This window comes from Nicotiana tabacum, chromosome 5, assembly GCF_000715075.1.
Source record: "Nicotiana tabacum cultivar K326 chromosome 5, ASM71507v2, whole genome shotgun sequence".
In the NCBI taxonomy this organism is placed as follows: domain Eukaryota; kingdom Viridiplantae; phylum Streptophyta; class Magnoliopsida; order Solanales; family Solanaceae; genus Nicotiana; species Nicotiana tabacum.
In genome coordinates this window covers 93,688,700-93,832,878 of record NC_134084.1, presented here as the reverse complement: position 1 = coordinate 93,832,878, position 144,179 = coordinate 93,688,700, and the positions used below count along the sequence as shown (strand labels likewise).

At 40.6% G+C, this 144,179-nt stretch overlaps 1 protein-coding gene and 2 long non-coding RNA genes across 9 annotated transcripts; 1 reads left to right on the top strand and 2 right to left on the bottom strand.

Moving 5' to 3' along the window:
- Window positions 1-35,441: 35,441 nt before the first annotated feature.
- Window positions 35,442-37,354, bottom strand: LOC107761070 (uncharacterized). Its single transcript, XR_001642517.2, has 3 exons — window positions 36,939-37,354; window positions 36,635-36,761; window positions 35,442-36,513 (listed from the first exon to the last, which is right to left on the bottom strand). It is a non-coding gene; the product is annotated as an uncharacterized LOC107761070 (long non-coding RNA).
- A 31,384-nt stretch (window positions 37,355-68,738) lies between these two features.
- Window positions 68,739-82,902, top strand: LOC107761069 (uncharacterized). 6 transcript variants are annotated; one of them, XR_012709645.1, is made up of 11 exons: window positions 68,739-70,321; window positions 70,514-70,695; window positions 70,806-70,878; window positions 70,972-71,118; window positions 71,214-71,281; window positions 71,443-71,515; window positions 71,645-71,827; window positions 72,344-72,570; window positions 72,880-72,971; window positions 75,721-75,781; window positions 82,581-82,902. It is a non-coding gene; the product is annotated as an uncharacterized LOC107761069 (long non-coding RNA). The 6 variants fall into 6 exon arrangements; XR_012709646.1 differs by lacking the exon at window positions 72,344-72,570 and adding an exon at window positions 70,405-70,443 and having other exon boundaries at window positions 68,744-70,321; window positions 82,581-82,900; XR_012709648.1 differs by lacking the exon at window positions 75,721-75,781 and having other exon boundaries at window positions 68,740-70,321.
- Window positions 82,903-92,848: 9,946 nt separating this feature from the next.
- LOC142181194 (uncharacterized) lies at window positions 92,849-102,835 on the bottom strand. Of its 2 annotated transcripts, none has more exons than XR_012709649.1 (2): window positions 102,187-102,827; window positions 92,849-94,144 (listed from the first exon to the last, which is right to left on the bottom strand). XR_012709649.1 is itself a non-coding variant. In XM_075253805.1 (2 exons), exon 2 carries the CDS (start codon window positions 98,810-98,812, stop codon window positions 97,718-97,720), a length of 1,095 nt encoding a protein of 364 aa, XP_075109906.1. In that variant the 5' UTR covers window positions 98,813-99,186; window positions 102,187-102,835; the 3' UTR covers window positions 97,193-97,717. The 2 variants fall into 2 exon arrangements, 1 of the variants encoding a protein (XP_075109906.1); XM_075253805.1 differs by lacking the exon at window positions 92,849-94,144 and adding an exon at window positions 97,193-99,186 and having other exon boundaries at window positions 102,187-102,835.
- Window positions 102,836-144,179: the final 41,344 nt, after the last annotated feature.

The window sequence follows — 144,179 nt, the reverse complement described above, 5'->3', positions numbered from 1 at the left end:
ATTGGATTTTGCATATTTAAACTTCACTTAGAAATCATGTCTATAAGGCTTCTGCATTTCGATGCTACGTCTGCAAGGTCTTAAAATTAGTAACACCTAGAAAGCATGCCTATAGTAGTTTCTAATAAAAAATCTAATTCGCCTCACTCAGTGTTATATATAAAACTAGTAGTAATGGCTGCTATCGTTTGTAGAACTTGTAATCAATTCGTTTAAATGCTGCCTCTCTCTTTCAATAATCTGAGTCCCTCACTTAGCAAGTTTAACGAATATGCATTCAAACAGTTCATTTTGAGCCTTACTATTTCATTGCTTTCTGAATCCAGTAGATACCATGCTTATAGGGTCCTTGTCCAACACTTAGGCAGGCCCTAGGGTAATAAAGAAAAACTGAATATGCTTCTGTTAATAATTACAACCAGCAGGCAGGCCTGATTCAGACTTCTTATCTAAGTTATGTGATAAGCTGAAACTGTCTCAACAATTTCCTCTCACTCGTCTTTAATACCTTTTAAATCAGACCTAATCAATATGTGTAAGTCATGCTAATTACGTGCTTCTTTGTTTAAGGAGGTATATCTGAGCCTCTGCTTGTTATATGCTTTCCCCAATTTGCAATACGTGTTTTGTATGTTGCCTTAGAGTTTTTTTTCCCTTTGAAGCTACAAATAAGCCTAATATCCCTCCCTTTTAGGATTAGTAGTCCTAAATGCCTCCGGGACTGATAGAATTGGGATGGGTAATAGCATGCAATAAATAAACGAGACCAATCCGCGCTTTAAATACCTTAACGGGGTGGGAAGGGTAGATATGGATATGATGACCACACGATAATGTCACGTGTAGCCCCTCATTGAGGAGTGATTACCGGGCATTGTGTGGGTGATCCATATTGTTAATAAACCTGGGACCCCTTTCCCTTATTTCTTTATTTCTTTTATTATTTCAACTCATTCGTTAAAAAAAATCAGCTTTCTTTGCTCTTCCAAACTTTGTTCATTTGCAAACCATTATATGAAACCCCCTCTTATTTGAGCCCTATTTGTCTACATGTTAATTCACAATAATTGTCTAGTCGGGAACCACACTAGTGGATTCTGAGGGGTGCCTAACACCTTCCACTTGGAATAATTTCAAGACCTTATCCTAATCTTTGGTTATTCAAAATCAAACTCTTTTGGTGTCCTAATGCACCCTAATCATTAGGTGGTGACTCTTTAATCGCAAACCCAATACCCAAAAGGAATGAGTTATCCCCCCAAATGTCATAAACCCGATTTCACTCTAGAAAAAGAGGGCACGACACTATTCCTATAAGAGGGAGATTGTAGCCTGACACTTAGGTTTAAAGGTGAAAAGGCTAAGGCGACATACAAAAACACGTAGGACTGCATTTTGAGGGGGGAACATATAAACAATTATAGGGCTCATGTATACCTCCGCAAACAATGCATATAAGTAGCATGACTTAAACACGGTTTAGGGTCAGAATTTAAAGGTACTAAGGCAGAGTGTTTTAATTGTTGAAACAGACCATTTTATTACCTAACTCAGAAAAGAAGTCTGAATCAGACCTGCCTGCTGGTTGTAGTAGTTGCTAATTAAACAACGCAGGTTCAGTTTTATCGTTATTACCTAAGGCTTGCCTAAGTGTGTATTAGTGATGTCCTATAAGCATGATATCTATTACTGATTAAGAATGTAGCAAAACAGTAATAGTTTTATGAGCGATTTGGATCCTATAGGCATGCTTTCTAAACCATATTAATAAAATGAGTAGGTTGTTTAAACTGATTCAGAACAGTACGAGTCAAACTGATTTTTAATTAAACTGGTTTTAGATCCTATAGACAGGGTATCTGAGTATCAAAGGCTGATTTTCGTCCTATAGGCATGATATCTAATTGGACATGAAATGATGCAGGCAGGATTTTCAGTGAAATTCCTATAGGCATGATTTCTATAAAAATACTGATTTAAATCCTATAGACATGCCATCTAATTTCAAAGCTGATTTTAACCTTGTAGACATGATGTCTGATTATAGCCATTTAGATCCTATAGGCATGGTGTCTAAGTGTGGAATTAAAACATGCAGAATTTATTAAAAATAGATCCTATAAGCATGTTATCTAAGTGCGTGAAAGTAAAGCATGCAGAACTTAAATTAAAAAATAACAGATCCTATATGCATGTTCTCTACCCTTCTAATAGCTAAAAACATGCATAATTACCCCATCCCTTTTCACTAGCCAACCCCAATATTTGTTACCAATTATTACAGACCAAAAGACTAAATTACATCAGAAAAAATGTAAAAATAAGAAGTTACAACCATAGGAAGCCAGATTCCGACTTCCTCTCTGAGTTATGGAATAAACTACCTCAAATGCCAATGTTGCTCAAAACCTTTCTCAGACCTGGGTGTGCCAAAGTTCCCTAAGGCTCTCAAGGAACCCCGGGCAGTGCTTACACCCAATTTTGCATAACCAGATAGAGATGAGTGCAATGTGGAAGGGCTAGCCCTTATGTGTCCATGTTCAGAGGGAGCTTAGAGGTCCTAAGGCAGGGCTCACACAATAGGGGCAGAACCTAAGTTCTAAGAATATAGAGGAAGTGCAGATCACAATTAAAAGAGATTTATTTAAAACTGGTTTGAAAATAGTAAGTGGTAAAGGTGATTTGAAAACAGAAGTAGCAACACTCAAACTACACAGAATCAGCAGTTACACAAAGGGGTCAGGGGTTTTGGGAATACATTGCATGAAGCATATGACCCCAGAAAGGGTCAGGTTTGGTCATGCACAGCAATGGCTGATGCTGGCATGCCCCAAACCAGCCAGAGAACACAAACACATAGACAGGATATGTGATTTGGGATTCATACACATAGGAGAGCATTAATTTAAAATGGGAAGGAAACATATTTCAACATGCTAGTAATGTAACTTGATTGCAGAAATATAAGCAAAAGTAGACAAGCATGAGAGAAGTTGGAACAATTACAGAAACATGTTGTTATTGATGCTTTAAAATTAACTAGGACATACTAGTAAAGAAGCAAAGTGTAGAAAGGAAAAGCAAGCATATGTCCACAGTCTAGCCTTGTCTTTCAGCCGGCTAGACTAAGCAGTAACACAAGTAGCAGTAGAGAAAATGGAGAAAGTTTTGAGTGTACGTATGTGTTTATGAACTCAATTGTTCATGTCCTTGAAAGAAGAGGGGTGCAGGGTATTTATAGTTTTTGAAAATGAGTGAAGGAGATGTAATAAGTAAAGTCTTAATACAAACATGGAAACAATCACAAGTCAGAATCAATTAACACAAGTGATTCCCTTTAATTAAGGAATCACTGTTTAACGGGTAGTAGCAGGTTTAATTAAGGAAAGAAATCAGTTTGTGGACAGATTGATTATTGCCATATATGGGGCAGTAAAAGCATGAAGTAAACGATCAAGACTAAGTACAAAAATATGCTTATTTTGGGAAAGGATTCAGCAAGGTAAAACATCACAGTAAAGGGAAATGAATCAATTTATTTTAAACATGCGAGTGAAATTAGGGGTCATAAAAGAAATCTTTTGCAATCAGTCACAAGACTAAGACCAATCAAGGAAGAAACATTATTCTGTACTTCAGTATATAAATAGAGTGAACAGAAGCATCAGACATGCAAGGCCAAGCATATTGGCAAAAGAAACAACATACAATAGTAGCAGAAATAAGCATAAGATTCAGTAGTGAACAAAGTTAGATAGTCAGGGCTCATACGTATAGCCAAAGTGAAGAAGAGAGCAAAAAAAACAAGTAAATGTCTCACAGTAACAAGTGAGGAAACCTTTTGAGAAATTAGGGTTTCAGCAATAGTCGAGTTAAAAAGATAGTAAAACTTAGAATCAGATAAGTCACATAAAGAAAAAAGAGTCTAAAACAAGGAACTTTTAATCAAGTCAAGTATACATTCAAACAAGCAGTTTCAGACCAAAAGACCTAGGGTTTTCCACAATAATCGAGTTTAAAAGATGGTAAAGCTCAGAATCAAATAAGTCAACTAAAACGGAGAACTTAATCAAACCAGTACACACTTAAACAAACAGTTTCAGAACTCAGATGCGACCAAAAAAGGAATTAGGGTTTTCAATATGTTGACTCAGATAGAAGAACAACATGAGCAAAACATAGCAAATCACAAACAACATTAAAATCGGAGAAGAGATCTTTTGAAAAACTTAAAGGAAAACCTTAATGAAGAGTCGTTTTGAAAGAAAAGTTGAAGAACTTTCGAGAAAACACTTAAGACATTCATAGTAAGCACAGATCTATGGTAGATCTGAAAGAAAAATCTAAAGATCTTAAAGATTAGGGTTTCGATAAACCCAGAAAAGGTGAGAAAGACCTTGAAAGTTACCGATCTAACCAGGAAAGTCAAGGACTGCCTTTAAAGGCCGTGAATGGCCGTAGGAAGGTCATGGATGGCCGGAGAAAGGCCATGAACAGAAGTCAAGCAAGGACTAGACCAGATCCCTTCGAGGTCTGGCCATGAAACCACAGAAACAAACACTCAGGAGCCATAAGAGGCTGATACACATCTCCAATGGCCATGAGAGGCCATGGATTAGGCAGGGGTTAAGGCGGATTAGGGTGAAATTAGATGGCGGCAGCTAGGGTTCATGAGGGATTGTAGAGAGAGTTGAGAGGGAATGGATCAGAGGCGGCGGTTAGTGAAAAATGAGGTAGGTTTAGGGGTTTTTTGGTTTTAATTATGGAAGGGCAAATGGTGGCCGTTGATTTGAATGATCAACAGCCTGGATTCTAAAGGGTGGACAGGGGAATCCGGGTTGGGTCGTTTAATTGGGTTAGGGGTCAGGTTTGAAATGGAATTGGGCCAGGAAATTGGGTTTAATTTGGGGTCAGATTTAGGCTAAAATTGAAATGTAATTGGACTATTATTTAAATAACCAATTTTGCCTTTTTAAAATTATAAAAATAGTAAATTAATTTCTGGAAATAAATTGAAAGAAGTAAAATGATTTGTAATATATAATTAAAAATTTAAAAATACAGGACTTAATTTTATGAACATAAAACCCAATTGAATCTTAAAAGGACTAATATTGCAATTATATGCAATTTAGCTTAAATAAATACTAAATAAATTTGTAAAAATATGCAAAAATTACCTTAGCTATATTTAGCATAAAAATATAAAAATCCAATAGACGAATTACCAAAATAACAATTTTTGAAAATAATTATTGAGTTTTTATGGATAAAAAGGGGAATAAATTGATTTAAAAACCTTAAAAAAATTATGATAAAATGATAAAACATTTAGACATATATATATATATATATATATGCTATTTTAAAGGTATTTTGCATATTGAAATATTATAAGAAAAAATTGGGTATCAACAGCTGCCCCTCTTTACCCGGGAAGGATGAAAGAGTTGTCGAGTAAAGATATGATGACCAATTTTGACCGAGCGAAATGGTTTGAAAAAGATAGGCCGCACCCTGGCTTCTGAGCTGCCTATATATCCATGGTTTTATAGGAATGAGGCTATATGTAGTTTAGAATCTGTCGGCGGAGTATGCTGATGGAGACTTTTCAAGAACAGACTTAATATCTAGGACAGGGTGAGTGGACGGCTTGTGGGAATGGTTAAGGTTTGATATGGCTATGGGAACTAGAGTGGGATCGCTCCTGCCGGGATGGCCGTTGCTCGCCGGTGTACCTGCAATCATATACTGTGCATAAATTTAAACATGATGTAAATTCCCGTCAGACCATGAATGTTGTCTTTGGACGGTTAGGATGACGTCCTTAGACCATGCCGTCCTGGTCCATGAAGCGTATGATAAAGGATTCACAGGCCATGAAATGATGCTCTCGGGCTATGAGGATGGTGCCTCCGAACCATGATGCCTTTGAATAATGATATGCAAAAGATTAAAAAGGGTCCTTAGGCCATGACATGGTGTTCTCGGGCTATGAAGATGATGCCTCCGAACGATGACGCCTTTGGATAATTTGGCGATCTTTCAGCCCATGAGATGCAGTATGTGGCGATCTTTCAGCCCTTGAGATGCAGTATAAGGCGATCTTTCAGCCCATGCAGATGCAGTATGAGGCGATCTTTCAGCCCATGAGATGCAGTAGCATGATATGGACAAGAAAGCTTAGTTTTGCGAATTGAAGGGCAGAGCTTAGCCCGCAAGAGAACAAAATAAACGCTGCTTGAGATAGTGCTTGGATTCGAAGAAAACTGGAGGCATAGATTAGCCTCGGAAGGCAGAATTCTAGCCTTATGCAAAGATGCAGATGTGGAGAGAGGTAGAGCTTAACCTCGGAAGGTAGAATGGTAGCCTTATGCAAGAATGCAGATGCAAATGGAGACATCGTTTAGTCTCGGAAGGCAGAATGGTAGCCTTATGCAAGAATGTTGGTGGAGACAGAGACATCGTTTAGTCTCGGAAGGAAGAATGGTAGCCTTATGCAAGTTGGAAGGCAAAATACTAGCCTTATGTAATATAGATGCAGATGGAGGTAGAGCGTAACCTCGGAAGGCAGAATGGTAGCCTTATGTAGGGGTGCAGATGGAGACAACGTTTAGTCTCGGAAGGCAAAATGGTAGCCTTATGCAAAAATGAAATAACGAATGATAGTTGAGTTTTCTTAGCTGATAGCAGTTTGCGATGTCGTGATTACTGAGAGCGTTATGATAGACGAAACGTCACTGGTGTATGTTGATAGCAAATGTTTGCAAGTGTAACGGTTTGGAGAGTCGTGTTCCTGAATAATGTTTGTCCATGAGTGTATAGTATGTTTAATGATTTTGCAATCCTGGTTCCTGGATCCAAAGAAAAATCGTAAGTTTTGTAGAGAGGGGAGGTTAGCTCGTATCCCCACTGGCTTTGCCTGTCTTGCTCGGCTTTGATCTGGTGATACTGTACGTATAATTGGGGTAGCGTTTCTAAACAAAGCAATTTCAGTAACAAACATGCATGGTTTCGTAAAGATATAACATAAGTGTATAATTAAGAAGTAGCTTTTAGATGAACCGACGATGGTGACGTGCCTCGGGACATTACAACCTCTCTAGCTATGGAATTTTGAGGCCCCCCTCAAAATTCTGCCCCAGTTTGATGAGTTGACATTTATGACTGCTGCTTGTGGCGATTGGCTGAAATTAATTTTGAATTTTGAGGGTCCTCCTCAAAATTCTGCCCAGTTTCCAGTTGTGGGGGAAATGAAAATTTTTATTGCATTGTGACCGAACCCACAGGGCTGCCTACGTATCCCCTCTTAAACAGGAATCAGGTCAGGCGTAGTTCAATTTACATCATATAAGGAAAGCATAAAGATTACACATAGTAACGCTTGACTGTATCTGAATTGATCGGCTTCGGCCAGACTTCTCCGTCCATTTCTGCAAGTATGAGGGTTCCTCCTGTCAAAACTAGATGAACCATGTATGGACCCTGCCAGTTTGGAGAGAACTTCAATTTGGATTCATCTTGATGCGGAAAATTTTTCTTTAACACCAGCTGCCCCGGTGTGAACTGTCTTGGCTTGACTCTTTTGTTGAAGGCTCTGAACATTCTGTTCTAGTAGAGTTGACCATGGCAAACTGCATTCATTCTCTTTCTATCTATAAGGGCTAGTTGCTCATAACGACTTTCACTCACTCTGCATCGTCGAGCTCAGCTTCTTGTATGATCCTTAGGGAAGGAATTTCTACCTCAGCGGGACTAACAACCTCTGTACCGTAAACCGACATCTAGGGGGTTACCCCGGTTGACGTGCGGACTGTGGTGCGATACCCTAGAAGAGCAAATGATAACTTCTCATGCTACTATTTATGCTTCTCTGTCATTTTCCTCAATATTTTCTTGATGTTCTTATTGGCGGCTTCTACAACTCCATTTATCTGAGGCCTGTAGGCTGTGGAATTCTTGTATTTGATCTTGAAAGTTTCGCACATAGCTTTCATCAAGTCGCTGTTGAGGTTGGAGCCATTATCAGTAATGATTGACTCTGGAATCCTGAATCGACAAACAATGCGGTCGCGGACAAAGTCTGCCACAACTTTCTTAGTCACTGCTCTGTAAGATGCTGCTTCGACCCATTTAGTGAAATAGTCTATGGCTACTAGAATAAACCTGTGTCCGTTGGAAGCAGCAGGCTCGATTAGTCCAATAACATCCATCCCCCAGGCAAAAAACATTCTCCAACTATCATAGGGTTCTGTAATGTCTTCTCTTATGAATGATACCTCTTCATTAGGAAAGTACGTTTTTAGGGGTTCGTATTTTCCATCCACGGGATTCTCAGCGAGGTGGTCTGCCAATGCTTGTCCTTGACCGCTTTCTGAGTTACATAAACAATGTCGAACTCACTCAACAGGATTTACCACTTGGCTAGATTGCCAGTGGGCATGGGCTTCTGAAAGATGTACTTCAAAGGTTCCATCCTTGATATGAGATATGTAGTATAGGCACAAAAGTAGTGCCTCAGCTTCTGAGCTACCCTAGTCAAAGCACAATAGGTGCCTTACAACAGAGAATACCGGGCCTCACATGGGGTGAACTTCTTATTGAGATAATAGATGGCCTGCTCCTTCCTCCCCGTTTCATCATGCTGACCCAGAACGCAACCGAAAGCTCCATCCAATACTGCAAGGTAGAGAAATAAAGGTTTACCTGGCTCAGGCGGGACCAAGACTGGTGGTGTTGACAAGTACTCCTTGATTCTATCGAATGCCTTTTGGCAGTCATCAGTCCATTTTATTAGCGGCGTCCTTCTTCAACATCTTAAAGATTGGTTCACAGATAACTGTAGACTGCGCCATGAACCGACTGATGTAGTTAAGTCTTCCCAAGAAACTCATCACATCCTTCTTGTTCTTTGGTGGTAGCAATTCTTGAATATCTTTGGCTTTTGATGGATCCAGTTCTATTACTCGGCAACTCACAATAAACCCAAGCAATTTTCCAGCAGGAACCCCAAATGCGCACTTTGCGGGATTCTGTTTCAGGTTGTACCTTCGCAATCTATTGATGAACTTCCTCAAATCTTCCACCTGATCAGTGGCCTTCTTGGACTTGATGATGACATCATCTACATATACCTCAATTTCCTTGTGTATCATATCATGGAAAATGGTAGTCATGGCCCTCATGTAGGTGGCCCATGCATTCTTCAAACCGAATGGCATCATCTTGTGACAGTAAATTCCCCACGACGTAATGAAAGCCGTTTTCTCAGCATCTTCTTCATCCATTCAGATCTGGTGATAACCAGCGAAGCAATCCATAAATGACTGCAGCTCATGTTTGATTGCCAATTAGGATGTGTATGTTCAGCAAAGGGAAGTCGTCATTCGGACTGGCCCGGTTGAGATCCTGGTAGTTGACGCAGACTCTGACCTTCCCATCCTTCTTTGGCACAGGAACGATGTTGGCTAACCATGTTGGGTATTCTACTACCCTGAGAACCTTAGCTTTGACTTGCTTAGTGACTTCTTCATTGATTTTCAAACTCATATCAGGCTTGAACTTTCTGAGCTTTTGCTTTACCGGTGGACATGTCGGATCGGTTGGTAGTTTATGCTCCACAATAGACGTACTCAGACCAGTCATGTCATCATACGACCAGGTGAATATGTCCTCATATTCCTTTAGAAATTTTGTGTACTCTTTCTTTTTTGATGGCGATAAGTGAACGCTAATTCGTGTTTCCTTGACGTTTCTGCATCCCCAGGTTAACAATTTTTGTCTTGTCCAGGTTGGACTTAGGTCTATTCTCAAAGTTCTCAACTTCTTTAACAATCTCGTCAGTTATATCATCCTCCTCTGAATCAATGTCCGTTTGTTGCGTTATCTCATTGCATGTCATAGTCATTGGTCATCAAGATAAGTAATAGTAATGCTGTATAAGTAAAGTAATGAGAGAAAAATAATAATGAGTATTGATTCATAAGAAAAATCAAAATGCTTTGATAAATTGCATATCTGTTTTGAACATTGGAGATCTTATTGCGAGAATTGAAAGAATGCGAAAAGAAAATCATTTAGTAAATAAAATAGTGCATGATGCTTGTTTTAGCCTTGCTACCCTGAGGCTCGCCGGGCTCTGGTTGTCCTGATAGTCCAGTTATTGAGGCGTACCCCTCTGCTCACAGCCTATATGGAAGGGCCTTCTTCCCCCTCCTCCTCAAGAACAATACAATAGTCCATGTCATTGTCTTCTAGGAATAAATTCTTCACTGTTGCAAGTGCTTCTTCTTTGTTTGACCCATAAACAATGTCGGCCTATTGGAAAGTGTTCTCCATACGCAGTAATGGCTGCTCTAGGGGATAGTAAGGACCACGCCATGGTGGCGACCAGTTGTTGAATTCTTCCCAGGTGTAGTCATATCCCAAACCGAAGGTAGTGCCATGCTTCTTGAGTTTTATAGGCTTAGCGATTCCTTGGAGGTTCTTGCCGAGCCCCTTTCCAGGTTCGTACCCACTCCAATTCAGTATACTCTCGATTATGTTATCCCACCATTTGTCTTTGTCAACAGCATTTACCCATTCAATGTGGTGGTAAGTCTCTCCACCTAGCTTCTTTCTTCCTTCAATTGCTGGAATGGTCTGGCGACTGTATATATGGTTGCTACCGTTGCTGTGAATGATCACTTCCCGGTGATTCCATTCGAATTTTACTGCCTGATGCAGTGTTGATGCTACGGCGCCAGCAGCATAAATCCATGGCCGTCCCAACAGCAGGTTGTAAGATACTAGCACGTCTATCACATGGAAATCAACATCGAACTATGTTGGCCCTATCTGCAGGCATAGGACAATCTCACCAATGCTGGATCTTTGGGAGCCATCGAAGGCTTTCACATTGATAGCTCTATATTTTATCTCATGTAGTCCCTTACCCAACTTCTTAAGTGTTACCAGTGGATAAATAATGAGTCTGGGACCTCCATCGATCAATATTTTGGTGATAAAATAGTCTTCGCATTGCACGGTGATGTGCAGTGCCTTGTTGTGCGCCAACCCTTCAAGTGACAGCTTGTCTTCATGAAAGGTGATCTTATGGCTTTCCAAAACTTGTTCTACCATGTTAGCCATTTCCCCACCAGTGTTGTTACTTGGCACGTATGCTTCACTCAGCACCATTAACAAAGCATTTTTGTGTGCCTCAGAATTTTGTAGCAAAGCAAGAATGGAGATTTGAGCTGGTGTTTTGTTCAACTGGTCGATGACCGAGTATTCCTTGGCCTGTATCTTTATCCAAAGATCGTCCGGACCCGTCTCAATGAGGGGAGGTCGATTAGAGGCCTGCTTGCTTGACTCATCTAGTTGTTCAGGGGTATAGACTTTACCAGTTCTTGTCATACCCTGCGCTGCAATAGTCTTTTCGAACCTGACCTTGCCCTTCCTCATTGCCTCGGCTGTATAGTCCTAGCCTTGTATGGAATGGTGTCATGGTCGACATTTCCACTGGGATTGGCATGGCTAGCCTCACTCCGAATGGAGCGTGTGCCTTGGGTGGCAAAATTTCAACCTCGAATGGTGCGGGTGCATTTGCCGGAGACATAAATTCGACCTCAATTGGTGCTGGTGTCTTTGCAGATGATGTTTCTTTAAAATCAAGTGGCACAAACATATTTACCTCAGTGTCCTCAGATGGTTGAATTTGGACTATAATTGGATTAAGAGTAACTATTGTCTTCTTTGGGTCATCACCTTCTGTGATCAACCTAATTGATTCCCCAGGATCCCCGTCATCTTCTATTTCAAACATGTGGATACCTCCACCCTTATGGTCCGGTAGAGGGTTTTTGCGAACATTTGGAGCGGGTTACTTTGCCACAATAATCTTGTTATCAATTAAAGACTTGATCTTGTCTTTCAAAGAACGACATTCATCGATGGTGTGCCCTTTCATGCCAGAGTGGTATGCACAAGATTTGTTTGGGTTAACCCATTGAGAAGGGTTCTCAAGGGTCGCAGCAGGGATAGGGGTGACATAACCAATAGATTTTAGTCTCTCGTACAACTGGTCAATGGGTTCGGCAATGGCTGTATATTGTTTTGGAGGTTTGCAATCAAAATTAGGTTGAGGTCTAGGGAAGTTTTGGCATGCAGGAGGTGATTGATAGTGGGATGGTTGAGTGTTATAGGTTTGGTAGACATGAGCGGGTTGGGAGTATCTGGGTGAAATAGGTTGATATGTGGAAGGTGGAGGTGATTGATAAGTTGATGGAGCTTCGTAGAAGGGTGAGGGTGCTTGGTAATTCGGAGTTGGCTGATATGTGAGTGGAGGTGTTGGGTAAGTTTGGTATTTGAGGGGAGATTTGGTCCTTTGTGCAACCATCACGGTCCCTACATTCCTTTTCTTGGACATACCACCGGACTGTAAAGCCTTATTTGTAGCTTGCATTGCCTCGAAGTTTGTAACCATACCGCTTTTGATACCCTCTTCAATTCTTTCACCCAGTTTGATAATGTCGAAAAATTTGTGGCTTTCAATCATCATTAGTCATTCATAGTATTGTGGGTCTTGGGCCCGGACAAAGAATTTGTTCATCTGTTCCTCCTCTAAGGCAGGTCTGACCTTGGCAGCTTCGGACCTCCAGCGAGTAGCATACTCGCGAAACGTTTCTATAGGCTTCCTCTTGAGATTCTGAATATAGAACACATCCGATGCATTCTCTGTGTTAAACCTGAACTTGTCCATAAAGTCGGACGCCATGCCTACCCAGCTTGACCACTTCTTTGGATCTTGGCAGATGTACCAGGACAATGCATCTCCTTTCAAACTCCTCATGAACAGCTTCATGCAGATTCTCTCGTCTTTCCCTACTCCAACCAGCTTGTCACAGTACGTCCTCAAATGGACCCTTGGATCACTTTTACCGTCAAATATTTTGAACTTCGGAGGTTTGTACCCCTCGGGTAGTTCGACATCGGGCTGTATGCAAAGATCTTCATAGTTCAGCCCCTCAATTCCTTTACTTCCTTCAATGCCCTGAATCCGGCTAGTCAATTTCCTAATTCCTCAGCCAGGTTTATGATAAGCAGATCCTTTTCATCCGACTCAAATATGCTTGAGATAGGTTGGGTAGAGTGTGACATGGTCTCCACGTAGATAGGGGTGTTATGGTGGGTGTGAAAATGGTCGTTTGTGGAGTTTTGGGGTTCTGGGATGAGTAGCGGAGTATTGCTTGGGGGTATGGCAGGTGTTGCATTGGGTCCTTGGTGGAACAGTGTGATGGTGAGGAGCGGGATGATTCTGTTGCTTTGGGATATTTTGAGGCGGTGTAGGGTTTTGAGTATTAGGGAAATTAATATCTGGGGTGCTGAGGGAAAATGACAGGCTTGTCAGATTCCGAACCTGATTGAGCTCTTCTTGGAATTTCAGCAATTTCTGTTCAAGTTGGGATACGTTTTCCTTAGGAACCTGAGTACCATGGCCATTGGTGGCCTCTACCCGTTCAGTTAAATTCTCCTTTCTGACGTTGTTCAAATTTTCCATTTTGCCTTTGTTCTTGTTTTTGACAGGACTAAGAGGAGGAGTGGGTGAAGGGCCTCTGGATCTCGTGGAATAGGATGATGTTGCCAGAGTGCACGAACTAACTTTCAAGGAAGGGAATAATAAAGACAAAAGCAAAGAATAAAACAAAAAGGTAACCAAGTTAGTGAGGATCATAAAAAGTATTGCAGTATTTAAACACATAGTGCGAGAATGTAAAGTGTGTCCTAATTTGGGGACCTCTTTGTGCCCGAGGTAGGCCTAGCGACAAATTAATTTGGAGAACTTAGAAAGCTAAATGCCTCATTTTATTGATAAAAAGTAGACGAATCCCAAATTGATATTAAATAAACAGGAAATAAAAGTCACTAATGGCCATGGGCCTTATTACAATTTATAAAGCGAAAAGATAAACTCCTATCTATTTGGTCCTAGAAGGACCTTCCCCAGATTCGGCATCCTTGGCTCCGTCGAACAGCTTCCCCAACTCGCGAAGTCCTAGCAATAGGTATGCTCTGGCTAGATGTCCTCTTTCGCTTCCTTCAACATTTTGACAATCTTCGGCTCTTTTGAGAAACTTTCTCTCCAATTCTACTATGCCTCGCTCCAAGTATCCTAGTTGCTTGTTGGCACTGACAGCCATGTCCTTCCATTCCTCAATCAGCTTCTGGTTGGACTCTTGTATCTCGCGATGTTCTCTTTCGTACTCCCAGATCCTTTTGCACAGTTGGCTGTATTTGACCTGTGCCTCGGCCCTTTCATCTATGATTATGTGACCTCGAGCAAACCCTGGCTGGCCCAGACCATCATGATTGTCTTCCAACCAACTGGAGTAGAAAGGAGTGCAACCAGCATGATACCTGTTTGGCTCGATGGTTTCTCTCCCTATTATGATCTTGCAGTGCCACATATGCTGAGCTTGGCACTTGTAAGGACTATCATCATTCTAGAAGTCAGCTTGGAAATTACTCATCTTGTTGACCCTGGGTATAACCTGCTTCCTACCAGCTTGCCTCATAACTCGGAGAGGGACGTAAGGGTGTGTTCCTCTCAGACCGATCAGTATCAGGAAAGGTGCATCTCTGGATTGGGCAATGAACTCCTCGGTCGAAAATCACTCGAACATCCATTGGACCCGTTCCTCAATCAGATTATCAAATAGCCCAACCCATCCTTTGGCATCCTCCGGCTGAGCGAACATATTGGGGATGTAATTCATTTACTTTGGATGATGGAAAGCGATGTGATCATCCTAGTCCCTTCGCTGAATCTCTTGTCGGTATTCACCCCTTTCGAGATGTTCCATGAGCCAGAGTTGAAGTATTAAATTGCAGCCTTCAAAGTGTTTTGCTCCTCGTTGACACTTTTCCAAGGCTCGGTATATGTCCGCAATGATCATGGGCATAATGCTGAATGACAGCCCACCAATCCCTTCCATTAGGGTCTTGGTTACCACAACCTGCCTGGTCTGGATTCTTGCTTTCTTCATTGAAAACACGATTAGCCCCAAGAAACAAAACATGAAGACGAAAACCCTTCAATGGATGTGCCCCAAGGATGTGATGGCAAACTCGTCAAGGTAGGTACGGTAGGATTTGCTGTGACCGTACCTTTCACACAAATAGTCAAAAGGGATGTATTATTCCTTTAGGTATGTCAATTTTGGGTTCTTCTTCAGACCCATCATTTTGAGGAAGCCCCTGCCCTTGCGGTTCTCAGGCATTAACAAACCTGGAGTTTCCCACACTAGACCGACCAATCCTCCTATATCCTCTAGCAAGGGTGTCATTTCAATGTCCCCAAAGCGGAATAAAGCCCTTTCATAATCCCAAAATAGTGTGGCAGCTTCTATGATCTTGTTATTAGGTTGGTCTCCAAAAGGGATGGTAGATTTTCCATATATTTTCGGACGAGAGTTTGATCACTAGAGTGAAGATCTTTCCACCAGCTTAGCAGGCTTGGGTGGATGTTGGTGACTATGCCGAATCTAGGGACTTCGTGCCTCATTTTCTACAAAACAAAAGGGTTAGGCCCTTACCCCCACCAGACTTGACTATTTAATATGACCAATTGTCATAAAGCATTTAGTTCTCCAAATAAATGCACATAATGTGGTGGTGTTCGTTTGGGTTCAGGGAAACCCGGTAGACTTTGGACAAGGCTATCTTCAAGGATCATTATGTGGACAACATAACTGACCTTGCTAGGTTTAACCATGATGCATGCACAATTTGAACAGAATAAGGTTTCTATGGGGTTTATGACTGGTTCCCTTGAGCGGACAACTCAAGGGGGAAGGCACAGAACCGTCGACTGCACCGCTGATCGACTGGTTTTACTGCAAATATGCCTTTCCAAATTTAGGGGGTAATGATATAGGAAGAGCGCAACCACTCATTATAAGCGTTGCTATAGTATTTGTTTGGCACGAGTGGAGTATGATGTTGAACATGATTATGCAAGAATTAAAACATGTTGGCACGTATTTGCACGTTAAGAAAGCGATAAATACAGCAGTTTCATAATTTAAAGCAGCAATAAAGGAAGAAAACAAAGAAGATATGTCAGTTTTGCTTTTGAAAAGAAATTAAATGCTTAAAGTAATTAAAAAAGTAATTGCACATACGGGAGGCACAAAATTCACAAGAACAATCTGATGTGGTAAAAGCCTAAGATCCCCAGCAGAGTCGCCACGGTGTCACGCCCCCTTTTTCCCTCTTTGCATCGGAAAATCGGGTTTATGACATTTTTTGGGTATGGGACAACTCATTCCTTTTGGGAACTGGGTTTGCATTTGAAGAGTCGCCACCTAATGAATTAAGGTGCATTAGGACACATACAGGGTTCATTTCTGAGTTTGTTTGATAACCAGAGATAGGGTAAGGGCTTGAAATTATCCTAAGGGGAAGGTGTTAGGCACCCCTCAGGATCCACTAGTGTGGTTCCGGTCAGACAGTTTTGTGAATTTTGTACAATTAACAGATAGACAAGTATATGCTCAAATAGTAGGGGATTTGAGTTTGAACACATAATAGTTTGAAAACAATTAAAAGGCGAATTTTGAAAAAAAGGTGTTACAAGTTATACAAATACTTGAGAATATAAAAAGGAGGGGGTCCTAGGTTTATTTATAATATGGATCACATCAATGTGATACCCGGTATGACACTCCTCAAAAGAGGGATACACATGGTATTAGCGCACCGGTCATCATAGCCATTTCTACCCTTCCTACCCCGTTAAGGTATTAAAGCGCGGATTGGTCTCGACCTCTAATGTATGCTATTACCCATCCCATTCCTATTAGTCCCGGAGGAATTTAGGACTACTATTCCTATAAGAGAGAGATTGTAGGTTTACACTTAGGTTTAAAGGTGAAAAGGCTAAGGCGACATACAAAAATACGTAGGACTGCATTTTGAGGGGGAACATATAAACAATTAGAGGGCTCATATATACCTCAGCAAACAATGCATATAAGTAGCATAACTTAAACACGGTTAAGGGTCAGAATTTAAAGGTACTAAGGCAGAGTGTTTTAATTGTTGAAACAGACCAATTTATTACATAACTCAGATAAGAAGTCCGAATCAGGCCTGCCTGCTGGTTGTAGTAGTTGCTAATTAAACAAGGTGGATTCAGTTTTATCGTTATTACCCGAGGCTTGCCTAAGTGTGTATTGATGATGTCCTATAAGTATGATATCTATTACTGATTAAGAATGTAGCAAAGAAGTAACAGTTTTACGAGCGATTTGGATCCTATAGGCATGCTTTCTAAATCGTATTAATAAAAGGAGTAGGTTGTTTAAACTGATTCAGAACAGTATGAGTCAAACTGATTTTTAATTAAACTGGTTTTAGATCCTATAGACATGGTATCTGAGTATCAAAGGCTGATTTTGGTCCTATAGGCATGGTATCTAATTGAACATGAAATGAAGCAGGAAGGATTTGCAGCGAAATTCCTATAGGCATGATTTCTATAAAAATACTGATTTTAATCCTATAGACATGACATCTAATTTCAAAGCTGATTTTAACCTTATAGACATTATGTCTGATTATAGCCATTTAGATTCTATAGGCATGGTGTCTAAGTGTGGAATTAAAACATGTAGAATTTATTAAAAACAGATCCTATAAGCATGTTATCTAAGTGTGTGAAATAAAGCATGCAGAACTTGAATTAAAACATAACAGATCCTATAGGCATGTTCTCGACCCTTTTAATAGCTAAAACATGCATAATTACCCATCACTTTTCACTAGCCAACCCCAATATTTGTTACAGATTATTACAGACCAAAAGACTGAATTATATCAGAAAAAAATGTAAAAATAAGAAGTTACAACCATAGGAAGCCTGATTCTGACTTCCTCTCTGAGTTATGGAATAAACTACCTCAAATGCCAATGTTGCTCAAAACCTTTCTCAGACTTGGGTGTGTCAAAGTTCCTTAAGAGTCTTAAGGGATCCCGGGCAGTGCTTACACACAGGTTTGCATAACCAGATAGAGATGAGTGCAATGTGGAAGGGCCAGCCCTTATGTGTCCAAGTTCAGAGGGAGCTCAAGGTCCCAAGGCAAGGCTTACACAAGAGGGGCAGAACCTAAGTTCTAAGAATATAGAGGAAGTGCAGATCACAGTTGAATGAGATTTATTTAAAACTGGTTTGAAAATAGTAAGTGGTAAAGGTGATTTAAAAATAGTAGTAGTAACACTCAAACTACACAGAATCAGCAGTTACACAAAGGGATCAGGGGTTTTGGGAATACATTGCATGAAGCATATGACCCCAGAAAGGGTCAGGTTTGGTCATACACAACAATGGCTGATGTTGGCATGCCCCAAACTAGCCAGAGAACACAAACACATAGAGGGGATGTGGGGTTTGGGATTCATACACATAGGAGAGCATTGATTTAAAATGGGAAGGAAACATATTTCAACATGCTAGTAATGTAACTTGATTGCAGAAACATAAGCAAAAGTAGACAAGCATGAGGGAAGTTGGAACAATTACAGAAATATGTTGTTGTTGATGCTTGAAAATTAACTAGGACATACCATTAAAGAAGCAAAGTGTAGAAAGGAAAAGCAAGCAAATGTCCATAGTCTAGCCTTGGCTTTCAGCCGGCTAGACTAAGCAGTAGCACAAGTAGCAGTAGAGAAAAGGGAGAAAGTTTTGAGTGTAAGTGTGTGTTCTTGAACTCAATTGTTCGTGTCCTTGAAAGAAGAGGGGTGCAGGGTATTTATAGTTTTTGAAAATGAGTGAAGGAGAGGTAATAAGTAAAGTCTTAATACAAACATGAAAACAATCACAAGTCAGAATCAATTAACACAAGTGATTCCCTTTAATTAAGGAATCACTGTTTAACGGGTAGTAATAGGTTTAATTAAGGAAAGAAATCAGTTTGTGGACAGATTGATTATTGACATATAAGGGCAGTAAAAGCATGAAGTAAACAATCAAGTCTAAGTACAAAAATATGCTTATTTTGGAAAATGATTCAGCAAGGTAAAACATCACAGTAAAGGGAAAGGAATCAATTAATTTTAAACAGGCGAGTGAAATTCGGGGTCATAAAAGAAAATCTTTTGCATTCAGTCACAAGACTAAGACAATCAAGGAAGAAACATGATTCTGCACTTCAGTATATAAATAGAGTGAACAGAAGCATCAGACATGCAAGGCCAAGCATATTGGCAAAAGAAACAACATACAATAGTAGCAGAAATAAGCATGTGATTCAGTAGTGAACAAAGTTAGATAGTCAGGGCTCATACGTATAGCCGAAGTGAAGAAGAGAGTCAAAAAAATAAGTAAAGGTCTCACAGTAACAAGTGAGGAAACCTTTTGAAAAATTAGGGTTTCAGCAATAGTCGAGTTAAAAAGATAGTAAAACTCAGAATCAGATAAGTCACATAAAGAAAAGAGAGTCTAAAACAAGGAACTTTTAATCAAGTCAAGTATACATTCAAACAAGCAGTTTCAGACCAAAAGACCTAGGTTTTTCCACAATAATCGAGTTTAAAAGATGGTAAAACTCAGAATCAAATAAGTCAACAAAATGGAAAACTTAATAGAACCAATACACACTTAAACAAACAGTTTCAGAACTCGGATGCGACCAAAAAAGGAATTAGGGTTTTCAACATGCTGACTCATATAGAAGAACAACATGAGCAAAACATAGGCAAATCACAAACAAAATAAAAATCGGAGAAGAGATCTTTTGAAAAACTTAAAGGAAAATCTTAATGAAGAGTCGTTTTGAAAGAAAAGTTGAAGAACTTTCGAGAAAACACTTAAGACATTCATAGTAAGCACAGATCTATGGTAGATCTAAAAGAAAAATTAAAAGATCTTAAAGATTAGGGTTTCAAAAAACCTAGAAAAGGTGAGAAAGACCTTGAAAGTTACCGATCTAACTAGGAAAATCAAGGACCTGCCTTGAAAGGCCATGAATGGCCGGAGAAAGGTCATGGATGGCCGGAGAAAGGCCATGAACAGAAGTCGAGCAAGGACTAGACCAGATCCCTTCGAGGTCTGGCCATGAAACCATAGGAACAAACACCCAGGAGCCATAGGAGGCTGATACACATCTCTAATGGCCATGAGAGGCCATGGATTAGGCGGGGTTAAGGCGGATTAGGGTGAAATTAGATGGCGGCGGCTAGGGTTCATGAGGGATTGCAGAGAGATCTGAGAGGGAAGGGATCCAGAGGCGGTGGTTGGTGAAAAATGAGGTAGGTTTAGGGGTCTTTGGGTTTAATTATGGAAGGGCGAATGATGGCCGTTGATTTGAATGATCAACGGCCTGGATTCAAAAAGGTAGGTAGGCGAATCCAGGTTGGGTCATTTAATTGGGTTAGGGGTCGGGTTTGAAATGGAATTGGGCCAGGAGGTTGGGTTTAATTTGGGGTCAGATTTAGGCTAAAATTGAAATAAAATTGGGCTATTATTTAAATAACCAATTTTCACTTTTTAAAATTATAAAAATAGTAAATTAATTTTTGGAAATAAATTGAAAGCACTAAAATGATTTGTAACATATAATTAACAATTTAAAAATACATGACATAATTTTATGAACATAAAACCCAATTGAATCTTAAAAGGACTAATATTGCAATTATATGCAATTTAGCTTAAAAATACTAAATAAATTTGTAAAAATATGCAATAATTACCTTAGCTATATTTAGCATAAAAATATAAAAATTCAATAAACTAATTACCAAAATAACAATTTTTGGAAATAATTATTGGGGTTTTATGGATAAAAAAGGGAATAAATTGATTTAAAAACCTAAAAGAAATTATGGAAAAATAATAAAACATTTGGACATACTTGTATATGCATATATATGTTATTTTGAAAGTATTTTGCATATTGAAAATATATAGAGAAAAATTGGGTATCAACATCTATTCATTGTTGAGTTATTTTCCCGTTTATTTTATTATTATTGAGATTCTAATACACATTTCATTTGAGCCATGACCATTTGTTGTGGAAATATTGATTTTGTTGGTTCTTTTGGAAAGGTTGTGACCTATGGGAACTTGCGGTACGAGTTGATATGTCGTATTGTTGAAATATTGGAACATATGAATTGTTGTGTAAGTTGGTTGTTATGTGGAGCGTAAGGGTGGCATCTCACTGTTATTTTTATGCAGAGCATGAGGTTGACATATCATTGTTATTGTTATGCAGGGCATAAGGGTGGCATCTCACATTTATTGATTGTGTGAAGTGATACAGATTGCTATTGTGTATTTATCCGGGCAGAACGATAAAGGTAGCTGTTATATGGAGTGATACGAATAGCTAATGATATTGTCAGGAAGGAGTGATACGGGTGTCTCTCGAAGAGATAAGACTGACAAATGTCATGGATGATGTAGTATGGCCTGGAGGCATTATGTTGATGATATTTGTGTGATAGTGTGATTCTCCTTGTTTATGTCATACACCTTACGTGACCTATTGTGTTGCTTTCAATAAGCTACTCGATGCCTTTGATATTACTTGTTGAGTTGGGCTGTAATAGTACACTCGCACAAGCATACACCATATCATTCCACTTATACTAGTTTAGGAGTACGAAACTTAACATTTGTTGATCATGCACATGTATTATTGTATTATCTGCTTTCATGTTGATATTGAGCCTGTGACCACGCTGCACGAATTGTGATTATGAGTATGTGATCATGCCTGGTGGATTGAGATATTGGTGGAGTCAATTAATTTTACTAAATTTAAATCCATAAATAATTTGAATTTTATCATAAATTAAATATATGCTAGTCAAAATAAATATTATGGGCTAATATGATCGGGTCAATTATTTAAATCTAATAAAATTGATTTAGATATAAGCCCAATATTCTATTTGGCTAGCCCATAGTTCGTCTTCTATTAAATAGGTTAGCCCCCATGAGCCTCAAACCTAATGGCCCACTAAGGTTTTCTTGGATATTACTCCACCCCACACCTATATAAAGGGGTCAAAGGAGAAGGCTAAGAGAAGAAAGTAATTAGAAGGAAAGGCTAAAGCAGCTCTAAAGAATAGCATCAAGGTCTCAATCCATATCTGCAATTGTCGTCTGTGGTGAAATTTCAACGGTGATCTCAAATCATAGGCGGGCGGCTTCAAATCTTCCGTTCGTGATAACCCAACACCAAATACTGGTTTGTGATGACCTTCAAATTTTTCATGACGTACTGCAAATCTGAAATTCGTCAAGTTCAAGATCAAGCTCTCAAGCTCTTGAACCATCGTCCATGAGGAGAAGAGTAAAAGGATTACATCTCTTTAGATTTTAGAGATTGTAACCCCATCACTTGAAATCAAATATAATATTTATCGCTATATTTCTTGTCTTGATTAATATTTTTCAGGAGCGAAATTTAGTTGTTACAAATTTTGGCACGCCCAGCGGGACCATATCTACCTCTCATCTTTTCTCTTCAAAGTTCAAGAACACCAAGATGTATACAATAAAAAAGAAACCTAGATCTGACTCCAAAAGTGGATTGGAAGTTGCAATGGAGATTGTTGGCCAAATCAAAATAAACAAAGCCGAAATACTAGGACAAAAAGTGCTTGAAGTTCCGTCAACAAATCATGTTTTTGGTTCATATTCTCCAAAAGAAGTGAGATCCTCTTCGTACATGCTAGAATAAGGGAACAACATCACTGAGGTGGTTGAATGAAATTTGGCTCGATTTAGCCTTTCAAAATAATTCCACCGCCATTCCCACAATACCTTCATGCAGAAAGATGATGACGTCTTGAGTTGTGAATTTGCTCCAATCTCTCCTCATGTCACTCCGCAATCTGCTTTCTATCCAAGTGATGATCCATATAATTCTTTGTCCTTTATAGTAGTCATGCAAACAATGATGATTAAAGCCTCTACAATAGAAGAACAACTTGAAAATTTGACAAAAGCTGTTGAAGGCCTGACAAAGTACATGAAAGATCAAGATGATAAATTTTCCAAGTTGATGAATAAGGTAGAGAGTAAGATAGAGGAAGAATCAAGTCAAGCACCTATGAAGCTTTCAGAAACTCAAGAGAAAGGAGAGTCCTCTGCAAAGCTAGCAACAGTGACTAAAGAGCTCCAAGTCTCTTTTGATGGATAGATTTATGTTGAGCAATTGAAGGACTTCATCATAGGAGCCATCAAAGATACAATTGAGCCTTCGCCTAAATCTTTACTTACATACACAAAGCCGTATACACAAAGGATTGATAACTTGAAGATGCCAAGTGGATATCAACTTCCTAAGCTTCAACAATTTGACGGTAAAGGGAATCCCAAACAACATGTTGCTCACTTCATCGAGACGTGAAATGATGCTGGAACTTATGGTGATCACCTTGCCAAGCAGTTTGTTTGATCTCTCAAAGTAATTGCTTTTGATTGGTACACGAATCTTGAACATGGTTCAATAGATAGTTGGGAGCAACTGGAGCAAGATTTCTCATTCACTTCTATAACACTAGGCGCATTGTGAGCATGAATGAACATACAAATGCTTGACAAAGGGAATGAGGAGCCAGTTATTGACTTTATCAATTGTTGGAGGAGCTTAAGCCTCAACTGCAAAAAGTGTCTTAGCAAAACTTCTGGCATCGAAATGTGCATCCAAGGTATGCATTGGGGCCTTTGCTATATCTTGCAAGGAAGAGTCCATGCATCTTAAAACGCTCCTCGATGCATGAGCCTAAACTGCATGTTTCAATGCTCCTTAACGCAAGAGCCTAAACTGCATGTTTCAATGCTCCTCAATGCATGAGTCTAAACTGCAAGTTATGATGCTCCTTGATACACGAGCTTAAACTGTATTTCACATAACTCCCCAAATTCAAGCCAAATCTTTAACTTACTAAGATCTTCAAATTAGAGAAAAGACTGTATACGGCGAAATCGGAGAGGCCAATTTCTCGTTGTTAAGGCATCTCAAAAAATCACCTCAAAGGCTCGAGACCACGGACTGAGTACCCTCCCTCGAGGGTCTTCGACCCTCGAACTAAGGATAACGACGACCTCGGCGATGGTAGGAATGGGAAGCTCCCTAGGCGTACGACTAGGACTGACAAAGCCTAGTGGACTAGTCTAAGACCAGAATCGGGGTGTCATCTAGTTGTCACATCTCCGTATCTTTGTAATTAATGCTTGTTGTACTATGATGGGATTCCTTTCCTATATAAAGGGTATCCTTGTCACCTTGTAAGGGGTTGCTGTTACTCCAATTGCTCCACAAGAAATATATAAGAACATTCTCTTTCGCTTTCTAACACATTCTCTTGATATTACCGCTTTCATTTATTATCTTCATATTTGTTCATCATTTATTGCTTATCATTGGCCATAAATAGCCTCTATTAATTATATTATAACTGTTAGCCGTATTCCAAATCACCTCGATCGCTCCCTGCCGAGCTCTGGAATCGACCTCGAGGCCCCGAATCAGCAAGCTCGAGGCCCCGATAATTGGCCCAACTGTTTGATTATCGCCCTATCCTTAACTCTTATTTTGTTTCTAAGTCTCACATACATAGCATCAACTGCTTAACAAACCAGCATAAAAATAAATCACGTATTTTTAGAGTCCCATAATCAAATTTAATTGTTATTACCATTTTTACGGTAAACATTTTAGCGCCCACCGTGGGGCTAAAAATAATAGTGATTATTTTCTTGCTGGTTTAGCTACAAAACGCAAGTTATCTTTCACGCTTTTTCTAGTCCAAGATCTTCAATTTCAGGTTGAAATGTCTAACTCGGTGAATGGAGGTGAAAACAACAATCTTGAGGACCACAGAGAAAATGGTGTGGATGTTCCAGGTGTTTGTGTGCCACTACAAAACCCTGGGAATACTCAAGAACCAATCCCCATAGATGCGGTCTCACGCGACACCCAACGCATCGATATAAGCTCACATACTGACAGGAGCGTGCATCAGGGAGATCCACAAGAAGCTCAGAAAACCCCGACCAGGGAAGAGCGTGAGGGTATCCTTCATGTTATTTTTGAAATGTTGCAGGCACAACAACTAGCTATTGCTTAGCTACAAAGTCCCCAGAAAACTCCCAACACGATAGCACTGGGGACAGCTCCCCCAGCCGAACAAGTACCGGAGAGATCGAGCAATAACGGGTCGATAACTATCCCTCCATTGTAACAATGCTCGAGGACCTCACCAGAAGGATCGAATCGGGCAAGAAAATGATAGAGGCCAACGATAAAAAGGTCGAGACCTACAACTCCAAGGTTGACCAAATTCCGGGCGCACCCCTGATCCTGAAAGGTGTGGATTCGAAAAGGTTCATACAAAGGCCGTTCCTAGAGGAAGCGACCCTGAAACCTATTCCAATGAAGGTCAGAATGCCAGAACTCCCAAAATAAAACGGGACCTCAGACCCCAATGAGCACGTTACTACTTACACCTGTGTAGTGAAGGGCAATGACATAAAAGACGATGATATCGAGTCCGTCTTACTGAAGAAGTTCGGGGAAATACTCTTGAAGGGGGACATTATGTGGTATCACAACCTAGATCCTAACTCCATAGACTCATTTTCCATGCTGGCAGACTCCTTCATAAAAGCACATGCCGGTGCCTATCAACAAGGAAATCCGATCCGACGTCTTCAAAATCAAGCAAAGGGAAAACGAGATGCTGCGAGAATTCGTATCTCGCTTTCAAACAGAAGGAATAGAACTACCACCGATCTCCGACGACTGGGCAGTGCAGGCTTTAACTCAAGGGCTGAATGAACGAAGCTCGATGGCTTCAAAGCAGTTGAAAGATAATCTGGTCGAATATCCAGCCGTGACCTGGTTGGACGTCCACAACTGATACCAGTCAAAAATTAGGGTCGAAGATGACCAATTGGGAGCGCCCTCGAGCTCAGTATACCCAAGCAAGCTCTTGTCGAAGGAGCCAAAGCCAAACAAAGAAAGATATCAACCATACACCGAAGATAGAAGGAATGCCCCGAGGCACAACCCACCTCGCAACGATCGAAGGATAGACCGAGGACAAAATTCCCGGGGACTGATCAACAGAGTCAGATTCGATAGGAATGCGGGGCCAACGAAGGCGCCCCACTTATCAGAATAGAACTTCAATGTCGATGTATCGGACATCGTGTTCATCATTAGCAAAATCAAAGACGCCAGATGGCCTAGGCCTATGCAATCAGATCCCTCGTAATGAAACCATAACTTAGTATGTGAATTTCATAACACACATGGCCACAGGATCGAGGATTGCCACCAACTCCGAGAAGAGGTAGCCTGACTGCTTAACAAAGGTCACCTTCGGGAATTCCTCAGCGACCGAGCTAAAAATTAATTCCGGGAAAGAGAGGCGGCCAAAAAAAACAAAACGAATGAGCCACAACATGTCATCCACATGATTTTGGGAGGCATCGATGCCCCACATGATTCCATGATGAGGAAAACAAAAATATCTATCGTCAGGGAAAAGCAAACTCGGGGTTACATACCCGTAGACGCTCTCACATTCAGCGACGAGGACATCGAGACCTTGTCTCAGCCTCACAACGACGCACTGGTAATCTCTTTCCTTGTAAATACATTTCAAATTAAACGTGTACTTGTGGATCCAGGTAGCTCGGCCAATATTATCAGGTCGAGGGTGGTAGAGCAGCTCGGACAGCTCGACCAAATCATGCCCGCCACTCGAATCCTCAATCAGCTCGCACGCTGAGGGGCATCCCCTCGGGAAACCATCCACTCGGAAAAGCCAAGAAACGCCAAATGGGGTCCTGATAGAAAAGTGATGTACCGGGCCAAATGGTCGAATGAACTGTGTCCATATAGCCGGGCCCCCGACGGCGAAAACATGTACACTTGCACAAAATAATTGAGGAATATCTTTTATCAAAGCATCTCACACTCCAAAAGAAGCTCGGCATCTCCGCGAAAATGACATCTCCGCCGAAAATGTCCCGAACACTTGGGGACCGGCGTCAACAATTCAACACCTGTACGACCTTTGAGTCGGGACTGGAAGATCATAAGCCCTCAATGAGGCAACATGAAAATCATGAAACATCTCCATGGCTGAAAGTGACCCGAATACTCGGGGACTGGCATCAAAATCTCGAAAAACGCACGACCTCAGGGTCGGGATCTCCAAAATTGTGAGCCCACAACGAGGCAATACAAAATTTACAAGTAATGACTTCCGATCCAAGGTACCTTTGATGACTTGGGGACTGTTGCCACTCTCCATTCATTAAAAAACACGAGGCCGTAAGACCCTGAGCGGGCAGACTCGGTCTCGTAAGACCTACATAAGGCAGCAACTATATCTGTAAGACCTCAAGCAAGGCATGAACTACATACGTACCAAGTGACAATATCTGTAAGACCTCAAGAAAGGCATGAACAATACTTGTACGAAGTATCCAAAACTGTAAGACCTCAAAGGCATGTAAAACTTGTAAGACCTTACTAAAGGCATAAATTCGATCTCAAAGTTTCGGCTATATATCGAACTTGTAAGACCGCTAAAAAGGCATACCCTCGATATAGATGGCGAAACTATCTCATTCGATACTCAAAGATCGGCTTCAAGATACTCAGCCTCTGAGCTAAACCTCCCGAGGTGCTCGATCATCGCCATATAACGACTCACAAATGAGGGTTTTTATTAAGCCGTTGAAGAGTTAGGCAAACACTATTTCAAAATCCTTATCGAGGGAAAAATAAAGCCCACAAGGTTGCATCGACCAAACGCGTAAGATCCATTGTCGCCAGCCTAATGAGCCTTAGGGCCACACACATAAAAGGCTGCTTCGACCCAAAGTGTAAGAGCTATTGTCGCCAGCTCACACAAAACTTGAGGGTCAAAATGACCTCGAGTCGTAACCAGATTCGGAGACTGGACCCAAAATAGTTAACCAAATATTCCTAAGGGCAAAAGCGTAAGAGCCACTATCGCCAGCCTGAAATCTGAAAACTTGAGGGTCAAAATGAGCTAGAGTCGTAACCCGATTCGGAGATTGGACCCAAAATAGTTAACCAAATATGCCTAAGGGCAAAAGCGTAAGAGCTATTGTCGCCAGCTCACATACACTAAAAGGTCGCATCGACCAAAAGCGTAAGAGCCACTGTCGCCAGCCTAAATTTCAGCCACTCGAAGGTCAAATAAGCTCAAGTTGATGCTCGACTCAGGGACTGAGCCCAAAACGGTTGGCCTAAATATGCCTAAGAGCAAAAGTGCGTAAGAGCCTACGGGCCAGCCTAATGAGCCCTAGAGCCATACCACGACTCTAAGGATTCCTACCAACCCAAAAACCAGTTCACCTGGCCAAATTCAAGATAGAAAGAGATACAAAAGAAGTAAAGCAGCAAGGTTTTCTTTTATACACATATGCGAAAGAACACAATCTCCATCTACAAACTTGCTTTGAAAATGCTACATACAGATAGCAAAATCTATGACCCCCTAGGGGCTATGACCTGCCGGCCTCATCTTCACTTTTTTTAGCATCGGGCAAAAGCAGCCGAGCATCACACTTGTCCGCCCTCACTTGCGCCGACTTTTCCAAGAGGGCGAAGCCCCTAACACAGATTTCCTTGAGGGTTTTTCTTCAAGATTTGTAGCGAGCGTATTCTTCAACCCTCTCTTCGTAGTCGAGGATCCTTCTCAGCTCAGCTTGAGCATCGGCAGCATCCTTTGGATAAATCACCATCTCCTGGTCAGCCCTAGTTCGGCACATTACAGCTTCGGCCTGGGCATCGACGATCTCAGCCCTAACCTTTGAAAGCTCGGACTCGAGATTCGTAATCATTTCTGTCTGAACCGAGGCGTTGTCACGAGCTAAGCTAAGTTGAGCCTCAAAAGCGGGAACTTTAGCCAAATCATCCTCCCCCTCTAAAGCCTGAGCCTCCGCCCGAGCTTTCAGCTCTTTATGCTCATGCCTGGCCCGACCAACTTCATCCCAAAGGCGCCCTAGGGCCTCCGTCTTTTTCTGCAACTAAAATTAACTAAGCGTTAGCCTCAAGAACCAGAAGGCAGAGTGCACGCTCACCTGGGACAGAAAATTACATGCTCCTTCAAGTGGTTCTCGTAATCCAAGCTCCGTCCTACCACATACCGCAAGTACATCAACTGACCTCCTTTTCATCACAAAGGAGCCTAAGGGATCTCTCGTCATCCAGAGCTTTCCGCAGCCTGGCTTCGTGACGAAGCAGACCAGGCTTAAGCTTGTCGAAGGCCTGCAAAAGAAAACCAGTAAGGAAGGGAAGGCACGAAGCCCGCAAGGCCTACAAAAAAAACTCACCACAAAGTGAAGCTGCAGGACCTCCTTGAAGGCCGAGCATACACCTACTAATCCGGTTCCTTCAGCCCTAAAAGAGTCAACTCCGATCGAAGCACAGTTGCTCGGTGTATGCGACCCTGGGTTTCTAGTATCTCCCGAATTACCGTCGACGGAAAAAGAAGGCGACAGAAACGGACAAACCCTCTCTCCAGAACAAGGAATCGCGAACGTGGCAGGCTCGGACGATGCTTCCGCTCCGAGGCCCCGATCCCATTTTGCCTTGCTTTGATCTCCATCGCCCTGTAAAAGCATCTCTCGTTCATTGTTGTTGTTCTTTAGCCCGAAAGCTGGAAACCCTTTCCCTTCTCCAGAGGAGCGTGATCTCGCCTCGAATGGCTCTCTGATGCCTATGATGGCAAGATTAGTACGCATAAAGGGAAAATGCCTCTATAAATGAAGGAAGAGAGAGGAAAGAATAGCACAACACTCACCATGTTGTGTTGCTTCCCTTTTTCCCAGGGACAAAGCTCGCCACTTGCTCTCATAACAGGTCGAGTGGGTCGTCAACTTTCGGACCCAATCCAGCAAATCAAGAATGTCGTCCGATGCCCATGAGAAGGCAAAAAATGCTCCCCTTACGTGTATAGTTCCACTCCTCAGGGAATGACATAAGCTCCACGGAGATGAAGTTAGTAGTCCGCACTTGAACGAAGCAACTCATCCACTCCCGGCCTCCACCTTCCTCATCATCAACAACGAAGGGCATGGTTGATTGACATCACAAGGTTAGCAAACCTCGATGGTGAAAGGGCCGGTGTGGCCTAATGAGATGACTGAGCGTAAATTCAAGCCCCGCCTTCTCCGCGAAAAATCTCACCATCAATACCGTTACCCAAAATGACGGTCGGATCTGTGCCAAGGTAACCCGCTACATAAAACAGAGGCCAAGAACGACCCTGTCAAGGGGGCCCAGTGTGAAAGGGTATGTGTACACATTCAAGAATCCATCAGCGCAATCCGTGATGCCCTCACCCGGGGGAAGTATCTGTAACACTACCTTTTCCCCCATTCGCAGTCTTTTCTCACTAACCCTAGATGTTTTTCTCCTATAGAAGAAGAAATCTTCAAGGCATACTCTCATTAGTCCTGAATGCTAGAGCGGAGCTCTCCCTTTTCTACCGGGCAGACTCCGATGCAGCAGTCATGGCTATGGAAAAATTGGGGAAATAAACTGGGAATCTGTGCAAGTACGTCAATACTGAAATAATAAAAGGTTTGACACGGAAAGAGAAGGGCAACTGCTTAAAATGGTGAGATCTCCAAAAGAGCAGAAGCAATCCTATTTATACATGGAAGAAACGACGACGATCCGCCTGTCTCAAAGTCAAGTAGGTACACTGACCAATGTCATCTTCGCCAGTCCCGAGGTGGTACCCAACCTTGAGGACCTCCATCAGAAAAAGATTAGGCTTCAGGGAGGCAATAACACCTTCGCCAGTTCCAAGGTGGTACCCAATCTCGAGGACTTTTATTAGGGAGAAGTTAGGCTCTAGGAAGCCGAAAGCACCTTCGCCAGTCCTGAGGTGGTACCCGACCTCGAGGACCTTCATCAGCGAGAAGTTAGGGTCTAAAAGGGCAACGACATCATCACCAGTCCCGAGGTGGTGCCCGACCTCGAGGACCTCCATCAAAAAAAAGTTAGGCTCCAAGAAAATAAATACTCAGGCTTTACACGTATGGGCTTGCCCCCGGGACACCATCTGAGATCGGACAAACCCTCTTTCAAGATCTATCTACAGCGCCTTAAGGCTATTTACACTAAGCTCAAAGCAAGTTTCCAGGTGGTCCGGATTTGAACGAACCTCCACTTGGGGACTGCCCTTGAAAGATCAAAGGTAGTCCCTATCCACAGGCCTCCGAGCAAATTTCTCCTCAAATTTTACCGTAGAGCCTAAGTGATAAATCACGGTTTCAAGGTTCGAATCATTACTTTTATTCGACTCGAATTAAGGGGCCCGATGATCCGAGCTTATCGGTCCAATTCAGGCTTGACCCAAGGGATGAAGAAGGGTTTCACGGAAGGTCATTTTAGTCAATCAAAGGTCGAGAAAAACATCCGCATATGGGTTTGACATTGACAGTAGCCGATAGAATCATGCATTCAGAGTCTCCACAAACGCAAATAAAAGGAAATATAGCAAACATCGAAGACAAAACTGGGAAAACATTTTTATAATTAGAAAACACTTGATTACAAGATCCCTCGAGGGGTCCTTGCATATGATTACAAAAGCCCATGAGGGGTCCTTACATAGAAACAAAAAAGCAAAGAAGGTACATATGCAAGAGAAGCCTAGAGTCTAATCAATTCTCGAGCGTCATCCCCTCGGGTATGCGTCCTAAGCGACAGTATCTTCTACCACCACCGCCTCGAGGGGGGGGGGGTCGTCTCGGTCTTCCAAAGTAATGTCTTCAATGGAGAAGATGCAGAGGTGGAAAGTGGAGAAGTAGCAGGAGATGAAAAAATGCCATAGCCCACCAAAGGACGAGGGCCCTCATCGGCCAAGAGAACCTCGGACCAGTAAGAGACTTGGCGAGCGTCGGCCTTACTTGCATGGCTACTTTGAATCCACTTCTTGGGACATTGAGCCATGCAAGCTAACGATCGGGGGTGAAGTACCACACCAAACTGGGGTATAAAGGCGAGCAGCGGTGTATAATCGAGCACACTTATGAGCAGCGGTGTATAGTCCTTCCCAAGATGGAAGAGATCAGCCTACTTATCTCATAGTCTCGAGCCAACAACAACAGCGACGAGATAGTATAATCTCGCTTAATGAAAGAAAGCTCAGGCGAAGGGCCATAGACCCCAAACATGGTAGGTAGCAATGTAGGAGAATAATGGGAAGAAAGGAATAAAAAGATGTTAAAAAGCACTTGGATAAAAAGATAATACCGGAAGGCCCCATTTATAGGGGATGATAATATGGCCAACAATGCCAACAATGCCTTTGAAAGATGGATCGACAGGTGCAATCAATGCATTATTGGATATCGAGTCGACGACGGTACTGTCACTTTGAAGAATGGGAATCGACAGCGCATTTAATGACACTAAAAAGACAAGTCCATGAGACGCCCTAGTTATCGCAAAGGCTTACGTCACAAGTTGATGCCATCAGTATGATGCCATCATAGGAAGCTCGAAGAGTTAGATGTCAAAATAGTTTCTTGTCACTTCTCTCTAAGAAACACGGGGACTATCTGTATACGGAAAAATTAGAGAGGCCAATTTCTCGTTGTTAAGGCATCTCAGAAAATCACCTCAAAGGTTCGAGACCACAAACCGAGTACCCTCCCTCGAGGCTCGTTGACACTCGAACTAAGGATAACGACGACCTCGGCGATGGTAGGAATGTGAAGCTCCCTAGGCGTACGGTTAGGACTGACAAAGCCTAGTGGACTAGTCTAAGACCCGAATTAGGGTGTCATCTAGTTGTCACATCTCCGTATCTTTGTAATTAATGCTTGTTCTACTATGATAGGATTCCCTTCCTATATAAATAGGATCCTTGTCACCTTGTAAGGGGTTACTGTTGCTCCAATTGCTCCATACGAAATATACAAGAACATTCTCTTTCGCCTCTAACATATTCTTTTGATATTATTGCTTTCATTTATTATCTTCATATTTGTTCATCATTTATTGCTTATCATTCACCATAAAGAGCCTCCATTAATTCTATTATAACTGTTAGCCGTATTTCGAACCCCCTTGATAGCTCTCTGCCGAGCTCCGGAATCGACCTTGAGGCCCTGAATCAGCAAGCTCGACGCCTCGATAATTGGCCCAACGGTTTGATTATCGCCCTATCCTTAACTATTATTTCATTTCTAAGTCTTACATACATAGCATCAACTGCTTAACAAACCAACATAAAAATAGATCACGTATTTTTAGCGTCCCATAATCAAATTTAGTTGTTATTACCATTTTCACGGTAAACAAAGACTTCAACGCGAAGCTCTTCAAATTCAAGCCAAATCTTCAACTTGCAAAGCTCTCTAAATTTGAGCAAAGTCTTCAAGTTTCAAAGCTCACCAAAATCGAGCAAAGGCAAGTTGCAATGATCTTCAAATTAGAGAAAAGACTTCAAGTTGTGAAGCTCTTCAAATGGAGCAAAGTCTTCAAGATGCAAAGCTCTTCAAATTAAGTAAGTCTTCAAGATGTAAAGCTATTCAAATTTGAGCAAAGTCTTCAAGTTGCTATACTCCTTGTCTGCACGAGTATAAACTGCATACAAAAAAAAACTTATACTTCTTTTGAACTACGTAATGACTTGATCCTCTTTGCGGAGGTACGTAGGTTACTTAAAATTTTGTTCGAAGTTCATTCACATAATTTTTTTTAAAAAAAATCTACTTTGTCACGATGACAAAGAAAAGCTGACGATGCTCTCTCGAGGCTACAAAAATGGAGCATTATATGTATCATTTCATGGAGTTGTGAAAAGAATATTTTATGCACTTCTTCTCCAATATGCAAGAAGAGCTTGTTCTACTCTAATGCTTGAAGAATGGAATGCTCCATAAAATTCTTCTCCAAATTACAAGAAGACGGTGTTCTATGCTAAAGCTTGGAGGTTAGGACACTTCATGGATTTCTTCATCAAGTTACAAGAAGGGGTTGTTCTACATCAAAACTTGAAGCATAGGATTCCCCATGGACTTATCCAAACTGAACGAAGAATTGGTTCAACACCAAATCATGAAGGTTGAGTCACTCCGTGAAATTCATCGCCACAAGGATGAAGGATGGGATGCGCCACGTGTTCACCTACCAGGATGGTTTATGGTCTCTCCAAACCTCCTTCTCGCCAAGTTGCAAGGAGGAGATGCATCATGTGTGTTTTTATCAAGCCTCAAGGAGGAGACGTGAAATATACTTCTTCGAGGAAGGTGGCATACCAACTAGTATCTCGCCGGAGTCACGCAATTGTAAAGAAGAGACACCAAGTGGTTCCCCACCAATAAGAGACAGGTTGTGCTTATTTATAAACATGCAGGATAAGAAAAAGAAGTGCACCCCACAATGTTGGCAATGCAACGCTTCAATACGGATGGTGATCATTGTGACGTACACTTCTCTACTGAATCTTGAAGGATGGAATACTCCACAGATTGTTCCATCAAAGCTTGAAAAATAGGAAGCTCCATGAACTTCTTCACCAAGTTGAAAGAAGGGGTTATTCCATATCAGATCATGAAGGATAGAACACTCCATGTACTTCTTCACCAAGTTGCAAGAAGGGGTTGTTCGTGCCAAAGCTTGAAGGATGAGATGCTCATGAACTTCTTCACCAAGTTGGAAGAAGGAGTTATCCCACGCAGCTTGAAGGTGAGGGATGCCCCACAGACTTTCTAGCCAAAGGTTACAAACAGAAGTTCTCCATGTAATTTTGACACCAAACCACAAGGATGAGGAGGCACCAACCTTTCTCTCGCCAAACATGCAAAAAAGAAAAAGAAGTATGCTGCCCTAATACTCCTCCCAATTTTGGCCTTTGATTCAAAGATTTACTCTAACTGGATCAAAGAGGGTGGAGCATTGAGCTTTGTATATATTGTATCTATCATAGCCTTCTTTTTAATGGCACAAACGACACTTGATTTGGACGCTCCTATCTCGATATATGACGTTTTCACCGAGAGTGCACAAAGTAGTGAGATCAGCAGGCCAAATGCATTGATCAACTTCAGAAATTAATTCCATCCGATCCTGAAGGTGTTTCGGGGTGAAATTTTGATATGTTGTAGTCCTTTGAGTCTAGAATCAGTACAATCAAGAGGCTTGCGATTTTGACGTTCCTAGAGGAAGATACTAATTGTTTGGTGAAGGCGCACAAAGCTGAAGGAGCCAGCTACTCATTTCCTAGCTTCTAACAAATATCTGAGAAGATACGTTATGATTCTTGTTTTTAAATATGTCCTAGTTCTAGAAGTCTAGTTTTTGGAACCATAAACCGCTCTTGATTTCGATCATTCCTACACCAAGATATGAATTTTTTGATGAAGGTGCACAAAGCTGTAAAGTCGAGCGCGGCAACATCTGAGACGAAAATTCAAAAGAATACATGAGAAGCTAGAGAAGGAATTTAGCCCCAAAATTTTGATATGATGAAGTATTTGAAGTGTAGTTTCAAAAGGATCAAACGGCTTGTAGTATGATTCTCCTACAACAAGATATGGTTGTTTTCTCTACAGATTCGCAAAGATGGCCATCCTGGACAGCTTCTGCAGCAAAAGAGAAAAGGTTCTGGAGCCCTCGGTGACTACAGCACGAAGCTTTTGGTCCTATTTAATTTATCGGTATCAACGACATGGATCTTTAATTCAGCAGCAAGTACCGGTGTCAATGACAGGGCGCTCTAATATAGATGGTGAACATTGTGACATGCACTTCTCCACCAAATCTTGAAGGAAGTAATGCTCCAAAGATTATTCCATCAAAGCCGTGAACTTCTTCGTTAAGTTTCAAGAAGTCATCCATGCCAAGACTCAATGGATAGAAAGTTCCATGCACCTCTTCGCCTACAAAAAAAAAAAAAAAAAAAAAAAAAAGAAAGAAAGATTGCGTTGATCATGTAATTCTTCACGTGATCTGCCACAGAGAACTCGCCATGGACTTTCTCGCCAAAGGCTGCAAAGAGAGGTCCTTCATATACCTTTGTCGCCAAAGTCACAAGGATGGGGACGCCCAAATCTTTCTCTTGCCGAAGCTGCAAAACAACGAGGATATGCTGCCCAAGTCACAATGTTTGAGCACAATGTGCAGATTGTAGTGTCGACTTCGAATAATTGTGCGGGTCGTTCCAGAGTGTACTGAGCTTCAATCTTTGGAGTGAATATAGGTCCTGAAACCTGGTTTTTACAGGATCAAGTGGATTACAATTCTGACACTCCTATCTCGAGATATGAATTTTTCGACGAGAGTATGCAAAGCTGGATGAACTGGCATGTCGAAACTTGTTTCTTGAATTCTGATAAATATCTGGGAAGATCTAGGGATAATCTTATTGTGATCCTCATACATATCGTAGCTCTGAAAGTCTAGCTTCTGTCAAAGCAAACCGCTCGTGATTTCGATGTCCCTAAATCAAGACATGAATTTTTCGGTGAAGACGCACAAAGCTAGAAATCGAGCATGGCAGAATCTGAAGTGAATATTTAAGAATTTATTTGAGACAGTGTAGAGCGAATTTTGATTCAAACCTTTGATATATTGCAGAACTTTGTGTCCAGTTTTTGGAAAATCTAACGGCTCGCAATTTTGACGCTCCTACAATGAGATAGGAATTGTTTTCCACAGACGTGCAAAGCTGGAGGTCCCGAACAACTTCTGCAATAAAGAAGAAAAGTGTCAGTTTGAAACATTATTTTGCAACCATAGCAATTAAATTACACACTCCCCTTCATGAGGCAATGGCTAGCAGTCATAGGAAGTGTATATTCCTCTTGTACAATCATTGAAGTTGATGGTTTACAAAAAGAATAAGAAAAGAAAGCCATTGCTCACGTAGGAAAGAAAGAGGCCAAAAGCGATAAGTAATCTTCTCAAGCTAAACTCTTGCCCACGGAAAAATAAAATCGGAGGAAGCATTGATGAAGAATTCTTGGGGAACACTTCTATTTATAGCTTTTTCAAGGAGGTTGTGCTCTCTTGACCTACAAGAATTTTCCTTTCAAGGAAAGAATAATTCCTTGTTGATCAGGATTTGGGAAGCCTTAGAAGTAATAAAAATGAATATGAGGCAATTATGGATCGGGAAAGAGAAGTGTTCTTGGTTCAAAAAAGTACAGGAGAATTCCTACCAAGTTTGCTACTCTTTACTTGGTCCTACATAAAATGGGTTTGACTTAATAAATTTAAGTTCATCTCTTTGTTTTCATAAAAGGCAAGTCAGCCATGTTTATTACTGATGCTTAGTTTCACATTGATGGTTAATTCACATAGCAAGTAAGCAGTCAAGATGCAACATGGTTATCATGGTATTTACTTATGTAGATGGCGCAACTAAATTCTTCTCTGGAATGAAGAACGAAACAAGATGGTTCACTTTGATACGTCAGACTGTTTGGTTAAGTGATTCAGAAAAGGACATTATTTTCCTCGGTGCTTCAAATCTCTTCTTTGACTTCGACAAGCCTACACTCCGACAAGCCTTGAAGCAGGGGGCATTTGTAGACAATTAAAATTTTACTAAATTTAAATCCATAAGAAATTTAGATTTTATCATAAATTAAATATATACTAATCAAAATAAATATTATGGGCTAATATGATCGGGTCAATTATTTAAATCTAATGAAATTGATTTAGATAAAAGCCCAATATTCTATTTGGTTAGCACATAGTTGGTCTTCTATCAAATGGGTCGGCCCATGAGCTTCAAGCCCAATGGCCCACTAAGGTTTTCTTGGAGATTACTCCATCCCCGCCCCCCCACCCCACCTTTATAAAAGGGTCAAAGGAGAAGGTTAAGATAAGCAAGTAAGCAGAAGAAAAGGCAAAAGAAGCTATGAAGAATAGCATCAAGGTTTCCATCCATATCTGCAATCGTCGTGTGTGATCAAATTCCAAAGGCGAACTCAAATCATAGGCGGACAACTTTAAATCTTCCGTTCGTGATAATCCAACACCAAATCCTGGTTCGTGACGACCTTCAAATTGTTCGTGACTTACTACAAATCTGAATTTCGTCAAGTTCAAGATCAAGCTCTCAAGCTCTTGAACCATCGTCCATGAGGAGAAGAATCAAAGAACTAATTCTCTTAAGATTTTAGAGACTTTCTAGAGATTTTAACCCCATCACTTGAAATAGAATATATAATATTTGTCGCTATATTTCTTGTTTTGATTATTATTTTTCAGGAGCGAAATTTAGTTGTTATATTTGGCACGTGAGTTGTCCGTGCGTTCATGATTAGAGATGTGATTACAAGTTGCCGTGAGCATATGGTTTGTGGGTTGAGACCCATGACTTGTGATTATGAGATGAGGTATCTCGGAGTAATTTCGTTGCGAAATCTGTGTTAAAAAAACTTGATTAAATGGTTGTTATTTGTCTTCCCTATTTGGTTTCACTAGTACTTTCACGGTGTTATTATTACTTGCTGTTTATATTACATGTTTATTCTTGTTTCCATTTTCTAATTCTTGCTTTAATTATTAGATTTATACTTCTATGCTATACAAGTTATTTTGACTAGTAGGTGTCTTGACTTTTACCTCATCACTACTCCAGCGAGGTTAGTCTTGATAGGTAGTGCAGATAGAGATATTGGCGATATCGGACTCAGGCAGAGTTAGTTTATTTATCGCAAGAATTCAAGGTAGAGAGCTACTTGATCGTCATAGTTTGTTGGATTCGTTTCCTTTAATTGTACTGTCAGCTTGTTATTTAAACAATATAGTATTCCGATCTTTTATATCTTTCCTCGTATTCAACTAGAGTTTGTGACTCTGTATTATCTATTATTGGTAGATTGTTATGATTATTTCCTCTTAGACTTATTTCACTTTTGTTTTGGTATTCATATTAAACTCTATTTTAAACTATTATGGTTTAACTGACCTAATTATTGTAAGTAATTGTCTTACCTTGTCTTAGAGATTAGGTGTCATCATAACACATGTGGTAAAATTTTAGGCCATGATAAAGAATGCCAACAACAACAACAACAACAATATATCATTATAGTCTCACAAGTGAGGTCTAAGAAGGGTAGTGTACACGTATGCAAACCTTACCCCTACTTTGTGAAAGTAGAAAGACTATATCTGATAAATCCTCAGCTCAACAAAAGTATAATTACAACAGTTTAGAAAGAAAATATTTGATCGAAAATAACAAAGCATCATGTGGAAGCTAATAAAGCAAATCTTGATAACGATAAAGCAGACTTCAAAGAAAATATACTAAGCAACCTTTCATGTGTTAAACTTGATTCTAAAAATCTTGAATCAAGCAAAACTGATCTTGAAGGACATATCAAGAATCTTAAAAACCAAGTCCTTGAACTCACTTCTCATAATGAGCAGCAAACTTCTGCTAATGGGAATGGAATAATGAGTGATCTGCAAAATAATCCTGAAAAGGATCTGAAAGAGCTCAAAAATAGTTTGTGTAATGCTGACTGTAGGAATAAAGTGCTACAAGAGAACCTAAAAGTCAAAGTTATAGACATAGATCTTCTGATGCATTGAGTTGGCTAAATAAAAATTGCAGCAATAAATCAGGAATTGGATATAAGAAACTTGTACCTAGGTTTGATCCTAAGTATATAGGAATCTTTGACAATAAGATGTGCACTCACTGTGGGAAGGTGGGACATTTCTGAGACAATTCGCTGCCTTAATTCATGCTTAGTTCAAAAATACTTTTAGATTACTTAAACATGTGTCAATAGAATAAAAACACTCCTTTTGTTCAAGCTAAGTGGATTAAGGTCAATAAGAAAAGGACAATTAATACTCTTCCCTGTTGGGCAAAAAGAGATTTGATTCATCCTTTTTAAAACAAAAAAAGACCCATGTTTGTCTAGGTTCCCAAGACTAATCTGTGATTTATATTGCAAGCTATAGTGGGAGGAAGCAATCAAGATTGGTACCTAGACAGTGGATGCTCAAGACATATGAGTGGTAAAAAGAAGAATTTTCTCTCACCGACAACCTTCAAAGGATGGAATGTGCCCCTTCAAAATGGTAAGAAAGGACAAATAATAGATATTGGTAAAATTGGTAAATCACTCTCTCATGCTATAGAAGATGTATACTATGTAGTGGGACTCAAGCATAATATCCTCAATATTTGTCAAATGTGTGATAAAGGTAATGTTCAACAATTTTTACTATCACTAAGCTGGATACTAATGAAATTGTTCTAAAAGGCAAGAGACATAACAATGTCTACTGGATATCTATTATGTCTCTTCCTCAAAATGAACATACACGCTAATGTAGGAGATGATCCACTACTGTTGCATAGAATTCTAGGACATGCCAGTCTGTCTCAACTCAACAAGCTGGCAATAAAGAACATGGTCCTTGGGTTACCAAAAGTCAAGTTTGCATCTTTGTATACGCCAAAATCGGGGAGTTCGACTTTGGGGTTAATGTGGCACTCCACGTCCGACCTCGAGAAGCTCGAAGAAGAATTTGAAGTGCGACCCCTAGGTGCGTCCCTCAAAGGAGCATATAGAAGGTTCACTGTGGTCAATCTCGGAGCAGTATAGATAGATAATCATCATGGAAAGACGGGAAAGCTCCCAAGGATACGTGGTTAGAGCTGACCGGGTCTGCAAAAATAGTACAAATCCATACTGAGCCACTATACAGCTGTACCAATAGCATTTCCTCGTCATTATTAGACATGTACTATGTTGGGATACCCCCTTCCTATATAAAGGGGACCCTTCTCATTTTGTAACACACATGAATATTGAATATAATAGAACATTTTCTGCTTTTCTCACACTCAATTCTGTCTTTCAACTCTATTATTTGCCACTCATTATTCTTTATTTATTGTTCTTCATTTACTGCTATTATCGGACCCAAGGTCCCTGATTCTGTCGAGTTCGAGACTCCAGTCCTTCAACAACATTGGTTTGGCTATCTTATTCTCTTTATTTACACTTAGCATCTATTGCCGAACAACTAGTATTGAAATAAATCACATATTTTTAGAACCACAAAATCAGGTATAATTGTTAAAACCTTTTTCAAGGTAAACAGTTTGGCGCCCACCTTGGGGCTAAAAATAATAGTGATTGTTTTGGTGCTAGTTTTCTAAGAACAGAAGTCATTCTTCAGCATTTTTCTTGTCCAAGAATCTTTGATTTCAATTCAAAAAATGTCTAACTCAACAAATGCGCACGAAAACAATAGTATTGGGCTTCATGTAGAGAGCGGTGCAAATGCTGGTGTACCACCGCAAAACCATGGGGTGACACCAGCACAAATCCTCATCGACATGGGCTCACGCAAAGCTGCACATATCGATGTGAGCTCTCATATCAACGGAAGTGTGTGCGGGGAAAACTAACATGAAGCATAGGGGACTCCAGCTCAGGAGGAAAGAGAAGTTAGCCTTCAAGTCGTTTTTGAGATGTTACAAACGCAACAAGTGGCTATTGCTCAGTTACAAAGTCAACAAAAACTCTAAGCACATCAGCACTAGAAACAACTCCTCAGGTCGAGCAGGCACCAGAGAGATCGAGTAACAACGGGTTAGCAGTAGACCCCACTATTATAAAGATGCTCGAGGAGCTCACCAGAAGGATTGAATCAGGAGAAAAGAAGATAGAGGCTAACGATAAAAAGGTGGAGATCAAATCCCGGGTGCACCCCCGATTCTGAAGGGTGTAGATTCAAAGAAGTTCGTGCGCATCAAGTGTGGCTCTGAAGACCATCCCAAAGAAATTTAGAATGCCCGATATCCCGAAATATAACGGGACCACAGACCCCAATGAGCACATTACCGCTTATACTTGTGCTGTAAAAGGGAATGACTTAAAGGATGACAGGATTGAATCCGTCTTGCTGAAGAAATTCGGAGAACACTGTCAAATGGGGCCATGGCGCGACATCACAACCTACCCCCGAACTCGATAGATTCATTTGCCATGTTGGTAGATTCTTTTCTGAAGGCACACGCCGGTGCTATCAAGGTTGCTGTAAGGAAGTCTAATGTCTTCAAAATCAAACAAATGGAGAACGAGATGCTGAGGGAATGGAATTACCACCGGTCTCCGATGAATGGGCAGTGCAAGCCTTTACTCAGGGCTTGAACGAACGAAGCTCGATAGCTTCAAAGCGGCTAAAGCAAAATTTGATCAAATATCCCGCCGTGACCTGGACAGACACTTACAACAGGTATCAATCGAAGATCAGGGTCAAAAATGACCAATTAGAAGCCCCCTCGGGCTCAGTATCTCCTAGTAGACTCTTAACAAAGGAACAAAGGTTTATAGGAAGGGAGCCGAGGCCAAACAAGGAAAGATACCAGCCGTATGTAGAAGATCGAAGAAACGCCCCGAGGTGTAACACACCTCGAGTCAATCGAAGGATAGAACAAGGTCAAAATTCCCTAGGACTTATGAGTAAAGCTGGGTTCGATAGGCACACTGGGCCAGTGGAGGAACCCCAGTTATCTGAGTACAACTTCAATGTTGATGTCTCGGATATCGTATTGGCCATAGGTAAAATCAAAGATACCAGGTGGCCAAAACCCATACTATCAGATGCTTCACAAAAGAACCCTAACTTGCCATGCAAATATCACGACACTCATAGTCATAGGGCCGAGGATTGTAGACAGCTTCGAGAAAAGGTAGCCCGACTGATCAGCGAAGGGCACCTTCGAGAGTTCCCCAGCGACCGAGCTAAAATCCAATTTCGAGAAATAGAGGCGAATAGGAAGAACGAACAAGAAGAACCATAGCACATCATCCACATGATCATTGGAGGGGCCGATGCCCCACAAGGACCCGTTGTCAAGCGAATGAAAATATTCATCACCAGGGAAAGGCGAACTCGTGGTTACATACTAGAGGATGCTCTCACATTCAGCGAAGAGGACATCGAGACCTTGTCTCAAGCCTCATAATGATGTATTAGTAATTTATTTTCTTTTGAATATATTTCAAATTAAATGTGTGTTGGTGCACCCAGGTAGTTCGACCAACATAATCAGGTCGAGGGTGGTGGAGCAGCTCGGATTGCTCGTCTAGATCGTACCAGACTCTCGAGTCCTCAATGGATTCAACATGGCGAGCAAGATAACTGAAGGATGGCGAGATCATCCTCCCAGTCAACGTGGCCGATACAATCCAAGATACCAAGTTTCACATCATCGGAGGTGACATGAAATATAATGGCTTACTTGGAAGGCTGTGGATATAGGACATGAGGGTGGTACCTTCAAATCTTCATCAGATGATGAAGTCCCAACAAAGGATGGCATAAAAATGGTGTACGGAGAATAACATATAGAAAAGGAGATGTTCGCGGTAAATGACATGGCACCAACATCGACTCTCCTCGTCCAGGATGAGTCAGGAAACAGGCTGACCCCCGAGGAACAGGTGGTCTGTGAGCATTCGAATGAAGATGACAAAAAAGACTTCCCCACTCCTCGAACCTTCATTTACCCCGAGGAGTCGGATGTAACAAAATCAACGGTCGAAGAACTCGAATATACCGTCTTGACCGAGCATCTTCCAGATCGAAAGGTATGCCTAGGAACGGTATTAACCCCCAAACTCTGGAAAGAACTCATCCAATTTCTTATTAACAACATTGATTGCTTTGCTTAGTCCCATTTAGACATGACATAGATGCAATAAAGCATGCCTCGAAAACTTATTCCCATTGCCCAATATTGATCACTTGATCGATGCCACGGCCAACCACGAGATCCTCACTTTTCTCGATGCCTACTTCGAGTATAATCGAATGCAAATGAACCTATAGGACATGGAAAGGACTTCGTTCATCACGAAGTGTGGTACATACTGTTATAATGTAATGCCCTTTGGGCTAAAAAATGCCGGAGCTACGTACCAACTTCTAGTTAATAAGATATTCAAACATCAAATAGGCCAATCTATGGAAGTTTACATTGATGACATGCTAGTTAAGTCCCTGCGCGCAGAGGACCATTTGACACATTTGCAAGAAACATTCGATATCTTTAGAAGCTACAACATGAAGCTCAACCCCGAGAAATGTGCCTTCGGAGTAGGATCGGGCAAATTTTTGGGCTTCATGGTGTCGAATAGGGGTATAGAGATCAACCCCAACCAAATCAAGGCCATTGAAGAAATCACAGTGGTGAACAATGTGAAGGCCATGCAGCGTATGACCGGGTGGATAGTGGGCTTAGGCCGATTCATCTCAAGATCGTCAGATCGGAGTCATCCTTTCTTCTCCTTGCTCAAGAAGAAGAACAACTTTGAGTGGGCTCCGGAATGCCCACATGCTTTGGAGGAATTAAAGTGGTATCTATCGAACCCGCCTTTGCTCCATACCCCGAAGAAAGATGAAACACTGTACTTGTATCTGGCCGTATCCGAAGTAGCAGTAATTGGTGTGTTGGTTCGGGAAGAACAAGGTACGCAATTCCCTGTTTATTATGTAAGTCGAAGTTATCCATACTTAGAAAAATTAGCTCTTGCATTAATAAGTGCATCTCGGAAATTAAAACCTTATTGTCAATATGTCTTTTAACAATACACCTTCTTCGCAACATCTATATGCTACCTAAGGAGAACTCAACAAGTATTCAAGGCTCCTTCTCAATCAGCCTCGAATAGTTGGGGGGGGGGGAATCCCCATCGGAGGTTATCTTTTTGAAAAAATCGAGTTATGCCTAAGGGGACCTCGATAGGAAAATATTGTATTGGGCCAAATGGTCGAATGAACCGAATCCATGTAGAACAATCGGGCCTCCGAAGGCAAGAACATGTGCACATATATCAAGTAATCAAAGAAGCCTCTCTTCTTGTCAAAACGTCGTAGTGCCTTAAAGACTTTTACTACTTTCACACAAAATGGCTCAAGGGCCAAAAAATCCTCGAACACTCGGGGACTACCATCGACAGTCAGCTCATCAAAGCCATCAAAAACTCGAATTTGTAAGACCTCAGTGAGGCAGCATCGAATTTGTAAGACCTCGACGAGGAATGCCCAAACTTATAAGGCCTCAATGAGGCAATACCGAGCTTATAAGACCTCAACGAGGCGTATTCAAATTTATAAGGCCTTAAAAAGGCATAACCTCAATATTAAGGCCAAGGCTATATATTCGAACTTGTAAGACCCCTAAAAGGCATACCCTCAACATAGACACCAAGGTCACAGTACCTGGGGACTAAAGGCTACGGCCAAACATAAAGACTACTGTTGAACTAAAAAGATACGACTAAATTTACGCGACTTGGAGACGTCTGACTGCCGCTATAAAACTAAAGGCCTTAAAATACTTCAAAAATACTTTGAAAAGAACTGGTTAATTAGGCTACCCTCGACATAAGCAAAGAAGCTTTGATAATATCAGCTCCGAACAATAAATAGGCTTCGAAAACAATCAGCCTTCGATGAGAAGGTTTTGAAAACTCAGCATTCGAGCGAACCTCCTGAGGTACTCAGCTATCGTCACATATCGACTCATAATCGAGGTTCTCGTTTAAGCCGTCGAAGAGTCAGACGAACATAAAACATGCCAAGGCATAACAAGACTTCAAAAGTCTTTAGCCAAAATGAGGGAAAACTATAGCCATATTAGAGGTTGCATCGACCCTAACTAAAAAGAGCCTAAGGGCCAATTTGTAGGAGCCTAAGGGCCAACCTAAAAAGAGCCTAAGGGCCGATTTGTCAGAGCCTAAAGGACAAACTAAAAAGAGCCGAAAGGCTGATGTTTTAAAAGCTAAGGGTCGATATCTAAAAGAACTCAAAGGCCAAAGCACGCTGTGCTCGAGACCTCATCTAAGTTCAGGCTTGAAAACCTTGAGCTAAGGTAAAAAAATCAGACCTTAAGTGGTCACCTATTATTGCTCGCCTATCAAGCACCAAAAACCTAAGGGTTTTGTATTTTAAGTTCAACACATCGGACTAATCATCGACAAGCAACAAAAATTAAACCACAAAGGCAAAGACAAAGGCAAGATGGAAATGTATACAAAGATGAAACAAAAGGATCCTTTCCTATAATGGAGGCCGCAAAGTATATTTACAAAGCTCCCATGTGGAGCCGAGAAAAAATAATTAAGCCTAATCCTCGGCCAGAGTCACTTGGTTGGATGAAGTTCCCTCAAGAGCTGCGCCCTCGACAGCTTGACCCTCGACACCCTGGTCATCAACGACTTCTTCCCCCTCGAGGACTTCTTCTTCATCTTCACCGCTCTCTGGGCCACTAGCCGAATCCTCATCAGAAGTAAGAAATGTCGCTGATTCTTCCTCTAAGGCCTTCACTCTCTCGATCTCATCGGATAAGTCGAAACCCTTTGCATGTATCTCCTCGAGAGCCTGCCTTCGAGATTCCCATCGAGCATGGTCAAGGGCTCGAACTAGTTTGAGTTTGGCCTCAGTAGATACTGTCTTAGCCTAAGTATTTGCAGTGGCAGCATCATCCTAATATGAAGATATGAGCTCGTCGATCTCAGACTTAATCTGGGACAACTCAGCAACTGATTCAGCATGTAGATCTTTGTACTTACGACTTTCTCCCCTTGCCCCTTGGAGTTCGCGCCCAACCGAGATCAGCTTCTCTCAAAGAGTTTCTTTATCGGAGGCCACTTCATCCATGCGTTGCTTCAACCCAAGGATTTCAGTATCTCCGACGTTAAGCTCCTCTCGCATTAGGTCATCTTTTTTGCTTAAGCTAAAAGAATCAAACTAAGGCATTAAAACGCTCAATTGACTAAAGCACAAAGGTAAGCCCACGAAGGTCGTATTACCTACTTATCAAGATTGGCCCGCCCTCGAGACATCCTCTTCAAATGTGCTCGAAGGTCATCTAGCTCCCCCTCCCTTTTGGCATAAAGGGTTGTAAGCCCGTTCAACTCAGAAATGAGATTTCTAAACTCGTCCTTACAGTGAGCCAACTCAGCTTGTAACTTGGAAAAAGCTTGTTTGAAGAGTATCAAGGCCTAAAAACGCAAAGGAAAGGAGTTAGAAAAGCAACAATCGAAACTCAAAATACAGTGGTCAAGTCAAGATTACCTATTTTTGAAGCTTCTCGGCTTCTTCAAAAATCAATGAGGCATCGATATCGGGGCTTTCCTTGACTACGGTAAAATATCCTTCTCTCCGATGGATGCCCCCACGGCCGGAGATTCCATATCTTGGGCATCCCGTATTTTCACAAGAGAGAATGATGGTCCCGGCAGAGACTCATCTACATTGATAACCTCGAGCGGTTCAACTGGGGCCCTCTTCCTTCTTCGATGGGCTTTGTTATGGGTTTCTTCGGGTTCATTAACTAAGTGCCCTTCGGCACCCGATGTGTTTTGGTCGTTGGTCAGCCCGGGGACTTTCTCTGAGCCCCCCTCAACAATTCCCTTAGCTCGAGTCAGGACCACCTCGGTGGCCTCCGTTCCAGCAGCCTCCGGCTCAGCCACCTTCGACTCAATAGACTTCAAAGCAACAATGTTTCCTTTTCCCACTAGTAGGTAGTCATCATTCTCTTCACCCTCGGCATGAGAACTTTTGGCCGCTTCTCGAGTTAAGGTCACTGGATCGGCCTCGGGCTTTTGAACTTTAGCCTTCTTCGGCTTCGGGGACTCAGTTGGTGCTTTCTCCTTTCTTTTTTCTCCTTAGCAGGCTTCGGGGTATCTACTTCCCTAGGCAGGGGGTTCCCTCATCAAAACAGCCTCTCCAAGGCCTGCATAAGCACAAATGGTAAGAGTACTATCAAGAGATATCTTCTCTAAGGAGCACGAGTATGATAGAAATAAAAACTCACCATGGTTTTTTGCCTCCCAACGGATTTTAGCCAGATCACGCCACACGCGTTTCACATATGGGCAGGTCGAATCGTGTTGTCAGACCCAGCTTGGGAGATTCTTGACAGCACCTGGGTACCACTCGACAATTGAATCATCGAAGGGAGTTAATTCGAAGGCAAGAAAATATATCCGATTAGCAAAATATGTTTACTTACGTTTCATATTCCATTCCTCGGGGAATGGAATTTTCTTAGAAGGGATCAGGTCCGAGGTCCTAACTCAGACAAAGCGGCTCATCCACCCTCGGTCCTTGTCCTCATCAATACTAGCGAAAAAGGCCTTCGGAGATCGACGTTTTAACTTAATCAGGCCACCTCGATAGAGTCGAGGCTTATATAGTCTAATCAAATGATCAAGGGTAAAAGGCATCCCCTCGACCATGTTTGAGAAATACCTAATTAGATAAACAATGTGCCAGAATGATGGATAGATTTGTCCAAGCATCACCCGATATTGCTTGCAGAAATCGAGGATCACGAGGTCTATCGGTGGCGAAGAGGCTTCTACCGAGCCTAAGGTGAAAGGATATGTGTATACACTAAGAAAACCAGCTTTGTGTTTGGTTATGTCTTCTTCATGTGAAGAAATATCTACTTGCACTGCCTCCCCCCAATGGCAGTCAGCCTTCACTTTCTCAGTTTCAGTTATTAGGCTGATGTATCGAGACATAGGTTCGCATCGTCTCGGAACAGAGGAGGATTTTTCGACCTAGAAATTAGAAGATGTTTCACAAGGCCCGGGAATACACTTCTCAATACGAGGTGGTACTACTGTTTTGCTCTTAGACGAGCATGATGACGAAGGGCTTTCTCCTGTTGGGGAACAATTTTAGAGGTTTTTGCATTTTTGCTATAAAATCACAAAGGAGAAGAAGAAATCGGCTGAGAGATGAACACAAGGAAGAAGTGAGCGCATAAACACAGTTGTTAAAGATCTGAGGACATTATGGAAGGTAAAGGTTTAAGGAGCAAAGGATTGAGGTATTTAGAGGGATAAGTCATACGTGTTGAAGAAGGTAAAGAGACGGCCAACTGCCATTTTTGATTTAAAGCTTTTCGAGAAGCGTATAGGCATGACTTTTGCACGTCTTTTCTATCACATCAATCACTAACCACACATGATTGGCATCATGATGGGGAAATCGAAGAGTCAAAGAATTTAAATCGTTTCTTATCATTTCATTCTAAGAAACGCAAGGACTATCTGTATACGGCCAAAATTGGGGAGTTCGACTTTGGGGCTAATGTGGCACTCCACGTCCGACCTCGAGAAGCTTGAAGCAGAATTTGAAGCGTGACCCCGAGGTGCGTCCCTCGAAGGAGTATATTGAATGTTCACTATGGTTAATCTCGGAGCAATATAGATCGATAATCGTCATGGAAATGCAGGAAAACTCCCAAGGATACGTGGTTAGAGCTGACCGGGTATGCAAGAATAGTACAAATCCGCACTGAGCCACTATACAGCTGTACCAATAGCATTTTCTCGTCATTATTAGACATGTACTATGTTGGGATTCCGCCTTCCTATATAAAGGGCACCGTTCTCATTTTGTAACACACATGAATATTGAATGCAATAGAACATTTTCTGCTTTTCTCACGATCAATACTGTCTTTCAGCTCTATTATTTTCCACTCATTATTCTTTATTTATTGTTCTTCATTTACTGCTATTATCGGACCCGAGGTCCCTGATTCCATCGAGTTCGAGACCCCAGTCCTTCATAAACATTGGTTTGGCTATTTTATTCTCTTTACTTACACTTAGCATCTATTGCCTAAAAACTAGTATTGAAATAAATCACATATTTTTAGAACCACAAAATCAAGTATAATTGTTAAAACCATTTTCAAGGCAAACAATCTTATAATATTTGTGATGCATATCTGAGAGGTAAATATGTAAGGTCATCTTTTAAATCTAAGAAATTTATTAGTACCGCCAGACCCTTAAAACTTCTCCACATGGACCTATGTGGACTAATGAGAGTTAAGAACAAGGAAGGAAAGAAGTATGTGTTTGTAATTGTTGATGACTTCTCTAGGTACATATGGACCTTGTTTGTAGAATCTAAGGACGAAACCTTTGATGTATTTTGTGTGTTTGTCAGAATGATTCAACAGAAACTAGGCAATCTTGTATCAAGTATAAGAACATATCATAGAATTGAGTTTGAAAACTCTAAATTTCTTGACTTATGCAGAATTCATGGCATTGAACATAATTTCTCTACACCAAAAACTCCACAACAAAATGATAATAGAAAGAAAGAACAGATCTCTAGAAAATATGGGTAGGACCATGCTGATTGCAGTGGACCCATTCTGCTTGCTACTTGTTAAGAAAATACATGGTTAGACCCATTCTTCAGAAGGCACTCTATGAGTTACTTCAACGAAGAAAGCTCAACACTTCTCACCTAAGAGTTTTTGGTGTAAATGCTTTGTACACAAATGGCACAGAAGTTCTAGGAAAGTTTGATGATAGAAGTGATAAGGGAGTATTCCTGGGATATTCACCATATAGTAAGGCATACAAAGTATTCAATAAAAGAACTATACATGTGAAAGAAAATGTTCATGTAATTTTTTATGAATCTAACAACATGGCTGAGAAAGGTTTGTAGGATGAATACTATAAGGCTCACTGAAGAAGGAACTTTGGAGTATTTGAATAACAGCCTGAAGGAGCATTAGGTAATCATGAAGGCAGTGAAAGTGATCAGAAAGAACAAGAGGAAAAGGAAAAAAACTAACCAATAATCATACAGGTGAAGCTGAATATACTAGCACTGGTCCTTTGGGCCACTTCTCTCCTGAACCATCTCAAGGTATACAAGTTAGGACATAGAAACACCAAAGTTCTCATCCCCTTAAGAATATCATTTTGGATCCATATGCAGAAGTACAAACAAGATCATCCTTGAGAAACTTGTGTGCACTCACTGAAATTCTCTCATAAATTGAGCTGAAGACATAAAGGAAACCCTAAAGGGTCCAGACTGGATAATGGCCATTCAAAAGGAGCTGAATCACTTTGAAAGGATAAAGGTTTGGCTCTGGTACAAATACCCAAAAACAGAATTGTTATAGGTACTATTTGGGTTTTCAGAAACAAGTTGGATGAGCAAGAAAATATCACAAGGAACAAGATCAGACTTGTGGTTCAGGGATACAATTAGGAAGAAGAAATTGACTATGATAAAATATTTGCTCTACTAGCCATAATGGAAGCCATAAGAATGTTGATAATCTTTGTTGCTCATATGGAATTCACTATATATCAGATGGATGTGAAAAGTACATTCCCGAATGCTTACTTAAAAGAGGAAATATTTATTAAATAGCCCCTGGCTTTGCAAGAGAAGAGTTTCCTAATCATGTTTTCAAATTGCACAATGCATTATATGGATTGAAGCAGGCTCCAGGAGTTTGATATGAGAGGCTCTCAAAATTCCTCTTAACCAATGACTTTTTAAGAGGTAAGGTGGACAAGACATTATTTCTACAGAATAAAGGAAACAATCTTCTAATTGTGCAAGTGTATGCGGATGATTATTTTTGGGGCTACAAATGAATCAATGTGCAAAGAACCTACTGAAATGATGGGTAATGAATTTGAAATGAGCATGATAGGTGAGTTGAATTTCTTTATTAGGCTACAGATCAAACACTTGGAACCATGAACCATGATTCACCAACAAAAAAATATCAAAGAACCCCTGAAAAAATTTAATATGTACTCTTCAAAGTCAATTGATACTCCTATTCTATTGAAACAAAGCTTGATATAGATAAAGAAGGGAAAAATGTGGAACAAAAATTATACAGAGGAATAATTGGATCATTGTTGTATCTCACTACAAGCAGGCCTAATATTATATTCAGTGTGGGGTTATGTACAAGATCAGGCAAATACCAAGGAGTTTCACTTAAAGGCTGTCAAAAGAATACTCTGATATCTTAAAAGAACTCCAGATTTGTGTATGTGGTATCCAAGAGGATATAACTTTGACTTAATTGGTTATGCTAATACTGACTATGTAGGTTTTCATGTTGACATAAAAAGTACTTCAGGAACATCTTATTTCTTTAGTTCTTGCCTTGTGTCTTGAGGAGCAAAGAAGCATACTCAGTGGCCCTATCTACAGCTGAAGCAGAATATGTAGTTGCACCATCTTGTTGTACACACTTGCTATGGATAGGACAACAGCTTAGGGACTGTAATATTTTTGTTCATTGTGTCTTTATTTTTTTGTGACAACACCAGTGCCATAAATATTGCTAAAAATATATGTCCGCATAAGAGAACCAAACACATTGATATCAGGCATTATTTTCTCGGAGATAATGTTGAAAAGAGAAATATCTCAATAAATTGCGGTAAAACCGAAGATCAAATTGCTGTTATTTTTACTAAGGCACTAAGTAGGGACCACTTTGAAAGAAATAAACTGGAACTAGGATTATTCAAGACCTCCCACTAGGTTGAACCCCAATTATCGTCTAGAAAAATGGTCTATAGTTGTACATGGTTGAGGTATCAAATGCTTGATTCAGTCTCATACTTGCTTTAAGTATACATATTTGCCCTGAAAGTCTGACTGGTGATTGTGCCTTATGATATTGACTTATTGTGTCTGAAGCTTCAGTGTAGAAACAACTAAAGAATTGCAAAGGATTTGGTTCTCTGAATCATGTACGTGACATCTTATCTAAGGTCATTAGAACTTGATAACTGAAATTATTGTTGCTCTCAAATTTCCTTAATCTTGTAAGCATCACTTCTATTTATTATCAAAGTCAAGGATGAAGGGCGACTTCTATAGTAATTAAACTCCTATTAATTCTAAAAGTCCGTTTGTCAAAAGTAACTGTTATTAGAGTCTTATTAAAACTCAAATCAGTCTCTCTCTCTCTCTGTCTCTCTCTCTCTCTCTTCAAGTGAAATATGGATTACTCTTTTTAAAAGCCAGCTTTTGATACCTCTCCAAAATTCACTACTTCTCTCCAACCCTAAGTAAGAACTAAAGCAAAACACTTCGTTCTTTCTCTACCATGACTAAGCCTAGCCAAACGCCATCAAAGACAAAATCATCATCAACGACAAGGTTTAAATCCAAAATTGAGAAGTCTATGCCAAATATAAGTGAAAACCAGTTGTTAGTTTTGAACCATCACCTGTTATTTCTCCACATATGCACTCTCATGCCCCTGCACCACCACCGACTGTCACTGTTCCACCTTTAACTTCTACCTTTGTGATACATCTTTCTTAAAAACCAACCACCCATATACTTGTAACCGTCCCACTGTCACGACCCCAGTTCGCCCTCCGTGAACTATCGTGACGGCACCTAGTCTCTACGACTAGGTAAGCCTAACAAATGCGGAAAAGAAAATAATTGTGGAAAGAAAATAATTATAAACTAAGATAACAAAGTGAAACAGTGTTTAAGATGCCGCCTAGCATATAACAGTACAAAATCTCAACCTAACACTCCCAAAATCCGGAACCCCATGAATCACAAGCTAAGAGTTTACATAAAAAGCTCTAACTCTAGAAATATCTATCAAAAGGAAAATACAGAAGGGCTATACTAGTACTGAGAATAGAAAGGGACTCTTCGGTCCGCAGACACAGCAGATATACCTCGAAGTCTCAATGAAAGTGCCTCGTCTAAAGTTGATAAATCTGAGTTGAAGTACCTGGATCTGCACATGAAAAACATACGCATAAAGGACATGAGTACACCACAGCGACACTCAGTAAGTGCAAAGCCTAACCTCGGTCGGGTAGTGATGAGGAAAGTCAGGGCCCTACTGGATTAAATGAAATATAAGGTAAAATAGTATAGAATGACACAGTATAACTAAATGCAACAGCAATAAATAACACAGAATAAAAAGAATAACAACAACTATAATAGAGACAAATAATCACGGGAAAAGAGTACAGTTCAACTCAGGAATAACAATCGGAGATCTCCCAGGATATCGTCCCGTAGTCCCAATATATATATCCAGTGGATCTCCCGGGATACCGTCCCGTAGTCCAACTCATAATGCGCGGGGATCTATCGGAATCCCGATCCGTAATCCCAAATATGAATACCCATTACTGGGGGAATCTACTGGGTGCAGTCCCGTAGTTCCAATATAAAAGTGCAGGGGGATCTCCCGAAATACCGATCCGTAATCCCAAAGTAAACATGTAGGGGCATATCCCGAGATACCGTCTCGTAGTCCCAAAGTAAATACAGAGCAACAACAAGAAGAATACACAGTTCAATTCAAATTCCATACCAAGGTAAAACAGGTAATTCTAGCCTAGCATGCTGCACATAATCCAAATAAGGCAGTTTGAGCAAGTAAAGCATTTAAGTCAATTAGACATGCTTCCCTAAGCTAACAACATGTTTAAATTGCAAGGACTATAAGCAGGAAAAGAAACACAATTAAAAATTACTTAAAGAAAACCGTATTTTCAATAATTAGCACAAGTACGCACTCGCCACCTCACGTACAAGGCATTTCAAATATCAGTAATACTAAATCCTAAGGGGAGTTCCCCCATACAAGGTTAGACAAGCCACTTACCTCGAACCGGCTCAATAATCAACCCGAAACCACGTTCTTGCCACGAGTACTCGACTCCAAATGGCCCAAATCTATTCAATTCAATTGCATAATGTAAATAACACTTCAAGTAACTGATTCCACTAATAAATTCTAAGCTAACACGTGAAATTAGGTAAAATGACCAAAATACTCTCCGGGCCCACGTATCGGAATCGGGTAAAATTTAAATTTTTAGAATCCTTATACCCTCATGAGTCTAACCATACCGAAATTGTCCAAATCCAATGTCAAATCCTCAATCAAAACTCGAAATTTAGGTCTAAGAACTTTCCCCCAATTTTCCACCATAAATTCGAAATTAAAGGATGAATTTAAGTGAAGATTCATGGAAATTAGTCAAAGCCGAGTAGGAATCACTTACCCAAATCGCCCAGGTGAAAAAATCTCTTCAGAAATTGCTATTTCCCGAGCTCCTAAGTCCAAAATATGAATTATGGCTTAAACCCTCAAATTGGGTTTTTAAAATATGCCCAGGTATTTGCTTCTTCATGAACGCGATGCCTTGGTCACAAATGCAATGCACAATTTCCTCCTCCTACACGAACGCGGGGCAACCATCGCGAACACGTAGGTATAAGACCTCCCAGCTTCTCGAACGCGGGAGCACCTTCGCGAACGTAAAGCATTAAACCTCCCCATCCCCAGCTTCTCTTCGCGAACGCGAAACCCCACTTGCAAATGCGAAGAAGGAAACCAGAACCGGGCTGCTGCAATTTCTCTAAGTTCCAAAATGACCCGCTGAGCATCCGAAACACACCCGAGGCCCTCAGGACCTCAACTAAACATGCCAACCAATCTAAAACATCATTCAAACTTGTTCAAATCTTTGGAACACTTAAAACAACATCAAAACACCAATTTAACATCGGATTCAAGACTAAGAACTCCAAAAACTCTCAAATTACACTTTCAATCAAAAAGTCTATCAAACCTCATTCGAATGACCTGAAATTTTGCAAGCACGTCAAATTCAACACTACGAAGCTACTCCAACTTCCCGAATTCCATTCCGACCCCGATATCAAAATCTCACCATCGAATCGGAAACTTCAAAAATTCAACTTTCGATATTTCAGGCCTTAATAAGCTACTGACCTCCAAAACACAATCCGAACACGGCCCTAAGCCCGAAATCACCAAACGGAACTAATGGAACCGACAAAATTCCATTCTGAGGCCGTCTTCACTCTACTCCTACTACGGTCCAAATTCTAAAGCTTAAGCTCTCATTTAGGGACTAAGTGTTCCAAAACACTCCGAAACTCAAAACCAAACATCCCGGCAAATCAAAATAGCATAAACACACACGAGGAAAGCAGTTAATAGGGGATCAGGGCATTAATTCTTAGAACGACCAGCCGGATCGTCACATCCTCCTACACTTAAACATTCGTTCATCTTTGAACGAGCATAGAGACATACCAAAAGTAGTGAAAACATGAGGGTAATTGCTACGCATATCTTGCTCGGTCTCCCAGGTCACCTCCTTGACCGGCTAACCCCGCTACTGAACCTTCACTGATGCAATATTCTTTGACCTCAGCTTTCAAACCTGCCTGTCCAATATTGCCACTGGCTCCTCAACATAAGATAGATCCTTGTCCAACTGAACTGAGCTGAAATTCAATACGTGCGACGGATCACTGTGATACCTCCATAGCATCAAAACATAAAATAACGGATGAACTCCTACCAAGCTGGGAGGTAAGGCAAGCTCATAAGCGACCTCCCCAACACACCACAATATCTCAAAAGGGCCAAAAAACCTCGAACTCAACTTTCCTTTCTTCCCAAATCTCATAATGCCCTTCATAGACGAAACCCAAAGCAGAACCCACTATCCAACCATATAGGAAACATCACGAACATTCCAGTCCGCGTAACTCTTATGTTTGGATTGGGATGTTCGGAGCCTATCATGAATCACCTTAACCTTCTCCAAGGTATCCTGAACCAAGTCTGTGCCTAATAATCTAGCCTCACCCAGCTCAAACCAACCCACCGGGGATCTACACCACCTACCATATAAAGCCTCACACGGTGCCATCCGAATGCTGGACTGATAACTGTTGGTGTAGGCAAACTCCGCCAATGGCAAGAACTGATCCCAAGACCCTACAAACTCAATCACACACGCATAGAGCATATCCTCAAGAATCTGAATAGTGCCTTAGATTGTCTGTCCTTCTGAGGGTGAAATGCTGTGCTCAACTCCATCCGAGTACCCAACTCACATTGTGTGGCCCTCTAGAACCGTGATGTGAACTGAGTACTTCTATCTGAAATGATGGAAACTGGAATACCATGCAGACAAACAATCTCCCGGATATAAATCTCCGCCAGACGCTCCGAATAATAGGTAGTACACATAGGAATGAAATGCGCGGACTTGGTCAGCTGATCCACAATCACCCAAATGGCATCGAACTTCTTCAAAGTTCGTGGGAGCCCAACTACAAAGTTCATGGTGATCCGCTCCCACTTCCACTTCGGAATCTCTATCTACTGAAGCAACCCACCCAGTCTCTGGTGCTCATACTTCACCTACTGATAATTATGGCACCAAGCTACACACCCAACTATATCTTTCTTCATCCGCCTCCGCCAATAGTGCTGCCTCAAATCCTAGTACATCTTCACGGCACCCGGATGAATGGAATACCGCAAACTATGGGCCTCTTCTAGAATTAACTCCCGAAGCCCATCAACATTAGGCACATAAATCTGACCCTGCATCATCAGTACCCTATTATCACCAATAGTCACATCTCTGGCATCACCGTGCTGAACCTTGTCTTTGAGGACAAGCAAATGAGGGTCATCGAACTGAAGCTCCCTGATACGATCAAATAAGGAAGACCGAGAAACCACACAAGCTAGAACCCGACTGGGCTCCGAAAGATCCAATCTCACCAACTGGTTGGCTAAGGCCTTAACATCCATTGCCATGGGCCTCTCCGCTTATGGTAAATAAGCCAAACTCCCCAAACTCTCTGCCTGGTGACTCAAAGCATCAGCCACCATATTAGCCTTGCTCGGGTGATATAAAATAATGATATCATAGTCCTTCAATAGCTCTAACCACCTCCTCTAGCACAAATTAAGATCCTTCTGCTTGAACAGATGCTGCAAACTCCGGTGATTAGTATAAATCTCATAAGGCACACCGTACAAATAATGACGCCAAATCTTTAGGGTATGAACAATAGCAGCTAGCTCAAGATCATGGACAAGATAATTCTTCTCATGACTGTCTGGACGCATAGGCAATCAGCCTATCGCCCTACATCAAAACCGCTCCAAGGCCAATCCTCGAGGCATCACAATAGACAATATAAGACCCCGAACCTGTAGGCAATATCAAAACTGGGGCTATAGTCAAAGCTGTCTTGAGCTTCTGAAAGCTTGCCTCACACTTTTTCGTCCACTGGAACAGAGCACCCTTCTGGGTCAACCTGGTCATAAGGGCTGGAATCGATGAAAACCCCTCAACAAAACGACGGTAATAACTCGCCAAGCCTAGAAAACTACGGATCTCTGTAGCTGAGGATGGTCTGGGAGAACTCTGCAGTGCCTCTACTTTCTTCAAATACACCTGAATACCCTCACTCGATACCATGTGGCCCAAGAATGCCATGAAATCCAACTAAAATTCACATTTTGAGAACTTAGCATATAACTTCTTTTCCCTCAAAGTCTGGAGCACTGTCCTCAGGTGCTGCTCATGATCTTCCCGACTCCGAGTATACACCAGAATATCATCAATAAAGAGAATGACGAACGATTCAAGATATGGTCGGAACACACTGTGCATCAAATGCATAAAGGCTGTTGGGGCATTGTTCAGCCCAAATGACATAACAAGGAACTCGTAATGACCATACCGAGTCCTGAAAGTAGTCTTCAGGATATCTGGCTCCTGAGTCTTTAACTTATGGTAACCTGAGCGCAAGTGAATCAGAGAAAATACTCGTTCACCTTGAAGCTGGTCAAACATATCATCAATACGAGGCAAAGGATAACAGTTCTTCACTGTAACTTTGTTCAACTAGCGATAATCAATACACATACACATAGAACCATCCTTCTTCTTCACAAACAAGACAGGAGCACCTCAAGGTGATACACTGGGCCTAATTAAACCCTTATCAAGCAATTCCTGTAACTGATTCTTCAACTCCTTCAACTCAGGAGGGGCCATACGATACGGAGGAATAGAAATGGGCTGAGTGCCCGACAATAGATCAATGCAAAAATCAATATCTCTATCAGGCGGCATGCCCGAAAGGCCAGCTGGAAACACATCAGAAAAATCCTTTACTACTGGGACTGAATCAACTGAAGGGGTATCAATACTAAAATCTCTCACATATGCTAGATACGCGTCACACCCCTTCTTAACCATTCGCTAAGACTTAAAGAAAGAAATAACTCTACTGGGAGTGTGATCTAAAGCACCCCTCCACTCAACACGTGGTACACCTGGCATAACTAGCTTTATGATTTTGGCGTGACAGTCAAGAATAGCATAATGGGGTGACAACAGTCCATGCCCAAGATAATATCAAAATCTACCATATTGAGCAACAATAAATCGGCTCTGGTCTCAAAAACACTAAGAGCAACCAAAGACGACTAATAAACGCGGTCCACAACAAGAGAATCTCCCATAGGAGTAGAAACGTAAATAGGGAAACTCAAAAAATCCTGAGGTACACCCAAATGCGGAGCAAAATAAGAAGACACATAAGAATAAGTGGAGCTGGATCGAATAGAACCGATATATCTCTACGACAAACCAGTATAATACGTATGATGACATAATTGGTAGCAACAGCCTTGGTACGAGCAGGAAGGGCATAGTATCTGGCATGGCCTCCCCTTTTAGGGAAACCTCTACCTCCCCGACCTCCACCTCTAGCTGGCTGAGTAGGTGGGGTAGCAACTGGAGCTATAACCATATCCTGAGAACTCTGTGGGGCACGCTGTGGCTGAGAAGTCTGTGGAGGTGCACCCCTCCTAAGTTTGGGTGAATTACTCACCATATGGCGTGTGTTACCACACTCAAAACAAGCTCTAGGAGGATGTGTTGGCTGTGACTGGCTCGGGCCATGTCTACTGGACTGACCACTGAAAGCACCACGGGCAGGAGGTGCGCTAGATACTCGAGGTGCACAATATGGCTCATGAGGCCTAGGAGGAGCTGGAATACCACTGGCTACTAGAAGAGCTAAATGAACAGGGCGACTCATATAACCCCTACCATAACAACCTGCAGCTGGGGCACGGGCACCAGAATAATGGCCCGACTCTCGAGACCTCTTGGCCCCTCTCTCCTCTCTATCCCTAGTATGAATACCCTCAATCCTCATAGCAATGCTCACCACCTGCTGATAAGAAATATCCATCTCCAACTCACGAGCCATGCTAGACCTGATGCTAGGAATAATCCCCTCAATAAACTGGCGAACCCTCTCGCGAAAAGTAGAAACCAAGGCTGGGGCATGTCTAGCCAAGCTAGTGTAACAGACAACATACTCCAAGACAGTCATAGTACCCTGGTGCAAATGCTCAAACTCTGCGCGCCATGCATCCCTAAGGCTTTGAGGAACATACTCCCTCAGGAACATATCTGAAAATTGAGTCCAAGTCAGGAAGGAGCCTCATCCGGACTAATCTAACTCATAGGTGTGCCACCACTCATAGGCGGCTCCTCGAAGCTGGAAAGCAGTGAAGGAAACTCTGCTTGATCCTGATATACCCATGGTGTAGAGAATACGGTAGCACTCATCTTGAAATTCCAGAGCATCGTCTGATGCTAGACCACTAAATACAGGAGGCTTGTACTTCTTGAACCTCTCAAGCCTCAGCTGCTCATCCTCGAAAACCGCTGCCCTGTCCTCCGGCTGATCTCAGACTGTAGGTTGTATAAGAATAATCTCTAGGACCTGCTCAACATGCACTCACTACTCAGGAGTGCGGGCGGTGGGAGACTGTGCCCCTCCCCTGGCCTGAGATGTATCTGCAGTAAGGGGAAGCAACCCTGCCTGAGCCAGAGTGGTGTACATGCTCATGAACTACGCAAGAGTCTCCTGGAGTGCTGGAGTAGTAGTAGCAGTAGGCATATCAGGTGCATGGACTTCGGTTGGAACTGCTGGTGGTACCTCGGTGGCAGCTTGCGCAGGTGCTCTGGATGCACCACGTGCGCGTCCTCGGCCTCTACCTCGGCCCCGGCCTCTAACGACTGTAGTAGGGGGCCCCTGGCCCCAACCTCTAAGACGTGTCCTCACCATGTGTGAGAGAATAGAAGACAGAAGTTTAGAATTGTGATATCAAAATCTCACATGACAAGGAAATCAAATGAAGTGGAATTTTCCTAACAGTTACATAGCCTCTCGTAGATAAGTACAGACGCCTCCGTACCGATACGCGAGACTCTAATAAACCGGCTTGTGATTCATGACTCCTATGAACCTAGAGCACTGATACCAACTTGTCACGACCCCAGTTCGCCCTCTATGAACTATCGTGACGACACCTAGTCTCTATGACTAGGTAAGCCTAACAAATGCGGAAAAGAAAACAATTGCGGAAAGAAAATAATTATAAACTAAGATAACAAAGTGAAATAGTGTTTAAGATGTCGCCTGGCATATAACAGTACAAAATCTCAACTAACACTCCCAAAATCCGGAATCCCATGAATCACAAGCTAAGAGTTTACATAAAAAGCTCTAACTTCAGAAATATCTATCAAAAGCAAAATACAAAAGGGCTATACTTGTACTGAGAATAGAAAGGGACTCTTGGGTCTACGGATGTGGAAGATATACCTCGAAGTCTCTATGAAAGTGCCTCGCCTCAGGGGTGATAGGAGTGAGTCGAAGTACCTGTATCTGCACATAAACAATTTGCGCAGAAAGGGCATGAGTTCACCACAGCGGTACTCAGTAAGTGCCAAGCCTAACCTCGGTTGGGTAGTGACGAGAAAAGTCAGGGCCCTACTGAGATTAAATGAAATATAAGGTAAAATAGTATAGAATGAGATAGTATAACTAAATGCAACAGTAAGAAATAACACAGAATAGAAAGAACAACAACAACTATAATAGAGACAAATAATCACGGAAAAAGAGTACAGTTCAACTCAGGAATAACAACCGGGGATCTTCCAGGATACCGTCCTGTAGTCCCAATATACATATCCAGGGGATCTCCCGGGATACCGTCCCGTAGTCCAACTCATAATGCGCGGGGATCTACCGGAATCCCGATCCGTAGTTCCAAATGTAAATACCTAGTACTGGGGGGAATCTACCGGGTGCAGTCCCGTAGTACCAATATAAAAGTGCAGGGGGATCTCCCAGAAAACCGATCCGTAGTCCAAAGTAAACATGCAAGGGGATCTCCCAGGATACCGTCCCATAGTCCCAAAGTAAACACATAGCAACAACAAGAAGAATACACAATTCAATTCAAATTCCATACCAAGGTAAAATAGGTATTTCTAGCCTAGCATGCTGCACATAATCCAAATAAGCCAGTTTGAGCAAGTAAAGCAATTAAGTCAATTAGACATGCTTCCCTAAGCTAACAACGGGTTTAAATTGCAAGTATAAACAGGAAAAGAAACACAATTAAAAATTACTTAAAGAAAATCAGATTTTCAACAATTAGCACAAGTATGCACTCGTCACCTCACGTACAAGGCATTTCAAATATCAATAATACCAAATCCTAAGGGGAGTTCCCCCACACAAGGTTAGGCAAGCCACTTACCTCGAACCGGATCAATAATCAACCCGAAACCACGTTCTTGCCACGAGTACTCGACTCCAAATGGACCAAATCTATTCAATTCAATTGCATAATATAAATAACACTTCAAGTAACTGATTCCACTATAAATTCTAAGCTAATACGCGAAATTAGGTAAAATGATCAAAATGCCCTCTGGGCCCACGTCTCGGAATCGTATAAAATTTATATTTTCAGATTCCTCATACCCTCACGAGTCTAACCATACAAAAATTATCCAAATTCAATGTCAAATCCCCTATCAAAACTCAAAATTTAGGTCTAAGAACTTTCCCCCAATTTTTTACCATAAATTCGAAATTAAATGATGGATTTAAGTGAAGATTCATGGAAATTAGTCTAAGCCGAGTAGGAATCACATACCAAATCGCCCACATGAAAATCTCTTCAAATATTGCAATTTCCCGAGCTCCCAAGTCCAAAATATGAATTATGGCTTAAACCCTCGAATTGGGTTTTTAATATCTGCCCAGGTATTTCCTTCTTCGCGAACGTGGAAGGTTCCTCGCGTTCGTGAAGTACAACTCCGCTTGGGTCCAGTTTTCCTTCATCGCGAACGTGATACCCTGGTCGAAAACGCCATAGACAATTTTCTCCTCCTACGCGAACGCGAGACAACCATCGCGAACACGTAGGTATAAGACCTCCCAGCTTCCCGAACGAGGGAGCACCTTTGCAAACGCGAAGCATTAAACCTCCCCCAACCCCAGCTCCTCTTTGCGAAAGTGAGACCCCGCTCGCAAACATGAAGAAGGAATCTAGAACTGGGTTGCTGCAATTTTCTGTAATTTCTCTAAGTTACAAAATAACCCGTTGAGCATCCGAAACACACTCGAGGCCCCCGGGACCTCAACCAAACATGCCATCAAATCCTAAAACATCATTCAAACTTGTTCAAATCTTCTAAACACTCAAAACAACATCAAAACACCAAATTAACATCGGATTCAAGCCTAAGAACTCCAAAAACTCTCAAATTACGTTTTCGATCAAAAAGTCTATCAAACCTCATCTGAATAACCTGAAATTTTGCAAGCACATCACATTCAACACTACGGATCTACTCCAACTTCCAGGATTCCATTCCGACCCCGATATCAAAATCTCACTATCGAATTAGAAACTTTACAAATTCAACTTTCGGCATTTCAAGCCTAAATAAGCTACATACCTCCAAAACACAATCCGAACATGCCCCTAAGTCCAAAATCACCCAATGGAGCTAACAGAACTGACAGAATTCCATTCCGAGGTTGTCTTTATACTGCTCCAACTACGGTCCAAATTCTAAAGCTTAAGGTCTCATTTAGGGACTAAGTATCCCAAAACACTCCAAAACTCAAAACCAAGCATCCCCGCAAATCAAAATAGCGGAAACAAATACGGAGAAAGTAGTTAATAGGGTATCAGGACGTTAATTCTTAAAACGAGCAGTCGGGTCGTCACACCCACAAATTACCTCCAAACCCATAAAATTCAAGGCTACTTCAAGGAAATTAGTAAAGGGTGAAAATATAGTTGATCGAGTTGTGGCTAAGGGGGAACTAGAGGTAAAAGGGACTACTGCTCGGGGGGAACCTTCACTCGCCAAGGATGCTCAAGTAAACACTCCTCCATCAAAACTTGATGTTCTAGCATCTGCAATTGAGGTGTTCCTGTTAGAAGTTATTGAACCACTGAGGGACACACCATATGTAAAACGTACTGCCATAGAAAAGGAAGTACTAGCTCAGAAAAAAAGCTTAGAAATAGTTGCAGACCTGCCTGTGGTTGAGGGGAAGGTGAGAAAGAAACACAGGATAACAAAGGTTTCAATGGAAGTTCTTATTGTTGGACTGATGATGAGGAGGATGAAGAAGCAAATACGGAAGGAGAAGGAGAAACATATAAGGAGGAAGAAAGGGTACAGGAGAAAGATCAAAGTTCAAAAGAAAAAAAATGAGAATTAGGGCGAATCAGGTGAAGGGAATGAAGGTGAGATAGAAGAAATACAAGGTGAACAAGTAGGAGATTCAGAAGAAGAAGAAGAAGAAAAAAGAAGTTTGGGAGAAGATGACTCTGAATGTGAGGGTAATGAAGAGGAAAAAGAAAGTGAAGGTAAGGGTTCTGAATCTGAAGGTGAGGAGGACAATGCAAGTGAGGAATATGAAGGCTCTATAAATATTGGGAATACAGCCATGACCACTTTGGAGGAAGTTCATAAAGAGGAATGATTGCAGGAACCTAGGCCTTCCTTAACTCCTTTCGTAGGAGATAAGGAAGTTGAAACTGATGAGGATAATTTGACATTGTCTGAGATAGAAAAATGAACAAGAAAACCCCTGCAAAGCCTACAAGAACAACTTCACGGGCAAGAAAGGAATTGGATACTCCTACTAGGACTCCTCTCCCCAGGAGAAAGAGAAAGGTTGTTGATGCACAAATTATCAAGGAGGATAGGAGTTCAAAGAGGACAAGAAAGCAAGTTATTGTTGTTGAAGCTGTTGTTGACTTGGATGTAGATGATGGGCCTGGTTCTTCCCTTGAGAGTATGAAACCATCATTAAAGAAGACTGCTGCTAAACCCACCAAAGCAACTGCCACCTCTTAGAAGCTTAGCAAAGGAAAGAAGAAAAGGATTGAGCCAGGAGTACTTGACAGACTAACTGAGTTCAAATGCAGAAAAGGTGTCAAATGGGAAGATACTTGCTAACACTAATGAAAAGGGTATGGCTCAGTTGGTAGAAAAGCTTGACTTGCAGGGATGGACATACATATTTGTCAAAGCCTTTCCCTATGTTTGTGTACCTGCAGTGGTTGAGTTTTATGCCAACTTTCAGTTTGATGGCAAAGTGGTGAAGAGTTCTGTGAGAGATTTTGAGTTGGAGTTTGATGCTTCAAAGCTTGGGTTGTTGCTGAACATTCTCTCCTTGGGATTTGACAATTATTAGATGAAGAAATGGCCTGGAATTGACAATAATGAGGACACATACATTGTGGTTACTAGAAAGTTTTTGTAGATGTTTGATTTGGATGCTCATCAAAAGGTGTATAAAACTAACATGACATCTTTTCACAGTTTGTTATTTTATTTTGTGAACTCCTACATTTTGCAGAGGTTTGAGAGGAGGCATGAGGCCATCTTACTTGACATGGTTACGATGGAGCTGTTGGACATAGGTAGGGAAAGTAACCTTCCTAGCTTGATAATTCAACATATGGAAAGGTTTGTAGACACTACTAAGCCCAAGCATGCTATGCCTTATGGCTTCACGTTAACTGAGTTGTTTGACATGCTCAATATCTCATTGCCTAAACTGAATTTTGGCAATCACAATGATGTTCTAGATGTTGTCATGCTCAAGCAGTGTGGCTATGCTAAGATCAAGGGTAGAGGTCCAACTGGTTCTGCTATTTTTCCTGGGAGCTACAGGGCTGTTGAACTCTCTAATAAGTTGGAGCTGGATTTGGAAGAAAATGCTAAGCTCAGGGAGGAAAATGATGAATTGCAGAATTAAATCAGGCAACTTAGGGAGGAGCTGAGAAAATACAGAGATGCTCATGTACACAAGATTGCTACTAATGTGAAGGCCTTGACCTCCTCTACCTCTCTCCCTTGCTATTGGTGCTTAACCCATTGTCTTATGTCCATTTCTAGTTTGCTCATTGATGCTTTGTCTTTTGTTTTTATTGTCTAGTTCTGATTAGTATGCAACAAGTTTTAATTTATTTTATTTTAATATTTTAAATCAAGGCCCTAGGCTTAATTTGACACTCCTTAATAAATTTTGTTATGTTGTTTCCCTGCTTCTCACGTAATCTATATCAATAGCATAGTTCATTTGTTTTGATTCTTCTGGTATTTGTATTGTATCCTAAATGGCCATGAATCGTGCACTAACTGGTTGCAAAGTATATCTCAGAAGTGTTTCCTTTTTTTTTCTCGATGATGCCAAAAGGGAGAAGATAGAGGGGGAGATATGCTTGTTCTACTCAAAATTGTTGTTCTCAACAACTGTGATGTTGTGTACATGTTTAAAAATGATATTACTTGGTTCGTGAGTATAAAGTTTGTCATCATTAGAAAGGGAGAATTTGTTGAGAATTGAGTTTTGATGATTAATAATTGTGTCCAGTGAACGTGTGCTAAGAACCAAGTTCTTAGAGTAGCTGCTGAAGGTTTTTACAAGGCAGTAACTTTTATACAAAGTTACTGCGGATCGATATTGCTAGAAAGGACTCTTGATGTGATAAGGACCGATGCCCAAGAATATGTGTCTGCATTTCTATAGAGTCACAAGATTCATGGAGTCCTTAGACTTCAGGATTGCAAGCAAACGAGATTTTGATTGTATGTAGGACTCCCATATATCTTAGAGTACTGGGAAGTTAAATACTTTCACTATGGACTGTGAAGGACATACTCTTGCACATCAACAGAAGAACGCAACATAGCATTTTCAGGTCAACACTCAATTCTATCATTAGTGTGTTTTGAAATTCATTTTTCTCGAGTCTATTTAGTTCATGTGTATTAGAAGATTGAGTTGTAATCAAGATGTTATTTAAAACATGTTAGTTGGAGTATTGTTTCAGTGTGCAAGTTAGAGTATCTTGTAATTAATACAAGAAGTAAAAGTAGGAGAAGTGTGTGGGTATTGATTTACAAGTTTTGTAATCAATATATTTGGCTGATTTGTCCGAGTGAAGTTGACGATAAAATCTTATATGGTAGGTCATGGTATTTACACCTTTGAGCTGCGAGATTTTTCACGTAAAAAATTATTGTTCTTGTTTTACTGTTTATTTCATTTATGCGTAAGGAGTAAGAAAAAGAACCAAGTTATTTAGTGATCTAGGAAGGCACTCAAAAAATAATAGAAATATGAGAATACACTATAACTACAGGTATAATAAAGCAATATAGGCATGAAAAAGAATTATGCTCGACTACTCACTAACCTACCCTAATTCTCGACTTTCACACCCTCCTATCAAGGGTCATATCCTCGGTAAATTAAAGATATGTCATGCTCTGCCTAATTACCTCTCCCCAATACTTCTTTATCCTACCTTTACCTCTCCTTACCCCTACCATAGCCAACCTCTCACATTTTAATTTTTTTTTGATGAAGCATTAGTTTCATTTATTTTTCCTTGTACTAAATTTCTATTTCCCCACCCACCTTTGTTCTTTTATCTTTATCCCCCAATTTTTCAAGTTCTTGTTGGTTGACTTTCATCCTTTCATGTAGGCTTGTTAAATCTTACCATTAAATTAACAATATGATAAATTTAGAGCATGTTAATCATGATAAATAATTTCCCTTCATGTTATAAATAAAGGCTCTTACCATAACAAACTTTTTGTGAATTAGTCTAAGAATGCTTTATCCTGTGTGCCCTTCCCCTTTTATTTGGATTTAAATCCTTATTTATGATTTCTTTATCTTCCTGAAACTGACTTGCCTCTTTATTTTCTTTTTCTCATAACTGTCTTTCAATTTATTTTTTTTGGTTGACCGCTAGGCAAGCGCCTAGGGCTAGTTTTTATATATATAATTCAAAAATCCAAATTTAAATACAAAGTCGGGAGGTCTTAGATGATGAAAGAAATAAACATTGTTGATTACATAGATCCTATTACCAAAATTGAGCAATGAACTCAAAATTGATATTACATTATGCATAACTAAACTTTGTAATTATTAAAAGTAGCCCAAGTGAGTCCATGTCCACGTTGTATCTCTAGTCTATAACGTCCAGCCCATGTCCATGTTGCATGTCCAAATTTCTTCAGCCCAATACCAGTACATAAATTGTTTGCATGCATATCCGACGTCCAGCTTTCCAAATGTAACCCCATTTCCTTGTTCATTCTCGCCCATTAAACATACCAAAAATTAGTCATGATGCCTCCAAACGGCCATGACCATACTTCTGTGTATGTTTTTAACCAGGTGTGCATTAAGCAAGGATAATTTAATTCCCATTGTTTCTTTTACCAAGGAGCATGCTTGGAATTTAAAAATCTTCCTTGGATAGAAAATCACGTGAGCTTTCTTTGCCAATTTTAAAAGCATTAGCTCCTCCTTCCAATGTCCATTGGTATAGTCGATGCAGTACACTTTCTTTATTGTAATTATGGCTTTTTCAATTTGTCCAACTTTCATGACTACACCATTGTTAAATTATTGGCATTTATACCCACGCTTTATCCTTGAGTTCTGCAGATAAATACACAAAAGTGTGAATTTAAAATTCAATACCAGTTGTGTCTTGAACTCGGCAGATTTAAAGTGCAGTAGGCGTGCGTTTGAGAAGCGTGCCACATTGAATCTATGCGTGAATCCAGATTTTTGTTGTATTAAATATTGCCTCCAGTGGTCCATTCCTATTGAACTGTGCACCCCCAATACAATATTTAATACCACAAAATTGTTATATACCATCCCATGCGTCATTTTTCCGTGCATATGTGACAACTTTAAACCTTTGCCCATTTCTCCCCTGTTTTCCATGCATGTGTGTTTCTTTGGGCAGTGCATTATCACCTTATGTTGTCGAGCTATAGGTCTCCATATGTTTGTCTTGAATTTCCCATCTTCAGTCCACACCTTGTCTTGCATGATTATGATAATGATACCAACCATCACATTTTTTATTGTTCTTTTGTGGTACCATTTCTCTATGCTCTGTCTTAGCGTGCTTTCCAGGTCTCCCTTTCTCGAAATCACGCCATCCCTTAGATACATTTGAGTTTTATTCAAACCAGCATAGCATCTCAAACAACTTCTCATAGCAAAATCACGCTCCCAGACAGGCGTGCACTGTTGACCACAAAAGTTGTCTCCAAATCTCCTTTTGTCTAGAAGTTCATCTCTCCTTTCCCATGTGACATTGTGCTCACTTATTGCATTATCTATTTGGGGTAGCATTCCACTCCAGACTTCTTCTTTCTCCTCTTCCGGTTGCTTATCTTTTGTTCGAGAGAGCCATTTCTCTTCTTGATCTGCCTCAAGAAATGGTCGATCAAATTCCTCCAAAGTTCCAGCAATTCCCTTTGATGTAATTGCCTGCCTTGAAATGATCTTTGTACATATGCCAAAGCCCACCTTTAATGTCCTCCCAGTGGATTGAATGCAAGGCATTAATACCACCACTTGAGATTCTACTATAACATAAGGCTTTAGCATCAATGAGATACCTGCAAAAAAGTAAACAATGTTAGCTGAAAAATTGCTAACCAATCTCTCCTTAAGAATGATTCGAGTCCGATAGCAAATTGTAGTCTATTTTCTTCCTAATTCCTTGCAACCTTCACTCTTATGTAAGGACATTGCATCTTGTCTTCATTAATAATCCTCCTTCCTTTTGAGTCCATATCCCAGAAGCCATGACATTCAATATTTCCTTCATCTAGAGCATAATTGGCAAGGTGGTCTGCTAATGTATTCCCTTCTCTGAGTATGTGTGTGACCTTGATGATACTTTGTTCCTTCAATCTTAAAATCTCCTCAACATGATTAGTAATACACCAAGGAGGCTTCCATGATTCTTCTATAATGTTCTTTAATAGCAAGGAATCTGTCTGCAGCCATATCTGAAAATAATTAAGATTTTTGCACATCTTCAAAGCCTCCACAATAGCTACTGCTTCTGATTCATTATTGGTTCCTTCAGAAATCTCCCTTCCTTCTGCATATATCAAATCACCTACCTCATCCCTTATGCAGAAACCAATTGAACTCCTCCCTAGGTTCCCTCTACATGCTCCATCCGTATTTACTTTGATCCACCCTCTTGGAGGAAATTCCCATAACACCTTTTCATATTTCAATCGAGGTGTGTATTGCTCCAACATTGTCAGTAAGTCCAGCCACTTGTGAGGCACATACAGTCCAGGCTTTTTTAGTTGGACTAGAGCTTGCAGAGTAGATGACACCTGGTAAATAACTCTGCTCACTGATACTGCTTCTCCATATTTCAAACTGTTTCTTCTCTTCCAAAGTTCTCATACAATGCATGCAGGTAAAGCTTGTAAGACTGGCTTCAATCTGGGAACAACTGGTGCTGTCCAATACTTTGTAATTGCTTGTTGTAATGATAACCCTTCTAATGCAATTCCTGCTCTCCTCAGGAAGTAATTCCAAACACTCCTAGCTGCATTGGATGTGAAGAACAAATGTACTAATGACTCCTCCTTAGGATCAGCACAGCACCAACATTTTGATGGCATGGAGTATCCTATTTTACGCAAGAAATCATCAAATGGCAGTTTGGCTTTCCACACCTTCCAAATGAAGAAGGATATCTTGAAAGGTAAGCCTTTGACCCATATCATCCTGTAACCTAAGCTTGGGTTGTCTCTTCTTCGCCGGTAATCCCATGCAGAATTCACTGAAAAATGACCTCTTATTTCAATCATCCAGAATGGTGTATCTAACTCTGCACATTCGTTTGGTGGTCTAATATTCTGCACAATGTGGTTTGCCAAATCTTCAGGTAGAGTCTGAAATATTTTTTCCAAGTTCCACATACCATTTTCAACCAGATCATTGACATTGTGAATATCCTCATCGATACCAAACTCTGCAGGCACTTGGAAATATAAGGCTCCCAGCTCAGTCCAATTGTCGAACCATAATTGAGCTGATCCCATTCTCGGTTTCCAGTATATTTGATGCTCAATCAAGTCCCTACATTCTAGCATTTTTCTCCACACGCGGGATCCACGCTTCTAAGGTACAATTACTGGATTTAGTTTCTTGCAGTACTTTTGACTAATAAATGCACTCCATAAACTGGGTTTTGTCCTGAAATTCCACCACAATTTACAGAATAGTGCCTTGGATACATCATATAGGGACCTGAAGCCTATGCCTCCCTCCTCATAAGGCATGCAAAGGTTAGTCCACGATGATCAATGTCTAGAGTTGCCTCCCACATTGCTGCTCTAGAAGAATATTGCAAAAATGCTATGTAATTTATTGATCATATAAATTGGTGGATTAACTGCTGACAACATATGAATTGGGATACTCTGTATGACATTTGCGATCAATACAGCTCTGCCTCCTACAGATAGGAGTTTGCCTTTCCACGACAGCAGTTTGTCCATGACCTTAGTGATTGATCCCTGGTAATAGTCACTCCTTCTTCTTGCATAAAAAATAGGGCAGCCAAGATAGGTCATAGGGAAATATTGTCTTCCTATACCTGTAATCCTTTCAACCTTGTTAATCACCTCATTATCCGTTAAATGATGCAGGTATATGGCAGATTTGGCTTTGTTCACCAGTTGATCAGACGATGATTCATAAGCTTGCAAAACCTCCATGACAAGTCTCAGTGAAGTTTCATCAGATGAGGAGAAAATGATTGTATCATCAATGTATGAGAGATGATTTATTTTTGGGCTCCATTTTGGCATTCCAAATCCACAGAAATACAGGTTAGTGTGTAGTGAATTCAATCCCCGAGACATTGCTTCTGCTGCTAGAATGAATAGGGTTGGTGACAAAGGGTCACCCTGCTTAACTCCCCTCGAAGATTTGAAGAAATCATTTAGCTGCCCATTTATAAGAATAGAGTACCAATTATTCCCAATCAAATCAAAGATCAATCCAATAAACGCTTCAGGAAATCCCATCTTCCTTAGCATTTTGGTTAGGAATAGCCATGATAGCCTATCGTAAGCTTTTGTCATGTCGAGCTTAATCACAACATTTGGGCATGCTTTTGTTCTCAACCTGATATCCGTAATGATTTCTTGAGTTAACAGTATATTCTCAACTATACTTCTTCCCTTCACAAAACCTGCATGTTCCTGTGAGATTAAGTTTGGTAAAAATTCAACCAACCTTTCATGAATAACCCTCGAGAAAATCTTGTTAACAAAGTTGCTGAGACTGATTGGTCTCATGTCTGCAAAGGTCATAACTTCTTTTTTCTTTGGTAATAAAATCAGGTTTGTGTGTGTCACACTCTTTGGCAATTGCTGACCGCAAAAGAAAGCCTTGACCATGCCTACTACATCTTATTCAATGATTTCCCAGCATGTTTGGTAAAAGGCTCCAGTGAAGCCATCCGGTCCACCTGCTGAGTCCCCATTCAACCCCATAACTGCTCTCTTCACTTCTTCATTGGAAGGCGAAGCCATCAATCTTTCATGTTGATCACTATCTACCATTGAAGGTACATGATTCAGAATATCAAAAGCATTAGGAACTTCACTCTCAGTAAATTGATCCTTGTAGAACTTTAGTGCTTCTTCTGCTATTAAGTGATCTTCTTCAATCCAGTTACCAAGGCTATTCTGGATCCTTGATAATTTCAGTCTCTTCATTCTCCCATTAACTTGAGCATGGAAGAATTTAGTGTTTCTATCGCCATCTTTGAACCATAACATGCCAGCTTTTTGTCTCCAGAATTCTTCTTCTAATGCAAGATATTTAATCATTTCAGCTTGTACCTGTTGTAATCTTTGTCTGTTCATCTGTGTAGGATTGACTTCAAATTGCCTTTCATGAACCAAGACCACCTCCTCCAGGCTTGTAATCTTCTGGAATATATCCCCATATGTAGCTCTGCTCCAGGTAGATAGTACTTTCTTAAGCTTCTTTAACTTGTAGTTAAAAATGCAGAAATGTTAGTATAAAACAATATTCAAATTACAGTATATAGCTAGTATTCAAATTAAAACAGTGCAAGTCTATGCAAGAACTAAGAGAAGACTTGCACTTCTTGCATAGACTTGCACTGTCTTCTCTTGGTTCTTGTCTGTTTTATATAGCTAGTATAAAACAGTTTTTCTCTTGGTTGCACAAATTAAGTATTCAAATTACAGTATATAGCTAGTATAAAACAGTTTACCTATTGATTTAGCTAAATGGGAACAATCTAGTTATTACTCAATGTTCCCAGACTTTTGATGTTACTCTTAATTAATGTAAAATTGTTAAAATTTGACTAATTTGCCATTTTTTAACATTAAGCTTTTCTAATTAATTATGAACATCTTAAGTTCATATGCTGAGTGATAAAATTGTTTCGATAGTATTTTGTCTATCTAAAGGATACTCATTTTAGCAAAATAATATTTTTGAAAAAATACTTAAATTGGAACAAATGTAGTGTAAATAATACTTAGATAGCTAGATACTATATGTTGGTATTTGCCATCGAAACACATACCAATTGCAAAAACGATAATGTAACTCAACAACGAAGGAATATCACTTCACTACTTCAGCAAAAATAAAATTACTAACCATAGAAAAGTAAATAAGTTGATGCAATCGTACAACAAACTTCATCCTTAGAACATGACTCTGCCTCAGCTGCATATATCGGATAAAGAAAAAGGAGTTTACAAAAAAATAGAGAAAGAGACAACCGGCAAATCACCCTGCTTTATATTGAGTTTTGAAGAAAATTTTAAAACTCGTCATATCCTACACCGCAGCCGCATAAACTACAAACCCCGCATATGTTTAAATCCGCCACGTCCTATCCATCCTAGCTAGGTATTCTTCTAAACTTGTCATTCATATTTTTGAATCTCATTTTGGATTTCGATCTTCCAAGGATAGGAACTTTTGATCCCAATTCCCTAGTGACTGAAAGTTACTTCTAAGCAGGATCTTCCGCTACTGTTTTTCTTTTTAACTAGTAAATATAGATCTACCTAAATATGTCAAACTATCGGTCTGCTCACTTCAACGCTGATATTGAGTTTGACCACCATGCCGAAAACCACAACGTAGCACCTAGCAATAACATCCCTCATGCTAATCCTAATAGAGTCCCAGTTACGGACTCTATCGATGCCACCTCACATGTGGCCATTGACGCAACCTACCGACAACCCTGAGAACAACGTTCACAGAGGAGGTACACCCGAAGTGTTACATCTCGCGTTTTTCGTACGTTAAACTTTCGTCTTTAGTTAATTGACATAAACTCGGGGATGAGATTATCTTGAGGTTAGCATATTTACGCTCTTTATACCAAGCAATAAGTAAGTGCCATGAAGGAAAGGGTATACGAATTAAAGAAAATGAGTTTCGTTGAATGTACGGTCCGGGCTATAATACCCAATACTTATGGACTAGTATCATATAAGGTACCATATGACCGTGATAATATGATGTATCAAACATATTAAAAATAAGTAGAATTTTAAGTAATTTGAGATAATTTTTAATAATGCGAGTAATTAAATAATTACCGAGTAGCGATATATTACCTAGTTAATTAATTAATTATTTGTTGGATAAAATTAAACCAACATGTGGCAGCAAAGCCACATACCTATACATATGACACTTAGTTATTATAGGTTATGTGGCAAACTAATGTATTAACTACAAGCACTACCTGATCCTACGTGTAAAAAGACATAGCAGGTGGCAAACGTAGTTAAATATAAAACACTACAAAATGTGTTAATTGTATTAAAGGTAAAACACTACAAAACATTTCATTTCTAAGGCATTACAGAAGGATGAAAATGTTATGCACTTAAAATCTCTTTCAAACTTCATTCTCAAAAACATTGAGATCAGATCCTACGAGTTTCAACGGTTCCAAGAAGATTCAACAACGTAAAATTTTGTGGTTCTAAGGGAGTACAATGTATTTCTTTTTCAATAACATCACACGAATTTTTCCCTACTTCAGGTATGTTAAGGCTAAGCTCTTCCTTCATTTTTCATGGTCTCGTCATTACACAAGTTTAATAACAAGGCACAAAGAAAAATTCATATCCCTGAATTTACGTATATTTTCCTAGTTTTGTAAGTTATGATATTCGCCTTATCGGGACTTCATATTCAATTGAGTATTTCCTTCTTCCAATCAAGAGAGCAGAGAATTTATATATACAATATTAAAGTATTTTCATTATCATCGAGCTATAATCGATGGGCAGGCCCATATTGGGAAACCTCTGATCAGATGATAAGTTGTATACCGATCCTACTGTGGCCGAGCGCCTATGAGCGAGCCTAGTTGGTCGAGATACAGAGCTTAGTATGGCCGAGTGCCTGTGAGTGAGCCTATATATACATCTTAAGATATATATATATATATATATATATATATATATATATATATATATATATATATATATATATAGGCCGGACAACTATTTTACTAATTATATTAAGAGAATAGAGTCAGTATCAGCAGATAAGCATATCTTCAGATTTTCTTTGACTCCCAGTTGCTTTCAATTATTATGTTATCAGTTCAGTTTCAGCTTTCAGTATATTGCCTTACATACTCGGTACATTATTTCGTACTGACGTCCCTTTCTGGGGACGCTGCATTTCATGCGTGCAGGTCTAGACAGACAGACGGGTAGACCTCCCCAGTAGGTGTTTGCCCGAGTTCAACTATATCGGTAAGCTCCCCGTCCTTTGGAGTTGCCGGGTCTAGATGTTTGGTATACATCTTGTGTATATATATATATATAGATAGGCTATGGGTAGATCAGGGCCCTGTTCCGATCATAGTACATCTACTAGTAGAGGCTTGTAGACATATCCTATTAGTTAGTGCAGTATGATGGGCTTGTAGGCCCTGTACGTATATTTTGTTGGCTTGTCAGTTGTAGTAATTATGATGGCTTTGCCGGCCCAGCTTTATGTTGACATTTAGTCGGCATTAGTCTCTATCCAGTTTTATATTTAGCATCGCACATTATCTTGTAATGTGGCCCATGGCTAAAGTATGACATTACATGTTTAGAGTCTCTTAGTCGCAAGTGGTATGCAAGGATTGGTGAGGCACTAGGTGCCGGTCTCTCCCCCAGGCTCGGGGCGTGACAAAAGTGGTATCAGAGCAGTTTTGTCCTAGGGAGTCTACAAGTCGTATCTAGTAGGGTCTTGTTTATAGAGGTAGGGTGCACCATATTATATAAGCAGGGGAATACAAGGCATTTAGGAGTTGATTACCCTTCTTTCAAATCTAAATCGTGTTATAGCACTAAGTTATAGGAAATTTGAGTTAAACATACATGTTGACGTTTGCATGCAGAGATGACGGTAACTAGGAAAACTACGGCTAGCCAGGGGAGAGAAACAACAGTAGGTAAGGGGACTAGCAGGGTACCCCAAGCAGATGGGACCCAATCAGAGTCCCAGGGAGAGACCCCTACCCAGTAATTACCGGCTACTCCGCTACCTGAGGAGATTCCTAGGGAGACTGCACATCTAGTTCCCCCTCCACTTTTATCAGATCAGGACTTGAGGAGTGCGGTGAATTTGTTGGCACAATTGGTAGCTACCCAGCAACAGGCTAGAGCATCCACTAGTGCAGGACCTTCTGAGGGACCTGGGAGTTCAAAGGTCTGAGAGTTTATTGCTTTGAATCCCCCAAAGTTCATAGGGACATATCAGAGGGAGGACCCGCAGGATTTCATAGATCAGCTACATAAGATTTTTCGGGTTATGCATGCCACGGAGAAAGAGGCAGTTGAGTTAGCAACTTTTCGACTCCAAGATATAGCCATCCTTTAGTACGAGGGATGGGAAAGGTCCAAGGGATGTGATGCACCTCCTGCTATTTAGGAGAATTTTTCAGATGCCTTCCTTGACCAGTACTTACTGCAGGAGACCCAACAGGCCCGAGTTGATCAGCTTCTAGCCCTCAAGTAGGGCAATATGAGTGTTCGAGAGTATAGTCTCCGCTTTGACTCATTGGCCAGATATGCACCATCCATAGTTGCTACTATGCAGGATAGGATCCACAAGTTTATAGCAGGGTTAGCCCTAGAATTGACCGAGGCATGTGCCACCGATGCATTACATGATAGTACGGATATCTCCCAAATTCAAGCATTTGGCAAGAATATAGAAAGGAGTAGGCGTCGATAGCAGGGTACAAAGAGGATTAAGTCAGGGCAGCGTAAGAGGATGAGATTTGCTAGGTCTCAATAGCAGTCTCAGGGTACTTACATGCCCCAATACTTCAAATGTCCACCTAGACCTCCGCCACCTCAGTCACAAGGTTATAGGTATGACTATTATACTCAGTCAAGACTAGGTGAAAGCTTCCAGGTGTCAAGTTTGCAACGACAGCGAGGTTCGGGGTAGACATGGCCATTTCCGCCTTGGTGTGCCATCTGCGGTAGAGGACACTTGGGCCAATGCCGAGCCGGTTCCGATGCTTGTTATACATGTGGACGTCCGGGGCATATGATGTGAGATTGCCCAAATAGAGATTCTAGGGGTATGGTACAACCAGCAAATTCAGCAACAGGATCAGCTATGTCCGTGCATCCTTCAGGGTGCGAGTCCCAGTCTTCGGCTGGTAGAGGTTGAGGCAGAGGTAGAGGGTCCAGTTCAGATGGTAACTAGAATCGTATCTATGCGCTAGCAGGTTAACAGGACCAAGAGTCCTCACCAGACGTTGTGGCATGTATGTTGACCATTTATTCCCTCGATGTTTATGCCTTGATAGAACCAGGATCTACTTTATCATGTATTAAGCCATTTGTCGCAAGGAAATTTGGTATAGTGCCTGAAATACTAAGGGATCCTTTGGTGGTATCTACACCGATCGGAGAATCGATTATTGCTAGATGGGTTTACCGAGGTTGTTCGGTATCAATTTGTGGTCGTCAGACCTCAACTGACCTAGTTGAGCTAGAGATGTTGGATTTTGATGCTATCATGGGCATGGACTGGTTGGCAGCTTGTTATGCCACAGTTGATTGTCGATTAAAGATAGCCAGATTTCATTTTTCGGGTGGGCCAGTCCTTGAATGGGTAGATAATACAGCGACACCCAGAGGTAGGTTTGTTTCCTATCTGAAGGCGAGGAAAATGGTCGCAAAAGGGTGCATTTATCATATTGTGCAAGTTAAAGATGCAGATGTTGAGATACCTACACTTCAGTCTATTCCAGTAGTAAAGGAGTACGCAGATATATTTTCAGATGAACTTCCAGGTATTCCTCCAGAGCGAGAGATTGATTTTGGCATTGATTTGCTTCCGAGAACGCAACCAATATCCATTCTTCCATATAGAATGGCACCTGCTGAATTGAAGGAGTTGAAGGAGCAGTTAAAAGATTTACTGGAGAAAAGTTTCATCAGACCCAGTACCTCACTTTAGGGTGCACCAGTACTATTTGTATGGAAGAAAGATGGCTCACTGAGGATGTGTATCAATTATAGGCAACTAAACAAGGTAACTATAAAGAATAAGTATCCACTTCCAAGGATAGACGAATTGTTTGATCAGTTGTGGGGAGCTAGATACTTTCAAAAATAGATTTGAGGCCGGGGTACCCCTAGGTCAGAGTTTGAGAGAAAGATATTCCCAAGACAGCCTTCAGGACCCGATATGTCCACTTCGAGTTCCTTGTCATGCCTTCGGGTTGGCGAATGCGCTTGCCATATTTATGGACTTGATGAATAGCCTATTGCGTCTATATTTGGATATGTTCATAATTGTCTTTATTGATGATATTATGGTTTATTCACGTTCAGACGATGAGAATATGGACCACCTGCGAGCGGTACTCCAAACCCTTCATGATAATAAATTGTATGCTAAGTTTTTTAAGTCTTGAGTTCTGGTTGAAGTCTATAGATTTCATGAGGCACATTGTATCCGACAGAGGTATAAAGGTAGACACTCAGAAGATTGAGGCTGTGAAATCATGGCCTAGACCTACTACTCCGACAGAGATTCATAGCTTTCTAGGCTTAGCAGGATACTACTGGAGGTTCGTAGAGGGTTTTTCTTCTCTTTCAGAACCATTGACAAAGCTGACATAGAAAGCGACTAAGTTTTAGTGGACAGAGGCCTGTGAGCAGAGTTTCCAATAGCTTAAGAACAGGTTAACCTTAGCGCCAGTTCTAGCACTTCCAGAGGGTCCAGATGGTTATGCCATGTATTGTGATGCCTCAGGTATCTGGTTAGGATGTGTCCTAATACAACATGGGAAAGTAATTGCGTATGCTTTAAGGCAGTTAAGGAAGCATGAGCGGAATTATCAGACCCACAACCTCGAATTAGTTGTGGTTGTCCATGTAGTTAAGATATGGCGGCATTATTTATATGGTGTTCATGTTGATGTGTACAGATCATAAAAGCCTGCAATATATCTTCAAGCAAAAATAATTGAACTTGCGACAGAGGCGGTGGCTTGAGTTATTAAAAGATTACGATGTTAACATTCTCTACCATCCAGGAAAAGCTAATGTTGTAGCAGATGCCTTAAGTCGCCGATCTATGTGTAGTTTAGCACATGTAGAGACTGAAAAAAGACAATTAACCAAAGAGACTCATCAATTGGCTTGTTTGGGGGTTCGGTTAGTAGACTCTGTCAATGGAGGAGTTGTACTCTAAAATACCGCAAAATCATCTCTCATAACTGAAGTAAAGGAGAGGCAATATGAGGACCCAGAGATGGTCGAGTTGAGATAGCGGGCTCCACAGCAGAGGAAGCCATGGTTAGAACTCAAACGAGATGGGGTTCTCATATACATGGGTCGTTTATGTGTTCCAAATGTAATAGGGCTACGAGACAGGATTATGTTAGAGGCACATTATTCGTGGTACTCCATTCACCCTAGGTCGACGAATATGTATCATGACATTAAGGAGGTGTATTGGTGGAACGATATGAAGAAGAACATTACTGAGTATGTCGCCCAGTGTCCTAGTTTCCAGTAGGTGAAGATAGAGCACCAGAAGCCCGGAGGGCTAATGTAGACTATAGAGATCCCGACATGGAAATGGGAGGCGATAAACATGGACTTTATCACGGGTTTACCTCGTTCTCATCGTAAGTTCCATTCCATATAGGTGATAGTCGATAGGCTCACAAAATTAGCTCATTTCCTACCGGTTATATCTATATATACAATAGAAGATTATGCAAAGTTATATATTAAAGAGATAGTGTGACTACATGGAGTGCTAATATCTATTATATCTGACCGTGGGGCCCATATTACAGCACATTTTTGGATGTCAGTTTAGAAAGGTCTAGGGACTCAGGTGAATCTCAGTACAACTTTTCATCCACAAACTGATGGACAAGACGAGCGCACAATTCAGACGCTCGAGGATATGTTACGAGCATGTGTGCTAGATTTTAAAAAAAGTTAGGATGAACATCTACCTCTTATCGAGTTTGCATATAATAACAGTTATCACTCCAGTATCCAGATGGCTCCGTACGAGGCTTTGTATGGGCACAAGTGCAGATCTTCTATATGGTTGTTTGATGTTGGAGAATCTGGGTTACATGGGCCAGACTTGGTTCAGCAGGCCATAGAAAAAGTAAAGCTTATTCGGGAGCGATTGTTGATAGCTCAAAGTCGTCAGAAGTCATATTCTGACGTGCGATGACGAGATTTAGAGTTCGGGGTAAATGACTGAGTATTCTTAAAGGTGTCACCTATGAAAGGTGTGATGAGGTTTGGCAAGAAAGGCAAACTTAGCCCACAATATATTGGACCTTATAGGATCATTCAGAGAGTAGGCCAAATAGCTTATGAGTTAGAATTGCCCTCGGAATTGGAGTCTGTTCATCTGGTTTTTCACGTATCTATTTTACGAAAGTGCCTTGGCGATCCTACCCGAGTGGTTCCCATGGATGATGTACAGATTACAGAGGACTGGTCATACAAGGAAATTTCGGTTGCCATCCTAGACCGACAAATCCACAAGCTACATAATAATGAGGTAGCCTCCGTGAAGGTTCTATGGAGGAGAAAGAATGTGGAAGAGATGACATGGGTAGTGGAGGAAGAAATAAAAACTAAATAATAGGAGTTATGGCTCGAGGTGGGATACCTCAACACAGCCCAATTCAGTCCAGTAGGTTCTCTGATAAGCTTTTATTTTTAACTTCCCGAATTCATAATAAACAACTGTGTAAGGCCAAGTGTGGCATATATAGCATGTTTTTGGCTGCACATAGGGTGGTTTTAGTCTAATGTATGGAGGAGACTCTGGAAAAACATTTCCAAGGTATCTAAGAGTAAACATTCGAGGACGAATATTTCTAAGGGGGGAAGGATGTTACATCTCGCGTTTTTCGTATGTTAAACTTTCATCTTCAGTTAATTGACATAAACTCGGGGATGAGATTATCTTGAGGTTAGCATATTTATGCTCTTTATACCAAGCAATAAGTAAGTTCCATAAAGGAAAGGGTACAAAAATTAAAGAAAATGAGTTCCGTTGAAGGTACGGTCCGAGATATAATACCTAATACTTATGGAATAGTATCATACAAGGTACCATATGACCATGATAATATGATGTATAAAGTATATTAAAAATAAGTAAAATTTTAAGTAATTTGATATAATTTTTAATTAGGCGGGTAACTGGTTAATTACCAAATAGCGGGATATTACCTAGTTAATTAATTAATTATTTAGTGGATAAAATGAAACCACTATGCGGCAGCAAGCCACATACCTATACATATGACTCTTAGTCATTATAGGGTATGTGGAAAACTAATGTATTAACTACAAGCACTACCTGATCCTACGTGTAAAAAGACATAGAAGTTGGCAAACGTAGTTAAATGTAAAGCACTACAAAATGTATTAATTGTATTAAAGGTAAAACACAACAAAACATTTCATTTGTAAGTTACAATATTCTCATTATCGGGACATCATATACAATTGAGTATTTCATTCTTCCAGTCAAGAGATCAGAGAATCTATATATACAATATTATAGTATTTTCATTACCATCAAGCTATAATCGATGGACAGGCTCCTATTGGGCAAACTCTGATCAGATGGTAAGTTATATGCCGATCCTACTGTGGCCTAGCGCCTATAAGCGAGCCCAGATGGTAAGTTATATACCGAGCCTACTATGGCCGAGCGCCTATGAGCGAGCCTAGTTGGTCGAGATACAGAGCTTAGTATGGCCGAGAGCCTATGAGCGAGCCTACTACGACAGAGAAGATATATATATATATATATATATATATATATAAGGCCGGACAACTATTTTACTAATTATATTAAGAGAATAGAGTCAGTATCAGCAGATAAGCATATCTTCAGATTTTCTTTGACTCCCAGTTGCTTTCAATTATTATGTTATCAGTTCAGTTTCAGCTTTCAGCTTTCACTATATTGTCTTACATACTCGGTTCATTATTTTGTACTGATGTCTCTTTCTGGGGACGCTGCATTTCATGTGTGCAGGTCCAGACAGATAGACGGGTAGACCTCCTCAGTAGGTGTTTTCCCGAGTTCAGCTTTATCAGTAAGCTCCCCATCCTTCGGAGTTGCTGGGTCTAGAAGTTTAGTGTACATCTTGTGTATATATATAGATAGGTTATGGGTAGGACGGAGCCCTGTTCCAATCATAGTATATCTACTAGTAGAGGCTTGTAGACATATCCTATCAGTTAGTGCAGTATGATGGGCTTGTAGGCCCTATACGTATATTTTGTTGGCTTGTCAGTTTTAGAAATTATAACGGCCTTGCGGGCCTAGCTTTATGTTGACATTTAGTCTGTGTTAGTCTCTATTCAGTTTTATATGTCGCATTGCACATTATCTTGTAATGTGGCCAATGGCCAAAGTATGACATTACATATTCAAATCTCTTAGTCGCAAGTGGTATGCAAGGATAGGTGAGGCATTGGGTGCCGATCTTGCCCCTAGGTTTGGGGTGTGACACGAAGGTCAGGGCGACGTGATCAATATGAGTGTAATATTCGAAATGTTGCAAGCCCAACAGGCGGCGATAGCACAACTATAGAATCAAAGTTGCGATCCCAGCAGCATTAAGCCCGAACAATCCCGGGAAAACACGCGAAAGAATGAGCAAGTCACGGAAAGGCAGGGTGAAGCTGAGATCGGGACCAACCCTGAAATAATTAATATGCTTGAGGATTTGACAAAGCGGGTGGAATCGGGGGAGAAGAAAATTGAGGTCAACAACAAAAAATTGGAGACCTACAACTCGAGAGTTGATCAAATCCAAGAAGCGCCCCCGATATTGAAGGGCCTGGACTCCAAGAAATTTTTCCAAAAACCTTCCCTCCAAGCGCGACTCCAAAGCCAATCTCGAAGAAGTTTCGTATGCTCGGTATTCCGAAGTATAACGGTACCATGTATCTAATTTTCTTCAAGGGAAATGACTTAGAAGATGACGAAATCGAGTCGGTCTTGCAGAAAAAGTTCGGAGAAACCCTGTCAAAGGGAGCAATGATATGGTATCATAATTTACCCCAAATTCTATTGATTCGTTTGCTATTCTTGTAGATTCCCTTTTAAAAGCATATGTTGGATCTATCAAGGTCAAAACTAGAAATCAGATCTATTCAAGGTAAAACAAAGAGATAATAGGATGTTTAGGGAATTAGTGTTGAGATTCCAAATGAAATGGATGGATTTGCCTCCGTTTGCGGATGATTGGGCTGTTCAGGCGTTTACTCAAGGACTCAACCCCCGAAGATTCTTAGCTTCGTATCAGTTGAAGCAGAATCTGATAGAATACCCGACGGTAACTTGGGCCGATGTCCATAACATTTACCAGTCAAAAATCAGAGTCGAGGACGATCAACTTGGGGCCCCTCTAGGTCCGTTTATCCCATCAGTGTCAATAATAGATCTAACATAGTATCGATGATGAACCAAGATCGAACAGAGATTATTATCAACCATATAACGAATATTGAAGGGGTAACGGGGAGGAATGAAACGAGAAATGATCGAGGTCATAGAAGCAAGGTACTTATGAGTAAAAACAATTTCGACAGACCACTCATGGCTAGGGTGCACCAAAGTTTTCGGAATATAATTTTAGCATTGATGCTGCCAGCATCGTATCCGTCATCGGGCACATCAAAGACACCAAGTGACCTCGACCGTTACAGTCCGACCCTACCCAAAAGGACCCTAACCTAATGTGTAAGTATCATGGCTCTCATGGCCATAGAATCGAGATTTTCCAATAGTTAAGAGAAGAAGTGGCACGATTATTCAATAACGGGAAGCTCTGGGAATTTCTGAGTGATCGAGCCAAAAATCACTTCAGGAACATGGCCTCTAACAAGCAAACCAAATAGGAGGAACCACATCAAGTCATCAACATGATCGTTGGAGGGGTCGATGTCCTCAAGGGCCCATACTAAAGCGCACTAAGGTGTCTATCACAAGCTAAAAACGAACCTGAGATTACGTCTCTGAAGGAACCATTTCGTTCAACAATGAAGATGTTGATTTGTACAACCGCACAATGATGCACTCGTAATATCCATACTTATAAATAAATTTCAAGTTAAGCGTGTGTTGATTGATCCAGGTAGCTCGGCCAACATCATCAGATCGAGGGTCGTAGAACTATTATGTCTTTATGATCATATAGTGCAAGATGTTCAGGTGTTGAACGGGTTCAACATGGTATGCGAAACTACTAAAAGGGAGATAACCCTACCGGTGAACACTGCCAAAACCTCTTAGGAAATGAAATTCTACGTGATCGAAGGGGATATGAGATATAATGCTCTATTCGGAAGGTCGTGGGTTCACAGCATGAAGGCAATACCTTCGACCCTGCACCAGGTATTAAAATTCCCTACACCGGGGGAATCAATATAATGTATGGAGAACAACCGGCCGCTAAGGAAATGTTCGCAGTCGATGATCGTCGGTGCAGGTCCCGATCGGATCGAAGGGACAAGAAGTTGATAAAGAAGATGATTACGGAGTTCCTATATCATTCATAGCTCCTGACTATACCGATGCCGCCAAATCTACAATCGAAGAGCTAGAGCAGGTTACATTGACCGAACACCTATCGGATCGAAAGGTCTACATGGGCACGGGGTTGACCCCCGAGCTCAGAAAAGAACACATTAGTTTTCTTAAAACTAACATATCTCGTTTTTTCCTGGTCCCATGTTGATATGACAGGGATCCCGCCGGAGATAACCACTCACAAGCTGAGTTTGGATCCGAAGTTCCTCCCGGTTAAATAGAAATGGAGGCCCCAATCCAAAGTCAAGCACGCCTTCATCAAAGATGAGGTGTCTAAACTCCTTAAAATAGGTTCCATTCGGGATGTTAAATACCTGAACTGATAAGATAACATAGTGGTAGTGCCTAAAAGGGAAATAAATTAAGAATGTGTGTAGATTATAAAGACTTGAACAAAGCATGACCCAAAGACTCTTTCCCGTTGCCTAACATCGATCGCATGGTCGATGCCATGGTCACAAGACACCCAGTTTTCTCAACGCCTATTCATGATACAACTAAATCCAGATGGACCTGGGCGAGAAAAGACCTCCCTTATCACTAAGTTATGCACCTACTGTTACAAAGTAATGTTGTTCGGCCTAAAGAACGCTGATGCCCTTTATCAATGCCTAGTAAATCGGATGTTCGAAGAGCAAATAGGAAAATTAATGGAAGTTTATATTGATGACGTGTTAGTTAAGTCCCTGCAAGCAGAGGACCATTTTAAATATTTGCAGTAATCCTTCGACATATTGAAGAAATACAATATGAAGTTGAACCCCAAGAAGTGCGCATTCAGGGTCGGATATGGAAAGTTCCTTGGATTCATAGTGTCCAACCAAATGGGTTGAGATTAACCCCGATAAAATAAAAGCCATAGAAGACATAACCGTAGTGGACAGTGTTAAGGTCGTTCAGAGGCTAGCCGGGCATATAGCCGTCCTGGGCCGGTTAATATTGAGGTCCTCGGACAAGACCCATTTATTCTTCTCACTATTGAAGAAGAAGAATAACTTCTCTTGGACCCTAGAGTGCAAGCAATCCTTGGGAGAACTCAAATGGTACCTTTCGAATCCACCCCTACTCCATACTCCGAAGGCGGATGGACTATTGTACCTTTATTTGGCAGTATTCAAAGTGGCAGTAAGTGGGGTCCTAGTACGGGAAAAGGAAGGTATGCAATTTTCTGTTTATTTTGTTAGTAGAACTCTAGGCGAGGCCGAAATAAGGAATCCTCACCTAGAGAAATTGGCGCTCACTTTGCTAAGCGCCTCCAAAAAGCTGAAACTGTACTTTCATTATCACCCCATATGCGTCGTATCTTCTTACCCATTAAGGGACATAATGCATAACACGAGTTCTCAGGCTGGTTGGCTAAATGGGCCGAAGAAATTAGTAGGTACAATATCAAATATTGACCCCGAACCCCCATTAAATCACAAGTTTTGGCAGACTTTGTGGGCGACTTTATGTCGGCCTTAATACCTGAAGTCGAAAAGGAATTGTTATTAACCTCGGGCACATCCTTGGGAATATGGACCCTCTTTACAAATGGTGCCTCAGACGCAAAGGGGTCCAGACTTGTCATCGTGTTGAAGCCGCCTATGGGCAACGTAGTCAGGCAATCTATTCGAACTCTGAAATTGACTAACAATGAGGCCGACTATGAGTCCATGATTGCAAGTCTCAAATTGGCTAAAAGACATGGGGTTAAGGTGGTCAAAGCTAAATGCAATTCCCTCCTTGTGGTAAATCAAGTTAATGGGATGTTCGAAGTAAAAGGGGAATGAATGCGAAGGTATTTAGACAAATTGCATGTGGCGCTACATAAATTCAAGGAATGGATACTTTGGCACGTGCCTCGAGATCAAAATAGTGGGGCCGATGGTCTGGCTAACATGGGGTCATCGGTTGATGATGACGACTTCAACTTACGAATGATCGTGCAGCTCATGAAATTGGTAGTGGAAGAAGGCCACGCCAAAACAAATTCAATAAGTTTAACTTGGGATTGGAGAAACATGTACATAAACTACACGAAGTCTGGGAAGTTACCCTCGGACCCTAAAGAATCGAGATCTCTACGCGTGAAGGTGGCCAAGTTTAGCCTGTCCGAAGGTACTTTGTACAGAAAAACATTCGATGCCCCGCTCGCCACATGCTTAGGCCGGGAGACACCGAATACATCTCGAGAGAAGTTTACGAGGGCACCTACGAAAACCACTCGGGGGCAGAATCTTTGGTTTGGAAGATAATCAGGACCCACTACTATTGGATCGATATGGAGAAAGATGCAAACGACTTTGTACGAAGATGCGATAGCTGCCAGAGACAAGCACAAATGATCTATCAACCCGGAGAATTGCTGCATTCGGTCTTGTCCCCATGGCCATTCATGAAAGTGGGGAATGGACATCGTCATCCCCCTGCCATGGGCACCTGGTAAAGCTCAATTCATATTGTTTATGACTAACTATTTTTTTAAATGGGTCGAAGCTCAAATGTTCGAGAAAGTCCGAGAAAAAGAAGTCATTGATTTTATTTGGGACCACATTATATGCCGGTTCGGGTTACCGGCCTAGATCATGTGTGATAATAGGAAGCAATTCATCAGTAGCAAGGTAAGCAAGTTTTTTAAGACCACAAGTTCAAAAAGATTTTATCCATCCCTTATCACCCTAGCGGGAATGGACAAGCAGAGTCTACAACCAAGACCATACTCCAAAATTTGAAATAAAAGGTTGACCGATGCCAAAGGAAAGTGGAAGGAAATTCTGCCTGAAGTCTTGTGGGCATCGGACAACTTTGAAATCTAGCACAGGAGCTCCCTAATTTCGTTACTCTACGGTGCTGTAGCATTGATATCAGTCGAAGTGGGGGAACCAAGCCTCAGGTTCTAATATGAGATTGAATAATCAAATGGTGATGCCATGAGTACGAGCCTAGAACTGTTAGATGAAAGGCAAGAGGCTACCCTAGTCCGGCTGGCCTCCTAGAAGTAGCGGATAAAAATATATTACAACTGAAGATCCAACATCCGACACTTCACAATCGGGTACTTGGTGCTATGGAAAGTAACGTTGCATACCCGTAACTGGAATGAGGGAAATCTGGGGCCGAATTAGGAAGGATCACATCGAGTCATAAAAATTACCAGCAAGGGCTCGGTACAAACTCGAAGCAGAAAATGGTGTACAACTACCAAACAACTCAAACGTGTTGCACTTAAGGCGGTACTATTGCTAAGGTACGTTTTCATTGACCTTTTTATAATATTAAGAATTGGATTAAAGCTTGCAGGCAATGACCAAGGGAAAGTATGAATATTAGGTCTAAAGCAGCGTTGCATTATTTTTCCCTTGGACCGGTTTTGTCCCAAATGGGTTTTCCGTCAAGGTTTTTAATGAGGCAACAATGGATCGGGATAACTTAGAATAAAAGACCGGTTTTATCAGATTCAATGATTGCATCAACAGTATCTAAGCCCTCTCAAGATCGACCTCGAATACTGGGGGACATCATCCTCGGGTTAGACTTCTTAGCAAGGATAGAAGGGAACTTTGTACTTGAACAAGCTTAGGCCCGGTGGTTAGGATTTATCGTAAGGGCCAAACAGTCAAAAGAATCGTGCCTGCATAGGCCACCGCATCCATAATACAAGCTTTTACTCGCTTTCGATCATGTACTTTACACACAGAAATGAAAGAAATTTCCTACCTTGCTATTACATAGTTTTTTCTTTCAAAGCATCGAGCCTAAGGGACATCCCTATTCGGGGACTATCGAGCCCAAGGACTACCCCTACCTGAGCCAAAGGGATATCCCTAATAGTGGACTATCGAGCCCAAGGGTTATCCCCATCCGAGGACTATCATCCGAAATAAGTTCGGGCATCTTGAGCTATCAAATACTGGAGGCACATAACCTATTAGGTAGTGCCTAAAACCAAAAGGCTACGACCATGGTAAAAATGGATTAGAGACGTCCGAAATCTGTAATCAAAACATAAGGCCTTCAATAAAAATTCAAAACCTGCCAAAAGGTTACCCTCTGCAAAAGCATCGTCTAAGAACACTTAAGAATTCTTGGAAAACTTTCAGTCGCTTAGTTTTCAAAGTTTCGAGCAAATAAAAAATTGCATCAAGGTTAGGTTCTATTTGAACCACCAAAAAAATCGACTTATTACTATATTAGATTTTATGCTATGGCACTTGAAATATTTGCAAGAATAGAAATTATGAAAATATGCTAAAAAGTTGAGATTGCCAAAGGGGGAAATTTTATAAATTCCGGAATATCTTTACATAAGCCCAACAAAAACGGCCTCAAAATGAACAAAAATATGTAAACAAAAACTAAAAAAATCCTAAGGCATTCACGCCTGATCTACACCAGAGCCTGATTTGTCACCAGAACCATCAGGGCCTTCGGAGTTTTCGGAGCCCTCTTCACCTTCGGGTTTGGCTAGTTTCTTGGCCTCGACATCAAGTCTTTATGCCTCCTCGACCTCGGCAGACAGGTTGAAACCTCGATCATGGATCTCTTTGAGGGTCTCCCTTCAAGACAACCGTCTCACATATTCGGCATTGGTCTTCAGGCGTGCCTCGGCTGCCTCAACATCGGCCTTGTATTGGGCCACCATCTCCTCGGCATCGGCAGAGGTTGTCTCCGGCTGGGACCTTGTCACCTCGAGCTCTTTTCCAAGGGCATACCGTTCTGCAGTGGTCAAGTTAGTTATGCTCGGAGATCTTCATTTAGTTGAGCCCATTTATCAGCTTACTCCTTCGCCACCCAAAGCTGAACTTCTATAAAAGAAAGCATTGCCTGGGCGGTTTCCTTATCTGAGGCCAGCAGATCCATCTTGTTCTTCCACCCATTCCATGACTTGGATCTTGTCCATCTTCTTTGAAGTTGGTCGATCTGGTCGATCTTTTGTTGGATCTGTGAGGTTTGGTTGTTAGCCACTACGACTAGTTCCTCATTTCTAACTTCGAAGACCTTTACCTTTTTGACCAAGTCAGCGTGCTCCCGCCTTAGGACCGATGCTTCTTTCCGAGCCCTATCCAGCTCCAGCTCAAGCTGATTGACCTCGGCCCAGTACTAGAGGAAGCTCTCGTGATGAAGTACCAAGACCTGCTAAATAATGAAAGACGTGAGGACACCAAAACTTAAATAAAAATTAAAAAGGTGTAATGATGCCTTACCCGATTCAGCCCCTGCTGAGCCTTATTGAAAAGGCACGACACATTCACCTCGTTCATCTTTTCCTGGTCTTCCTCGTTCACCAAGCATAAAAAAAGCTTGCTACTCCCACGGGAGCAAATAGAACTCGGGCATCCTCCGGGACGGTAAAAATAACTTATCTCTTGCAATCGGGGTCCGCACTCGAGGCAGGGAATTGATTGATCGATTTCAGGATTGAACTCAGCCCGCCAGCCTCCGAGGATGCAACCTTTTGCAGAACATCCAGGTTGTCACACCTCCTTTTCATTACTCCCGCAAGGGCGTAAATGAGTTTTTCCATTTAAAGGACAATCGGAACGGGATTCAATAATTAATTATTTCAGAGTCGCCACTTGAGAGATTAATGGTTTCCCAAGTCACCGGTTGTATCCCGAACCGAGGAAACATATGACTCTATTAATAGTCTGTGAAACAGAAATCCGAGTAAGGAATTCTGTTAACCCGGGAGAAGGTGTTAGGCATTTCCTAGTTTCGTGGTTCTAGCACGGTCGCTTAACTGTTGTATTTAATTTTATCTGATCTTAATACATGCTAGCTTCTGTGCCTTTTATTTGTAAACCACTTATTATTATTATTTATTTCAAAAGAATTGCGACGTCGTGAAAACGCGTTTCGAACCACGTCGCAATCGATGCACCCGTGATTGTCAACCCATTTCGACTTCGTTGAGATTTAGATTAGGGTCGCATCAATGCGCACCCGAGTTTAGGAAGGTAATTTTAATTAGTGCGCCTAAAGCAACTACGCATTGTATTATTTTTCTAAACTACTTTGAGATTATTATGAACTACAATTTATGGATGAATTAAAGTATTTTGGAGGGATTGAATGACTTATGGTGTATGGGAAAGGACAAATTCCAAATTAATGATTAAGATCCCGCTGTCCATTTATTATCGTCTACTGACCATTACTATCAATTAAGGAATTAATATGAGATCAAGTTTATCACTAATAAAGTAGGAAAAATGAGAGAAGCTACTAATTCAAAATAAGAGTAACCTAAACATACTAACAGTAAAATATGATCCAACTATTTCCAAAGCCTTGGCCCAATTTTACAACTCAAAATCCATAATTCCATACTAAAACGTTCTCTTTTCAATTAAGTCCAAATCCTCATTAGTTAAGCACTAGTGATTTCCACGATATCCAATTTATGCGAATTCAACAAAATTGCATCGCACCACATGAAGCAAATACTTTCTACATAAATCTATTGGACTAAATCTACTAATTTATGGTACTAAGTTAATAATAAAATGCAAGAAAGCAATCACAATCATCATATCAAGAATAGAAGATTCACGTGGCTGATAAACAAAGTAAACAAATACGAACATACAACATGATAAAGAAAAGAAGGGAAGAATAAAATATGGACCTTCTATTTCAGATTTTCTACAGCTCAATAATCAAAACAAGAATGATGACTACAACCAGAAACCAGTGGCGGCCACCTCTACTCCCTCGACTTGAAAAAGCATTGTTGCACTATGTGGAAAAGAAAGTTGTTTTCAAGTGGATCAAGGGTGGTTTTAACTGGGTTCGGGCTAGAAAATAGCTACTATTTTTCTGTGTTAATTCGGAGCAATTTCGGGGCTGTTGTGTGGATGGTTCGGTCTCTGATTTTCGCTGTGAACAGGGCTGTTTTGAGGTTTTATTTTTGGGATTTTCAGACTGATTTTTAGTAATTTTTGTGACTGACTGTGCTGCTCTTTGGAGCTATTTTTCTGGGTTTAAAGGGTGGCTCGTTCTCTATGTCTGTGAAAGAAGACGAATGACAGGAAAGAGGAGATCCTGAAGAAAATGAAATTCAAAGGGGAAAGGGTGGTCGTTCTTTGTTGAAGGCGAAGCAGTCCGGTGGGGAAGGGAGTCGAAGGAGACGGGATTTCAGGGTGGGGTCTCATATGATTTTTGGTAGTCTGCCATTGTCAGACCCTTTTTTTAGCTTTTTCTTTTTTTCGTTCCTTCTCCTCATTATTTTCTTATGCGCAACCCTTTTTGTTCTTTTTTTTCCTCCTTTTCTTTTCATTGGGTAGAGAATGGTTTTATAGAGTGTGTGGAATGGGGTGTTATGCGGGGGAGTTTTATTTGGGGAGAAGGTGTTATGTGAGGTAATATTTTGTGGGAAGGTTTTAGGTTGGGAAATATTTTGGGGGGGAGGTCTTAGGTGGGGAGAAATGATTTGGGGGGAAAATATTATGGGGAAGATTCTTCCCATTTTTTTTTACTCCCAATTTCTTTTTATCTTCCTCATTTTGTATTTTATTTAGTTATTTTGTACTTTATTTTCTAATTTTGTTAAATGCTAAATTAAAAACCAAAACCCAAATTAACACTAAAAATTAGATTTCCTAATAAAAATGTAAACTGATACAAATTTAAACTAAAAATGCAAAAGGTACTATTTTTGTTTTTTCTTCCTTTTTTGTTCTAAAACAAATTAACCCTTAATTAATTCTAAAATATGAAACTAGATCCTAAAAGCAAACGCGTATTTTTGTATTTTATTATTGTGATTTTAAAATATTAAAATGTATGAAATGAGACTACAAAAGGAAAAATTCCAAAAAAAACAATAAAAATTATTTTGACTTATTTTTAGGAGTTATCTTCATGTAAGGTAAAAATCACGTGCTTACAGCTGCCCCTCTTTGCTCGAAAACACGAAGAGTTTTCGGGCAAAGATAAAGTAAACACTGTGAGGGATTTTTGCCCATTTGAAACTCCATGAGAAGCAATTTTTGAAAAACTGTCTGACCGAACCTTGCTTCAAAGGTTACCTACATATCCTTGGCTATAAAGGAATCAGGTCAGGTGTAGTTCAGAAGTGAACGAGGTGATGGAGTACCGAGGTTGAGTGTCGAAGTTCCGTCCGAGGCTCCGGTCCACTGTCCCGTTATTACATCAAAGTCAAAATTGAAAAAGACTAACTAAGCCTATCAGCTACGAGTTACAAGATTCCTATCTATGAGTCTTCTGAAGCTTAATCTTGAGTCTTGGTTAGTGCTTCATGCGGACCCTGATCTGAATCTTGATTCTTGTTGGCCGCAGGTGTTGGTTCAATCTTCTTCTGGGTCAAGATCGGATATGTAGTGCTCATGACTTCAACCACGTCTTGAGCAGTTCACATCTTTTCCTGCTTCTGAACTTTGGAGCTCACTTTTTTTTTGTTCTTTTCTTCTTTCCTTTGTTTTGGATTGAGACTCATTCTTTCTACCATCTCGAATCGTGTGCCTCGAGGTCAAACCTGCTCGGCACCTTGAACCATTTTCCCTTGAAACTTGAGTTGTCTTCCGTCGACACTAATTTTCCTTGAAACATGAGTTGTCTTCCCTTGCTCCCCAGGTGAAATCCATTGTTGCCGTTTTGAATTGTAAACTGAGATATTTTCCCTTCTTCAAACTGCTAAACTTGAATGTATTTGAACTTGAATGTATTCCTCTGTTCTTCAGGCGGGCTCCTGACTTCATAAAAATAGACAAAACAAAGAAAGCTTTCTGCCCCAGTTTGGAAACTAGGTACATGTTACTGGATATTAATAAGAATTTGATTAAAACTTGACTTGAAATACCTCTGTTATACAGGCGGGCTCCAGACCTCCGAAACTTGAATTGTATGCCTATGTTCTTCAGGCGGGCTCCTGACTTCAAGAAGACAAAAAATTGATTGAAAACTAAAATTTGAATTGTATCACCTCTGTTCTTCAGGCAGGCTCCTTATTGCTGAATTTGAAATTGAATGTATTCCTCTATTATCCAGGCGAGCTCCTGACTTCACAAAATAGACAAAATAAAGAAAACTTTCTACCCCAGTTTGGAAAACTGGTTGTTTGTTACCACATACTAATAAGAACTAAAACTTGAATTGTGATAAGACTGAAATGCAACTTTTAAAAATTTAAAGACTAAAATGTATCTTAAAATTTAAAATTTATCTTAGGTGAAAAATTCATCAGACTAAGATTTTTATCTTTATCTTAGGTGAAAAATCGACTGACTAAGATTTGTCTTTATCTTAGGTGAAAAATTCATCAGACTAAGATTTCCATCTTAGGAGAAAGATTCGACAAACTAAGATTTTTATCTTTATCTTAGGTGAAAAATTCATCAGACTAAGATTTTCATCTTAGGAGAAAGATTCAACAGACTAAGATTGTGACTCTAGGAGATAATTCATCAGACTAAGTCCATTTTTGTGTGATCCCGACTTTCTTAATTTTCCAAATTCCAACTTCCATTCTTTTCAAATTCTGCCTTCCTTTCTTGTTCCCAAATTATGCCTTCATTGTTTTTCGACTTCTGCCTTCCCCTTCTTTAAATTATGTCTTCCTTTCGTTTTTCCAACTTCTGCCTTTATCTTAGGTGAAAGATTCATCAGACTAAGATTTTTATCTTAGGTGAAACAGACTAAGATTTCTTTATCTTAGGTGAAAGATTCAACAGACTAAGATTTCTTTATCTTAGGTGAAAAATTCAACAGACTAAGATTTCTTTTAACCATTTTCCTTCAAAATTTGTTTTATCTACCCACTAACTTGAATTATTTTCCTTCAGAATTACTTTCCTAAAAACTGATGTTGTCCTCCTTCAAAAAAACCACTTCCCTAAAAACTAGTGTTTCATTCCTCCAAAAATTACTTTTCTTAGAACTGGTGTTTCTTTCCTGAAAACTACTTCCCTCTCTTTTTCTCTTTTTTTTTAAAAAAAAAACACTTGTATTGACCTTCATGTTCTTCAGATGGGTACCCGAAAAAACTTTCATCACGACAGAAAATTTTCTGCCCCAGTTTGATAATCCTCCTGTAACATATCTTTCTGCCATCAATATCATGTCCATGCTCCTATTTCAAATCAAAGAAAATTCTGTCAGTTTAAAAGTGCAGTGGTTGGTTGTGGTACTACCGCTGGGATGGCTTTCCTTTTCTCCTTTCCATGCTTTGCGTTGTCCGACCATGTTTGAAACTTGGCTGATAACTTCCGCCCTTCTTGACGACTATCTCTCAATTATTACTTCTAGTCTTCTTATCTCACCCCATATGTTTTCTGTGACAACTGATTCTTCTTGAAGGTCTTGTATATTTACTAATTAACCACTTTCCCCGTCATCTGTGTCACTGAAATACCCTTTTTCCCCGTTCAATCCCAATACCCCCTTTCTGTTGCATTATTCCTGAACCTACATCTACCAAACTTTGTGTTTCATAAGGATCCCAAAGTATGTTGATTATTACCAGCTCAGTGCTCTTGTTATTTTTTTCCTGACTTGTGACCCCATTTTGTGCAATTAGAAAGCTGGTGGAAAATTTTGAAGTCATTCCTCACTTGTTACGACCAAAAGACTCAAAAAGGGGAAATAAACAAAACAAAAGGAACAGAGTAAAGGACAATAGAAAGAGATGATTCCTAACAAGAAAACTACACAGTAGAAACCTATCGGATGTGGATACCGACTCTAATGACCTTGACATGCACCTGCGACCTATTATGTTAAGCAAATCTGATGTTCATCTCTTGTTCCTTTTTGCCGTGAAACTGGGCTTCATTGCTCCGCTTGTCCAATTTGGTTCGCATTCCTTATTCGGCTTGTAGTTCCCCAGAGGGTTTTCACCATCAAACCTCTCTCATTTCGTTCTTTCTCTCAACTTACTGTCGCCTCAAGGTGCCCGTGAAGGTTTTTACCAATAAGACTCTCTCATTTTTCATTTCTCTCAGCTTTCATCACCTTGCGATACCCATGAGGATTTTCATCAATAAGATTCTCTCATTTTCATTTTCCTTGTTTGGACCGGAGTGTTGCCCCTGACTGGAATTACCTTACCTGCTTGACTTAGCATTTCTCAACGACTGATCAGAAGGTCTTTCTTTGTACCGTAATGTAGGCTTTTGGATGGGTTAGAAAGAAAGGGTATAAAAGGCTCAAAACAATTTCAAAATGGGTTAAAATTACAACTTTCGGAATCCAACTTCTCACAACAACCACAATTTCTACCCCAGTTTCTTGCTTGGGGACTTTTGGATTTTTGTTTTGGTATGATTGAACCTCAGAGAGGCTACCTACGTACCCTTTCGGGATCAAGTCAAACGTAGTTCACGACATAGAAATTACTTTTTTTTTGTGATTTTTCTTTCTCTTCTTTTCTTTTCTGTTCTTCTTTTCTTATTTTCTTTCATTTTCCTTTCTTTTCTTTCTTTTCTTTATTTTCTTTTCTTTTTCTCTTTCCTTCCTTTCTTTTTTTTTCCTTTTCATTTGCTTATTTGCGGCACTTGCGTTTCTTAATTGTGTCGTTGATTTCGAAAGAGGGGTACGAAAGAAAATAACCACAGCTCAAAAGGGGTGACAATGGAAAAAAGTGTTTGGATAGCAGAACAAAACGCCTTCGTCATTTCAATCCTCAAGACATGCCAAAGGCAAACCAATACGATTAATGCACAGAATTTACACATAGTATATCCTGACCGCCTCAGAGTTGATAGCCATTTTCACACATTTTCCTACTACATCTGTCAAATATAATGCACCATTGGGCAACACTCTTACTCTTATTACCATGACCGGCCCCCTGTCGATTTGGCTAACTTGCTTTTAGGGTTTCTTTATATTATATCTGCCCCAGTTTCACATGGTTCGGGCGTCAAACAATCTCAAAACGTCCAAATCCGTTCTTATTTCCTCAGGTGCCCCTATTGTTTTCAAAATGGTCTCATTGCTTCGCAACTCTTGAAGTTCAGACTGAGAATTATGTGTGCATGTCATGTCACTAGAACCGGCAAAAGGCAAAACAAAACGATAGAAAAGAACTAAACGAAGAACAATGATTGGAAGTAACAAAAGACCGGAATTTGCTTTAGACAACGATGAAATAACTCGAATAACAAAAAAAGCAAACAAACTGGAGTACAACCCTAGAATGAACCTGAAACACCCATGGAAAACACTAAACGAACCACTACGACTAAACAAGCTAGAAAAAAAATGAAAGGATAAGAGGGTTTGATCACAAGATAATATCCGGATTACAACCCTGCAAATAACCCTGACAACCGAAATGACAGCAAAATGGACCCCCAAAGCTCCTCCCCGGCTGACTTAGGAATGGAGCGTCTTTCCCATTACAAGCACGACATCTTAGCCACTAAGCTTCGCATCCATATTGCCATGACCACTATCTGTTTTAGTATTTTCAACTTCAGTCAACAAGTTCCCAAGAGTATTCTCATACCCCATGTCACCGGGCATCATCCCTACCAAGTGTGCCTCCTCATGTAAGGGATGCAGCGTGATATTCTGGGTGCCACTGTCTTGAATCAAATTTTTCTGGATCATCCTTTCTATTTCTCTTTTCAAATCCCGACAATTTTCCACATTGTGCCCAGAGCATTGGAGTGATATTCACACCTTTTAGATGAGTCAAAGCTTTTCGCACGTCGGTCCACCTGATTTGGAGGAATGAGTGCAATCATGTCATGCTGTTTTAACTTCTCAAATAAGCTTGCATAGGACTCTCCTATTGGTGTAAAACTATCTTTCAACTTTTGCTCCCTTCTATACCACTGGCTTGGATGTGGGTTACAAGGTAATCGAAAATTTTGCGGAGGCTGGTAGAGATTTTGTGATACTCGTGCTCGCTTTCTTAGGTGATTTGGTGGCTGGGCAACATACTGGGATGGATCAACAGAGTATTGGGGGTTCGGAGGTGGATAGTAATGCTTAGGGGGGTCATGAAAAACCTGATGAGGCTGCACATACCTTCGAGATGTTCTCCTAGAACCTCTTCTCAACCCTGATATCACCATGATTTCTTCATCTCTCTCATTCGTGTTACCAGATTCAATTTGGACAGCTTGAGCTGCAGCTTTGAGAGCTGTTTGACTTATAATTCTGCATGTCTTAAGACCGTTCTCCACCATTTCTACTATTTTGATTGCTTCCGGGAAGGATTTACCCACTGCGGACGTCATGTATTGAAAATAATCTGGCTCTTGAGCCTGTAGAAAGACAGTGATTAACTCGTGGTCATCCATGGGCGGCTTAGCTCTAGCTGCCTGCTCTCTCCATTTGATGGCATATTCCCTGAAACTTTCAGTTGGTTTCTTTTTTAGGTTAGAAAGGGAAATGCGGTCTGGGGCGATGTCGATGTTGTATTGAAACTGTTTGACAAAGGCTCGTGCCATGTCATCCCAGACGTACCAGCAAGATGTGTCCCGATCCAAAAACCATTCAGATGCTACTCCCGTGAGGCTTTCCCCAAAATAAGCTATAAGCAATTCCTCATTTCTTCCCACACCTCTCAATTGGTTGCAATACCTTTTCAGGTGGGCTATGGGGTCTCCATGTCCATTGTACTTTTCAAATTTTGGAACCTTGAAACCAGGCGACAAGTGGACATCGGGGAACATGCATAGATCTCTGAAGGCAACGCTCTTTTGACCTGCCATTGCTTGCGTGTTTTTCAACCGTTGTTCTAATTTTTTTACTCTTTGGGTTATTTCTTCCTGTACTCTCTTTCGGGAAGGCTTCTCGATGTTTACAGGAAGCTCAAACGAGTACGAGTGGTACTCGGGAGACTGGTACTGTTCTTGTTGTGTAGCAAATTGTGACTCGTGACAAGGCTGTCCTTGGCCATTGGCCTAGGCTTGGCGCATTTTGGTCATTTGTTGTTTCAGTGTTCTATTTTCCTCAACCACAGTAGACCCTTGTTGAACCCTCTGACCCTGAGTCTCTTGAGCACTCGTAACAGCTTCGATGTCAGTTATCATTTTTCCTCAGATCTTGTGTTTCCAGCTTACCACAAACCAACCACCTCAACTTTCTTCACAATTCAAAACAAAACATGTTAGAATGGATTGAGTCGGTCCTCATTATTAACAACATCTTTTCCATTTTTTATTCAATTCTTCTTTTCCATTTTTCATTCATTTTTTTTGGTTGCGGTCGAATCTTATGGAGATTTCCTACGTATCATGACCCCTCATGAATCAGACCGTGCGTAGTTCTTGCAAATAAAAGGTAAACGACAATAAAAAATATTTTTTTTGGAATTTTCCATTTTTATAATAACGACAAAACTGACCAACTTAACGATGCAATACAGACTCGAAAATCAAACGACCCATATACTCTAATCAAAAGAAATACAAACACAAAAACAAAATGACAGATTCCTTCCCCTATATGCCAACTTTGACCCAAAAATCCGAACGGTATTCACTTGACCACTGACACTTTTCTTGTTTTTTCAAAATTAAAATAAATGACCCGGTATTGCAAATACGGCCTTCCTGCACTTCGGGGGCAAAGATTTTAAGGCTGTGAGGGTCAAAAATCAAAATACGACCAAATGTGGTTGTTTATGCAAAGTCAACCTTCCGGCGCCCCTTTGGGAACATTTGGATATTTTTGACAAAAACGACATCACCTGGTTTATTTATGACAACAATTAAAATTTTGATATTTTTTGGTTATTTTTGCAAAGGGGAGGTTGGACCCGATGAGTGTTGCCTACGTATCTCACGCCCTGTGAGAATCAAACCATGCGTAGTTCGGGCAAATTAACCGAACTATTTTAAAACATGACTCTTTTTCATTTTTATTTTTGGCATTTCATAAGCGAATAAAAACTATTTTTAGAAACAAGACTCTTTTTTTTCTTTTTCTTTTCAACAAATAAAACAGCCTATTTTTCCAAGCTAAAAATAACAGACTTTTTTTTCTTTTTCATTTTCCACAGACAATAAAACAACCTATTTCTCCAAACTAAAAATAAAAGACTCTTTTTCCCTTCCTTTTTCAACAAATAATGAAACAACTTATGTTTTTCAAACTAAAACAATGAATCTTTTTATCCTTTTCTTTTTCAACAACAAACTTTCCAAAATTAAAAGACTCTTTTTTTCTATTTTTCTTTGCTTTTTTTTTAGTAAAACAAAATAAAACATTTTCCTTTTTTTTATTTCCTCAAAATTTCGGCAGAGTTTCGCCAGTAATTGGTCATTGATTTTTATTTCTAAAATAATCAATTAACTCCCTAACTGATATTTCTTTTTTTCTCTTTTCTCTTTTTTTTTCTCAATTTTCCATCATTCCCGAGATTCAGAAACCGGTCAACATGCAAATTCGAAACAAATATATCTACAGAGCAAGTAGGATGTATCAGGATGGTCTTTTCATCTCAGGTTGCTAGTCCTAGACGGACCCAACCCCTGTGTTGAGTCCCCTAAGTCAAATGCAATGGGATGCAAATAAGCGTTCCTTCTAGGGATCCGGCATGAAGTCACGTTATTCTATGTTCAAAACCTGGGTCGGTGTTCTAGACTGTGTACTCGAGCAGACAACTCGAGTCGAGGAGGAGGCAACTTACCGGGAACCAAAAGGCCATCCGACTTCGTAACTTGTCCTGCCTCTTTCTTATTTCAAGGTATGACACTAACAGAATAGAGAGTCTCAACCAGTAAGCACATCCCCGGAGGTGAAGAGAGAAGGGTGTCGGCACAGTTTATATACAGTTCAGATAATATCAAAGCGGTAATATTTAGCACATTCAGCACAAAACATGTAGGAAAATCATATACAATCAAATACAACAATTTATCTAAGCGCGAATTCTGAACCCTGAACCAGAGATTCTGGGTTATCTCCCTAGCAGAGTCGCCAGAGCTGTCACACCTCCTTTTCATTACTCCAGCAAGGGCGTAAAGGAGTTTTTCCATTTAAAGGACAATCGGAATGGGATTCAATTATTAATTATTTCAGAGTCGCCACTTGAGAGATTAATGGTGTCCCAAGTCACCGATTGTATCCCGAACCGAGGAAACATATGACTCTGTTAATAGTCTGCGAACCAGAAATCCGAGTAAGGAATTCTGTTAACCCGGGAGAAGGTGTAAGGCATTCCCGAGTTCCGTGGTTCTAGCACGGTCGCTTAACTGTTGTATTTAATTTTATCTGATCTTAATACATGCTAGCTTATGTACCTTTTATTTGTAAACCACTTTTTATTATTATTTATTTCAAAAGAATTGCGACGTCGTGAAAACGCGTTTCGAACCACGTCGCAATCGATGCACCCGTGATTGTCAACCCATTTCGACTTCGTCGATATTTAGATTTGGGTCGCATCAATGCGCACCCGAGTTTAGGAAGGTAATTTTAATTAGTGCGCCTAAAGCAACTACACATTGTATTATTTTTCTAAACTACTTTAAGATTATTATGAACTACAATTTATGGATGAATTAAAGTATTTTGGAGGGATTGAATGACTTATGGTGTATGGGAAAGGACAAATTCCAAATTAATGATTAAGATCCCGCTGTCCATTTATTATCGTCTACTGACCATTACTATCAATTAAGGAATTAATATGAGATCAAGTTTATAACTAATAAAGTAGGAAAATTGAGAGAAGCTACTAATTCAAAATAAGAGTAACCTAAACATACTAACAGGAAAATATGATCCAACTATTTCCAAAACCTTGGCCCAATTTTACAACTCAAAATCCATAATTCCATACTAAAACGTTCTCTTTTCAATTAAGTCCAAATCCTCATTAGTTAAGCACTAGTCATTTCCACGATATCCAATTCATGCGAATTCAACAAAATTGCATCGCACCACATGAAGCAAATACTTTCTACATAAATTTATTGGACTAAATCTACTGATTTATGGTACTAAGTTAATAATAAAATGCAAGAAAGCAATCACAATCATCATATCAAGAATAGAAGATTCACGTGGCTGATAAACAAAGTAAACAAATACGAACATACAACTTGATAAAGAAAAGAAGGGAGGAATAAATATGGACCTTCTATTTCAGATTTTCTGCAGCTCAATAATCAAAACAAGAACGATGACTACAACCGGAAATCAGTGGCGGCAACCTCTACTCCCTCAACTTGAAAAAGCATTGTTGCACTATGTGGAAAAGAAAGCTGTTTTCAAGTGGATCAAGGGTGGTTTCAACTGGGTTCATGCTAGAAAATAGCTACTGTTTTTCTGTGTTAATTCGGAGCAATTTCGGGGCTGTTTTGTGGATGGTTCTGCCTCTAATTTTCGCTGTGAACAGGGCTGTTTTGAGGTTTTATTTTTGGGATTTTCGGACGGATTTTTAGTAATTTTTGTGACTGACTGTGCTGCTCTTTGGAGTTATTTTTCTGGGTTTAAAGGGTGGCTCGTTCTCTATGTCTGTCAAAGAAGACGAATGATATGGAAGAGGAGATCCTGAAGAAAACGAAATTCAAAGGGGAAAGGGTGGTCGTTCTTTGTTGAAGGCGAAGCAGTCCGGTGGGGAAGGGAGTCGAAGGAGACGGGATTTCAGGGTGGGGTCTCATATGATTTTTGGTAGTCTGCCATTGTCAGACCCTTTTTTTAGCTTTTTCTTTTTTTCGTTCCTTCTCCTCGTTATTTTCTTATGCGCAGCCCTTTTTGTTCTTTTTTTTCCTCCTTTTCTTTTCATTGAGTAGAGAATGATTTTATAGAGTGTGTGGAATGGGGTGTTATGTGGGGGAATTTTATTTGGGGAGAAGGTGTTATGTGAGGTAATATTTTGGGGGGAAGGTTTTAGGTGGGGAAATATTTTGGGGGGGGGGGGGAGATGATTTGGGGGGAAAATATTTTGGGGAAGGTTCTTCCCATTTTTTTTTACTCCCAATTTCTTTTTATCTTCCTCATTTTGTATTTTATTTAGTTATTTTGTACTTTATTTTCTAATTTTCTTAAATGCTAAATTAAAAACCAAAACCCAAATTAACACTAAAAATTAGATTTCCTAATAAAAATGTAAACTGATACAAATTTAAACTAAAAATGTAAAAGGTACTATTTTTGTTTTTTCTTCCTATTTTGTTCTAAAACAAATTAACCATTAATTAATCCTAAAATATGAAACTAGATCCTAAAAGCAAATGCGTATTTTTGTATTTTATTATTGTGATTTTAAAATATTAAAATGTATGAAATGAGATTACAAAAGGAAAATTTCCTAAAAAAATCAATAAAAATTATTTTGACTTATTTTTAGGAGTTATCTTCATGTAGGGTAAAAATCACGTGCTTACACAGGTCACCTAGCCCGGAAATATTTTTCATAGAGGACAAGTCCACATCATCAAAAAAGGAATAAAGGGGATCGTCCGCGCCATGGCCCCCTTCATTGGACCTCTCCTTTCCTACTTGGGCCTCCTCAAGCATAGACTCGGGGTAGGAGGGCGTCCCTAAAATTTCTATTACCCGGGGCTTCTTTTGGGGCAAAGCTGGTGTCTCGAGGGGAATGAGCCCTGTCTCCACATCAATCTCCCGAGTCTGAGGGAGATCGGCCTCTCGAATTGCCCCCTCGACTTCTACCTGCTCCCATGGAGGGGTCGACCCGTGGGCCACAAAAATATCATCTTCTTCGGACTCATCCTTGAGCCGAAGAAGCGAGTTCGAGTTAGGTGCTCGGGAGCCCGAGCTCTTCTTTGGCTTACGAGCCAATCTTTTCTTTGGCTTCATCTCTAAGCTGAAGGATCCTGAAGCCTTCCTTTTCTTCTTCTTCGTTTTCCCCGTGGTAGCCCCGGGCTGTCCCATGACAGAGGGATCAATGGACAAGGATACATCCCCATCCCCATCCTCATCCTCATCCAAATGCCTAATTTCGGTGGTCTTAGGCAAACCTACAAAAGAAAAAGAGGAAAGAAAAGTTAGTATGATGTAAGTTAAAAGGCATAAACCGTACGGGGAAAGACCTTACCATAAGAACGGGCCTCCCATCATCCCTTTGAAAGCTTGCGCCATGCACGCTCGGAATATGTCATCTATGCACAGATACCCTCGATCCATTCCATAAATTGGGGGATAATATTTGGAACTCGGGCAACGACTGTACAACCACAAGGGCAAATGCGAAAAAAGTAAATGAATAAAAAGTTAACGCTTAACGAGAGTCTGTACTTACGAGATGCATTCCATTTCTCAGGGAATGGAATGAAATCGGGAGGGATCATGTCTTCGGTCTTCACCCGAATGAAGAGTCCTTGCCAACTACGGTCATCATTAATGCTCAAAAAGGGGGCCTTGCTGGCTCGGCAACTAAGCTTTATCAGTCGCCCGCAGAAAATTCGGTGACTGTATAAACGAAGCAGATGATCTATTGTGAACTGACAAGATTCGGTCTTGTTCACGAAGTAACGAAGGAGGATCATGTTCCACCATAGAGTCAGATGGATTGGCCCGAGGCACACTTCGCACCTCTTGCAAAAATCCAAAACAATTTGGTCCACCAAGCCTAATGTGAATGGGTAAGTGTAAACTCTTAAGTACCCTCCACGTGGGTAGTAATGGTGTCCTCGTGCTTAGGAACTACTACATCCTTACCTTCCCAATTGTAGTCCCTTCGGACTATGGAAGGACGTCTTTGGTCACGAAGCATATGTACCTTGAAGCTCCTTCACCCCCGTCCAGTTTGCATGAGGTTTCTCGACCTTAAAGTCATCTGCAGTTGAGCAGCCCCCGAGAATAAAAAATTTCAAGGGAGGCTCGGGGGCCGGTTTGTCGACAGCCACTTCAGGAGCAGTCGTCTCGAGGGAAACTATTTCGGCAATGACTGCCTCGATATCTGTAGTCGATTAGGATGAAAAGCAGTTGGTTGAGGAACTGATTTAGATGTTTTTGCAATTTTTATCTAGAAAGGTTTGAGAATTTGCAGAAAAAAGAATAGATAAAGAGCTGAATGTAATGGTTTAAGAAAAATCTTGATAAAAAAACTTGGAAATTATTATCAAAATTTGAAGAATAGGGATGAAGATGTGAAAGTTTGAAGAAAGCTGGTTATAACATGAAATATCGAAGGTAGAAGCTTGGTCGGAAAATAGGAAAAGAACAAAGGATGGGAGCTTTTATAGAAAAAACTCGCGTCGCTTCGCATTCGGAGGAAACTAGCTGATGCTTGACACATGCCCAAAGTCATAACGACGCGATTAACGAGGCATTTTGGCTTCTTTGTCATTTCTGTTATAATGTACGAAAGAAGGAACCGGAAAACATCTATCCTTTCTCATCATTTCGGTAAACCTACCCTCTGTGAAATGAGGGGACTATTTATACACGGGAAAAACTAGAGGTAATAAGCACCTCGATTCCCGGTGGGTGAACGAAAAGAGGACATAACTGCATGTAATCTAGATTGAAGCGGGGAGCCGCCCGTATCAAAGATCGAACTAAACACCTGCCCCACGGAGCAATCCAAATTGTGACCCCGGACCGGATTCCATCAATGAGACCTCGGGAAACATTGTCAAACGACTGCATGCGATTAACATACAACTATGATATCCGCGCCCAACCGGATATCACAACGTGATTTTTGGCCCGTATCAGCGGTAGATCAGTAATTATGAAAAGAAATTTTTTTACCTTTTTTTGAGTTGTATTTGAGATAAAACTCCCATATTATATAAAGGGAAAGCTGACTATTCATTAGACACAATGTAACACGCATAACAAGGCTAAATACATTTGTTTTATCTATTTTTACAAATTAAAGTTCTTGATTCTTTCAATAAGTTCTTCACAAGCGTTGGCTCGGAACCGAAGGCAGACTTCTAGTCAAGATTTCAGTCGAGCCCGGACTCACTATCATCACTGGTTTGAAATTTGTTTTATATTTTGTTTCTTATCTAATATCATTAATCACTTGTATCGAATTAATCCACATATCCTTAATACCACATAAAAATTTAATTGTTATTCATTTTAAGAGTAAACAGACTCTATAGTAGCAACTAGCTAAGTAGTTATATCTTCAACTTCTTTAATCCAAAAGACTATAACTAGCCTAGAAAGCTAAACAGACTCTTCAAAATTTGATAACCTGCTACACTTTTCAAAAGTTGATAGATTACTATTAAAGAACAAAGACTCTACCTAAACAACTAAAGAATTATAGCATCTTCGGCTTCAATAAGTTATTTGGTTGGTTAGTTTGAATCATTAAAAACACCTTCTTGCTGTAATTACTATTATCATGAACAATTCTTTGAAAATATGTGAATAACGTTGTCAATATTTTTTTCAAGTAGCAGAACGTGATGCTTTTTGTAGGAATGAGGTTGGACGAGATCTTTTTCAATTAATGCTCCAAAACCTAGAATATTTCGGGAAAACACTCCCTCTAGGATTCGGTTTTCTTATTTGTTTCTAACTCCACATGCCATTCTTCCTTACTCACGCGTTTTTTCCTTTTTGCAATGTACAATATTAATAAAACCTTATTGACCACGAATTCCTCCCACTTATACGCCACTTGTAGCCTACAAAATAAAATCTTCAAGGAATTCGACATGTATTAGAATCAGCTTCCAGCTCCCGATCAACGTACTCTAAGTAACTTAGTTCTTCCAACATCTATTTTAACAAATCTACAATTCAGTTAGTAGTAAAAAAAATATTTTCAAGAGACATAATGCTTTCAAGAGACAAAATCTAATTTAATTATTATTATCATTTTTACGGTAAACAGTTTGGCGTCCACCGTAGGGCTAAAAATAATAGTGATTATTTTCTTTCTGGTTTAACTACATAATGGACGTGAAAACAATAATCTTGAGGACCATGGAGAGAATGGTGTGGATGTTCCAGGTGTTGGTGTACCACCACAAAAACCTGAGAATACACCAGAACCAATTCCCGAGGGTACGACCTCATGCGACGCCCAATATGTTAACACCGGTCCTTACATTAACAAGATAGCACGCCGAGAGATTCAGCGGGAAACTCAAAAAATCCAACTTGGGCAAAAATAGAGATTCCTCAGCATGTCATTCATATGATCATCGGGGGGACCGACATTCCCCAAGGACCCGTGATCAAACAGATAAAAATATCCACTACAATAGAAGGGCCGATTCGAGACCGCATGACCGAATACAGCCCTGCATTCAGCGAGGAAGATCTCGAGACCTTGACGCAACCACATAACAACACACTGGTAATTTCATTTCTTTTATGTAACATTCGAATTAAACGTGTGCTCGTGGATCCAGGTAGCTCGGCCAACGTAATCAGATCAAAGGTAGTAGAACAGCTTAGGTTGCTCGATCAGATTGTACCCACCTCTCGGGTCCTCCACGGCTTCAACATGGCCGGCGAAATAATGAAGGGGGAGATCACCCTCCCGATTGACATGTCTAGTACAGTTCAGAACACCAAGTTTCACATCATCGGTGGTGACATGAGGTACAACGCATTGCTTAGAAGGCCATGGATACACAACATGAGGGCAGTGCCATCAATTCTACACCAGATGATGAAGTTTCCAACAAAGGATGGTATTACAATCGTATATGGAGAACAGCATGCGACAAAAGAAATGTTTGCGGTTTACCAGGAGGCGTCGAATCCTATACACTCTACCTCGGATGAGTCGGGAAGCATACAGACCCCCAAGGGTGATGAAGAAGATTTCCTCAATCCTCGAACTTTCGTTGCCCTTAAAGAGTCGGATGCAACAAAATTGACAATTGAAGAGCTGGAGCAAGCTATTTTGATCGAACATCTCCCAGATCGGAAGGTATACATGGGAACGGGATTAACTCCCGAACTCAGAAAAAAACTCATTCAATTCCTTATTAATAACATCGACTGTTTTGCTTGGTCCCACTTAGATATGACAGGAATCCCATCGAAAATAACCATCCATCGACTAAGTGTCGACCCCATATTCAAACCGGTGAAGCAAAAAAAGAAGACCCCAGTCCGAAGTAAAACATGCATTCATCAAGGACGAGGTAACGAAACTCCTTAAAATAGGGTCCATTAGAGAGGTAAAGTACCCCGAATGGCTGGCTAACGTAGTGGTAGTGCCCAAAAAGGGAAATAAGTTAAGATTGTCCATAGATTATAAAGACTTAAATAAGGTGTGCCCCAAGGATTCGTTCCCATTGCCTAACGTAGATCGTCTGATCGATGCCACGGCCGGTCACGAGACCCTCACTTTTTTCGATGCCTACTCGGGGTATAATCAAATTCAGATGAACCCCGGGGATAGGGAAAAGACTTCGTTCATCACGAAATATGGTACCTACTATTACAATGTAATGCCCTTTGGGCTGAAAAACGTAGGGGCTACGTACCAACGTCTAGTTAATAAAATGTTCGAGCATCAAATAGGAAAATCCATAGAAATTTATATTAATGACATTCTAGTTAAGTCCCTACATGCAGAGGACCATTTGACTCATTTGCAGGAAATATTCGACATCTTCAGAAGTTACAACATGAAGATCAATCCCGAGAAATGTGCCTTCGGAGTGGGTTCGGGCAAATTCTTAGGCTTCATGGTGTCGAACAGGGGGATCGAGATCAACCCTGACAAAATCGAGGCCATCGAAGAAATCACGATGATAAATAATGTAAAGGCCGTGCAATAACTGACGGGGTGGATAACGGCTCTGAGCAGATTCATATCAAGGTCATCAGATAGGAGTCATCATTTCTTCTCTTTACTCAAAAAGAAAAACAACTTCGAATAGACTCCAGAATGCCAACACGCCTTGGAGGATTGAAGCGATATATGACTAGTCCGCCTTTGCTCCACACCCCAAAAGAGGATGAAACGTTGTATTTATACCTGGCCGTATCTGAGATAGCGGTGAGCGGTGTGCTAATTCGAGAAGAGTCGGGTACACAATTCTCTATTTATTATGTAATTCATACCCTAGAGTATGCCGAAACCAGGTATCCGCACCTAGAAAAATTAGCTCTTGCGTTAATAAGTGCATCGTGAAAATTGAAACCTTATTTTCGTTGCCACCATATTTGCGTTTTAACAACTTATCCTGTCCGAAGCATATTGCATAAGCCCAAACTATCGGGCTGATTGGCCAAATGGGCCATCGAACTCGGTGGGTATGATATCGAGTATCAACCCAGAACGGCTATCAAGTCCCAAATTCTGGCGGATTTCGTGGCCGACTTCTCGCCCTCCCTCATGCCCGAGGTAGAAAAGGAACTTTTACTAAAAACGAGCGCATTTTCCGGGGTGTGGACCCTATTCACTGACGGTGCCACGAATGTTAGAGGATCCGAACTCGATATAGTCCTGAAGCCGCTTACGGGTGGCATAATCCGGCAATCTATAAAAACTGCAATATTGACTAACAACGAAGCCGAGTATGAGGCTATCATTGCAAGTCTGGAATTGGCCAAAAGCCTGGGAGTTGAGATCGTCGAAGCAAAATGCGATTCACTCCTGGTTACTAATCAGGTAAATGGGAGCTCCAAGGTCCGAGAAGACAAGATGCAAAGATACTTGGACAAAATCCAAGTCACATTACGCCGTTTCAAAGAATGGACCCTGGTCCACATACCTCGGGAGTAGAACAGCGAGGCTGATGCCCTCGCAAACCTGGGATCATCTGTTGAAGGAGATGACCTACTCCCCGGGGCTGCTGTTCAGCTATCCAAATCAGTGGTCGAGGAAGGTCATGCCGAGATTAATTCCACTAGCCTAACATGGGATTGGAGAAACAAATATATTGACTATTTGAAAGATGGGAAACTACCCACGGATCAAAAGGAATCAAGGGCTCTGCGAACCAAAGCAGTCCGGTTCTCACTCGGCGAAAATGGGACTTTGTACAGAAAAACTTTCAATGGCCCCCCTAGCAGTATGTCTGGGGCCGGGAGACACATATTATGTACTCCGAGCAATTCACGAGGGTACCTGCAGAAACCACTGCGACGCCGATTCCTTAGTCCAAAAGGTGATCAGGGCGGGTTACTACTGGGACAACATGGAAAAAGACACCAAGGAATTCGTCCGAAAGTGCGACAAATGCCAGAGATTTGCCTCTATGATTCACCAACCCGGCGAACAACTACATTCGATCTTGTCTCCATGGCCGTTCATGAACTGCGGAATGGACATCGTCGGACCTCTACCAACGGCACCAGGTAAAGCTAAATTTATTTTATTTATGACTGACTATTTCTTAAAATGGGTGGAAGCACAAGCCTTCGAAAAGATAAGAGAAAAAGAAGTCATTGACTTCATCTGGGACCACATTATTTTCCGATTCGGGATTCCTTCCGAGATAACATGCGATAATGGGAGGCAGTCCATCTGAAGCAAAGTAACACAGTTCCTCGAGGATCACAAAATCAAGAGAATCCTATCGACGCCCTACCACCGGTGTGCAAACGATCAGTCCGAGTCTACAAACAAAACCATCATCCAAAACATAAAAAAGAAGTCGGAAAGCGCTAAGGGAAAGTGGAGAGAAATATTACCCGAAGAGTTATGGGCATATCGAACAACTCCAAAATCAAGCACAGGGGAAACACCTTTCTCTCTAGTATATGGTGTCGAGGCTTTGATACCAGTGGAGGTTGGAGAGCCAAGCTCCAGATTCCGACACACCACCGAGAGCTCGAACAACGAGGCCATGACTACGGCCCTTGAACTATTGGATGAAAAACGAGAAGCCTCATTAGTCCGAATGGCCGTCCAAATGCAAAGGATCGAAACGTATTATAACAGGAGAACAAACCTCTGACATCTCGGAGTCGGGGACTTAGTCCTAAGGAAAGTCACCCTCAACACCCAAAACCCTAATGAAGGAAAGCTAGGCCAAAATTGGGAAGGACCGTACCGCGTCCTCGGAGTAATCGGCAAAGGGTAGTATAATCTCGGTACCATGGAAGGCGAACAACTTCCAAGTAATTGTAACATATCAATGCTGAAACGATACTACTGCTAAGGTGTTCGATGGAATATTCTGAAACACCCCCGAGCATGAGGATCTTAGGTTCTTAAAAGCATGTGTTATACTCTTTTCCTTCGATCGAACTTTGTCCCTAGAAGGGTTTTACCGGCAAGGTTTTTAACGAGGCAACATCTATATGCTACCTAAGGAAAACTCAACAAGTATTCAAGGTTTCTTTTGCAATCAACCTCGAATACTGGGGGGGCATCCCCTGGAAGGTCACCTACTTGGAGAAACCAAGATGCACTAAATGGGGTCTCGATAGGAAAATAATATACCGGGCCAAACAGACAAACGAACTGTATCCGTATAGAACAACTGAGCCATTAATAGCAAAGACATGTATACTTGTACCAAGTAATCAAAGAATACTTTCCGAAAGCATTTTGTGTTTCAAAGATGCTCGATATTTTTGCAAAAATGGCTCCTCTATCAAAAACATCCCGAACACTCGGGGACTGGCGTCAACAACTCGAAACAATGCGTCCCCCGGGCCGGAGCTTCAAATTTGTAAGCCCTCAATGAGGCAACATCAAGATCACAAAATAGCTCCAGAGCCAAAAATGTCCCGAATACTCGGGTACTGGCGTCGAAATCTCAAGAAAACATGACCTCCGGGTCGGAAACCCCGAAATCGTAAGCCCCCAATGAGGCAATACCAAGTTTACAAGTAATGGCTCCCGAGCCAAAAAACCCTCGATGACTCGGGGATTGCCTCCTATCGCCACCCCTATCAACTTATCAAAACCCGAGGCTACAAGACCACATGCGGGCAGCCTCGGTCGCGTAAGACCTATATAAGGCAATAAAAATATCTGTAAGACCTCAAGCAAGGCATGAACCACACTTGTACCAAGTGACAATATCTGTAAGACCTCAAGCAAGGCATGAACCATACTTGTACCAAGTAGCCAAAACTGTAAGACCTCAAAGGCATGTAAAACTTGTAAGACCTTACTAAAGGCATAATCCCGATCTTAAAGTTAAGGCTATATATCGAACTTGTAAGACCCCTAAAAAGGCAAACCCTCGATATAGACACCGAAACTACTTCACTCGGGGCTGAAAGGCTTCGGCCAAACACGAATGACTACGGTCACAAGGCTGTACTAGCCAAACTAATGCAACTCGGGGATGCTCTACCATCGCTATAAAATCATAGGCCTTCAAATTACTTCGAAATACTTCGAAAAGAACTGGGTAAACAGGCTACCCTCGACATAGGCAAAAGAGCTTCGACCATGTCAGCTCCAAACAATAGGCTTCAAAACACTCAGCCACTAAGCAATACCTCCTGAGGAGCTCGATTATCGCCACATAACAACACACAATCGAGGTTTATATCGAACCATCGAAAAGTCAGGCAAACACAAATTCAAAAAGTCCTTAACAAGGAAAAAATAAAGCTTATAAAAGGTCGTACCGACCTAATCCATAAGAGCCACTACCGCCAGCCCGTATGAAAGGTCGTACCAACCTAATGCGTAGGAGCTACTGTCGCCAGCCCATACAAGAGGTCATACCGACCCAACACATAAGAGCCTAAGGGCCATCTTTAATTCAAAAATTTAAGGGTCAAATGAGCTCGAGTCGAAACCCGACTCGGAGATTACCCAAAAACAATTAACTAAATATGCCTGAGAGCAAAAGCATAAGAGCTCAAATGTCGGCTTATACTAAAAGGTCGAATCGACCCAACGCATAAGAGCCACTGTCGTCAACACTAAAATCGAAGGTCACACTGACCCAACACGTAAGATCCACTGTCGCCAGCACTAAAATTGAAGGTCGCATTGACCTAACGTGTGAGAGCCACTGTTGCCAGCACTAAAATCGAAGGTCATATTGACCCAACGCGTAAGAGCCACTATCGCCAACACTAAAATCAAAGGTCATACCGACCCAACATGTAAGAGCCACTATCGCCAGCACTAAAATCAAAGGTCACACCGACCCAACGCATGAGAGCCATTATCGCCAACACTAAAACCGAAGGTCGCACGACCCAACGTATAAGATCCAGGGACGACATCTAGACCTAAGGGTCGGTAAACCTGCACCGAGGTCCCGACACAAGGACTGGGCCCCGAACGTTAGACCTTCGACCATTACAAGTCGCTCAGCAAATAGCAAAAACTCGAGGGTCTAACCCAAGGCCTAATGTCTAGGATCGATTATAAGAAAACATCACACATTACTCCCAAAAGGCAAAGGAGAAAAGAAGTGATAAAAAACGAAAAGCCTTTTATACATATTGCTCACAGAGGTACGTTTACAGGGCCTTTAATAACCCTTACAAGGAAGGATCCAAACAGAACCTTAATCTATCATCGAGCCTACATCTTTGACGGCTCCGCCGGAGGATGTGCCCCAACGGTTCCGGCTACAGACCTAAGACCTTCAACGACCTCTTCCCCTCTGGGGATTCTGCCTTCATTCTCATTATCTCCTAAGCCCCTACCCGACGTACTGCCAGAAGCAAAAAGGGTAGCAGTTTTCTTCTCTAGGGTTTTCACCCTCTCGAGCATCGCAGACAAATTGATACCCCCATGTGTATATCCTCGAGAGTCCGCCTCCAAGATTCTAACCGAGCATGCTCCACGGCTCAAGTCAACTTCAATTCGGCCTCCTCAGGCATTCTCCCGGCTTGAGTGTTTATTACTATGGTATCCTCTTTGTGCAAAGATATAAGCGCCTTAGCTTCAGTTTTGATCCCGAATAGTGCAGCAACTAATTCAGAATGGAAACCTCTATACTTATCACTATCCTCCCTCGCGTCATGAAGCTACTACCCGACAAAGGCCATCTTTTCCTGGAGGGTATCCCTCTCAAAAGTTATCTCTCTCACATGCGGTTTAAGTTTGAGAACTTTGTAGTCTCTAGCTCGGAGCTCCTCCCTCAGTAGGGCACCTTCCTTCTCTAATTGCACGAATCAGATCAAAGATGTCAAAATGCTGGGATCTGGCAAATATTCAGACAATGGCAAATAGAAACTAGGTAACATGTTCAATAATATGAGTCTTCTCATGATCGTGACGGTTCACCTCAGTCTATAACCGGGCGAAAGTCTGATTATAAAGCACCCTGGCCTAAAGCCGTGAAAAAGATAAGTTAGAAAGACAATGATCAGGATGGCAGGTAGGATTTACAAAAGCTACCTGCTCGCAATGCCTGTTTATCTCGCTGAAGACGAGTGAAGCATCGAGCTCGGGAATTACCTCGAGAGCGGTAAAAGGCCTTTCAAACACATCTCTTCCTCCGAGGGGCACCCCTACATCGGAAGGTTCTTCATTCTTGTCATCATGCATTCCCGTAGGAAGTAAGGTCTTTCCCTGAGGGGAATCACTCACGACAGCATTCCCGTAGGAAGTAAGAGTTTTCCCTGAGGGGAATCACTCACGACAACAACACCAACGGGGTCAATCGGGGATGTCTCTTGTCCCTACAGGGCTTCAGAACTGGGTTCCTCCGAACCGCCTGCCGAATGCATCTCAGCTCGAGGGATATTTTGGCCATCGGCAGGCTCGGCAATATCACCCAATACTTCCTCAGTGGCTTCTCCAGCCCGAAGTTGGATCACGATGACATCAAGCTCCGGCCCGGGAGCCACCATCTCTATGACACAATGGTCGATCGGGTTTTCCCCTCCCTTGGAAGCTATCAAGAAATTATTTTCCCCTTCGCCTTCAGCTCAGGGACTTCCCACTGCTTCTAGAGTTAAGGCTGTTGGGCCGGCCTTAATTTCTTCCACCTTGGTCTTCTTGGATTCTGAAGGCTCATTCGATGGTTCCCTTTGTCTTTTCTTCTCTTCGTCAGGTCTCGAGGTATCCTCCTCACTAGGTGATGTTTCCTTCATCAAGGGGACCTCCTCCAGACCTACATAAATGCAAGAGGTAAGCACAGGGAGTAAGGACGCTATTAGTAGCAATTCTGATTAAAAGGTACTATTGCAGCAGGATTAAAGGCTCACCATGATCATTGGCTTCCCATCGAGCTCGGGACAGATCACGCCACACTCGCTGGGCGTATGGGAAAATCTAATCCAGTCGGTTGACCTAGCCCGAGAGGTTCGTCACCGCACTAGGGTAAACCACTATGGCTACATCAGCAGAAGAAATTAGCGCGTGGAAAGATGTACCTAAAAAGAATCAAGGAGATGCTAGATAATGTATCTACTTACGTTCCATGTTCCACCTTTCGCGGAACGGAATCCTTTCCACCGGGATTAGGTCCGAAGTCCTAACTCAGACAAAATGGCTCATCCACCCTCTGTTCCCAACTTCGTCGATGCAAGCAAAAAGGGCCCTCGAAGCTCGACAGTGAAGCTTAATCAAACCCTCACAGAAGAGACGGGGGATGTACATCCTGACTAGGTGATCGAGGGTGAAGGGCATCTCCCCAATCATTTTCACAAAATACCTGATCATGTAGACAATGCGCCAGAACGAAGGGTGAATTTGGCCGAGGGTCACTCAATATCGTTGGGAGAAGTCGAGAATCATGGGGTCTATCGAAGGCAAGAATGGCCCTATCGGCCCAAGGGTAAATGGGTAAGTATACACACTGAGAAAATTGGCTTTGTATGTCGTTACATCCTCCTCCCGATAAGGGACCTCCACAAGCACCGTATCCCTCTAACGACAATCAGTCCTCACCTTTTTCACGTCTATTATTGAGCTAATATATTGAGACACAGTCTCACGGTGCCCCGGCTTCGAAGAAGGTTTCTCGACCTTGAAATCGGAAGCCGTTGCAAAATATCCTGGAACGCAATCCCCAACGCGAGGAGGAATTGCTGCTTTGCCTTTAGATGAAAGCAAAGAGGAGGAGGTTACATTCTCCTGAGAAGCAAAAGCGGAAGTTTTCACCATTCTTAAAAGATTTTAGAGGAGAAAAAGAAATTGCATTTCAAAGAAAGAACAAAAATGAAGGTAGAAGGAACCTTTTTGAGGGCTTGGTGGTGCAGTGAACAATAAAGAACGAGAGAAGAGGTATTTATAGAGTCCCAACACACACGTTGAAGGAGGCCAAAGGACAGGCAGCCGCTGTAATCAGTACGAAGGCTTTTAAGGGTTGTGTGTACGCGACCTTTTGGCACCTTATTTTATCGTATCAATCATTTAGCCAGATGTGACTGTCGTCGTTACGAAATAACTAGAAGGGTAAAGATTCGAGGTCGTTTCTTATCGTTTCATTCTAAGAAACGCGGGGACTATCTGTATACGGGTGAAATCGGTAGGTCCGATTTCACTATCATTGCGTCTCTCCCTTAGCCTCAAAAAGGCCCCGAAGATCCAGGGACGCAGCTCGAGGCTTCTACCTCGAAGGCTCTTCACACTCGACCTCGACGCAGCATGAGTCGGTGGTTATCAAGGGTAAGCGGGAAGTTCCCTAGGTATGTGGTTCGAATTGGCGTCACCTACAAGAATAGTACCAATCTGCACCTGATTACTAGGTAGTTGTGCCAGCTATCTTACTTTGTAATAAATGCATTTGTTCTATGTTGGGATTCCCCCTCATTTATAAGGGGATCCTTGTCATATTGTTAAAAATCGGATATTCAATACAAAACACACAAGAACATTCTCTGTACTCTCTAACATATTCTCTTGATCTCATTACTTCCATTTATTGCTTATATTCATTGTGTTCTATTTATTGTTCTTTTTTATTGCTTATCATTGATCATAAAGAGTCACCGTTGTAGCTCTCATAATTGTTAATCCTCCCTCGATTGCTCCAAGTCGTCCACCCAACTCGACCTCGAGGCCTCATATACGACAGCTTGAGGCCCCGATCTCCAGTCGTTCAGTTTGACTATCACATCGTTTTTAAGCTATAATGTTGCCTTCTAATCTTTTTTTTAGCATACATTGCCTAATAACTAGCATAAAAATGGATCACGTATTTTTAAAATCACAAAATTTAATTTAATTTTTATTACCATTTTCACGGTAAATATCCTGACTTGTGGAAACAAGTGGGTGACGAACGATGGGACAAATTTGAATTCGTTCATGTCTCATTATATTGGTTGCTTTTCGTAAGTGACCTTTTGCCAATCTTATTAAGGAAATTCGTTATGAATCGATTTGTTTGGTTTTTTCAAAATTTAAAGGTGACGGAGAGCACTTGATGGTAAAAGTATACAAGTCCTTTTGAGTGCACCTCATGGGACAAATTAGGAAAGTTAAGAATATATAGTTATACCTCTTTAAAATAATGAACCACTAAGTTATCAGTAATTTGGTGAGAAACTTAAAAGCTCTCATTTCGACATAGATTTTGGCTCTTTCTTTTTAATTATTTATTTGAAAGATTATTTGTTCATGAAATTTGATCAGTTTTTAAAAAAATGAGATTTTTTTTACAAATAATCATATAACTATGAATTTTTTTCACCAAAGTCATGTAACTATATTTTCTCATACAAAAATCATAATGATCGAAAAAATATAATTTTTTGATAATATGTTCTTGTTTCATATTTTTTCGGTCTGATAAATAATAACTCAATTAAAATAGGAATGACCAACCTATCCCGACCCAATACTCATATATAAAATTTAAAATAATATCAAAATTGAATCGCCCAAAACACGATAGTTGTATCCTTTTTGTTTTAAAGTTTCATTCAAATTGATAACATTATTATTTCAAGAGCTCTCTAATTAATAATTATACATACCTTTTATTTTTTATTTTTTCGTCAGAATCTCATGCCTTTCAAACTAAGTTTTTTGGCGAAAGATTCAGTTTTGGTATTATTTTACTTTAGGAATTTTTTCCTTCCTATACAATAATTCAAACTTATTTACCAAAATTGTCCTAGTTTTGTATATTACCACCCTAAACAAGGATTACTTACATATTATATACAATCCATAATTAATGCTTTAAATTAGGCGATTCAATTATATCCTTTTCCCTTTTTTCCTCCTATCCTCTTTTCTTATTTTTTTTTAAATCAATTCTGGGGAGTTGAATTACCCTTACCCGAGTTTTTGTGATATACTCAAACAATGTTCAACACTTTTTGATTATCATTATTTTTTCCATTATAGATTCCCTTTTTTTAATAAGTACATTGTCGCGATCCGAAATTCTCACTATCGGAACCATGATGGCGCCTAAGATTTTACTCGCTAGGCAAGCCAACATTAAAGAAATTCTTAAAACAATTTTACGCAATTCAATTAAATATCCCACTTAATTTGAAATGAAACTATAATGAAGTGCGAAATAGCATAATAGCCAGCATATCTAAATACAATCTGGACCTGGAGTCACAAGCACACGAGCCTCTAGAGGTTCTACACATAGAGTCTGAAATAAATACATCTGTCTCGAATGAAATGAACAGTAAATAAGGAAAGAGGAAGGCAACATCAAGGTCTCCGGATGCCAGCAGATCTACCTCGAGTCTCTAAATGTTAATCCGAGCTGATGCACCTCACGTAAAGCTGGGACCAGTACTAAAATCTGCACAAGAAGTGCAGAGTGTAGTATGAGTACAACTAACCAAATGCACTACTTAAGTGTCGAGCATATCTTCGACGAGGTAGTGACGAGGTTATGACAGGACACCCACATATTTAAACCTATACATATGAGGATATATATGCAACATAAAAACAAATAGAGATCTAACACGTACTAGTGGGAGAGGACATGAGAAAAGGGGTACAAGATACGATAACTACAACAGGAAATGACAATATGAAACAGTCAACAAACCTTCAACCAATGAAAACGGATAAACATAATGAATAAACATTACATGACATCACCCATCACGCTTTTACTCTCAACCTCACCATGAAACAATAATAATGGTACGACATCATCCTTCATTCTTTTACTCTCAATTTCTCCATAAAATGATAAATATGGTATGGCATCACCCTTTGTGCTTTAACTCTCAATTTCATCATGAAACGATAAATACGGAAAGACATCACCCTTCATGCTTTAACTCTCTTCCTCATTATGTATATATAAATAAATGAGACCATAATTGGCACGGCATCACCCTTCGTGCTTTAACACTCTCCCTTACCATATATCAATGAGTAATATAACATTTGGGAGATAAAATAAGTAAGAATAAATCTTATGCCAATAACGGTTCCACAATACCGAACCTCAACTTCCAAAAATACTCAGTTATCACCAATAGTTCATAAATGTGTATAGAACGATCAATTAAGTAATAAAATTGTCTAAGCATGGATATCATAATCAAAGAAGGAAAAATATTATAAGAAACAAGTCTCACCCGCATGCTTTAACCCAACAACAAAGCATAAGTACTCGCCACCTCACATATACATCGTACCCATCATTTAAACATGTAGCAAATAGGCAAACAATTCCTAATCGCTCAAGTCAAGGTTAACCACGAAACTTACCTTGCTCCAAAATCAACTCAAAGCTCAACCACGGCCTTGCCTTTTGAACAAGCCTCTAAACCAACCAAATCTAGCAAATTATTAACCAAACGATTCAAAATAAGCCTTAGGAACTACCCACAAATGAAAGAGGTTCAATTTAAGTCATGATTGGCAAAATACATAAGTAGCCACCTGAACTATACACCAAATCTCTGTTACACGCTTTCTAAGGCCAATATTACCTTACACATGCAACCTTTCAAAATTGTGTCTAGTACACACTACTTTTGCTACGTGGCATGCACGTACTTAACAAAATAATTGAGCACGTAAAACTTGTAAATATTTTGTCTAAATCCGTATTTTAATGTCACGTGTCAAAGTAATAATATTTTCCTTATTTTTCCCTGTCTATCAAATGAAAATACCACCAGGACCCCTCCCCACAATGCACCCTTTCCTCACCTGTCTTCCCCAAATTGCCCTCTGTTTCGTCCCTTCCTCATGTACATTTAAGAAATTCATCAAAACCCATGATAAAAAATTTAAACAAGATGCTATTTATGAGAATTGACAGAAATTAACCCCCTATTTTGTCTCTTGCCCTTCCAAATTTCTCTTACTTTTTTCTCTACCTTTAAAACTCACCAAAACAACCAATCTTTACATGAATAAAAAAGAATATTTTTTTCATATTTCATAAGAATGACTAAAATTACAAGAGAAGGTTGTAGATTTTATTTACAATGGAGTTCTTTTATTAATGGAAACTAAAACTTAACTTTGATTTACTTTGTTTGGGCGTGGTATGAGATCTGAAAATGAAGAAAGGAGGCGTTGGAATTTCAGTTTTCATCTCTTCCATTCATGGATCTGAAAATGTCATCACACTCATTATGATGATGGCCTTCTTGGCTTTGTTTGTTGCCCTTTATTTTGCTCCTCTTTTGAGCTCCATGTATTGTTCTTGATAGATGGTAGATGATATTGCTCTCCTCTTCTAAGCTCCACGGCTGAGGAGAAAGTTTAAGGGAAAGGGGGGTTTGGGAAGATCACATTTGTTTTTTTTATTTAATCAATTAAAGTTTATTTTAAATATATTACTAGAATTTATTTATAGATGAATTATGACACGTGTCACATTTTAATTGGCACGTGAATGCAATTTCCAAATAAAAAATTGGTCAAGAAAAAAATAGTGTGTACTAGACATAATTTTAAAAGGTTGTGTCTAAGGTGATATCGGTCCTCAGAAAGTGTGTAACAGGGATTTGGTGTATAGTTCAGGGGGCTATTTATGTATTTTGCCCGTCATTATTAAAAATGTCAACAAAAGTCAACCCATGGGCCCGCTTGGTCCAACCCTAAAATTCAGACCAAAACCCGATTATTCATTCGCCTCGAGCACGGTTATGTAATTTGTTTCGAAATCCGGTCTCAATTTGAGGTCTAAATTCCAATTTTAAAAACCTTAAATCTACCCAAATTCTAAATTTCTACCATGAAAATTCTAGACTTAAGGTTGAAATCTTATGAAATGTAATGGGTAATTGAAAGAAAGTAGGTTAGAATCACTAACCAATGTATTGGGGAAGAAGATTTCTTGGGAAAATCGTCTCTAAGGGTTTTAGGGTTGAAAATTTAAAAGAATGAGAAACATCCCGTCTAACTCAGTTTAAGTCCAGGCGCAAATGTCGCAATTGCGACCTGAGGTTCGTAATTTTGAACCCCACAAATGCGGAAAACCCTTCGCTAATACGAAGGTCTCACACTTCTATTGAAATCGCAATTGTGATGGTTTGTTCACAAATGCAAACTGGAACTCCTCGTAACTACGATCATTTTGATCGCAAGTGCGAACTCTGCTCCCCCAACCCCACTTTGCAATTGCGAAGTAATTGTTCGCAATTGCAGACTATTGGTGCCCAGCTATTCTTCGCAAATGCGAGGAAGTAGATCGCAAACATGAACCTGACAGGGACACTGCCATATCACAAATGCGAAGCCAGACCTTGCAATTGTGAGGCCTAAGGCCTGCACCAGAAACTGATTTGCATAAGCTATTTTCTAAGTCCAAAACCACTCTGAAGCCTATCAAAAACTCACCTGAGTCCTCGGGGCTCCAAACCAAAGATGCACACAAGTCCAAAATCATCATACAAACTCGCTCGCATGATCGAAACACCAAAATAATACCTAGAACTACGAACTGGATACCAAATCGAATGAGATTTTCAATGAAACTTAAGATTTTCTATTTTAACAACCGGACGTCCGAATCACGACAAACTAACTCCATTTTGCACCAAATTTTGCAGACAAGTCATAAATATAGTAATGAACCTATACCACACTTCGAAACCAAAATCTAGCCTCGGTAGCAATAAAGTCAAACTTTAGTCAAATCATTAAATTCTTTGAACTTTTAAATTTTCAATATTCGACAAAATGCGATAACTCGAGCTAGGGACCTCCGAATTTGATTTCGGGTATACGCCCAAGTCCCAAATCACGGTACGATCCACCGGGACCGTCAAAACACAAATTCAGGTCCGTTTGCTCAAAGCGTTGACCGAAGTCAACTCAAATAGATTTTAAGGCACAAATTTACATTTTAATCAATTTTTCACATAAAAGCCTTCCAAAAAAAAGACACTGACCACGCACGCAAATTGAGGAAGGAAAAAAGGAGCTATTTGAGGTTTCAAAACATAAAATTCAGCTTTAAAACTCTAGATGACCTATCGGGTCATCTCATTCCCCACCTCTAAGACAACTGTTCGTCCTCGAACGAATATAGAAAGGTACATTTACTGGTGAAAAGGTATAGATATCTACTCCGCATGTCCGATTCAGACTTCTAGGTGGCTGCTTCCACCGGCTAACCTCTCCACTACACTTGAACTGAAGGATAACTCTTAGACGTCAACTGTCGAACCTTGTAGGCTAGAATAGCCACCGACTCCTCATAAGTCAAATCCTTGTCCAGCTGGCCTGAGCTGAAATCTAACACATGGGCCGGATCACCGTGATACTTCCGAAGCATAGACACATGGAAGATCGGATAGACTACTGCTAAACTAGGTGGCTATGCGATCTTGTAAGCTACCTTACCCACTCTCTCAAGAAACTCAAAAGGTCCGATATACCTAGAGCTCAACTTTTCTTTCTTCCCGAACCTCATCACACCCTTCATCGATGAAACCAAGAGAAATACCTTCTCTCCGACTGAGTTGTGCGAAGTCGATCCTGAATAATCTTGATCTTATCTAAGGCATCCTGTACCAAATCTTTAACCAATAACTGAGCCTCCCCCGTCTCAAATCATCCAACTTGCGAATGGCATTGCCTTCCGTATAATGCCTCATAGGGAGCCATCTGAATGCTCAACTTGTAATTGTTGTTGTAGGCAAACTCCGCAAGTGGCAAGAACGGATCCCAAGAACCCTCGAAATCTATAACACAAGCGCAAAGCATATCCTCTAATATCTAAATAGTGCACTCGGACTGTCCGTTCGTCTGGGGATGAAATGTTGTGCTCAACTCAACCTGCATGCCCAACTCACGCTTTACGGCCATCGAGAAATATGAGGTGAACTACATAACTCGATCAGAAATACTGGCACACCGTGAAGACAAACGATCTCGAAGATGTAGATCTCAGCCAATAGGAATGAAATGTGTTGACTTGGTCAGCCTGTCCATAATGACCTATACCGCATCAAACTTCCTCTGAGTCTGTGGGAGTCCAACAACAAAATTCATAGTGATACGGTCCCACTTCCACTCGAGAATCTCTAACTTCTGAAACCACCAGGTCTCTGATGCTCGTACTTTACTTACTGACAATATAGACACCGAGCTATATATGCAACTATATCCTTCTTCATCCTTCTCCACCAATAATGTTGCCACACATCCTGATACATCTTGGCGGCACCCAGATGAATAGAATACCGGGAACAGTGGGCCTTCTCAAGAATCAACTCATGAAGTACATCTCCATTGGGTACACAAATACCACCCTACATCCTCAAAACTCTATCATATCCAACAGTAACCTGCTTGGCACCACCGTGCCGCATTCTTTCCCTAAGGACAAGAAAATAAGGATCATTATACTGCCGCTCCCTGATGCGCTCATACAAAGAAGACCGATCGACTTTAAAAGCTAGAACACTTCTAGGCTCTGAAATTTCTAACCTCACGAACTGATTGGCCAAAGCCTAAACATCTGATACAAGCGGTCTCTCACCAACTAGAATGTACGCAAGGCTGCCCATACTCACTGCCTTTCTACTCAAGGCATCGACCACCACATTGGCCTTCCCGGATGATACAAGATGGTGATATCATAGTCTTTCAACAGCTCCAACCACCCCATCTGCCTCAAATTGAGATCCTTTTGTTTTAACAAATACTGTAGACTCCAATGATCCATGAATACCTCACACGACACGCCGTAAAGATAGTGCCTTCAAATCTTCAGCGCATGAACAATGACTGCCAACTTTAGGTCATGAACAGGGTAATTCTTCTCATGAACCTTTAACTGCCATGACGCATATGCTATCACCCTGCCGTCTTGTATCAATACTGTATCAAGCCCAATAAGAGATGCATCACAATATACCGTGTAAGATCTTGAACTCATGGGCAACACCAATACTGGAGCCATAGTCAAAGCAGTATTGAGCTTCTGATATCTCAACTCACACTCATCCGACCATCTGAACGGGGCACCTTTCTGGGTCAATCTAGTCAATAGGGCTGTTATAGATGAAAACCCCTCCACAAACTGGCGGTAATAACTAGCCAAACCTAGGAAACTCCAGATCTCTGTAGCTGAAGCAGGTCTAGGCCAGTTCTGAACTGCCTTATTCTTCTTAGGATCCACCTGTATGCCCTCTGCTGATACGACATGCCCTAAAAAGGCAATCGAGTTTAACCAAAACTCTTACTTTAAAAACTTGGCATATAACTGGTTGTCTCTCAGAGTTTGAAGTACAATCCGAAGATGCTGCTCATGCTCCTCTCAACTGCGGGAGTAGATCAAGATATCATCAATAAATACAATCACGAAGGAATCCAAGTAGGGATATCGAATGCCCTAATCCTCAACTAATGGTAACTAGACGTCAAATCAATCTTCGAAACTACCTTGGCACCATGACGCTCAATAAGTCATCAATCCTTGACAATGGGTACTTGTTCTTGATGGTGACTTTGTTCAACTGCCGATAATCTTTGCACATTATCATCGATCCATCCCTCTTCTTCACGAATAATACAGAAAGAACTGAAGTGAACTGGGAAGAGCTTTGTAAACTTGTCCAATCTCAATAAGCTCTTAGAAGACATGGCGGGCCTATAACCAGCATGTGCCGCAACAACTGGTTGCACTACCCAGCTAGCGAGGCTGCTGGAGTCTAATACTGGGGAGCATCTACTCTGGAGTGTGAGTAGCAGGAGTCTGTGCTCTTTCCCTAGTCTGAGAGACAGCTGGTGCCACCGGAAATGTACCGGCCTGGACCACAGTCTCCATAAGGCCCACCAAATGGACTAAAGCATCCTGAAGCACTAGAGTGGCAATGAACCCCTCCGGGACCTGAGCTGGAACCCCCTCATCAAAATCTACCTGGGGATCCACTACTGGTAATGTTGCTCAAGCTCTAGGCTAAGCTCTGCCTCTGCCTTGGCCATTTGCCTCGACCTTTACCCCTCGTAGGAGTTGCCACAGGGGGATCCAGCTACTATCCAACTGAAGATGCAATACGTTTTTGTCACACCCCAAGCCTAAGGGGGCGAGCCCGACACCTGGTGCCTCACTTATCCTTGCATACCAACTTACGACTAAAGGACTCTGAACATATAATGTCATACTTTGGCCATGGGCCACATTGGAAGACAAGTACGAATCAATATAATGCTAGGCCGACAAGGCCGTCATAACTACTATAGCTGACAAACCAACAAAATATACATACAAGGCCTACAAGCCCAACATACTACACTAACTGATAGGATATCTCTACAAGCCTCTACTGATGGATATATGTGATCGGAACAGGGCGTTGACCTACTCATAACATATATACATATATGCACAAGATGTATATAAAGCTCTAGAACCAGCAACTTTGAAAGGCATGGAGCTTACCGATCAAGCCAAAACTGGGCAACACCTAATGAGGAGGTCTACCCGTCTGTCTGTCTGTCTGAACCTGCATGCAAGAAAGGCAGCTCCCCTAGAAAAAGGATGTCAGTACAAAATAATGTACCGAGTATGTAAGGTAATATACTGAAAGCTAAAACTGAACTGATAATATAATAACTGAAAGTAACTGAGAGTTAAAGATAATCTGAAGATATGCTTACCTGCTGATATTGACTAAACTCTCTCAATATAGTAAGTAAAATAGTTGTCCGACTTTATAAGGCTCGGTATATATATAACTGCTCTACCGTAGTAGGCTTGCTCATATGCGATCAACCATACTAGGCTCTGTATCTCGGCCATACTGGGCTAACTCGTAGGCCCTCAGCCATAGTGGGCTCAGTATATAACTTACCATCTGATCAGAGGTTGCCCAATAGGGGCCTGCCCATCAATTATAGCTCGATAGTAATGAAAATACTGTAACTGTATATATAGGCTCTCTACTCTCTTGATTGGAAGAAGACAATCCTCCATTGAACATAAAGTCCCCGATAAGGGAGAATATTGTAACTTATGAGCCTAGGATAATATATATAAATTCGGGAGTATGAACTTCTCTTTATACCTTGTTATCAAACACATGTAATTACGAGATCATGCCAAAATGAAGGAAGGTCTTAGCCTTAACATACCTGAGCCGATTATCTTGACAATCCCTCTAATACACATCAATTGCAACAAAACATGTTACGGTGGATCAAAGTAGGGAAAAATCCGTATGGTATTCTTGGGAAAGATTGCACCGTACTTCCTTAGAATCGCAAAATCTCATGTTACAGCTCCAACCATTGTAAATCATGTATGCAATCTCTCTGAAACGTAAACCTTGTTATGTGTTAAAGAGAATGTAAACGTTCCTTAGAAGGCTAAAGAATATCATAAAGAGAATGTAAACCTTAGAAGGCTAAAGAATATCATAAAGAGAATGTGAACCTTGTTATGAGTTCTAATAATGTGATACCTTGCTATCATTTATAAGAGTAACTTAGTGGATTTTTTAACGACTTCATGGGCTGCCACGTGGGGGGCTTTGTCCCCACCTATTAATTATCCACAAATCTTTAATTACATGGTTAATCTCCCATTAAACTAATAATTAATCAATTACCCACATAATTAAGAATTATCTCAAATTACTTAGAATACTACTTACTTTTATCACACCATATACACCTTACTATCATGGTCATATGGTACCTTGTATGGTACTAGTCAATAAGTACCGGGTATTTTAGCTTGGACTATATTTTATCCCAAATTGTCAAACTTTGACGAAACTAATTTTCTTCGATTTGCTTACCCTCTCTCCTTCATGAAATTACTCATCACTTGTTTGAAATAGCAAAATGCGTATAATATCAAAATAATCTTAATCTCGAACTTACGTCGATTAACGACGAAACTTTAACGTACGAAAAATACGGGATGTAACATCTTATTTCTGAGTTTATATTAATTTACTTATGGCGTACTTCCACGTACAAAGACATGGGGTGTAACATTATTCCCCCTTTGTAAAATTCGTCTTTGAATGTTGACTGATGCACTTATCATTTTCATGAGTTATGTCTTCCGAATACTTTAGTACTTTTCTTGCCATCTAGGAATCTGCTCGGCGAATAACTCCAAAGGCCAGGGCATTCCCCCCTTTAGGCCTCTTTCCCACACTACAACTTGCAGTCAGAATCCTTCTAATCTCGTAATTGTTACTACCTTCTATCATACAACCTGTATGACTATAACCTTGTAAGTGCGCCTATGCGACTCTTCCTTCCTTTTTCCTCTAGTTTTTAGCCAATCTCTAGGACTCACTTTATATACGGATCTTGACAAGATGTCCCTCTGAACATCTATAGGTATACTAATATTCTTTGCTTGGTACTTTTGTTAAACTTATGAATATTGATATATCTTGTTTCATAGACCCAGTTATCTATCTGTATGAATTTACTATATCTAGTACTTTACTGTAACTCTTACTTCAATTTATCATTGCTTAGGTCTGCTACCAAACTCCAGGTGACTCTCGTTACTTATCCTATATGTATAACTCTAAGTCCTTAATGCTTCTTCATTACTGTTCATCTTAAGAATGATGGTCTATTCTCATCTCATACTTTGTAACGTGTATCCATACATTGTTAATTCACCTCAATTTTGATTTGAAATCTACTACTAATAACTTGAAACCTCTTGCATAATATATTGTCACTAGGGCTTACGTCTCATGGGAGAACATTTGAAGTGATTAGACAAATCCACCTAGGGGCGATACCATGCTTCCATAACCGTATTTCATAGTATCCCAATGTGATTCACCTTACGTGGATATTTTAATCCCGTAGAATTTATGAAATCCTCTTCAAATCATTACTCAATCGAAGGCCCAAACGTCATCTTTATCTATCATAATTACACTTTTATTCTACTACCAGGGCAACATTCCATCTCTTCTAAATATTACTAGTCTTAGATTCCTTTGAGTTCATTCAGGCTATACTGAGTTTCTATAACTTAGAGAAACCATCAGCTCTCCTCGTTTTTATAAGATTAATCTTGAGGACTTACCATTTTCACCACCTTCTCACTTGCCATTTTCTTATCCTTCTCTTGTGTTTCTAAAACCTTGTCGCTCTACCATTCTTTAGCTTGCGATTTACACATATCCATTTATACTACTCGCAACCTTCCTTCAACTTGCTTGCACCATAGATTTCCTTGTGTCATTCTAGAACATCAAGCGGGACATCTTATCGTCTCAAACGCTTCTTTAATCTCTTAAATATATCTCTTGATACCTAGAAACCATAGTCTTAAAGATATGACACTGACGATGCCGCTATCATTCTTGGATACTGAATCCCCGCGCTTCAAGCCTTCTACACGAAGTATAAACTGTTCACAAACTTTTGTGTTTGAGTATTGCGTACATTGTTTACCTTTTCCTTAAAATCTCGCATCATATCTTCTATCTCCTTCATGACCTCCTTTCCACATCGGTATAATTTACATCCACAACTTGAAGCTCTATTATAATACCTGCACCTCTGGTGCATACACAATCCAGTGGGAGCTTCATGTTGACTTCTTATAAGGCTGGTACTCTTCTAACTGGCTTTATCATAGAGCCGTTATAGAATATGGTTGTTTGTACTATCTCTTTTCTACCTCTGATATTAAGAGTGATTCTGCAACATTGTCAATCACAATTTTTATAAATTTTCTGGGTTCAATAATCAAACTCCTGACTCACTTTTTTGATGTATCTCTATAAGTTCCTCTTTCCTCTGATCAACCTTTATGTAAGCTTAAGCTATCTTCCGATCTGTGGCTCATGGTATTAGTTATTACTTTAGCCATTCATGGACTCTATGGAACATCTAGGATACAATCTTCTAATAATTTAATCCCTTGTTTATGCTCTGGGCTCAATTCTTTCTTTTAAGTTATACCGGGATCTTTTGCGGTTGTATGATTCTCAACATATATGCTGCATGGATAATACTCCAAACTCTTAAGTGGAGCTAACTTTGGATCATTGATCGAATAATTCCTTTTGCTCCTACTCAGATTTCTTTAAATGCAAGTTATTACTTCTTCTTGTCGTTCTGCCACTTTCTTAGGGAGTGCATACAATGTTGTTGTGAGACTGTTGTCACAAGACCATTTCCTCTTTAGGTCACTGTGCTTAGATTGAAGCCTTCTTCCTTATTTCCTTAGCTAGTCTTTCATTGTAGTACTTAGGGAAGACCCTCTGACCCTTGTAACGCTGCGAGCTTATTACATCGTATACCCGATGGAATTTTTTTGACATTCTTCCTCGCCTATAATTATCCGTAGTTACTTTTCTCCATGCCCTTGTGCTGGTAGGGTTGCTTCTAAACTAATATTTTGACTATCTTCCCAGTGGCATTCTCTTTTATTTTTGTAACACTCATACGGTACCTTTTTAAATTCCCAACTCCTATATGAATCTATCTCAAATACTATAATGTCATAACTGCGAGACTGAATTTACTATATTGGATTTTGCTATGTTTATCTTGCACAATCTGCTGATTTGTCTGCAACCTCTTGTCTAACCATAACTAGGCTCTTCCTGAATCAGCTACTAACTACTAGTTGGCCCATTCTCATATCAATATTCTGCGTAATCTTTCTTGGGTTATTTCCTTTGTCTTAACTAATGTCTCGCACTAGCTCCTTATTTATCAATAACATCTCGGGCAGGAACCCTTACTTTCTCTCCTTGATGTTGTGTTTGCATAACGTTCTGGAATCGTTGCATATCTCAACATATCTGTAGGATTTCAATAAGTGCAATCTCATTCCTTTCTCATTTTTATCGCATTCTTCCTTTACTATTCCATAGTTACTAGAACCACTTAATTCTGACTTCATGCCACATCACTCTATATTCCCCCTTTAGGGGAGTACTAAGATTTAGTGCTACGATGATCTATGCATAGATGCTTTACCTCTTTATCTTTGGCTTCTTTTCACATCATCGATAACCCTTACTCGCCTTGCAGAAATCCTTCTGTACCAAGGATAATGAAATTCCTTATTCACGAGGGTGACACTTAGTATAACTGGCACAAAGAGTCCATTAAGCTTAAATTTGATCACATTGCTTGCTTTAGGGAAGCATCTTCCTGAATGAACTTTATAGGTTACTCTTCTATTGTCCATTTTATTATCGCCGAAATGCAATCTTAAATTCTCACGATGTCGACCATTATCAAATCACCCAGTCCCTAATCCATGTTTAATTTATCTTGTTTGCCAGCCCATATTGATTTCTACTACTCTGGAGGTCTAGCTTTTTCTTCTGGTAATCAAGTTGTCACGAACTTATTTCTAGAAATGAGGATATGACTTTATGGCCTATACTCTTTTGTTGTCTCAAGGCTTGGCTCCTCTCGTCTTTTCCTTTATTTGATTGCATACTCTGTAATACTGTCATTCATTTTTTTGTTTGATCTACCGTTGTCATCCATGTATCACATCTTACGCATAATGCTTCATTAACTCTCTTCTTATTTCCCGCTAACATTTATGTCTATCACTTTATTTTGAAAACTCGAACAAGCCATTCTTTTGGTTTTAGCTCCTCTTGCTTCATTTATTGGCTCTTCGGATTGCGTAGCATTCTCACTCTACTAGGGACGAAAGCCATACTAAGGTAATATTTATCCCTTCAAGGCTTCCAGTGCCTATCTTTGTAGTAGTCATATCCAGTTGTACTATTTTAGAGTGCACCATCTGGGTGTCTCACAAGGAGATCTATTAGCACATTTGCAATATCTTTCGGAAATGTCAACTAACGCAAGCAATTCATCCACTATTTTGTGTCACTCTAACCCCAGCCGAATCCTGATATTCGTCCTTCTCTTAACTATTTATGTTAGCTCGCATAGGGCATAATTGATATCGGTATGGCCAATTGTACATACCTCTATTATTGTTAAAGATAACTCAAATGGCTTATATTCCTCTGCCTGAATTGTAAATACTGAAAATCTATATTAACTGGGCACCTCGTACCATTCTTCATCTTGCTTCTTTTTCTTGTTGAAACTTGTATCTATCTTCTGAATCTCTCAATACCTTTCACCATAAAGGTGGATAGATATTCATGTCTTAAGGTTCCTTATCAAGAGGCTTACATGTCTTAGTATGCACATGATCTACTGAAGACCTTACATTTACTCATCATAAACATCATGAAAAATCGAGTTCCTCTGACTCAACTCTTCCATATCCACATGAAATCTCTTACTAACTATCTTTCCAGATGTAGGCATCATCATAGTATGAATAAGATAGAGTTTAGGAAATTGAGTTCTTACAACTGAGCTCTACCACACGATTTAGAGTAAGAAGAAAGAGTGACAGTCCTAACTGCCCTGTAGCCTCCTGCTTATAAGTGTGGTGCACAACACACCCATAAACAAGACTCTACTAGACACGGCTTGTAGACTCCCTAGGATAGAACTGCTCTAATACCACTTCTGTCACGCCCCGAACCTGGGGGGCGAGACCGGCACCCGGTGCTTCACTGATCCTTGCGTACCAACTTTCAACTAAGGGACTATGAACATGTAATGTCATACTTTGGCCATGGGCCACATTACAAGACAATTGCGAAGGCTGACTAAACATCAATATAATGCTGGGCCAACAAGGCCGTCATAACTACTACAACTGACAAACCAACAAAATATACATACAAGGCCTGAAAGCCCAACATACTGCACTGACTGATAAGATATATCTACAAGCCTCTACTAATGGATATACTATGATCGGAACAGGGCCCCGACCTACTCATAACATATATACATATATATACAAGATGTATATAAAGCTCTAGACCCGGCGACTCCGAAGGGCATGGAGCTTACCGATTAGGCTGAACTCGGGCAATACCTAACGATGAGGTCTACCTATCTATCTGTCTGAACCTGCACGCATGAAATGCAGCACCCTCTAGAAAAGGGACGTCAGTACGAAATAATGTACCAAGTATGTAAGGCAATATACTGAAAGCTGAAACTGAACTGAAAATATAATAATTGAAAGCAACTGGGAGTCAAAGATAATTTGAAGATATGCTTGCCTGCTGATACTGACTCAACTCTCTCAATATAGTAAGTAAAATAGTTGCCCGACCTTATAAGGCTTGGTATATATATATAACTGCTCTGTTGTAGTAGGCTTGCTCATAGGAGCACGTCCATATTAGGCTTTGTATCTTGGCTATGCCGGGCTTGCTCATAGGTGCTTGACCATAGTAGGCTCGGTATATAACTTACCATATGATCAGAGGTTGCCCAATAGGGGCCTGCCCATCGATTATAGCTCGATGGTAATGAAAATACTGTAATACTGTATATATAGGCTCTCTGCTCTCTTGACTGGAAGAAGACAATACTCAATTAAATATGAAGTCCCGATAAGGAGAATACTGTAACTTATGAGACTAGGATAATGTATATAAATTCGTGAGTATGAACTTCTCTTTGTGCCTCGTTATCAAACACATGTAATTACGAGATCATGGCAAAATTAAGGAACGGCTTAGCCTTAACGTACTTGAGCTGATTATATTGACAATCCCTCTAATACACATCAATTGCAAAAAAACACGTTACGAAGGATCAAAGTAGGGAAAATCCGTATGATATTCTTGGGAAAGATTGCACCGTACTTCCTTAGAATCGCCAAATCTCACGTTACCACTCCGACCATTGTAAATCACGTATGCAATCTCTCTGAAACATAAACCTTGTTATGTGCTAAAGAGAATGTAAACCTTCCTTAGAAGGCTAAAGAAGATCGTAAAGAGAATATAAACCGTAGAAGGCTAAAGAATATCATAAAGAGAATGTGAACCTTGTTGTGAGTTCTAATAATGTGACACCATGCTACCTATTATATGAGTCACTTAGTGGCTTTTTTAACCACTTCATGGGTTGCCACATGGGGTTCTTTGTCCCCACCTATTAATTATCCACAAATCCTTAATACATGATTAATCTCCCATTAAACCAATAATTAACCAATTACCCACATAATTAAGAATTATCTCAAATTATTAGAATGATACTCACTTTTAACACACCTTATATACCTTACTATCATGGTCATGTGATACGTTGTATGGTAGTAGTCCATAAGTACCAGGTATTTTAGCTCGGACTGTATTTTATCCCAAATTGTCAAACTTCGATGAAACTTATTTTTTTCGATTTGCTTACCCTCTCTCCTTCACGAATTTACTCATAACTTATTTGAAATAGCATAATGCATATAATATCAAAATAATCTTAATCCCGAACTTATGTCGATTAACTTATGATGAAACTTTAACGTACGAAAAATGCGGGGTGTAACATCTCATTTCTGAGCTTATATCAATTTACTTATGGCGTACTTCCACGTACGAAAACATGGGGTGTAACAGTGTTCTCACCATTTGTGAGAGAACAAGAATAGAAGAGTTCAATTATTAGTGATAGAATAAAATCGCACGATAGAGAAGAGTATAAGTGAAATTGTTCATAAACTCCATAGCCTCTGGAAGATAAGTACAGACGTCTCCGTACCGGTTCTCCAGACTCTACTAAGCATGCTCGTGACTCGTGAGACCAAGGCAACCTAGTGCTCTAATACCAACTTGTCACAATTCGGAATTCCTACCTTCGGGACCGTGATGGTGCCTAACATTTCACTCACCAGGCAAGCCAAAGTTAGGGAAATTCTTAAACCAATTTTACACAATTCAATTAAATATACCACTTAATATGAAATGAAATTATGAAGAAGTACAAAATAGCATAATAACCAGCATATCTAAATACAACTCGGACTTGGAGTCATAAGTACACAAGCTTCTAGATCTTTTGCATATAGAGTCTGAAATAAATACACGTGTCTCGAATGAAATGAACAATAAATAAGGAAAGAGGAAGGGGACTTCAAGGTCTCCGGACGCCACCAGATCTACCTCAAGTCTCCGACTGCTAATCCGAGCTAATGCACCTCACGTACAGCTGGGACTAGTACCAAAATCTACACAAGAAGTGCATAGTGTAGTATGAGTACAATCGACCCAATATATATGCAACATAACAACAAATAGAGATCTAACACGTACTACTAGCAGGGGACATGAGAAAGGGGGTACAAAATACAATAACTACAATAAGAAATGACAACATGAAACAGTCAATAAAACATCAACCAATGAAAACGGATAAACATAATGAATAAAAACTGCACGGCATCACCCATCTTGCTTTTACTCTCAACCTCACCATGAAACAATAATAATGGTACGGAATCACCCTTCGTGCTTTTACTCTCAATGTCTCCATAAATGATAAATACAGCACGGCATCACCCTTCGTGCTTTAACTCTCAATTTCATCATGAAACGATAAATTCGGCACGACGTCTCCCTTCATGCTTGAACTATCTTCCTTATTATGTATAAATCAATAAATGAGACCATAATCAGTAGGACATCACCCTTCGTGCTTTAACACTCTCTCTTGCCATGTAGCAATGAGCATATAACATTTGTGAGATAAAATAAGCAAGAATAAACCTTACGTCAATAACGGTTCCATAATACCAAACCTTAACTTCCAAAATACTCTATTATCACCAATAGTTCATAAATGTGGAGAGAACGATCAATTAAGTAATAAATTAGTCTAAGCATGGATATCATAATCAAAGAAGGAAATAAATTACAAGAAACAAGTCTCACCCACATGCTTTAACCCAACAACAACGCATAAGTACTCATCACCTCACATATACGTTGTACCCATCAATTAAACATGTAGCAAATAGGTAAACAAGTCCTAATCTCTCAAGTCAAGGTTAAACACGATACTTACCTTGCACCAAAATTGACACAAAGCTCAACCACGGCCTTGCCTTTCGAACAAGCCTCTAAACCAACCAAATCTAGCAAATTATTAAGCAAACAATTCAAAATAAGCTGTAGGAACTACCCACGAAAGAAACAGGATCAATTTAGGTCATTATTGAAAATGTCAACAAAAGTCAACGCCCAGGCCAGCTTGTTCCAAACCCGAAATTCGGACCAAAACCTGATTACCTATTCACCCCCGAGCCCAATTATGTAATTTATTTCGAAATCCGACTTCAATTTGAGGTCTAAATTCTAATTATACAAAATTCCTAATTCTACCCAAATCCCCAATTTCTACCATGAAAATCCTAGATTTATGGTTGAAATCTTATGAAATATAATGGGTAATTGAAAGAAAGTGGGTGTCACGACTCGGAATTCCCACCAGCAAGATCGTGATGGTGCCTAACATTTTACTTCCTTGGAAAACCAATGTTAGAACAATTTATCCATTTTCAACAATTCAGATTAAATGATAAGAAAGAAGTTGGAATAATTGCAATAATCTAAAGTACATTGCAGAAACTATATCAACTAAAATATCTAATACAACCATGGACCTAGTGTCACAACTCACAAGTGCACGAGCTACTAGAATAGTATAAATAAAGGTCTGTTTGAGAGAAAATACACAGCTAATAAAAAAATGGGACTTTAGGGGCTGCGAACGCCGATCAGCTGTACCTCAAGTCTACACACTGATAGACAACCCGAGCACGCTAATGACCATCGTTGGGATAGACTCCAAAATTTGCACAAGAAGTGCAGAGTGTAGTATGAGTACAACCAAACCCATGTACTCTGTAAGTGTCGAGCCTAACCTCGATGAAGTAGTGACGAGGCTAAGTCGGGTCATTTACACTATAAACTGTACACAATATAAAATAAAGATAGGAAAAGAAAATACTGGATGAAATTAAAACAATTAACACATGAAAGTAATTCAATCTCCAAAGGAAAACCAGTAACTGCCAGAAATACCAATCCTTAGAGTCTCGTATGAGAATACCGAAAACCAACACAACGCAATAAGGAATAGAAAATACTATTCCGACACGCAACCCGATCCCATCGTATAACACAATTCTCCCTTATTCCACTATAATCATATCAACAATAATAAATAAATATATGTTGCGGTGCGCAACCCGATCCCACCATATAATTAGAATCAATATCATAATTCACCCTTATTTTACTTATTGCGGCGCACAACCCAATCCTACTATATCAATATAAATTCATTCTTATTTCGCCATATCAATCCACGTAACCCGATCCCACCATATCAATATCGAATAATCAATGAGTACAATCAAATCAATAACTTGAATCACATGAACCTCTACGATTAATGAATATGAAGCTGAATTAGAAAGGAAACCTCGTACCAAATTTAGAATTCACCATATGTAATATTACACGATAAGACAAGTCCAGTAAATGACAACTAAAGGGTGCAAGTAAGTCAATTAAAGCAAATATCAACGAGTCATGAAAGCATGGGAAGATCTAACATTTTTAACACGAGAAAAAATGATTGAAAAGTAGCAAATAAAGGCATAGGAAGCATTTAAAGCACATAATAGTTAAAGCATGGAAGGAAGTAAATAAGGAAATGCAGAAAATCAGGGAAACAAGCAATTCGGCAGCGTATAAGCACTTGTCACCTTGCATATACACCACGACACATGAATTTCACATAGCACATAGTCCAAAGGTCCCTAATTCCCTCAAATCAATATTAAACCCAATACTTACATCACTCTGCAGTTAACTCAGAGCTTTACCCGGGACTTTCCTCTAGAATCCGCCTCCAAATCACTCGTATCTAACCACAATTTACTCGATAATGTCAAATAATGCTAATGGAATAAATTACAATGCATAGAGTTAGTATTTCCACACTTTTCCCAAAAAGTCAAAAAAAAAATTAACCCCGGGCCCGCTTGGTCAAAACCCGAGATTCGGATCAAAACTCACTTATCCATTCACCCCCGAGCCCGATTATGTAATTAGTTTCGAAGATCATCCCCAAATAGATGTCTTTATCCCGAATTTGCAAAAACTCCCAATCCTCCCCAAATCCCTAGTTTTCTACCATGAAAAACAAATATTAAGACTAGAAATTAATGGGTAATGTTAGAAATGGAAGAAAATGAGTTAAAGTATACTAACTTATTAATTGGTGGTGACTTTTCTCTTCATAATCGCCTCTAGGCCAAGCTCTAATGGAAAGATTATGAAAAATGGGTAAAATCCCGATATTTTAAGGTCTGGGCATTAGGCCTTCTACGCATTCACGAAGGGCATGCCGCTGTCATGCTTCGAACCTGGGGGCAAAACCAGCACCCGGTGCCTCACCTATCCTTGCGTACCAACTTGCGACTAAGAGACTCTGAACATATAATGTCATACTTTGGCCATGGGGCCACATTATAAGACAATTTGCAAAGCAAAATATAAAACTGAACGGAAACTAACGCTGATTAAACATCAATATAAAGCTGGGCCGACAAGGCCGTCATAACTACTACAGTCGACAAACCAACAAAATATACATACAAGGCCTACACGCCCAACGTACTGCACTAACTGATAGGATATGTCAACCAACATCTACTAATGGATGTATTGTGATCGAAACAGGGCCCCGACCTACCCATAACATATATACATATATACACAAGATGTACACAAGACTCTAGACCCGACAACTTCGAAGGACGTGGAACTTACCGATCAAGCTGAACTCGAGCAACACCTACGCATGAGGTCTACCTGTCTGTCTGTCTGTCTATCTTAATCTGCATGCATGAAATGCAGCGCCCAGAAAAGGGACATTAGTACGAAATAATGTACCGAGTATGTGAGGAAACAGAATAACTTAAATTGAAACTGAACTGATAATATAATAACTGATAGTAACTAGGAGTCAAAGATAATCTGAAGATATGCTTACCTGTTGATATTGACTCAACTCTCTCAATATAGTAAGTAAAATAGTTGCCCGATCTTATAAGGCTCGGTATGTGTAACTGCTATACCATAGTAGGCTCGCTCATAGGCACTCAGCCATACTAGGCTCTGTATCTTGTCCAACTGGGCTTGCTCATAGGCGCTTGTCCACAGTAGGCTCGGTATATAACTTACCATCTGATCAGAGGTTTCCCAATAGGGGCTTGCCCACCGACTATAGCTCGATGGTGGTGAAAATAATGTAATATTGTATATATATATATCATATGAAATCCCGATAAGGGAGAATGCTGTAACTTATGAGACCAGGAAAATGTACATAAATTCAGGAATATGAATTTCTCTTTATGTCTCGTTATCAAACACATGTAGTTAATGGATCATGCCAAAATGAAGGCAAGGTTTAGCTTTAACATACTTGAGCCAATTCTCTTGACAATCCCTTTAACATACGTCAATTGCGACAACACGTAACGGCGAATCAAAGTAAGAAAAATCCGTATGACATTCTTGAGAAAGATTGCACTGTACTCCCTTAGAATCGCAAATCCCACGTTGCTATAGTATTAATTAGTCTTTGTATGAAATATTGAAGCCACTTCACATTGCTAATGCAAATCAATATCTTTGCTGAAGCTTTCTCTCTTAAATTAGTAGAGATGAGAAAATCATTTTGGTGAATTAGAGAGGTTATTTTTATCCTGTACGGATGGGGCCCACTAGGGTGACTCATCCTTGCCTAAAAACCCCTAATTAGGCCACCTTACCATAATAACTTAGGAGTCATTAGGTTGGGGTGGTTGGCTGCCACGTTTTGGGGGGTTTAGCCTTATCCAAAATATCTTAATTACTTAATTAGCTTAATTACTTAATTAATCTCCCATCAAAATTTCATAGTTAACCAATTATCCACATAATTAAGAATTATGTCAAATTACTTAAAATACTACTCACTTTTAACACACTTTATACACCTTACTATCATGGTCATATAGTACCTTGTATGATACTAGTCCATAAATACCGGATATTATAGCTCGGACCGTATTTTATCTCAAATTGTCAAACTTCGACGAAACTCATTTTCTTCGATTCGCTAAAGCTATCACATTCAGGAATTTACTTATCACTTGTTTGAAATAACATAATACTTATAATCCCAAAAATAATCTCATTCCTAAACTTACGTCGATTAACTCACGACAAAACTTTAATGTACGAAAATGTGAAATGTAACATCTCATTTCCGAGCTTATATCAATTTACTTATGGTATACTTCCACGTACGAAAACATGGGGTGTAACAGTTGCGTTCGCAAAGTGCAGCAGCCCATGTGGCCTATTCATTTGCGAAGGCTGCTCCCCCCGGCCTTCGCGTTCGCGTAGAAGAAACACAGATTCCCCTTCCCAGGTCCCAAGCCTACGTGTTTGCGAAAAGCTGGTAGCATTCGTGAAGGGTAAGGGCCCTATTGCTCCACGTTCGCGACCTAGATATCGCATTCGCGATGAAGGAAATTCCACTCCATCCCAATTCACTCTTCGCGATCGCGAGAAAACCTTCATGATTGCTAAGAAGGAAACACCAGATCACAACAGAAGCTCAAAAACTAGATTTATCTAAGTTCAAATGGTCCGTAGGCTATCCAAAACTAACCTGAGCCCTTGGGGCTCCAAACCAAACATGCACACACACCCAAAAATATTATACAAGATTTCTCGCATGATCAAAACCCCAAAATAACACCTAGAACTATGATTCGGACACCAAAACGAATGAAATTTTCAATAAAACTTTAGAACTTGAAATTTTTAAGGTTTGGGCGTCAGGCCTTCTTTGCCTTCGCGAAGGGCCTGCTGCGTTCGAGAAGTGCAGCAGCCCAAGTGGCCTACGCGTTTGTGAGTTCTCCCACCCATTTGCAAGGGCTGCTCCCCACCTGGCCTTCGTGTTCGCGAGCCAATGATCGTGTTTTCATAGAAGAAACACTAATCCCTCCTTCCCAAGTCCCAAGCCTAAGCGTTCGCGAGAAACTAGTCGCGTTCGTGAAGGGTAAGGCCCCATTGCTCTACGTTCGCGACCCAGCTATCGCATTCGCAATGAAGTAAATTCCCCCCCCCCCCCCCACCCAGTTCAGTCGTTGTGATTGCGAGAGTACCTTTGCGATCTCGAAGAAGGAAACACCAGATCACCGAAGCTGAAAAACCAAATTTTTCTAAGTTCAAATGGTCTATAGGCTATCCAAATCTCACCTGAGCCCTCGGAGCTCCAAAACAAACATACACACAAGCCCAAAAACATTATATGATCTCGCTCGCAGGATCAAAACACCAAAATAACACCTAGAACTACGAATCGGACACCAAAACAAATGAAATTTACAATAAAACTTAAGAACTTGAAATTTTTCAACCGGACATCTGAATCACGTCAAATCACTTTCATTTTGCACCAAATTTTGCAGACAATTCATAAATACAGTAATGGACCTATACCAAGTTTTGAAATCAAAATTCGGACCCGGTATCAACAAAGTCAAAAATCAGTCAAATTTATATATTCTTTAAACCTTTAAACTTCAAATTTTTGACAAAATGCGATAACTCGAGCTAAGGACCACCAACTTCGATTCTGGACATATGCCCAAATCCCAAATCAAGATACAGGCCCACCGAGATAGTCAAAACACGGATTCGGGTCCATTTGCTCAAAATGTTCACCTAAGTCAACACAAATGGATTATTAGGGCACGAATTCACATTTTAATTAATTTTTCACATAAAAGCTTTTTGAAAAAAGGCACGGACTGCGCACACAAATCAAGGAAGGCTGAAAGGAGCTATGTGAGGTTTCAAAATATAGAATTAAGGGTTAAAGCTCTAGATGACCTATCGGGTCATCATATTCTCAATCTCTAAAACAAACGTTAGTCCTCAAATGGACATAGAAAAGTACCTGAACTGGTGAGAAGGTGTGGATATCTACTCCACATGTCAGAATCGGACTCCCATGTGGCTACCTCAGCCGGCTGACCTCTCCACTACACTCAAAATAAAGGATAACTCTTAGACCTCAACTATCGGACCTGCCGGGCTAGAATAGCCATCAGCTTCTCCTCATAAGTCAAATCCTTGTCCAACTGGACTGAACTGAAATCTAACGCATGGGAAGGATCGTCGTGATACTTCTGGAGCATGGACACATGGAACATCGGATGGACTGCTAATAAACTAGGTGGCAATGCGAGCTTGTAAGCCATCTCACCCATTCTTTGAAGAATTTCAAAGGATCTGATATATATAGGGCTCAACTTGCCCTTCCTTCCGAACCTTATCACACCCTTCATGGGTGAAACCCGAAGTAACACCCTCCCTCTGACCATGAATGCAACATCACAAACTCTATGATCGGCATAACTCTTCTGCCTAGATAGAGATATGCGACGTCGATCCTGATTAATCTTGACCTTATCCAAGGCATCTTGTACCAAATCTGTACCTAACAACCGAACCTCCCCCGCCTCACACCATCCAACTGGCAAATGGTATCGCCTCTCATATAATGCCTCATAGAGTGCCATCTGAATGCTCGACTTGTAATTGTTGTTGTAGGCAAACTCCCCAAGTGGCAAGAACTGATCCCAAGAACCCCCAAAATCTATAACACAAGCATGAAGCATATCCTCCAATATCTGAATAGTGCACTCGGACTGTCCATCTATATACGGATAAAATGTTTTGTTAAAATCAACCTGCATGCCCAACTCATGCTCTACGGCCCTCCAGAAATTCAAGGTGAACTAGGACCTCGATCAGAAATGATAGATACAGGCACACTATGAAGATGAACGATCTCGCAGATGTAGATCTCAGCCAACAACTCTAAAGAATAGGTAACTTCCACATAAATGAAATGCGTGACTTGGTCAGCCTGTCCACACTAACCCAAACTACATCGAACTTCCTCTGAGTCCATGGGAGTCTAACAACAAAATCCATAGTGATAGGCTCTCATTTCCGCTCAGGTTTCTCTAACTTCTGAAGCAAACCACCAGGTCTTTAATGCTCGTACTTTACTTGCTGACAATTTAGACACCGAGCTACATATGCAACTATATCCTTCTTCATCCTTCTCCACCAATAATACTGCCACAAATCCTGATATATCTTAGCGGCACCCGGATGAATAGAATACAAGGAACTGTAGGGCCCCTAAAGAATCAACTCACAAAGTCCATCTACATTAGGCACACAAATACGACCCTGCATCCTCAAAACCCCATCCTCTCCAACAATAACTTGCTTGTCACCATTGTGCCGCACTCTGTCCCTAAGGACAAGCAAATGAGGGTCATCATACTGTCGCTCTCTTATGCGCTCAAACAAGGAAGACCAAGCGAATATACAAGCTAGAACACAATTGTGCTTTGAAACATCTAACCTCATTAACTGATTGGCCAAAGCTTGAACATTTGATGCAATCGGTCTTTCACCATCTGGAATGTACGCAAGGCTGCCCAAACTCACTGCCTTTCTACTCAAGGCATCGACCACCACATTGGCCTTCCCGGGATGATACAAGTTGATGATATCATAGTCTTTCAACAACTCCAACCACCTTATCTGCCTCAAATTGAGATCCTTTTGTTTTAACAAATATTGTAGACTCCGATGATCCATTAATACCTTGCATGACACACCGTAAAGATAATGCCTCCAAATATTCAACGCATGAACAATGATTGCCAACTCTAAGTCATGAATAGGGTAATGTTTCTCATGAACCTTCAACTACCGCGACGCATATGCTATCACCCTGCCATCCTGCATCAATACTGCATCGAGCCCAATATGAGATGCATCACAATACACCGTGTAAGATCCATGAACCTATGGGCAACACCAACACTAATGTCGTAGACAAAGCAGTCTTGAGCTTCTGAAAGCTCAACTCACACTCGCTTGACCATCCGAACAGGGCACCTTTCTAGGTCAATCTGGTTAATGGCACGACTATAGGTGAAAACCCCTCCATGAACCGGCAGTAATAACTAGCCAAACCTAGGAAACTCCGGATCTCTATAGCTGAAGTGGGTCTAGTCCAGTTCTGAACCGCCTCAATCTTCTTAGGATCCACATGTTTGCCCTCTAAAGATACGACGTGCCCCAAAAAGGCAACCGAGTCTAACTAAAACTCACACTTTGAAAACTTGGCATATAGCTGGTTGTATCTCAAAGTCTGAAGTACAATCCGAAGATGTTGCTTGTGCTCCTCTCGACTGTGGGAGTAGATCAAGATATCATCAATAAATACAATCATAAAGGAATCCAAGTAGGGCTTGAACCCTCGGTTCATCAAATCCATAAATGTTGTTGGGGTATTTGTCAATCCAAATGACATTATTACAAACTCATAACCGAGTCCGAAAAGCTATATTAGGGACATCAGATGCCCTAATCTTCAACTGATGGTATCTAGAACTCAAATCAATATTCAAAAATACCTTGGAACCCTGAAGCTAATCAAATAAGTCATCAATCCTCGGCAATGGATGCTTATTCTTGATGGTGACTTTGTTCAATTGCCGATAATCTATGTACATCCTCATCGATCCATCTTTCTTTTTCACGAACAACACAGGCGCACCTAGGGCGAGACATTAGGTCTAATAAAGCCTTGATCAATCAAGTCTAGCAATTTCTCATTCAATTCTTTCAACTCTGTCGGGGCCATACGGTATGGTAGAATAAAAATGGGCTGAGTGCTCGGAGCCAAATCAATACAGAAGTTAATATCTCTATCGGGTGGCATCCCCGGTAGATTTGTAGGAAACACATCTGGGAACTCACGAACAACTGGTATTAAATTCATGGAAGGAACCTCCGTACTAGAATCACGTACATAAGCCAAATAAGCTAGACACCCCTTCTCAATCTTATGTTGGGCCTTCACATAAGAGATAACCCTACTAGTAAAATGGCCAGGAGTCCCTCTCCACTCTAATCGAGGCAACCCCGGTA

What these genes read in the sequence shown, in the direction of transcription:
- LOC142181194 (XM_075253805.1), bottom strand. Translation starts at nt 98,812, where the DNA reads ATGGCAGGTCAAAAGAGCGTTGCCTTCAGAGATCTATGCATGTTCCCC.